The 137,549-nt window shown below is 39.4% G+C and overlaps 1 protein-coding gene across 1 annotated transcript; it reads left to right on the plus strand.

The window, feature by feature from the left end:
* The first annotated feature begins 25,533 nt into the window (after nt 1-25,533).
* LOC126182031 (lethal(3)malignant brain tumor-like protein 3) lies at nt 25,534-105,430 on the plus strand. The gene is made up of 14 exons (XM_049924818.1): nt 25,534-25,832; nt 26,779-27,158; nt 32,267-32,660; nt 43,389-44,572; nt 47,609-47,902; nt 60,680-60,872; nt 61,004-61,503; nt 69,243-69,447; nt 70,121-70,344; nt 77,691-77,919; nt 85,892-86,203; nt 86,430-86,643; nt 100,230-100,358; nt 102,822-105,430. The coding sequence occupies exons 2-14, from the start codon at nt 26,889-26,891 to the stop codon at nt 103,354-103,356; spliced, it is 4,683 nt and encodes a 1,560-aa protein (XP_049780775.1). The 5' UTR covers nt 25,534-25,832; nt 26,779-26,888; the 3' UTR covers nt 103,357-105,430.
* The last annotated feature ends 32,119 nt before the right edge of the window (nt 105,431-137,549 follow it).

Genomic DNA, 137,549 nt, shown 5'->3' on the forward strand with positions numbered 1-137,549 from the left:
ACTTAAAGTAGTAAAGGAGTTTTGCTATTTAGGGAGTAAAATAACCGATGATGGTCGAAGTAAAGAGGATATAAAATGTAGACTGGCAATGGCAAGGAAAGCGTTTCTCAAGAAGAGAAATTTGTTTACATCGAATATAGATTTAGGTGTCAGGAAGTCGTTTCTGAAAGTATTTGTATGGAGTGTAGCCATGTATGGAAGTGAGACATGGACGATAACTAGTTTGGACAAGAAGAGAATAGAAGCTTTCGAAATGTGGTGCTACAGAAGAATGCTGAAGATAAGGTGGGTAGATCACGTAACTAATGAAGAGGTATTGAATAGGATTGGGGAGAAGAGAAGTTTGTGGCACAACTTGACTAGAAGAAGGGATCGGTTGGTAGGACATGTTCTGAGGCATCGAGGGATCACAAATTTAGCATTGGAGGGCAGCGTGGAGGGTAAAAATCGTAGAGGGAGACCAAGAGATCAATACACTAAGCAGATTCAGAAGGATGTAGGTTGCAGTAGGTACTGGGAGATGAAGAAGCTTGCGCAGGATAGAGTAGCATGGAGAGCTGCATCAAACCAGTCTCAGGACTGAAGACCACAACAACAAGACAGGTTACTACCACCTCCCCCCCCCCCCTCTCTCTCTCTCTCTCTCTCTCTCTCTCTCTCTCTCTCTCTCTCTCTCTCTGCTGGATCGAGCAAGAGCACTTGCCTCTTCCAAGACATGGCACTGATCTCGGCTTCAAATCCTAATTGGTCACATAACTTAAATCTGCCAGAAAGTTTCAAATCGGTGCACAGTCCTCAACAGAGTGAAAATTCATTCTGGGGTTCTCTAGTCCTTGGGCAAGACATTTCTGTGCTAAATCCTCTCTTCCAGGAGTGCTAGATATGCAGGACAATTGTAAGAAACTTCAAAAATAGGAGAAGATGTACTGGTAGAAGCAAAGTTGTGAGGGAGTGTCATGAGTTGTCCTTGGATGGCTCAGTCATTGAGCCCTTGCCGGTGAATGGCAAAAGTCATTTAGCTCAGTCCCGCCCAGCACACAATTTTGATGTGCCAATCAGTGAAAATCAGCACACACTGCTGCAGAGTGAAAATTCATTCTGGAAATTATTGTATACTTAGCCAAATCCAAATCAATATTATTATCAGCAATAATGTTGTCTGTGCATATTAACATTTTGAAAGTTATTTTCCACTTTGTTTTTAAATGCTTGCTTTCATCATAAAAACTTGAAAGGAAAGATATATTGTTCTCCACCTGGAAAGATATATTTAGCTTGCTGGGTTTCTCAGATATATCTCTCAGGGAGTATAATTTGAAGAGCAAACTTGCACTGTAAAATAAATTGACATATTTGTAAGTATTTGAGACGAAAATAGTGTTACTTAATTTTTTTAAATAATGAAAGCCGTTTAAGAGTGTCCCCTTGACAGCCATCACATTTCCGTTTGCAGTTAAAGTGTAGTGAAATTTGATTCCATTTTACCACATAAGTAAGCAAAGAGACATTTACTAATTGCATGACTCTTAATCATGATAAAATTAGATGCTTTTTGTAATGCAGTGCTAGGGTCTGCAGAAATTTTCTTAGCCACTAAAGCTTCCAGATGAATCCTACAACAATAAAAGTAATTGGATCTTTGCTTGCAGATAAATAAAACACAAAATCTTGCTCTTTTTCTTGTTATCACGCTGGACTGCTGGGGCATATTATTTTCACATTTATTCCATTCCAAGCCCATTTAATTGCAAAATCATCCATATTTTGAAAAAATCTTTTACCCATAATGTGCTCCACAAACAACCAGCAAAATAATATTTGTCCACACACTCAGCGATACGATTGCTGACTTACGCCAACAGTTGTCAGGGTTTTAGCGTCACTTGGTTCATCCACCTGAACTGCATATTTCAATCTTTTTCAATTCTTGCATTAAGTTGCTGACACTGGATGGTGCTCATTTCCAAAATGCATCTGTGTGCTGATCATAATAGATTTTTTGTTAATTTGAGTTCAGATTTTTGGCACCTGTATAATTTCAATCATTCATACAGTCACATAAGATCTTTGTTTACAGTAGAAGGCACTTTAAGCATTGCAATCAAATAAGAGGCTTTATAGTATGCTTTTAATTGCTTCTTCCTGATCAGTGTGTGAGATGTCTTTTGGACTTTTCCGGTTTCACATAACCATGTGAAAGACTTCTCAGGCTTATCGGAAGACAAATGTCTCTTTAATTCTATAAGTTTCAGGCTAATAGTTCGTTTCAAATCGAGCTTACAGGTCTATCTTCAGTATTTGTAAAATTAAAAACAGATCCATATTGCAGAAATACTCCATAGTATTTCTGCATTTTTACTTGCAAAGATACGCTGTCTGTGGTTTTATATAACTCCACATACCTGTTACAACTGGATGGTCCCAGTTCTGCAGGATCTATAGCTTCAGCATCCTACCTTGTCTTGATGTTTGACAGATTTAACCACTTACCCATTGCTAAGATACTTTAGATTATTTCTGGTTCTGACAATGATAGAACCCAAATCACTCACTTGTTTCTGGATTTGTATGCCTAAACCTGTTAGAAACACAGTTGCTACCCATTTGCACGCAACTGCCATTAACTTCAGCACAAGTAGTCTTCAAGAGCGGCAAGTCTTTGAACCTGATGAGAGTTTCCCACACACAAACAACTAAATATTAGCTGAAATAAAGATAACAAGCTGGCCAAACACCACAACAAATTTGAATGTTTATCACTAATGGCAATTGTAACTGTCTGCAATAAAATAAGATTGCAAGCAGTGATCGGATGTTTCTTCATCTTTTACTCCCTTGACAAATAATTTAACATTATCAAGAGTTAAGGGTAAGATAAGTTTTTCCTGATAATTACACGACCCCCAAAAGTGTTCATGACCTGCAGTTTGAAAAGCCTTTAGTGTACCACCAAAGCCATTAATTTAAAGAAATTACAACACCAAAGCAAATATCAAAAATCATTTTTGCTAAAAACCAGTCATACATTCTCATGACAGTGATCTTAGCAGAGTACTAAAGCCTTGTTTAGAGTTGTTAGGACCATCCTTGAACTGTGATTGTAACCAGATAACAACTCTGGCATATTGCCTGACAGACAAAAGCAAGCCGAAATGACACCCATCTATAAACAATGGAAATAAGAAAACCATGTCCAATCACAGACCCAATTCTCTTATTCCATTGTTTTCAGAATTTTTTGAGAAAGTAAGTTTGAGAGCATAACTTGATAACTCTTTCAGTTAGTCTCTCAAATACAGATAATGAGCTCAACTACCCTGTTGGAGTACTCCATGGCCTTACCAAGATCTCTCCTTTTTATTGGCTATAAAATTCTTCTTACTGAGGTAACATGTTCAGATATTAATGGCATCCACATATGGAGTTTTACCTTTGTAACAGGTCTTAACTTCGTAATGGAAAAGGAGAGGATAACATTGACAAACTATGCCAGATGAATAAAATTAAACTCTGAAGAGAAGAACGCTGGCCGGAGTGGCCGAGCGGTTCTAGTAACTACAGTCTGGAACCGCGCGACCACTACGGTCGCAGGTTCGAATCCTGCCTCGGGCATGGATGTGTGTGATGTCCTTAGGTTAGTTAGGTTTAAGTAGTTCTAAGTTCTAGGGGACTGATGACCTCAGAAGTTAAGTCCCATAGTGCTCAGAGCCATTTTTGAAGAGAAGAACAGAAAGTCCAGAGTCATGGAACATTCCATACTTCTTTTCAACTTGAGTAAGCATACTTCCAATGATTTTTAAAGAGTGTTAAAAGAAACTGTAATGTTTGGTAATGATAAAATCATACTAGTAAGTAGTCCTCTCTCAAACTTGACTGGCAGAGGCCCTACACCTGATTCCTGACAGTCTCTCTTAATCTCATAGTTTCTTGTATTTTGCTATTTAAAATGAGTAAAAATGGCTTGCAGGTACCAGAAAGGGACTTTAATGGTGGTACACTAAATGAGACACTGCTTAAAATTGCTTGGAACCCACTTAAGTAACAGGGTAAAATGTAGCTCACACAGAGATAAACTAAAAATTAGATCACTTCGTATGGTTAGCAGTTTGAAGTATTTACACTTGTGTTGCCTTAAATATAGTGTGCCTGAGCAAGGTGGCACAGTGTCTATCTCACTGGACTTGCATTTGGGAGGACAGTAGTTCAGATCTCATTCCAGCCATCCAGTTTCAGGTTTTCTGTGGTCTTTGTAAGTCACTTAAAGCGAATTTCAGAATGGTTCCTTTGAAAAGGACATGGCCAGTTCCCTTCCTTCCCTTTCCTGCCTTAATCAGAGGTTGTACTCCATCTCTAATTCATCATAAACAGGATGCTAAACTGTACTGTTCATTTGTCCTTTGAACACAATGTGTTAGCTGATTCTGCTTATTTTCACTCCTTGCTGTTTCTTGAAACTATGTTTTGGGAGTGCCACAAAAATGTTGAAAGCTTTTAATCAACAAAAGTAGTTAGTAACATTATTGCGTATAGTATGAGGGGCATTCAATAAGTAATGCAACACATTTTTTTCTGAAAGCAGGTTGATTTTATTCAGGATTCCAATACCCCATATTATTCCTAATTCTCTCAGTAACAAAACCCTAGTTTTCAACATAATCTCTGTTCAATGCAAAGTGTTACACCAACTCATTGGGAGGGCTTGTATGCCTGCATGGCACCACCCTGTGGGTCGGCATTGGAGCTGCGACAATAATCTCTCCATCATCCACATACTGAGAGCATCCTTCATTAGGCCAAACAGATGGAAGTTGAAAGGTGTGAGATCCAGGCTGTAGGGTGGATGAGGAAGAACAGTTCAATGAAGTTTTATGAGCTCCTTTCAGATGTGCAAACTTGTGTGAGGCCTTGCATTATCATGGAGGAGGAGAAGTTGTTTGCATTTTAGTGGTGATGCACATGCTGAAGTCATTTCTTCAATTTTGTGAGGGTAGCACAATACACTTCACAGTTTATTGTTGCATCATGAGGGAGGACATCAAACAGAATAACCACTTCCGTGTCGTAGAAGACCATCACCATGACTTTATCTGCTGAGGGTGTGGCTTTGATCTTTTTGTTTTGGAGGAGAGGTGGTATGGCATGACGCAATGGATTGCTGCTGTGTTTCTAGTTTGAAGTGATGAATCCATGTTTCATCACCTGTGATGATGTTTGATAAAAATTAACATGATCATCCTTCTAAAATGCAAGCAGTTCTGCACAGGTAGTCCTTCGTTGCTCTTTGTGGTCTTCTGATAGGCGGCGAGGAACCTGCTAGGCATGCACATTTGAGTACCCCAACTGATGGTGGTGTGTGTCAGCACTACCAACAGAGACGTCCAGTTGAGCAGCAAGGTGTTTGATTCTTATCCATCAATCACCTCAAATGAGAGTGTTGGCACGTTCTAACATTGCAGGAGTTACAGCTGTGTGCACCCAGCCAGCACGCTTGAGATTAGGCAGGTTCGTGTGACTTCATTGCAGTAATGACAGACACCTCACACGATGACTCACCATGCTTTTGTTCACTGCCAGGTTTCCATAGAGATTCTGCAAGCATTTCTGAAATCTGTGATGCTCTGGTATTCTGCTAAAAGAAACTTGATGATAACACACTATTTGAAATGAACCTCCATTACAGACGTCACCTATTGGAATTATATGAAACTATAGAGGCTGAAGCAGAGATATTCCATGGTGTTTCACAACAAATTCTGTATTTTTTTCAGCTGGAATTGGCCACGAAAAAAATATGTGTTGCTTTACTTATTGAATTACCCTTGTAGATAATTGCATGTCTGGCAGATTCCTCTTCAAATATCTGTAAAATTGTATTTCTTTTTTTGGCAATATTGAAAATCCGAGGATGAGAAGAACCCAACACTTCTTCAGCTTTATTCAGATACTATTCCATCATAGATAATGATGTCATCTGCAAAAAGTCTGAGAGATTACTCTTAATATCATCTATCAGATCATTAATGTGCAAAATGAAAATTAAGCGACCCAACACACTTCGTGGGGGCATACCTGAACTTAATTCCACGTCTACAAATGACACTCCAGCCCAGATAAAGTTCTGGCAGCTCCCTACCAAAAAATCGTCAATGCAGTCGTATATTTCATTTGATACTCCACATAAATGTACATCCCCCCCATGAACCATGGACCTTGCTGTTGGTGGGCAGGCTTGCGTGCCTCAGCGATACAGATAGCCGTACCGTAGGTACAACCACAACGGAGGGGTATCTGTTGAGAGGCCAGACAAACATGTGGTTCCTGAAGAGGGGCAGCAGCCTTTTCAGTAGTTGCAAGGGCAACAGTCTGGATGATTGACTGATCTGGCCTTGTAACAATAACCAAAACGGCCTTGCTGTGCTGGTACTGCGAACGGCTGAAAGCAAGGGGAAACTACGGCCATAATTTTTCCCGGGGGCATGCAGCTTTACTGTATGATTAAATGATGATGGCGTCCTCTTGGGTAAAATATTCCGGAGGTAAAATAGTCCCCCATTCGGATCTCCGGGCGGGGACTACTCAAGAGGATGTCGTTATCAGGAGAAAGAAAACTGGCGTTCTACGGATCGGAGCGTGGAATGTCAGATCCCTTAATCGGGCAGGTAGGTTAGAAAATTTAAAAAGGGAAATGGATAGGTTAAAGTTAGATATAGTGGGAATTAGTGAAGTTCGGTGGCAGGAGGAACAAGACTTCTGGTCAGGTGACTACAGGGTTATAAACACAAAGTCAAATAGGGGGAATGCAGGAGTAGGTTTAATAATGAATAGGAAAATAGGAATGCGGGTAAGCTACTACAAACAGCATAGTGAACGCATTATTGTGGCCAAGATAGATACGAAGCCCACACCTACTACAGTAGTACAAGTTTATATGCCAACTAGCTCTGCAGATGATGAAGAGATTGAAGAAATGTATGATGAAATAAAAGAAATTATTCAGATAGTGAAGGGAGACGAAAATTTAATAGTCATGGGTGACGAATTCGAGTGTAGGAAAAGGGAGAGAAGGAAACGTAGTAGGTGAATATGGATTGGGGCTAAGAAGTGAAAGAGGAAGCCACCTGATAGAATTTTGCACAGAGCACAACTTAATCATAGCTAACACTTGGTTTAAGAATCATGATAGAAGGTTGTATACATGGAAGAACCCTGGAGATACTAAAAGGTATCAGATAGATTATATAATGGTAAGGCAGAGATTTAGGAACCAGGTTTTAAATTGTAAGACATTTCCAGGGGCAGATGTGGACTCTGACCACAATCTATTGGTTATGACCTGTAGATTAAAACTGAAGAAACTGCAAAAAGGTGGGAATTTAAGGAGATGGGACCTGGATAAACTGAAAGAACCAGAGGTTGTACAGAGTTTCAGGGAGAGCATAAGGGAACAATTGAAAAGAATGGGGGAAAGAAATACAGTAGAAGAAGAATGGGTAGCTCTGAGGGATGAAGTAGTAAAGGCAGCAGAGGATCAAGTAGGTAAAAAGAAGAGGGTTAGTAGAAATCCTTGGGTAACAGAAGAAATATTGAATTTAATTGATGAAAGGAGAAAATATAAAAATGCAGTAAATGAAGCAGGCAGAAAGGAATACAAACGTCTCAAAAATGAGATCGACAGGAAGTGCAAAATGGCTAAGCAGACATGGCTAGAGGACAAATGTAAGGATGTAGAGGCTTATCTCACTAGGGGTAAGATAGATACTGCCTACAGGAAAATTAAAGAAACCTTTGGAGACAAGAGAACCACATGTATGAACATCAAGAGCTCAGACGGAAACCCAGTTCTAAGCAAAGAAGGGAAAGCAGAAAGGTGGAAGGAGTATATAGAGGGTCTATACAAGAGCGATGCACTTGAGGACAATATTATGGAAATGGAAGAGGATGTAAGTGAAGGTGAAATGGGAGATACGATACTGCGTGAAGAGTTTGACAGAGCACTGAAAGACCTGAGTTGAAACAAGGCCCCCGGAGTAGACAACATTCCATTGGAACTACTGATGGCCTTGGGGGAGCCAGTCCTGACAAAACTCTGCCATCTGGTGAGCAAGATGTATGAAACAGACGAAATACCCTCAGACTTCAAGAAGAATTTCATAATTCCAATCCCAAAGAAAGCAGGTGTTGACAGATGTGAAAATTACCGAACAATCAGTTTAATAAGCCACAGCTGCAAAGTACTAACACGAATTCTTTACAGACGAATGGAAAAACTAGTAGAAGCCGACCTCGGGGAAGATCAGTTTGGATTCCATAGAAATACTGGAACACGTGAGGCAATACTGACCTTACGACTTATCTTAGAAGAAAGATTAAGGAAAGGCAAACCTACGTTTCTAGCATTTGTAGACTTAGAGAAAGCTTTTGACCATGTTGACTGGAATATTCTCTTTCAAATTCTAAAGGTGGCAGGGGTAAAATACAGGGAGCGAAAGGCTATTTACAACTTGTACATAAACCAGATGGCAGTTATAAGAGTCGAGGGACATGAAAGGGAAGCAGTGGTTGGGAAGGGAGTAAGACAGGGTTGTAGCCTCTCCCCGATGTTATTCAATCTCTATATTGAGCAAGCAGTAAAGGAAACAAAAGAAAAATTTGGAGTAGGTATTAAACTCCATGGAGAAGAAATAAAAACTTTGAGGTTCGCCGATGACATTGTAATTCTGTCAGAGACAGCAAAGGACTTGGAAGAGCAGCTGAACGGAATGGATGGTGTCTTGAAGGGAGGATATAAGATGAACATCAACAAAAGCAAAACGAGGATAATGGAATGTAGTCGAATTAAGTCGGGTGATGCTGAGGGTATTAGATTAGGAAATGAGACACTTAAAGTAGTAAAGGAGTTTTGCTATTTGGGGAGCAAAATAACTGATGATGGACGAAGTAGAGAGGATATAAAATGTAGACTGGCAATGGCAAGGAAAGCGTTTCTGAAGAAGAGAAATTTGTTAACATCGAGTATAGATTTAAGTGTCAGGAAGTCATTTCTGAAAGTATTTGTATGGAGTGTAGCCATGTATGGAAGTGAAACATGGACGGTAAATAGTTTGGACAAGAAGAGAATAGAAGCTTTTGAAATGTGGTGCTACAGAAGAATGCTGAAGATTAGATGGGTAGATCACATAACTAATGAGGAAGTATTGAATAGGATTGGGGAGAAGAGAAGTTTGTGGCACAACTTGACCAGAAGAAGGGATCGGTTGGTAGGACATGTTCTGAGGCATCAAGGGATCACCAATTTAGCATTGGAGGGCAGTGTGGAGGGTAAAAATCATAGGGGGAGACCAAGAGATGAATACACTAAGCAGATTCAGAAGGATGTAGGTTGCAGTAGGTACTGAGAGATGAAGAAGCTTGCACAGGATAGAGTAGCATGGACAGCTGCATCTAACCAGTCTCAGGACTGAAGACCACAACAACAACAACATAAATGTACATACGTTAACAGGTGTTGGTGTGGTACAAAGTCAATAGCTTTTCAGAATTCAAGAAAAACGGCACCCACCTGTTTGCCTTGATCAGTGACTTTAAGGATGTTAAGTGAACAGAGAGCATGCTGGATTATGTATGCCTAACATTTCTGGAATCTGTACTAGTTGGCAGCAAGGAAATCATTTTGTTTGAGCTCTGAATATGTTCTAAGTCAGTGCAACTTAGGGATTGTAGTAATATTAGCTGGTAGCTGTGTGGGTCATATATGATATCCCTCTCAAATGCGGTTGTGACCTATGCTTTCTTTCAGCCACTGAGCAGTTTTCTGTTATAGGGACTATGATATACAGGTTGGTTGTAAATTGGTGTCCATAAATGAATGGATATGTTCCTTTTATCAAAAAATTACAAAAAGTCAATATGAACAAGGGTCCAAAAATCCTTTTTTAGAGAGCTACAAAAGGAAATCACATGTAACATTACCGATAAACCCATATAACTCCCTAACGAATGATTTTGGACCCATATTCATATGGACCTTTTCTAATGTTTTGGTGTTGTGAAACATCCCTACATTTATGGACATCAATTTACAATTGCCCTGTGTTATGCTTAAGAGGAGGACTAACTCAGCTGCAAATTCTGTATAGAATCTAACAGAGACTTCCGTCAGGCCCAAAACCTTGTTCAGTTTTAACAATTTCAGCTGTTTCTAGACACCACTGGCACTAATACTTATATTATTTATCTTTGCAATCTTAAGACTTACCTTAGAAGATAGATTAAGGAAAGGAAACCTACATTTCTAGCATTTGTAGATTTAAAAAAAGCTTTTGAAAATGTTGACTGGAATACTCTCTTTCAAACTCTGAAGCTGGCAGGAGTAAAATACAGGAAGCGAAAGGCTATTTACAATTTGTACAGAAACCAGATGGCAGTTATAAGAGTCGAGGGGCATGAAAGGGAAGCAGTGATTGAAAATGGAATGAGACAGGGTTGTAGTCTATCCACAATGTTATTCAATCTATATATTGAGCAAGCAGTAAAGGAAACAAAAGAAAAAATTGGAGTAGGAATTGAAATCCATGGGGAAGAAATAAAAACTTTGAGGTTTGCTGGTGACATTGTAATACTGTCAGAGACAACAAAGGACCTGGAAGAGCAGTTAAACAGAATGGACAGTACCTTGAAAGGAGGATATAAGATGAACATCAACAAAAGCAAAATGAGGTTAATGGAATGTAGATGAAGTAAATCAGGTGATGCTGAGGGAATTATATTAGAAAATGAGACACAACCTGACTAAAAGAAGAGATCAGTTGGTAGGACATATTCTGAGGCATCAAGGAATCACCAATTTAGTATTGGAGGGAAATGTGGAGGGTAAAAATTGTAGAGGGAGACCAAGAGATGAAAGCATTAAGTGGATCCAGAAGGATGTGGGTTGCAGTAGTTACTCAGAGATGAAGAAGCTTGTACAGGACAGAGTAGCATGGAGAGTTGCATCAAATCAGTCCCTGGACTGAAGACCACAACAACACATCTTTGCAATGGGGCATGAATTAAAGTGGGGCCTTTGCTACCCTCAATTTCAATTCCAGTGTCATCTGTGAGTGACTGTACACTATGTTTTGTGCCACTGACAGCCCTTAAGCATGTCCAGGAACTCCTTGGTTTTTGTGAGAACTCTTTGAGATTCTGATATGGCAGTCACTGAAGTCTTCACATGTGCCTTTTTGATAGTGTATGTGTCTCATTTAGCATCTGTCTATGTGCCATTTATTTATAATTTTCTTCATAGAGAAACTGCACCTTGGAGAGACCCTTCTTTTATGAATTTTTTACTAGGTACACATTTACATCCAACCTTCTATAAGGTTCGAATATAATAGAGGGAAACATTCCACATGGGAAAAATATATCTAAAAACAAAGATTTTGAGACTTACCAAACAAAAGCTTTCACATCCCGCAACTACCCACCGACCTGGTACAGAAGCAAATAACCAGAGCCACTTCCTCATCCCTTCAAACCCAGAACCTTCCACAGAAGAACCCCAAAAGTGCCCCACTTGTGACAGGATACTTTCCGGGACTGGATCAGACTCTGAATGTGGCTCTCCAGCAGGGATATGACTTCCTCAAATCCTGCCCTGAAATGAGATCCATCCTTCATGAAATCCTCCCCTCTCCACCAAGAGTGTCTTTCCGCCGTCCACCTAACCTTCGTAACCTCTTAGTTCATCCCTATGAAATCCCCAAACCACCTTCCCTACCCTCTGGCTCCTACCCTTGCAACCCCCCCCCCCCCCCCCCCGGTGTAAAACCTGTCCCATGCACCCTCCCACCACCACCTACTCCAGTCCTGTAACCCAGGTGTACACGATCAAAGGCAGAGCCACGTGTGAAAGCACCCACGTGATTTACCAACTGACCTGCCTACACTGTGAAGCTTTCTATGTGGGAATGACCAGCAACAAACTGTCCATTCGCATGAATGGACACAGGCAGACAGTGTTTGTTGGTAATGAGGATCACCCTGTGGCTAAACATGCCTTGGTGCACGGCCAGCACATCTTGGCACAGTGTTACACCGTCTGGGTTATCTGGATACTTCCCACTAACACCAACCTGTCAGAACTCCGGAGATGGGAACTTGCCCTTCAGTATATCCTCTCTTCTCGTTATCCGCCAGGCCTCAACCTCCGCTAATTTCAAGTTGCCGCCACTCATGCCTCACCTGTCTTTCAACAACATCTTTGCCTCTTTACTTCTGCCTCGACTGACATCTCTGCCCAAACTCTTTGCCTTTACAAATGTCTGCTTGTGTCTGTGTATGTGCGGATGGATATGTGTGTGTGTGCGAGTGTATACCTGTCCTTTTTTTTTCTCCCTGAGGTAAGTCTTTCCGCTCCCGGGATTGGAGTGACTCCTTACCCTCTCCCTTAAAACCCACATCCTTTCGTCTTTCCCTCTCTTTCCCTCTTTCCTGATGAAGCAACTGTTTGTTGCGAAAGCTTGAACTTTATGTGTATGTTTGTGTTTGTTTGTCTTCTATAAGGTTCTGTAGAGGAACTTTCACCCTGCAGTGATTGGAATTTCCAGTATCATATTAAGTATTAATGCAGTTTGCAGTGGCTCAATCTCTTCATTAATGTGTATCTGGACTTGTTGCATATCCGTGGAGGTTCCCTTTAATGATGGAATGTGTGGAAGATATGCTGAAACTTGCTGTATTGACTTTTGCCTATAGTTCAACATGAACCACAAAACACTGCTTGTGATTTATTCTTTTCTCATTCCTCACAATATTTTTCCATTCGTCCACCTTGTCTTCTATATACTTTAGTGAACATTCTTCTGCATTTACCTTTTTTATTTGTTTTGAATGTCATCATCCAATATACTTATTGAATTACCTATCTTTACTCTTGAAATATTAAAAAAATTATTAATCTTTGTTCCTCTGTCATTTTCATATGTGTAAGAAGCATAACACAGCTCTTCTAAATCAAATCTGAGTGTGTCAAGACAGTCCTGTAAACTCCTTTCTCACTTTTCATATTTTTACCACAGATTTTTGGAAGGCCTTTTCTTTATGGGTGTTCATTCAGTGTTCATTATGTAAGGAGCTTTATTTGCATTGTAACGTTTAATTTTTTTTATGAATTTACATTGCTGTTTTTTAGTATAGATGTTCTTACAAAGTTAGCATGTCATCTCAAGTTTAATGATTCTAGCACCATTCATATATTAGTGAATCACAGTATCTGAATTACTCAGCTGAGGTTTACAAAGTTTTGGGTTTTATTGGACTTTTTGCAATTTCAATGTTTGGCATTTTGAGTGCATCCTAAATGTTGATCTTGAACTATTCCAAATGTTGAGATTTGAAGGTCTGTTTCCTTTGCAATTTTTTCCAAAAGATGTATCTGAATAATGGCTGAATATGAATTTTGAACAAATACTCACCTGCAAAAGCCAGATGTATAATCCAAAACCTTTGTTTTTGGTTTCCAGTTCGATTTCATTATCTATTTATGTTTCTTATAATACCATTTTCCATTCTCAAAATAATTTTTTCCGTGATATAGTGAAAGAGATTCCTGTCTCCTTGGAGACTTGTTTTATTCCTGAATGCTTGCGATAATTTTCTTACAAATTTCACTTTGGAGTCCATGCATTTTTGAGGAATTGTATGATTCAGTTTGTCAGTCAGTTATCTATTTTGAATTCATGGTGTGTGGACAGAAAAGTTGAACTGTCTACAGAAATGTATATTGCTTGGAAGACAATGGAAGTGATGGAAAACTCATGGTATTGTTTTGTCTGTAAGTAATGTCCGGTTAATGTGAGGTAGTCGAATAGTTGTTTCATCTTCCTTGTGGCATCCTCCCTGATGTAGCTGTCCATCAATCTGGCTTTATAACCAGCTCCATATGGCACTTTATAGGAATTTAGTTTGTTACTGGATTGATCACTCATTCCCAATATTTGATTGCATCCATTTTGTCTTTCCTTTTGTGAAGCTTATGAATTAGTTCATCTTTCCAGTCTTGTGATATTTCTTACACTTCTAAATTTTTTTAAAAAAATTTGTAGTACAGGACTCATTTGTAAGCTTTGGACAAGAAAGTGCCCATGTAATTACTTGTATTCCATGTTCTCTTTTAGTTTTAGCTTGTTACCATTTTTCTTACTGTTATGGACTAGGTGGTGAAGAGATCACATTTTGTCTCTCATGTGATTTAAACATTAATTTCTCTTTTGTTCCTTCCCATTTGGTAATTTTTTAAAGTTCTTAGCTAGTAGTGTACAGTTTTGTGTGTTGTTAAGTGCTAAACCATCCCCATTTCTTTCTAAAGCACAGTCTTGGAGGCAGGTATAGTTCCTTCGTGACTGTTTCAAAAACTTCTTCACTGGGTGCTGTTGTTCCTTGTTAAGTGTTTTCTTTAAGGTTATTAGTCTTTTTAGTTGTTGCTTTTCTAATTTTCTGGAAGTGGTGGTAATTTTATTGGGTTTTATTCAATTTCCTTGCTCATATTCTGTTATCCAGGGCTTTGTGACATGTACCATCTGTGCTTCATAGTTCATCTTATAGCAGCAGTTTTGTCAGCTATTAATTTGAAAAATTGTCTCAACGTTATTGTTAATTTATTTTAATTTTTGGAGGAGTCATCATGTTGTTGTATACTTTTTTCTTGTATTATCTCATTTGGGAAGCATTTGGATTTTTATTTTAGCCAAAAAGGCTTTGTTCCCATATTAATTTCTATTCTGATTTTTAAGTTCACAGTTTCTTTTTTATTTTGAACCTATATTGCCACATATTTAAATTCTGAATACTTTGTGTATGTTCTCTGGGCCTCTTGCTTTCTGGGAAGGTATTTGGTAGAAATAGATGTCAGTTTTAGACTGAAGACTTTTGGTTTGTCCTGTGTAGGATACTCTCATACTATCTTCTTATGCATTGAAGTCTCCAAGTAGTTTCTTGACAGTGCCTTTGGGAATTCGTTTATTTTGCCTAATAGCCCTTTGAAGAATTTTTGTGATATTCTATCTGAATTTATTTCTTCTTTCTTAGTTATTGGGATGTGAATGAATAGAAGTGTATTTTTGTATACATGTGACAGTGACATGTTTCCCCAGATGTAAACCAGAATTTGTTGATGGAATTCAGAATTTTTTACATTAAATGTTTCTGGTACTACTATATTTTTAAACAGCCCTTCCTAATATGAAGAACCAGCTGTAACGAGACCACTGCTCAATAAATGACTAGATTTAAGTTCATTGTAAAGAATGACTTTTTTGTCCTTTCAGTTGATGCAATTGTTCACCCTACAGATAGGGCCTTAAATGCTGCTTTACTGTGGAGCCAGATGAAGCCTGGTTACTATAACAAGTTGTTGCCCTCCATTACTCAAATAATCTTGAGATGGGCAATGATGCCTCTACAGCATCATCATCACCATCATCCGTCTTTTGACACACACTGCTGGATAAAAGACTCCTGTAGATTTTTTCATGCTTCATGATCTTCATATATCTCCTTCTCCTGCATTGTTTGTAATGTCATCTGCCCATCTTCCATGAGGTCTTTTTTTCTTTTATTGTCTCTAGGAATCAATCAAAGAACATCAGCAGATCAACTGCCATCTAGATATTCACCTGGCTGCATGTCTAACCACATATTTCATATTTCGTTAGAGTCATGGCTTTCAGTCTAGTCTCTCGTGTGATCCATTTTTTTGTCGTTGACTTCATTTGTCAAAGATTCAGTTTCCTGTCATTCCAACTATTTCTAACATGCATTTCTGAATCACTCTCTGAGTAGTCCTTGTTTTTTTAAATAGTTTTGCATTGAAAATGTATGCCTAAGTGCTTTAAGTCAAAACAGTTAATAGGTGCTGGTTGTAAATTTTGCTTTTCAAATACACTGGAAAAATAGTTTTCAAGCTCCTGTTTCATTCCCAAAAGCATTCCAAACCATTGTACTCTGCCTACTTATTAAGTTTCTTCTTACTTTACTTTACTTTACAAGTGTCTAGGGCCTTATCAACCATACGCCTGCTCTATGAGCCTCTTCCACTTCTGTCTGTTCAATGCGCTGTTTGTCCAGTTGCTGTTGCTTTTCATCCTAGTTGTGTTCTCCCGAATGTTATCCCATCATCTGATTCTGGGTCTTCCTCTTTCTCTTGTTCCATCTAGTGTTCTGCTGAATGCCATTCTACGTAGTCTATTCTCTGTCATTGTTGCTATATGACCTGCCCAATTCAACCTTCTCCTCTTGAGCACTTCGACGATGTTATGATCCTCTTAATTCTTCATTTTTTCTTATTCTCTATTCCATGTTATTTTTGTCATATACAGGTCCAAAAATTTTCCTTAGTACTTTTCTTTCGAATATTAACAGTTTTTCTTCATCTTTCTTTTCAAATATTAATGTTTCACATCCATATAACATCACAGGTATAATGGTCGATTGATATAAGTGGATTCTGAAGTTACTGGTAAGTGATCTTTTTCTTAGAATTTTGATGAAACTAAAAAGTGTCTTGTTTGCTGTTGCTAAAGGGGCATCTATTTCTTTATCTGTTCTGTTGTTATTACTAAAAAGACTTCCCAGGTACTTGAAGTGGTCAACAGCCTTGAAATTGAATTCATCTACAGTCAAACGTGCATCTTTTCTGGTTTTCTTACTTATGGGCAGGTATTCTGTCTTTTCTTCATTAACATGTAATCCTGTTTTCTCAGCAATTTTGTAGTAATTGTGCATCATTCTGATTAATTCTGTTTTGGAACTACTTATCAGTGCTACATCATCTGCATAGGCAAGTGTTATAATGTTCACATGCTGCAGCTGGATCCCTTGTGGACTGGTTTTAGAAAATTCTCTATCGATCATCTCTAGTACAAGGTTAGATAAAATAGGTGAAATGGCATCCCCTTGTTTCAGTCCAATGCACACCTTAAAATCTACAGTTTCTCCTACCAGTGTCTTTATGCGACATAAAGTTTCGTCTACACATATTTTAACTAATCTGATTAATTTTGATGGTATTTTAAGTTCCTTCCTGAGTTGAAACAAGGCCCCGGGAGTAGACAACATTCCATTAGAACTACTGACAGCCTTGGGAGAGCCAGTCCTGACAAAACTCTACCATCTGGTGAGCAAGATGTATGAAACAGGCGAAATACCCTCAGACTTCAAGAAGAATATAATAATTCCAATCCCAAAGAAAGCAGGTGTTGACAGATGTGAAAATTACCGAACTATCAGTTTAATAAGTCACAGCTGCAAAATACTAACACGAATTCTTCACAGACGAATGGAAAAACTGGTAGAAGCCGACCTTGGGGAAGATCAGTTTGGATTCCGTAGAAATATGGGAACACGTGAGGCAATACTGACCCTACAACTTATTTTAGAAGCTAGATTAAGAAAAGGCAAACCTACGTTTCTAGCATTTGTAGACTTAGAGAAAGCTTTTGACAATGTTGACTGTAATACTCTCTTTCAAATTCTGAAGGTGGCAGGAGTAAAATACAGGGAGTGAAAGGCTATTTACAATTTGTACAGAAACCAAATGGCAGTTATAAGAGTCGAGGGACATGAAATGGAAGTAGTGGTTGGGAAGGGAGTGAGACAAAGTTGTAGCCTCTCCCCGATGTTGTTCAATCTGTATATTGAGCAAGCAGTAAAGGAAACAAAAGAAAAATTTGGAGTAGGTATTAAAATCCATGGAGAAGAAATAAAAACTTTGAGGTTCGCTGATGACATTGTAATTCTGTCAGCGACAGCAAAGGACTTAGAAGAGCAGCTGAACGGAATGGACAGTGTCTTAAAATAAGGATATAAGATGAACATCAACAAAAGCAAAACAAGGATAATGGAATATTGTCGAATTAAGTCAGGTGATGCTGAGGGAATTAGATTAGGAAATGAGATGCTTACAGTAGTAAAGGAGTTTTGCTATTTGGGGAGCAAAATAACTGATGATAGTCGAAGTAGAGAGGATATAAAATGTAGATTGGCAATGGCAAGGAAAGCGTTTCTGAAGAAGAGAAATTTGTTAACATCGAGTATAGATTTAAGTGTCAGGAAGTCGTTTCTGAAAGTATTTGTATGGAGTGTAGCCATGTATGGAAGTGAAACATGGATGATAACTAGTTTGGACAAGAAGAGAATAGAAGCTTTTGAAATGTGGTGCTACAGAAGAATGCTGAAGATTAGACGGGTAGATCATATAACTAATGAGGGGGGTATTGAATAGAATTGGGGAGAAGAGGAGCTTGTGGCACAACTTGACTAGAAGAAGGGATCGGTTGGTAGGACGTGTTGAGGCATCAAGGGATCACAAATTTAGTATTGGAGGGCAGCGTGGAGGGTAAAAATCATAGAGGGAGACCAAGAGATGAATATACTAAGCAGATTCAGAAGGATGTAGGCTGCAGTACGTACTGGGAGATGAAGAAGCTTGCACAGGATAGAGTAGCGTGAAGAGCTGCATCAAACCAGTCTCAGGACTGAAGACCACAACAACAACATTATATGTAGGAGTGTCTGTCACTGTATGCTATCATAGGCCTTTTTAAAATCTACGTTTCTTAGCGGAGTTTATAGTATCTTTCCTTCAGTGTCATATTGTCCCTTTCTTTAATCCATGCATTCCTTGCATTTCTTCTTTCCAGCACTTTTTCATGACACTTTGTGTTAAACCAAATTTTATTTGGTCATTTTCTTTTACCTATGATTTTGAAAGCTGCTTCTTGAATACAGCCCTTCAGGTGTCTCCATCTGCTTTCAGCATCCTGTGGTTCTGTATTGGTCAGTCTCGGGTTTGTTAGATTGCTCTTAATTTCTTTTGTAAAATTTTCTTTTATATTTACTTTCACCAGGTTTCCTATGTTATATCTTGTAATTTCTTCTCTATTTCTATTCACTTTCCTTTTGAGTTTCACTTTCATTTTTCATATGATTAACATGTGGTCTATGACACAATCCTCTCCCCTAAAGGTTCTGACATCTTTAATGCTGTTTTGGGATTGTTTCTGGGTAGCTACATGATCTATTTGATTGACTACCTTTCCATCTGGGGATACCCATATTCCTAAATGAATGGGTTTATGTTGAAATTTTTCCAAAGCTGTTTCACAGAGGAAGACTGCACTGCAGTTCCTTCTCTAAATCCTCACACCAACGAAAAAATGGCTGACATCGAAATAAGTGTCCAAGGAATAGAAAAGCAACTGGAATCACTCAACAGAGGAAAGTCCACTGGACCTGACGGGATACCAATTCGAGTCTACACAGAGTACGCGAAAGAACTCGCCCCCCTTCTAACAGCCGTGTACCGCAAGTCTCTAGAGGAACAGAAGGTTCCAAATGATTGGAAAAGAGCACAGGTAGTCCCAGTCTTCAAGAAGGGTCGTCGAGCAGATGCGCAAAACTATAGACCTATATCTCTGACGTCGATCTGTTGTAGAATTTTAGAACATGTGTTTTGCTCGAGTATCATGTCGTTTTTGGAAACTCAGAATCTACTATGTAGGAATCAACATGGATTCCGGAAACAGCGATCGTGTGAAACCCAACTCGCTTTATTTGTTCATGAGACCCAGAAAATCTTAGATACAGGCTCCCAGGTAGATGCTATTTTTCTTGACTTCCGGAAGGCGTTCGATACAGTTCCGCACTGTCGCCTGATAAACAAAGTAAGAGCCTACGGAATATCAGACCAGCTGTGTGGCTGGATTGAAGAGTTTTTAGCAAACAGAACACAGCATGTTGTTATCAACGGAGAGACGTCTACAGACATTAAAGTAACCTCTGGCGTGCCACAGGGGAGTGTTATGGGACCATTGCTTTTCACAATATATATAAATGACCTAGTAGATAGTGTCGGAAGTTCCATGCGGCTTTTCACGGATGATGCTGTAGTATACAGAGAAGTTGCATCATTAGAAAATTGTAGCGAAATGCAGGAAGATCTGCAGCGGATAGGCACTTGGTGCAGGGAGTGGCAACTGACCCTTAACATAGACAAATGTAATGTATTGCGTATACATAGAAAGAAGGATCCTTTATTGTATGATTATATGATAGCGGAACAAACACTGGTAGCAGTTACTTCTGTAAAATATCTGGGAGTATGCGTGCGGAACGATTTGAAGTGGAATGATCATATAAAATTAATTGTTGGTAAGGCGGGTACCAGGTTGAGATTCATTGGGAGAGTCCTTAGAAAATGTAGTCCATCAACAAAGGAGGTGGCTTACAAAACACTCGTTCGACCTATACTTGAGTATTGCTCATCAGTGTGGGATCCGTACCAGATCGGGTTGACGGAGGAGATAGAGAAGATCCAAAGGAGAGCGGCGCGATTCGTCACAGGGCTATTTGGTAACCGTGATAGCGTTACGGAGATGTTTAACAAACTCAAGTGGCAGACTCTGCAAGAGAGGCGCTCTGCATCGCGGTGTAGCTTGCTCGCCAGGTTTCGAGAGGGTGCGTTTCTGGATGAGGTATCGAATATATTGCTTCCCCCTACTTATACCTCCCGAGGAGATCACGAATGTAAAATTAGAGAGATTAGAGCACGCACAGAGGCTTTCAGACAGTCGTTCTTCCCGCGAACCATACGCGACTGGAACAGGAAAGGGAGATAATGACAGTGGCACGTAAAGTGCCCTCCGCCACACACTGTTGGGTGGCTTGCGGAGTATAAATGTAGATGTAGATGTAGATATCTGAACTTTCCTCATGTAAGCTAAAATTGCCAATGGTTGGCTTGTAGATTTCCTCCTTTCCTACTTTGGCATTAAAATCTCCTAATACTATTTTCGCATTGTGCCCACTTAATGAGTTGTATGTTTGTTCCAGTTGGCTGTTGAATTCTTCCTTCATATTGTCATCCTTATCTTCTGTTGGTGTGTGTGCATTTAGAAATGTAATGTCTAACCACTGCGCCTGAATAGTTATGTATGATATACAGTTATTAACATGTTTGAACTCTCTTATTGAGTCATCTATTGATTTATGAATGTACAAACCGGTTCCAAATTCATGGCACTGACCGCAGTCTCCATACATTATCGTCCCGTCTGCTATTTTCAGTGAACCTGTTCCCTGCCATCTTACTTCTTGGAGAACTACCAGTTGCACTCTATATTTTCTTAATTTGTTTGCTAGTATTTGGGCAGTTCCAGGGCGATACAGGATTCTAATATTCCATGATCCAAAAGAGAATTCCTTGTAGCTTTGCCAGTTTTTGTTCCAGTAAATCCTGTCCTGTTTCCAAGGCTGCCATTGAGTATCCTGACCATTTCGTATTTTTACACGAGTGGGTTGGAAAACCCTCTGCAGAACCCCCAACATGAAGGACCAGGAGTCTTGATTTTGGGGTACTCTACCCCTAGGAGGGTTGCTTTCACTGCGGCTGAGTGAACCTCTCCTGCCCATTCTAGTTTTGGTCCAACCCGGGTATTTTATTTCCCCGGTATCCTCTATATCTAGAGAGCATTTCCCTATCCTCCACCTGGGGAGGTGCCTGATGGAGGACTAGCAAACCCCACATAGGATTAATTTTCTTCAGTTGCCCTAAACACAAAACCTCTATAACCCCATTGTCAATGTGTGCTAAATTAATTTTTATATGTTGATTATAAATTATTTTAGACTTTCAGTCCTACTTTCAAGCTCTCTCTATGAAGTTCTTTCATTTTTTGTTGAAGTTCATGTGCACCAAGAGTAAACCATACAATATCCCCAGCAAAACAAAGGAAATATTAATGTGCTAATTCAGATGCATTCATCCATCTTCCTCCCAGTATAGGGCTCTGAAACTAGGATGCTAAAATTAGTTTTGTTGATACTGAATCTCTGTGCTGACTGATCTACCAATTCTGAATTTCTTACTGTCTTGATGAAGTCTGATGGGAGTTGTGATATTCACATAGATGTTCTTCAGTGCATCGGTATAGAATGAACCATTGGCAAGATTCTGAAGTGTTATTAGTATACACTTTATTGAAACTAAGTGAAAAGTCTTCTGAAAATCTGTTAACACCAGGCAAAGAGGTTAATTTGCACTCTGTTCTACACTTCATAGTTCTGTTCTCAGCTTGAAAATCGTCTTTACTAATTTACATTGCTTGCGAAAAACAAAGGTTCTGGGTTCAAGTCCCTGTCTGACGCACAATTTTAACCTGCACCACTGCAGCAGAGTGAAAATTCATTCTGGAAAATGTTTTCATATTGCTTGTATGTAATGTAGCTTATGGCTAGCGAAATCTTTACTTCACAAAGTAAAAGTCAAAGGAAATTTGTACTGTACTAAATAAGAGAAGCAAATAAATTTCTATAAGAAAATTATGTTTTAATTGACTATGAATATACACTATCAATTCTTTCCTGGTCCTTAATATTGCAATTCAATCTTGTTATGTAAAAACATTCCCATTTAGGTACTAGCTTTGACTGGTGGACTCTTGGAGAAAGACACTCATGAAAATCTGTGTACCCAGTTCCAAGATAAAGTTTTCAATGCAGGAATGATCTCAGCTTCCTCTGTCAGCTTCAATAGAGATTTTGAAGGCAAAATTAGACTAACAAAAACTCACAAAGTGATGTATAAACAATCATTAAACTTACATTTTATCCACAGATAATAACACACTTTAATGTAGGTCAAAATAGGAAATAACATCCAGCAAGTATTTTGTGGTGATTTGCTAAGTATAGATTCAGATCAGAAGTAAGTCTCAAAAATATCAATGTCAATGACCTCACTAACATTAAACTGGAATAAAAGAGTTGTTCATTAACTGTAGGCTCTGAGATTTTACTCTGTTTTTTTTTTTCCCATAAGGAACTACTGCTTCTTTTCTTTCACTAGTTCAAAATAACAAATTATTCCTGTTGATTAATTTTTGTGTCTTCTACATGATTCTCTGATAAGCACAACACACATTCTAATACCAATGTTCCTGTTTACCGTCTTGGATTTAAAATATTTTGCCTATATATTCAACACACCTCCTGTGTTTTGCTGCAGTATGTAAACAAGTCCTTATATATACACTTACTTTTGATAATTTTAACCTATAGTATTTTGTTTTGCCTACAGCATCAACTGCAACTGTTCCTAACCATAATATCTATCTTGTAGAATAATTTTACTCTAAACAATATCTAGCACACACATTAACTCCAGTGGGATGGGATGGATAGCCTAACCTATCCAGTGACAATCAATGTATCTGGCAGAAGTCATGCAAATAAATCCTGCCTTGAAGCAATTGGGGTGCAATCCAACCATGTATGATGTCAACTGTCACATCCATGTGTGAACATCCTGGTCTTTTGACAGATTACTGAAACCCTACATTTACATGACTACCAGAATGTTTTTACCATGCTGTGTCACATGGCTTATGAAGCATACTTCATCACATTATTCTGATAAACATGCCCAGTGATGTTCTTCAGTTACACATATTTACATCACCATCTCTACGAATTTTCCTGTGATATTTGACTGCTTCCTTCCTTTTACTTTATAATTGTAGTAGTTGGATTCATGCCAACATAAACGAAGATTCTGGTAATTGTTGTTACTGTTCTTCGTCATTAACAAGACCATCATATTTTCTCCCTGTTCTGAACCGACCAGAATGTGTTTTGGCAGTCGCACAAAGTACAAAATCGTGTTATTTATGAAGTGAAAGTCTGGGGCCAATTAATTAAATTGTAGGGAAATATATCTAGCGACAATTAATTTTCTGCAGACTTGTCGCATTTCATTTTTTAATGGCAGATCTAGATATACTTCACAGTTGCAGTAAACAGAGGATTTAACGAGATGTTACAGCAGCCCGGCAGCTATATTCCCGTCAACAAATGAACAGAGTCGAGATGTTACAGCAGCCCGGCAGCTATATTCCCGTCAACAAATGAACAGAGTCTAAACAGGAGAAAGGAATTGAACAAAACATAGAACTAGACGAGTTGGGGTAACCTGCCAATTCCGTCTCTGGTCAGCATATGTTCTTTTAAAGACAAATCTACTAACCTATTAAGTTCCTCGGTGTAACATAATTATAAAATACAGCATCTAGACATAGTGTAGATGCAAATGTTGTACGTGACTTGTGTTCGAATTGAACTTCCTACATTAACATTTATAAATATACTCTTTCCCGCCCTACTGAAGATAAATACCATAAAAGAAAACTGGATGTTGCGCTTGATACGAGAAATGGGGAAGACATATTGCTGGTGTGTAATAATATTAAAGAAGCGGCAGCTAAGACCAGAAATATTGGCGCTATGTTGAACAAAAATGAAGTTCTGTGTTTAGAAGTTTTATTCGACATATTACAGATTATACCCTGTGCCAGGGATATTACATAAACCTGGGAGCATGAATTTAAAATTCTATGGCGTAGTGCGAAACGTATTTCTTTCCCTCGTCAGGGTCTGAGCACTGAGCCGAGGTGATAGGTGCTGTCATTTATCCAAGAGGATTAGCATAGTGTATGCGTCAATTTGCTCAGTACAACCTCTCAATTATAGCAGCAATCACTGAAGCGCTAGTGAATGCACTCACTAAGTCAGCTCGTAAACGTTCGTTAAAAACTTGGCAGCAGGGCAATCAAGTCATACAAACTAGGCCTCCTAGCAAGTTACGTTGATCTCTACATTATTACGATCAGTTTTATTTTATTGTCATAAGCAAAAAAGTTATCTCAATAACTGAGAAGTTGCTGTTCAGATAGTAACTTCGTTCCTGTGTAAAGTAAGCTGAAAATAGTGTTATCCGTATTTCAGGTGCTGCATCTTATTAATAAAAGTTCCTTTTTTTAAAATAAATTCTGAAGGCTGGAGAACGCTTGAGATAGTCACCTAAACCGTCCACTTTGCGTCAATAGCGCCCAAGTACTATTAATTATCTTTGAAATCCTTGGATTCAACGTCTCTGGAGGTGTTTTCAAACAGTAGTGCGTTGCGAATAGCGTAGGCATTCATAAAACGTAATTATTGATCTTCAGATCAGTCGATTGGAATATTTGTAATATTTTTGGTGACATATGCGCAGTTACATTCGTGGCAACTATTTTATGTTCCATATGGGGTGAAATGAAGAACTGTTCCGTACGTAGTAGTTTGCAGTTCTACCCCGTCTACAACCTCTGTAGTGGCGCGGAAACTGCCCTATTCGTCATAGATGTTACCAGTCGAGGCACCGCCTTCTCTACTCTGTGAGCGAAGTTCGCTGAACAGCATTACCACTACCAACCATGAAGCTACGTAATGAACGGTGTTTGTGATTAAAACAACAAAAGTTTTCATTGATATAAATTTAAGAAAGACCCTCGGAGGAAAGGTAAGGTATTCTGAGATACAGTATTAATGTTTCATTGTTTTTTTAAGGCGCTAAAGTGAAATAACCGTTTTTGCGAAGTTTGTTTTGTTGTGCTATCTAAACGTTGGTAGAGCGGACTAGTTGAGCCAGCGTAGTGTAGATTGTTCGTATACTGTAGACCTTCGGTGTTTATAAGTAAACGTCGCTAAAATAAATAATCAACACAATTATTGAAAAATTATTGTTGCGTTTGAAGAGCGACTTTTAAGTTTGGATCTGCTTGTTGGTTTGCAGCACTTTTTTCGTAGGATGAAAGCGCTTGTGACATGCGAATATCAGTGCTTGTCTTCGGAGTTGCGTGATGTTAATTTTATTTGCCCGTTTCTTGCGAGCAAAAGAATTGCAAAATGATAATGCGTGATTTTACGATGCGCACATATTGTTGATCTCATACTCAAAAAGTAAAACGTATTTACAGGTAAGTAACTAATGAAATTCGAGCGTGCCTTGTACTTCCTAAACGCAGTTGTGCCGTAGAGTGATTGCGCGAATGTTACGTTTCGAATTTAACGAAAAATCTTCATGTTCCATGAATTTGTAAGTATTGATATTGTCAGATACGTAACTTGCGCGTATTTTGAAATTAAAATGAATTATAATTCTTAGTTGATTAGCATTATTCTGCGTTACTTGTGTAGTTAATGTGCGGTGGACTATTGCTCTTCCTTTAGTATACAGATTAGTCATCTTGGATATGAAACTGCAGAGATAGAGATGTGTAGCGAGTGTTTTTATTTCTCTTGCACACAGTTTGCTGATATGTGCGCCGTTATCACCACCAATAATAAATCGCCGCAAAATGTCAACGAAACTTCAATATTTACGCTAAATGAATGTGAATTGTTTCGTAACCGGTATCTGCATAAACGCGAAGACACTCCGAGTTGTAAGGTTTTAAGCGTATAAAGTGTCAACGCACGTTTTATTTTTGCCACTTCCGCGTCGAGTAAACAGAATGTTTCAAAGCTTTGTTTATAGTGTACGTGTAGTGTAAAATGCTTGTACTTCACCCGTTGTATAATAGAGACGTCTATATTAATGCGATTCATCGCACACCAAATAACCTGTAGCGTAAACAACGTGCAATTCCTCGTGCAGCAGGAACTAAGATTTTCCTTCGAAACATACTTTCCTTATGAGTTATATGATTTTAAAGCTGATGTGAATTTAGTAAAAATTAATATTATGCATATCTCAGCATCGTTTACTTGTGTTTTGAATTCTGCAATGCGTTAATAAAACCTGCAGTCCTTTATTTTGATACACAAGAATCTAATATGTATCTCTTATTAAAAAAGGTAAAAAAATGTTTTTTTTAAATATATGACAGCCACTACTCCCTCTAACAACATTTTTGTCAACAGGTTTTCGCCACAATATGCCTGTTCTCTCAAGTGAAGAAGTGAGAAAAAGATACTTTTTGTTTATTAAATTTTGTTGTTAGTAGTGCCAGCAACATTAACAATACTTTACAATGAATACGCCAATGATTACAACAGTTGCTGCCCAAACAACAACTGCAACAGAATCTCCAACTTCAGTTTTGGTCACCAGGCAAACAGTAGAAAAAAGCCCCGTTGAAATTCCTGTAGTGTCATGCCCAACAGCTCGATCAGTTGTCACATCAAGCAGTGCCAAAGTGATGCCTGTATTCTACATTCAGAGTTCATCATCAGGCACCGTTCGTGTAGCACCTGCTAATGGTACCACTGCTGCCAGCACAGCAGGCACTTCAACTATTCAGGTATGTGTTACTTAGTTAATTGCTGGTGTTCCACCTACTTTCTTTAGTGATAGCCCAAAGTGGTTGTAAGCTAATACTAATATGCAAAAAAGTGAAGGTACTGGCACAAATTCCAGTTTGTTTCAAAGAAACTTATTATTGATATGTAAGTCCTCTCGTTTGTTGTCAAGGTGTATCAATGTGTCATTAGTATTGGTGTTCCTAAAACTGACAGACTTTATGTCACTTACTTTTCACCAACAGCTCATATTAGCCTTAGGTGCAAATAATTTCTGTGTTCCTCATGTTAATTGACTGTACTCATGGATTTGTTAATATCTCTGTTTGACTCAGAGGACGGTTTCTGGTCCCTGTTTCTTCCAGTTTTAGTAGTTTATGTTGAAAGGTGATAATTTGGCTGTGAGTTGTCGAAGTCAACAAATGTGAAAATCATATCATAGTTGCCGTGAAATACTGACATGTAGTATAGTCCGAGGCCTGGATTAGATTGGAGGTGACAGTTTGGTTATAAATTGATGAGGTGGTATTAAAGGCTTCAGTTAATCCACAGTGAATGAACCCACTTTGTCTACTATACAGTGAGGGTATTAGTTTTTGTATAATTTGTTGGTAATAGTATAATAGGCCATGAGGTGTTTGAATGATTTCCTGATCATGCAAGATAAATTTGTCATGCATTATGAAATTATACAGCAGTAGGTAATATAGTAATATGACAGTTTGTTGCTCAACTTCACATACCTGTGAATTTGCTTGTGTGTCCATGAGCACCTGCTATGCACCAATAACCCTACAGTATATGAACTTGACAAGGTATGAACTTATGTTGCCAGTAAGGTGATGTGATACATAATTCATGAGCAGCATGTGTTTTCTAATCTAAGTATAGTGAATGGAGAAAAGTAATTCTGCTGTCCTTTAGAAACACATTACATGTATTTTGTTTTAGGCCCCTATTGTTTTTGTTCGATAATGAAGCATGCAAAACAGTAAGTAGAACAGCAACAAGATTTGTCAAAATGGCTTTGATATTTTACAGTGTGGCACATCCATATTTATTTTGATAGGTTAAATATAGAAGACCTTACGTAATATCTCATTAAGGTTTATCTCGATTGCATTTGTTGTTTTAGGCCTACAGATTTTACATTCTGGAAGTATAATTTTGTTGTCAGAGGAAAATTGAGGTTTTCTTAAAGCAAGAATTAAGTAAAACATGTACATATTAGCTTTTCATTTATCCTCATTGCTATTTTTTTAATTTGTTTTTGGTGTGGTTTATGATGACAAAGCTTATTGTGCACTGCTGTGCACTGTAAATTTATTGTTAGTGTTCTCATCAATAGATCACACAACTCCAAATTACATGAACACAATGGAAACTATGAGGCCTTAAAAGCAGCAATATCCTTGATTTAAAAACAACACAGCAGTTTGGATAATCAGACACACGACTATTTACATATTTCACATCTGACCAGTCATTTTCAGTGAATATTTCTCATACATAGAATTACAGCACCAATAATAAGATTCCATCAGAACTATGCAGAATTATTTGGCAAGATGCTGACGGTAATGATTAAATCACCATACTCTGAAAATAATGTGAGACCACAGGTGCCACCTTCCTAGTTCTGCCTAACATTAACAACTTGAGATAATCATCTTATGCATCACATTGTAATTATCCGAAGCGTCTGATCCCACCCGTCGGCTTTGACCCGTGACATAAGGCTGTTGTGGTGTGTGACGTCACGACGGTGCGGGATTTAGTTTGTGAGAGTGGCGTGTTTGTAGGTGTCGTTTTGATGTGATCGGGGTCTCTCTCTGGTGGTGTTTCAGGTGGTTTTTCTGGTTTAGTTCGTGTGTGTGGCTTATTTATAGGTGGTTTATTGTTGCGGTCGCTGATTATGCGGTTCATTTGCGTGATAGCATTGCACCTGTGTGGTATCAGAACTGTGCTTTCAGCAGAATATTTTTCAGTGAGTTAACGGTTTTAGTTTTGTCATTTCAACATTATTTAATTTTTTTCCTGTTCGTGTGTGAATTTTGGTAAATTGCTTTTTTTATGTCTTTGGTAGGTATGGATATGACTGACAAGGTCAACAGTTTTCGGTTGTTGGCGATGATGGGAGACAGTGCGTTGTCTCTAATAAAATTTCTTCAACTATTCGGATATTTGGATGAAGTCATGAAGTGTTCAGTATGTCGTGAAGAAATGAGGCTTACTAAAGTTCCAGCATCTCGGACCAGGGACTGCTGTATGTGGAGATGTCGTAAGGATAATAGGTCAAGGAAAGTGTTAGATTCCAATTTTGTTGGTTTGCTGTGTTTTTTGAGGTAGTGATGATTGTGGGCGTGGTTGTAGTTTTGGGTTTTATGGTTTGGTATTGGTAGTTTCTGTTGACCTATGTAGGTCAAGGGAAATGTTCGATTCCAATGTGTAGTTGTGGCTGTGGGTGTTCCGGTATTGGGAGTTGCTGTTGAGCTATATAGGTCGAGGGAAATGTTATTTGTGGGACCGGGAGTTGATGTTGATCTATATAGGTCAAGGGAAGTGTCCGATTCCAGAGGATATTGTGTTTAGTGGAATTTGGGGAGTTTTGTGTTGTCGGTTTTTTTTTTTTTTGTCATTTTGTGTGGCTTTGTATGGTGGTGTGTGTCTAAATTTGTTTATATTTACTTTGTCTCCACCCAAAAACCCCCAATTTCCCACGCTTGTCCCATTAGTTACATTCTACATCTACATCCATACTCCGCAAGCCACCTGACGGTGTGTGGCGGAAGGTACTTTGAGTACCTCTATCGGTTCTCCCTTCTATTCCAGTCTCATATTGTTCATGGAAAGAAAGATTATCAGTATGCCTCTGTGTGGGCTCTTATCTCTCTGATTTTATCCTCATGGTCTCTTCGTGAGTTATACGTAGGAGGGAGCAATATACTACTTGACTCCTCGGTGAAGGTATGATCTCGAAACTTCAACAAAAGCCCGTACCGAGCTACTGAGCGTCTCTCCTGCAGAGTCTTCCACTGGAGTTTATCTATCATCTCCATAACGCTTTCGCGATTACTAAATGATCCTGTAACAAAGTGCGCTGCTCTCCGTTGGATCTTCTCTATGTCTTGTATCAACCCTATCTGGTACGGATCCCACACTGGTGGGCAATATTCAAGCAGTGGGCAAACAAGTGTACTGTAACCTACTTCCTTTGTTTTTGAATTGCATTTCCTTAGGATTCTTCCAATGAATCTCAGTCTGGCATCTGCTTTACCGACGATCAACTTTATATGATCATTCCATTTTAAATCACTCCCAATGCCTACTCCCAGATAATTTATGGAATTAACTGTTTCCAGTTGCTGACCTGCTGTATTGTAGCTAAATTATAAAGGATGTTTCTTTTTATGTATTCACAGCACATTACACTTGTCTACATTGAGATTCAATTGCCATTCCCTGCACCATGCGTCAATTCGTAGCAGATCCTCCTGCATTTCAGTACAATTTTCCTTTGTTACAACCTCTCGATATACTACAGCATCATCCGCAAAAAGCCTCAGTGAACTTCCGATGTTATCCGCAAGGTAATTTATGTATATTGTGAGTAGCAACGGTCCTATGACACTCCCCTGCGGCACACCTGAAATCACTCTTACTTCGGAAGACTTCTCTCCATTGAGAATGACATGCTGCATTCTGTTATCTAGGAACTCTTCAATCCAATCGCACAATAGGTCTGATAGTCCATATGCTCATAAGGTTTTTTGTGGAATGTGTGTGTGTGTGTGTGTGTGTGTGTTGGTTTTTCAATGTATTTTCATGTTTGTGGTCATATTTACGTAATGATGTCATAGGCGCCACATTGAAGTCTTAGTGTATGGTCATTTCCGCCATATTTGTGGTGTCATGGGTCAAAGAAGATGGGTGGAATTGGCTGTTTCTGTATTTCCATGTATTTTATTATACATTTACAAACATATAAAGCTTTGCAATAAAAAAAGGAAGCTGCAACAGTAACCAGTTAAGTCTGAGATGTTTCAGAGTGTCGAGCTATCATTCATGTGATGGGAGAAAACCCAGTTATAACATAAAGCAGAATTTGTATTGTACTTCTAAATGTTAATTTTTTGTTTTAATATTACTATGTACAATAATTTGTAAAATTATTGACAAATTTGAGGGAAAAAAAGATTGCTGTTTTAATAGTGCAGGATGTAGGAGAATCTTCTCTCTCATGTGGAACATTTCTTCATATCATCTAATTTCGTTTGATTATACTGTTGTGCTTACATACAAAGTACTGGAGTTCTTAAATTCCAGCAGTGTACTGCGTCACATTGTATCTTGAAGTTATTACACCAAAATTTGAAATATTGGAGAAGTTTGTTCAGACATCATCTTCTGAAATCTAAGCTGTTCTACTGTGGTAGCAGAGATAGTAGTGGTTTATTTATGCAAGTCATCTGCTTATTGCACCATAATCCCAATTTTAATTAAAATCAAGTGCAATTTCTCATTTGTCAAAACATTAACAGGTGTGAAAAACATAGGAGCAGTATATTTCTTTAATGTAATGAGTGTATGAAATATTGAAAAATATCATTTATTGGTATTTGTTTGAAACATATTACCCTTCTTGTATGATGTGACTTGCCTCTGCATAATCAGAATCATGATTTTCAAGCAGTTCTGGTTTTATGCTATTTATAGTAAAGAAATTTATTGACTTGGATGGGTATCATCTGCTAGTAACAAAAGAACATTAAAAACCTTTAATATACAATACGAGTTGTTCTTAGAGGTTAAGCCTGCACCACAGTACGTGAATATGTGTTGTTATTACTGTCACTGTAACTCACAATATTGTTAGAGCTGTCACTTTCATTCCCACACTTTGCATTGACCAGCTCTTACCATTATTGACAATTTTATAGCACTTCACCCTTACTTTTATTATAGAAGGAATTAGTAATGTACTATATTTTAATATGATATATTTTGTGCTGTCAATGTGCACATGTCATGACAATATTACTTTTAGAATGTTAATGCATTAAAAGATTAATATCGTCATTTAATACTTTGCGCCCTTCTTTCAAAACAGAAGCTGCCTGCAGCTCCAAGAATAGTTGCTGGTGCGCATTCTGTGAAACAGCCTACACAACACTTGGTTATACAACAAGCTGGTGGAAAACAGTATGCCTATGTGGGTACCATCATCAAACCACATGGAAACAAGGAACTTCTGTTATCAGCGGGAGTTCTGCCCAAGCTTGCACCAGCTCCTGCTCCCCCACCTCCTACTGTTAATGTTGCTGCAAACCAGCCACCGGCTCAAGTACAGGTGACAGGATCTGGAAATACTGCTTCGAATAAAATGACATCTCTGCTTGTTACTTTGCCACCAGGAGCACAACATGTTCCATCAAAGCCAGGCATGATAAATCTGAAGATATCAAATGGCCAAATTCACACAGACAATAAAGGCTGCATCACAGGTATGAAAGCATTTTTGCTGTGTTGTTTTTACAGTGTGCTACCTTATTAAGTTGCTGAATAGCCCTTTGGTTTCATTGTATTGGTGTTCCTAAAAGATGTTAGATGCATATTCATTTGATAATTTGTCATTGATGTTTTGGCTTCATGCTATCTTATTAGGAGAAACATGTAAGCAGAATGTCTCACATAATGGAATAATCATCTGCTGTCTGTGCTAACCAAAGCCCTAAGTTACCGATAGGTTTGCATTTTGGTGGACAAATACTCTTTCAGAACACATTTATTGAATATCACACTGTCATTACCATCAGCTATAGCCAAACCATAGATAAGTGATTATTAGATGTTGTCTAAATAATTTATTTTGAAGTCATTCAATAATAGAGAAACATTCACCATCATACTAATAAGTATGAAGTGTCTTCTTCCTGAAGTATATGTGTACAGAGCAAACTGGATAAATATAACACTGCGCTCATAACTGAAAAGAATCCAGTTGAAATGTGCATGTTTTACAGGCTTTATATAATTTCCATACCTTAGTCCAAGAGAACACACACCTGGATAGCCATTAGTCCAAGAGAACACACACCTGGATAGCCAGGCTTTTTAAAGCACTGTTTCTGTGGCAGGTAGATGTGTCAGATCTGTATTGAGTCCACTCAACAGACTAATGATGAATGTCAGTGTGCCGGCCACCCTAGGTATGGCCTTTAGGCAGTTTCCCTCATTCCAGATTGTGAATACCCATGTCCTACCTCTGTTAACATGACTCACAATTATTTAGAAAAACTTTCATTCACTTTCATGTGAATAACACTACACACAGACTGTTGGGGTACACACATTCTTGGGGGGCCGGGGGGGGGGGGGGGGGTGTAACAGGGTGGCAACAGGAAGGGTATCTGGCCACCCCATAAATTAACCATGCCAAATTCATAATTCATTAATAACCATTGCCAACCCTGTGCCAGTGTGGGGAAAAAGGCACAAGAAAAAGAAGTCCTAGACCAAGTGAACAGAGCTGTAATCCATTTTTAAAGATTCTGAATGTGTGGAGAATGCCCATCTCTTATGGGTGGATTGTCACTGGGATGTGTTTGTCCACTTAAAAAGACATATTATGTTCTTGACTGCTAAGACACTCCCTGTTGATAGTTTGGTCACAAAACTATTTTGCACATCTCATATCAACTATCTACATGACATAAATCAATTGTTTCCAAAGGGTAGTGTTTTACTGCATGTAAATTAAATATGAATACTGTGTAGTGTATTATACACATTGTAGATGCAAATACTGTGAGTATTTTCATGAATGAATTTAAAGGTAAGTGCGACACAGGAGGTGCATAACAATAACAGAAATTCCTGGATTGAGCAATATGTAAAATTAGGGAAAGGCAACCACTCACGTATAGTGGACTGATGCGTGGAGCACAGTACCACATAACAGAAAACACCATTCCCACTAGCTTTCGAGCAGTAGCTGTTTTTCCAGCAATAGAACACACATTCATACACACTACTACAAGTTTTGCCGTGGTCATGTGTGTGTGTGTTGTTTGTTTGGGTGCCTGTGCAGTACTGCTGGAAAAAGAGGTAATGTTTGAAAGATTGTATGAATGCTGCTTTTTGTTCACGTGCTCCACATGTCAATCAGCTTTAGGCAAGTGATTGTCCTTTCCTAATTTTATGTATTACTACATATGGGAGATGGATAAGAACATCACTATAGCATTCACCTTTGATGCTGAGTGAACAAACCACAAAGTGATAGTTTGAGACAGTTCAGGAATTGTTCCCATATCAACAAGCTTGTGTGTATGGCTCTAAAGTAAATGTTGTCTTTGTAGATATCCAATTTGCTTTCATTTTGATCACCACCTACATATTATCATCACTGATTTTTATTGGTAAGGGGCACTATGTGCATCTGAATTTGATTCTGTCAGAGGATTTTACTGTAGGGGGAAAAAAAAAACAATAAGCTTCCTGATATTTTGTGGAGCAGCATTATTATCAGCAAACTCATGGTAGTTCTTTTGGGAGTGGAAAAGATGAGCTCACTTCTCCCCATGTACTGCTGCCAACAGTTAAAAAATTCTTGTTGCGTTGCATTGATTTAAATCTGTCATCAAGGCACAATTAATATTCTGCCTATTACCAAGTCAAAATAAACTTGGTAAGAGGCATGTGTGGATTGTGGCATTCATTCTGCAAACTTTGATGCTTATTATTAAGATCAGACACTGTCAGTGCAGCCCCAGTAGATCAGGCTTGAAAATGAACCTGTAACAATCAAAACTGGTTGCCTAATATAAATACTGCAACTATTGACAGAATCATTAATAAACATGTTAAAAATTAAGGACATTGTTGTTTTAGTACAGTATTGTAAGACTGTAGTATCTTGTAGGAAGATCTGTTAGTCAAAATACCAGTAATATATGACCAGTTCTCAATTTTCTAATTAGTAAGCTCCTAACTATACAAGACATTCATGGACACAGCTGCACGTGAATAAATGTGTTCATTTCTTCCATGGCTTTTTGTTTCACTAAACTGCTGACACTTTTTCTGTACCTTTGTTTTCAGAAATATTGTTTGTCTACTCAAGATTTCGTATACTTTCATACTCTCCTGCACTATTATTTTGGTGCATTAGTTCATAGCGTTTTTCCATAAATTTTTTAAATACAACATACACATAACAGAGATTTTAGTCATCAATAATATATTCTCCTTCACTATTTATAACAGTCTGCCAACACCAGGGAACTTTTCAATTCCATGACTATAGAAATTATGTGGTTTAGAGGCAAATAACTCATCAAGACATATTCAGACGACACTTTCATCTGGAAAGCAAGTTCCTCACAGATTGTTTGATAGAGAGTAGAAAAGGTGAAAATCTCAGGGCATAAAATGAGCTGAATAAGGTGGGTGCAGAGTGACCTCCCAGCCCTGCCTTCCCTGTCTGTCTAGCAGAATGAGGGTAGGCCTTATCATGGAGCAGAATTCACTTCAAGCAATCTTTTTGCTCATCGTTGTTGTTTTGCCTCTGTAAGATGTGTCATTTGTTCACAATAAATGCCAGATGTGATTGTTACACCTCAGGGAGGCAATTCGTAACATACCACACTGTCACTGTTCCACCGGATGCACAACATTATCTTTTGTGGATGCATGGAGATCTTTGTACAGGGAATTGGTTCTTTGTTTGGTCTCATTCATTCACTTCTTTTCCTTATTTTAGCATAAAGACACCATTCCTCATCTCCATTAACAATACAGGGTAAGAGTGGTTGGTGTTCTTTGCGAACCATTTGATGATGGGCAAATAGAGATGCACATATGGCCAACTGCTGACTTTTGTTGGCTTTTCTTGAGAACACTGACATGGATCATATTGGTTTAAAGCGTTTAAACAATCTTCATTGAACCCCGTAGGTCTTCCTGAATGTGGAGTGTCGATCCTCCTTGGAAGGAGATGACCATTTTCTTGTCATGTTCCGTCCGATGGCATTATCCCCATATACAGTGCACTGTTTTCCACAGTGGCTGCAATAGTGCTCATCATTATGATAATCACTGCTGCACAGCCCCCAGATCTACGATCTTTCCAAACAGTGGCAGAAACATGATAGCGGTGTCCCTTACCCTTAGACATTTGAAATAAATTATTTAAAAAGACTCACAAATATATACTGAGTGGGATTTTTTGTGAATGGGAGAATATGAACCCTTCAATAAATTAGCAGTCTTTGTTAGCTAATAACTCTTTTGTGTGACATGAAATTAGTTATAGGAAATATACGACCAGTAAAGACAACAGAGTAGTAAGACAGTACACAGTTTTCTGTGTTGTCTCATTGTCACTGAATGCTTGTACCATCGGAAGGAAGGAGAGGATGCTGTTTGGTGGCTGGTATCCTCTTCTATAAAACAAACTGCACACATGAATTAACGACCACCGAGCGAGGTGGCGCAGTGTTTAGCACACTGGACTCACATTCGGGAGGACGACGGTTCAATCCCGTCTCCGGTCATCCTGATTTAGGTTTTCCGTGATTTCCCTAAATCGTTTCAGGCAAATGCCGGGATGGTTCCTTTGAAAGGGCACGGCCGATTTCCTTCCCAATCCTTCCCTCACCCGAGCTTGCGCTCCATCTCTAATGACCTCGTTGTCGACGGGACGTTAAACACTAACCACCACCACCACCACACATGAATGAACAAGGCTCTTTACTAACTTAAACAGGAAACTACTTGAAAAAGTTAACGCAGAACAGGGAATCAGTGATCATAAAGCGGTTACGGCATCGATGATTTCAGCCGTAAATAGGAATATTAAAAAGGGTAGGAAGATTTTTCTGTTTAGAAAAAGTGACAAAAAGCAGATTTCAGAGTACCTGTTGGCTCAACACAAAAGTTTTGTCTCAAGTACTGATAGTGTTGAGGATCAGTGGACAAAGTTCAAAACCATCGTACAATATGCGTTAGATGAGTATGTGCCAAGCAAGATCGTAACAGATGGAAAAGAGCCACCGTGGTTCAACAACCGAGTTAGAAAACTGCTGCGGAAGCAAAGGGAACTTCACAGCAAACATAAACATAGCCAAAGCCTTGCAGACAAACAAAAATTACGCGAAGCGAAATGTAGTGTGAAGAGAGCTATGCGAGAGGCGTTCAATGAATTCGAAAGTAAAGTTCTATGTACTGACTTGGCAGAAAATCCTAAGAAATTTTGGTCTTATGTCAAAGCGGTAGGTGGATCAAAACAAAATGTCCAGACACTCTGTGACCAAAATGGTACTGAAACAGAGGATGACAGACTAAAGGCCGAAATACTAAATGTCTTTTTCCAAAGTTGTTTCACAGAGGAAGATTGCACTGTAGTTCCTTCTCTAGATTGTCGCACAGATGACAAAATGGTAGATATCGAAATAGACGACAGAGGGATAGAGAAACAATTAAAATCGCTCAAAAGAGGAAAGGCCTCTGGACCTGATGGGATACCAGTTCAATTTTACACAGAGTACGCGAAGGAACTTGCCCCCCTTCTTGCAGCGGTGTACCGTAGGTACCGTAGGTAGAAGAGCGTAGCGTTCCAAAGGATTGGAAAAGGGCACAGGTCATCCCCGTTTTCAAGAAGGGACGTCGAACAGATGTGCAGAACTATAGACCTATATCTCTAACGTCGATCAGTTGTAGAATTTTGGAACACGTATTGTGTTCGAGTATAATGACTTTTCTGGAGACTATAAATCTACTCTGTAGGAATCAGCATGGGTTTCGAAAAAGACGGTCATGTGAAACCCAGCTCGCGCTATTCGTCCACGAGACTCAGAGGGCCATAGACACGGGTTCACAGGTAGATGCCGTGTTTCTTGACTTCCGCAAGGCGTTCGATACAGTTCCCCACAGTCGTTTAATGAACAAAGTAAGAGCATATGGACTATCAGACCAATTGTGTGATTGGATTGAGGAGTTCCTAGATAACAGGACGCAGCATGTTATTCTCAATGGAGAGAAGTCTTCCGAAGTAAGAGTAATTTCAGGTGTGCCGCAGGGGAGTGTCATAGGACCGTTGCTATTCACAATATACATAAATGACCTGGTGGATGACATTGGAAGTTCACTGAGGCTTTTTGCAGATGATGCTGTGGTGTATCGAGAGGTTGTAACAATGGAAAATTGTACTGAAATGCAGGAGGATCTGCAGCGAATTGACGCATGGTGCAGGGAATGGCAATTGAATCTCAATGTAGACAAGTGTAATGTGCTGCGAATACACAGAAAGATAGATCCTTTATCATTTAGCTACAAAATAGCAGGTCAGCAACTGGAAGCAGTTAATACCATAAATTATCTGGGAGTACGCATTAGGAATGATTTAAAATGGAATGATCATATAATGCTGATTGTCGGTAAAGCAGATGCCAGACTGAGATTCATTGGAAGAATCCTAAGGAAATGCAATCCGAAAACAAAAGAAGTAGGTTACAGTACGCTTGTTCGCCCACTGCTTGAATACTGCTCAGCAGTGTGGGATCCGTACCAGATAAGGTTGATACAAGACATAGAGAAGATCCAACGGAGAGCAGCGCGCTTCGTTACAGGATCATTTAGTAATCGCGAAAGCGTTACGGAGATGATAGATAAACTCCAGTGGAAGACTCTGCAGGAGAGACGCTCAGTAGCTCGGTACGGGCTTTTGTCAAAGTTTCGAGAACATACCTTCACTGAAGAGTCAAGCAGTATATTGCTCCCTCCTACGTATATCTCGCGAAGAGACCATGAGGATAAAATCAGAGAGATTAGAGCCCACACAGAGGCATACCGACAATCCTTCTTTCCACGAACAATACGAGACTGGAATAGAAGGGAGAACCGATAGAGGTACTGAAGGTACCCTCCGCCACACACCGTCAGGTGGCTTGCGGAGTATGGATGTAGATGGAGATGTAGATGTAGTTTGTCCAGGTGTTGTGGTACAAACTCTTACATAATAGTTCATGTTAGCTTCACTGCAGGTGAAGTACAAGTCCCGCTATGTGCACTACTCTGGTTGCTAGGTACTGACTGACTCTGAGCTAGCTGCGACTGCGACTCGCACTGGGCTGCAACTGATGACTCGAGTTGTTGACTCACTAGATGACTGACTGACTGAGCCCTCCAGTCTGCAGCAGTTATCTAAATACAAGCAGCCGAGATGGCTTTGTTGGCCTGTTTCTTGCGGTCTGTCTTTGGCCTTCCTCCTGATAGGCTCGCTTGCTCTGGTGCCTACTATTGATCTTATAGCAGCCTCTTTGCCAACCGGAGTGCTGGCAATAGCTTACACCAGCACATCCCCCCGCCCCCTCCCCCCAAAATTCCACTTTCGTCGTGTACTGGGGCTGCAAACGACAAAGGGGAGGGAGGCAGGATTCTGTACATAGAGATGAGCCAGGAGCTGTGCCTATGAACGGTGTACTCCGGACTACCCCACCATCTGGCTTGTGAGGCAACAGGAACATCCTCCAGAAAACAGCTGCCAGGGCACACGTCCAGGTCTGAGGGCGTGTCTTGGGGTGATGATGGCGATGACGGGGTCAGGTCCATTGGCTTGGCAACCGGGACGGCAGGGCTGAAGGCCGCACAGTCCTGTGAGGCTGTAAATCTGGGAGAAGAAAAGCAGCAGAATCATAGGGAAAATGACATGCGTGAATTTGGTTATGGTGGTAGCCCTGCAAATCATCGGGACTTAGTCACATAGAAGAGGCAATGCATTCCTGGATTATGCCTCTTTCCCAGTGCCCACAGTTGTGATAAACCCTGAAAAGAATAAGAACTTGTGGCACAAAGCGATACTTGCAGACCATTGGTGGCGTTGGATGCTGCAATGAGTGTAGCAACGTCGATGACAGTGGCTGTGCAGAAGTTCTGCCGGTGATGGTGTGTTTTCTGGATGGGAGCAATAGGAGGTGAGAAAGAGTTGCAGTGTCTGTTCCCCAAGTGTGGGTGGTGTGAAGCTTTGCCATCTGTTGCTTAAAAGTGGTATGAGACATTCCACTTCTCTGTTGCACTGCAGGTGAAACGGAGCACTTATGAGATGACAAATGCCATTTTGTTCACAAAACTGATCAAAGTCATGTGAAGTGAACTGGTGTCCATTCTCTCACACAAGTACTTCTGGCAAACCTACTTGAATGGTGCTACATGATCTGATGGAAGCCATAGGCTCCACAGATGCTAAAACAGTCTACCACTACGAGCCAACGAGTGTTCCAAAATGGTCCTGTAAAGTCTATGTGCACTCATTGCCATGGCGATTGAATCTTAGGCCAAGCTGAGAACGTCTGTGGTGAAGCAGATTGGTTTTCCATGCATACACAACACTGTGACATCATCTGTTCAATGTGAGCATCCATGCCCTGTCAAGTACAGTGCTGTCGCGTTAACTGTTTAGTGCGAACAATTTCCCAATGTCCTTGATGGAGAAGTCGCAACACATCCTTTTGCAACACTTTGGAAATAAGCACATGTGATTGTCCACTGACATTTTGAACTAGAACCACACCTTGTTGTACTGAAAGGTTATGCCGATGTGCAAAATATCGGCACACAACTGAGTTCTGGATACTGGTCAATGGGGGAGGTCAAGACTTGTGAATGTAATACAACAAAATGTTGAGATTGGGGTCTGCTTACATGACCTGTGCTATTTTTCTGTAGTGCAAGGGAAATGATTCAAGCAATTCAGAGTCCTGTGCATTGATTTGGCAACAAGGTACGGCAGATGCACCAAAATCAGTCTCTGGGCCAATTGGAAGGCAACATAGGGCGTCTGCATTGCCATGCTTTGCTGTAGGTCTGTACACAATTTCATACTGATACTGCGAAAACAACAAAGCCCATCATTGCAATTTTTGAACAGTGCTTATAGGAACTGGCTTTGACAGATGAAACAGGGACTGCAAAGGCTTGTGATCTGTCAGTAAACACAACTTGCGACCATACAAAGAGTGATGGAATTTTGTCACACCATATACAATAGCGAGAGCCTCATAATGACGTACCTGCTTCATGAAGCCATCTTCTCATCTTTGAAGCTGATTTATTTACTTCTTCAGTTTTATCTGTAGTTCTTTTCTGTTTAGATCCTCAGAAAGCTTTTTTCTTTGTGTGCTTATCATTTGCTCTTCACTATATAAAAACATAAATAAATGTATTTTAACACTGATGAATTGATCTTACATACAAAATCATGGTCATGTGTGTACATTTATAATATATGTCTTTCATATAAACATATTTTTATTTTATGTCGCTTAGTAGTGTAGTATCCTGGTAAAAATTTACTGCAAAAATTCGTTTTCTTGGATGGATTTCATGTCGTTTTTGGGCTATTTGACTGGTCTATTAGACTTGTAAGAAAATGCAATCTTTTGTACCAGTTATTCCTCTTAGCCGTTTAGTTCCATTACGGTAGTTTAAGTTTAAATCTGTGGAGTTTGCTAATAATAATAATGCTGATTATTCACACACTCAGTTAATCACAAAAACATATAGTGATCGTCACTTGATGTTAAACTGTTACTGTTTATTCAGTTGAACTCATGTGACACAATTCCCATTTGTCTGTGGGAAAGATTTTTTTTTCCCTAGAACACTTGACATGTGTTCAAAAATCAACTTAGGAAATGTTCAGAAATCAGATTAGGATGTATTCAAAAACCAATTGGGATGCATTTCACAATCAAATGAATAATCAATAGAACAGTGTGCGCTGGATGCTAGATGCTTTGCGAAACAAGTTATTTGAATTTTATGCCCCCTGAAATTGCCACCTGGGGCAGATACCCAGTTTTGTCCTCACCTAAATCAGGGTCTGCTGTTGCAATATGTTCACTATATGCAATATGCCATGTGTGATATAAATAATTTATTATGCACACTACTGTTTTTGCAGTAAATGCACCCCTTTTCTCACATCTGTATTTGTTTTGTTGCCATGAAGTGCTCCCCCCCCCCCCCCTTCCATTCTTTTACATCAAGCAATTTTCTTTTATCTTTGTAAAATGCAACAAACTTAAAATTAAATTATGTGACCGATGGAGGTATACCAAACTAGGACTTGAATTATAAATTTTGCTTTCATAGTTAATGCTCCATCAACTAATTTTAACTCTGTCCCACATCTTGTTAATGTATCAACACATTTAACCGCTTAATTTAACGATTTTTTTTCTTCAAATTATGTTCCAAATAATAATATTTTTTGATTAATGAAAACTATCCCATTATGAATGACATTACATATAGACATATAAAGAGGGCTTTTATAGCTCAGAATAATGAGTTGCAAAATTTTGAAAACCACCGATTACAAAATCCTGCGTATACTCGTGCACTGGACTTTGACTAAAATATCCTGTGTATTATGTGTAGCTGTCAAATCTAACCATGTATTTCACAGTGGTTTCCTATGAACATAAATTTTGGAGGAGCTGGCTGTAGCGCAGTGGATGTATTTATCTGATACCACAGGTGAGCACTTGTCACTCAGCTGCCCAAGTGTAGTCACTTTTGGTCTCTAGTGAAGTAACATCACATTTTTCTTCACTTTCGAGCTGCTAAATTCAACCTCAACCTCAGGATCACTATAGTAATCCTTTTCTCTCTCTCTCTCTCTCTCTCTTTTTTTTTTTTTTGCCTAAACAACAATATAGAAGAGAGTCTGAAAGCACACATTTTGTTATCACGTATCCATTACTGCACACAGTATAGATGATATCTAGTGGCAACTATTTCAACAAAAACATGATAGCCAAGCTGCAAATGTAGTACCAGACGTGCTCTTACAGCCAAACACATAACTATCAATGCTGAAACAGATATAAGCAGGATTTTATTTTTGCAAAGATCGGTTCTTAAGTTGCTTGAGTATATTCAGGATTTTAAGTTTCTATCAAAATAATAAAAATGAGATAACTCAGAGTTGTATGTTAAGTGGTTAATTACATGTTCAGTTTTCTGTAGAATGAAAGTTTCATTCTGGAAATGTTAGTTGTGAGGGATTTCCTCAAAGATTCTTTACATAAGACTAATGCTAAAAGAATATCAGTGATCTTTATTGCTTTATTATAACTACATAATTATCTTCTGACTGATTGATGGTAACATGTGTGAATCTTTGCTTTTGGATGTTGTTTAATAATTTCATTGTTATCTTTTTCCAGTTCTTCGTGATTCTTCAAAAGTACTACCAACCACACCTACACTTCAACCAGCAACAGTGAAGCCCAATGGCTTGCTGATACCTGAAGTTACATCCAGTACACTAACTTTAACTCCAGTGTCTTCAGAAGCACACACCCAATCTGTGCCAATAGTGACCCAGCAGCCAATGATACTTCCTGCACCTCCTGTGTTGCAACCACAGCAGCCAAGACCAGAGCCATTGGCACAGCAACGACAAAGAATCCAACAGCAACAGCCTCAGCAGCAGCAACAACAACAACAACAACAACAACAACAACAACAACAAAAGCCACAGCAATTGCAGCTTCTACAACACCATCCTCAAAAACAGCAACAAGTGGTACAACTGCAACCAGAACAGCAGCAGCATCTACTTCAACAGCAGCAGAAAGTAAAACAGGAGCAGCAGCAACTACTTCAACAGCAGCAGAAAGTGAAACAGGAGCAGCAGCAACAGAAATTAAAGCAGGAACAGCAGTTACAGAAACTTAAACAGGAGCAACAACAGCAACTGCAGAAGTTAAAGCAAGAACAGCAGCAGCAGAAACATCAGTTAGTTCCCAGCTCATGTGCTATTGCTGTTGTTCCAACTACTGGGACAGCCACAGTCATTTCTGTTCCTGCTGTTGTCACTTCATCTCATGGGACTTTATCTGTTGTCCCTAAGCTTAAGGAAGACAGCACACGTATTAATACTGTTGTCACAACTGTAACAACAACTAGTATCACCAGTGTTACAACTGTTAGCAGTTCAGCCTTGGGAACTGTACCTGCTGCCCTCAAAGCAAAGGATGATAGTGGCTGTACTGTAACTGCAGCAACAATAGCTGGAACGACTGCCGTCATCACTGTTCCTGTTTCTGTTAGCCCATCTCCTCGTTCTGCATCTGGTGCTCCAAAGATGGTGGAAGATAACACACGCACTTCTGTGCTTGCCACGAGCACTGCAACAGCTTCTCTCATCACTATTCCCAATGCTGGTACAACACCTCATGCAACTGTATCAGTTGCTCCTAAGATGAAAGAAGATAGTGTACGTACAACCTCTGTTCTCACAACTGCTGGGACCACCATCATCAGTATTCCTGCCGCAGCCAGTCCATCTCCTACCACAGTATGTGCAGCTGTAAAATCAAAAGAAGACGGCACACGTAATACACAGGTGATGAAGCATTTCTCAGAAGTAGCTAAACAATAACTATTAAACTTTTTCTGTAATTGCATTATTGATTTGTTTTATGTAATGCATGGATATCATATATAAGATTATTTAAGTTCACTGTCCTGAACTGAATAACACATTCCCAATTTAATGTTCATCCATTAAAAAAGAGAAGGTAGAAATAAACTAAAGCAAGAGCAACCTAATGTAGGCTTACATGATCTATAACAAGAAGTAAACGCTGTTATGAGCTGCTTCTAGGGCTGTATTCACGGGATGAACCAGACTGACACTGAAACACATATGAGATCTATTATTGAACTTATTTTTCTTAATAATTGTCCAATTTCTACATGTAAAGCAAATGGCTACTTTTCACTTTGCATGACTTTTTAGTTCTGTAATGTTTCTCATTTGATCTTGAAGACCGTATGTAGTTAAAAATTCTCATGTTTTTACACGTAGCAGTGTAGCATCCAAGCTTCTTAATAAACTACTTAACATTCCATAATTCATTATAAGACATAATGAAAATGAAAGCTCCTAAACTAGCCACAGTGAGGTAATATTTTTAATATTAAAAATATATAACCTCATTGCTGATAGTTTTGGAGCTTTCATTTTCTTTATGTATTATAATGACATATACAATGCTGCAGGCACAACAGAACACAAAATATTTCTGTAATTTGTTGTGGTTGTTGTCAGGTAATAGTATTTGTAGACAGACATGCACTTGATTTACAAATCTTTTATTGAAAACCGGCATTAGAGAATAACTTAATGTTTGCAACATTCTAGGCCGTATATTAGTGGGAATGGAATTAACTGGAGGTACAAAAGAAGTTTTGGAATGTTAATGTCACTTCTTTCAGAAGTAAATGTGGGTTGCTGAATTTCTTTAATGCTACAACCACAACCCCTTGTGTCACTCTGCTGGCTTGCTTCAGCCACTGATACGCACCAGAAATGTTAAATGTTCTGAATGTTGCTCGCCCAGCTGCATACATACACAGCTCATCTGGCTGCCAGTATAAACATGGTGTAAGGGAAGGAACCCTGTAGGCTAGTCAGAAACAGTTGCATTTAGGATAAAACTATGTTGCACTAAGCAATCAAAATTATCTCAACCTACACCTGACATTGCAAAGTGAGTTCCAGACTCTACTGATATGATATCAGTTTTTAGCAGATGACCTTATGTTTTACACAGTAAAGTATGTGGTCAGCATATTATAAGTTCACTGGTTATCCACATACTTGTTGTTATTAAACATAATAGGAAAGTAAGGTAACCAATAGGTAACATCTTTAAAAATATGCTATATACTTTAAGCAAAGCAGACAATCCAACATGTTTCGGACATGTGGGCTGTTAGCCAATGATCTTGCATTATAACTGTTATTGCAATTACTATTCTGTTAACTTACATTTTCCATAGATCAGCATCATTTCTACCTCGTTTTCATTGATACACATTTTACTCACACATACCTTCAACTAGAGATGGTTGACTGAAGGGCCAGTGTTCATTTTCCTTGTGTTTCTGTTTGTTTGCTGCCAACTCGAGCAAGTGGACGAGTTTTGTTATTGCCGATACAAGTGCAGTGCACTACTACAGAAGGGTCAAAGTCAGTTTTGTGTGACAGTTTTGCTAATATCATATTTATATGAAAGTACTCTGTGATACATTTTTCAGCAGGAATTTGGTTTCTGAATAAAGACAGTTAGAGTGCTATTTAAAAAAGGCTTACTGTTGTTCATATCTTCACAAGAAACAAAGATAAAAGGAAGATAGTCATGCTGTTTAGTGTTCCACTGGTTACTAAATAACATTACTTTATAATTTTATTTTCCTTCTAAACAAGGTAATGGAGACTCCAAAAAATGCAGTTCAAGAAATTCCAATTTATTTTAACATATAAATATTAGCTCATAAAAGATTGTACTATTATAGTAGTGTTGCTGAAACTCAAATGTAATAAAGTATCCCATGTAAGACATCATTTGTAGTGGTAACTGCTGTTGTCTCCTCTGCTTTGATCAACATGAAAGCTATAAAAATCTGGGAAACCAGTTATTCTAACTACGTCATTGCACTTTGTTCATGCTTTCATGCCATTACTGAATAATTTCTCATTAACAATATTTGTGTAAGAGGAATGGCTACTAACTAGTTTTGAAATAAGTAGCATTTGGAACTGCATGAGGAACATACAAATTAGAAAACATGGTTAGACCTTAAAACTTTTGTATTGTTCAGTGAGAGATCAGACAAACTAGCCGAGGAGGAGAGCAATTGAACTGGAGAAACTAAGGATAAAGGGCCTAGTATAAATTAAGACTTTGTCTATGTTAACAGCTAAGTACTTGTGGAGGACCCAAAGCCCATCTTCACACAGGGCAGTGTTGAATACAGTTATCATGCTATACTGAACAAGACCTAAAGGTCAACTAGTAGATCTCTTGCAGCTCATGGCTACATTGGCTGTGTATGTTCTGTCAGTGCTGAGACTAGGGTTTATGCTACTGTTAGAATTCGTGTAGCAGATTTTACATCAGGGCTGGTCCTATTGGTAAGAGCCATGAGCCATGATTTGATATGTTGTAGTTTGTAACAAGTGGGAGGAGTGGAAAGGAGTTTTGGAACGGTGGACCCTTTGGTGAATTTTGTTTTATGGGCATTAAAGCCATGGCCTTGGACCACAGCCTAATGCCCATAAAACAAAATTCACCAAGAACTCAAACACAATCCATGAAAGCTTGCAGTGTAAACTCTCTTGTCACGACCTGAACTAAAGAACTCACACTTGATGTGTCAACTGATTATTGTGTTTTACAGTCCAGATTAGTGCAGCTTAATCAACTTCCTTATTTCATTATTCTTACTCATGATTATTGATATATACTGTTGTTAGCATTCTCTCTAAAACTTTTTATCATGTAAATTTTTATCTCTTGATCAGTATGACAGATGTAGGCATAGCCCAGTAAAAATTGTTAGTTTAAAAATAAATTTAAATTTTTATCCACAGGACCTAAACCGTTGCCTGCAGGAGGCAGTCGATTCATTTTCACCACCCCATGTTCAGAATGATGAAGTAACACTGATAAAAGTGGTCAAACCAGATGGGCCTGATGCTTCCCCCCGGCCTGCACAGTTGCCACCAGAGGATGATGTCAAAATAGAACTCGTGAAGCAGGATGTCACAGTGAGACAAAGCCAGCCACCAACTCAGGCCACCGATATTGACAGTGATGACTTTGATCCCATGAAAGTTCTTGAATGGAAGAATGGAGTTGGCACTCTACCAGGTAGTGACCTTAAGGTGAGTTTAACACAGTTTCTTTATTTGACTTGTTTCAAGTGATAGTGACAGCTGTCACGGTTTTTCATGTATTAGAATTGTTAGATTGTTAGAAATTCAGATACGAAACTTACATGTACACTGATATGCCAAAACCTTGTGAAGACTGGCTACTGTGATGCTGGATGCCGCCTGGTCGGATTGCAGCCATGTGACGTGATAACAAAAAGTATGTAAGTGGGGGCAGACATGGACGAGGGACCAACTTAGTGAAGATATGGGCTGCAAATGGGGAAATACATTGGAATAAGCAACTTTGACAAAGAGAAGGTCATTATTATGCAGAGCCTGTGAATGAGTATTTCGAAAACGGGGAAGCTGGTCAAATGTTCTCATGCTGTCTGAGCATCTATGGAAAGAGGTAGGACATTGAAACTGTCACTAGGTGCTAAATAGTTGGACATCCATGACTCTTCACAGAACGTGAGGTTTGGGTGCTTTAAACTAGGATAGATGCTGATCTGTAATGTTTCTGCCAAAAGAACACAATGCTGGTGTATGCACGAGTATTTTGGAGCACACCAGTCATTGTACATTGTCGAACAGTGAGCTCCGCAGCAGACCACTCCTGTGTGCTCATATGTTGACCCAACGCCACCATCAGTTATAATTGCAGTGGGCACAGGACCATTGGGATTCAACCATTGATCAGTGGAAATGTGTTGACTGTTTGGGTGAACCATGTTTTGGTACATCAGGTCGATGGTCTTCTCCATGGGAGTAGTATTATGTTACGGGAGACATTCTCCTGTCCTTGCATTGGAGCTTTGGTAGTAATCAAAGACATGCTGACATCTGTGAACCACCTGCATCTCTTCATGCTTGATGTCTTCTCATCTTTCACCAATACAATTAGTGTGTCTGTGTCAGAACTATGCTACAGTGGTCTGAGGAGCATAATAGTGAACTCATATTGATGTCTTGGTGACCAAATTCACATGATGTAAATCCTATGGAACCCATCTGGGTCACTATCAGGCACTATCACCATGTTCACAAATCAGCAGCCCGTTATTTACCCGATTTACATGGCCTGTGCATAGACGTCTAATGCCACACACATCCATAAACCTACCAAGAAATTGTCTGATCCCTGACACACAGAATCAGTGATGTATTTTCTTCCAAAGGTGGATAAGGAAGCTAAGTACTTGTGGTCATAATGTTATGGCTAAACAGTGTATTTTACCTCTCAATTATTAATGTGCAGCTTTGTATTTTGAATTATGAGCATTTGTTGCTGGGTCTCGGTCTCTCTCTCTCTCTCTCTCTCTCTCTCTCTCTCTCTCTCTCTCTCTCTCTCTGTGTGTGTGTGTGTGTGTGTGTGTGTGTGTGTGTGTGTGTGTGTGTGTGTGTGTGTGTTCAAAGAACATAACACAGGAAAGTTGGCTTGAAATGCGAAACAAAAGTCATAAGATCCACAGGTTAAAAAGTATTTTTACATAATAATTGCACTGAATTATCAAGAACTCACACTGAGCAGTGGTACAGCAGTTAGCACACTGGACTTTCATTTGGCAGGCTGGCCATTTAGGTTCTCTGTGATTCTGTAAATCGCTTCAGGCAAATGCCAGAATGGTTCTTTTGAAAAGTCACAGCCAATATCTTTCCCTGATCTGACCTTTGCTCAATCTCTGATTACTTCATAGTCAATGGGACATTAAATTCTTGTCTTCAGGAGATCACAGTGGTGTCAGTTACAATTAGCAAAACTAGTGTAACTTTACCTGAATTACAAACAATGGAAAATCCAGGAGGCAAAGCAGCCAGAGACAGTGATCCTGTGTGTGTGAGTTTGTTTGTGTGAATATGTGCGTGTCTCTTTTGTCTATTTCAGAAGAATGCGTATTGGTCGAAAGCTTACTTGTTTAGCAGCCTTCTTGTTGTGCCTGTCTGTGATTCGACATTTCCACTGTATGGAAAGCAGCACTTTATCCTTTTCATAATTTTGCCTGAATTTCTTTTGATAAGAGTAACATAAGAAACATAACATATAACTGATCTATGTAGCAACTAAGAAGAGATATTTCAGCATAATGTTTCTTTTCTGTCACGTATACCTGAAGTTACAAATATTAGCTAAATCATTAATAAATTGAAAATACATAAGAGTATCTGTAAGCACTCACTTATATAACATAATCCCATAAAACAAGTATTTTTACCTCCATCAGAAGAAGAATTTCTGTTGTTACATAATGAAAATTGTTTTTATACAGGATTTCATAAAATATGAAGATGTAGTAAACTGAGCAAAAATTATGACAGAATACAAGCAAAGTATAAAGTGATACGAGTAAGAGGATGTCAGAAATGAACAACACAGCACAATAAATATGTTTGAGTATTTCTACGTTACTTAAAAAAACTGTGTTTTGTGAATGAGCACTGCCTATAGTACAATAAGGTACAAACTTTATAGTCAAAAACAAAGGTATCATTTGGAACTTGGCAAGCAGTCACACCATCCCATCTATACAATTTATAGGATGGTGTGCCATAAAGACACATAATGATATTAGGTCACGAGTGTATGTACTAATGAAACAACTGGACTTCTGTGGACTATTGCAAGTACCAACTCAGAAATTCATCATCATTTGTGAAAATTTTAAAAGTGGAAGACTGAATGCAAGTTATGTATTGATGATTTAAGTTGTCATTCACTGGTCATGAGAGTTCTTCTCCAAGAAACACTCTCTATATTGAAACAAGGTTTTGATTTTCATGTGTTAAGCTTGTTTCATTATTAGTTAGTGATGGCACACTTCTTGCATTAAGGAAACTATTATGAATAAGTTGATGGGGTTCCAGTGGGCTCTTGCTGATTGAAGTGGCACTTTGAGTCATATTTGAGAGGACCAAAATTCTGTTCCCCAACCAAACATGAAGATTTAGGTTTCCAGTAGTCTCCCCTTATCACTTAAGGCAAGGACCAGAATGCTTCCTTTGGAAAGGACATAACCAGTTTCTTTTTCTAATTGGAGCAAGAACTCCATATCTAATGACTTCTTAATCTTCCTTTCTTGCTTCTTTCCTTCTATTGGGCTTGCCTTAGTAATCATTTGAATGCTGACCAAGAAAGGTATCAAGTCTGTCTTCCAACCATCTGCAAAAATAAGAAATCTTCTGGACCTTGTGAAAGTTAACCTAGGGCTTCTTATACCCAAGACTCTCACATTCTGTCCAACCAACTGCAAAGATAAGAACTGTCTAGACAGTGTGAAAGGTAACCTCAGTCTTCACACACCTGCAGTCTTTCGCATCCTTTTCGACTGTAGAAAATCTTACATTGGACCAAAATTGTGATGTGTCTCATGACACTCTGAAAATATGAAATATATACAACATAAGACTTGAGCCAGAAGACAAGTCTGCACTGTCTGTCTGAACATAGTTTATGAGAGGAGACAAAAACATCATCATACTGCACAGTATGGGTCTGTGGCGTGTCTCTGCAATTGTTATGGAATAATCATAATGAGATTTAATAGATCACTGCCACCAAGTTCTAGATGATGACACTATGACAGACTGGCATTTTGCCAGGGGGTAAGAGTGCAGAACATGATACTCTTAAACATGTCTACACGTTGGGGATATATGCAGGCTGTAGCACAAAGAAGATTTTGTTGAATTTATTGAAGTTTTTAATAATGAGAAATTTAGCACAATTCTTTCTATTCTTGGAAGTCTTGATTTGTACACAGTTTTGAAGGAAGGAAGATTGGTTTCTGCACTATGTGATCAAAAGTATCCGGACACACCCAAAAACATATGTTTTTCATATTAAGTGCATTGTGCTGCCACACTGCCAGTTACTCCAGATCAGCGACCTCAGTAGTCATTAAACATCATGAGAGAGCAGAATTGGGCAATCTGCAGAACTCAAGGGCTTTGAACGTGGTCAGGTGATTGGGTATCACTTGTGCCATATGTCTGTTCATGAGATTTCCACACTCCTAAACATCCATAGGTCCACTGTTTCGGATGTGATAGTGAAGTGGAAACATGAAGAGATACGTACAGCACAAAAGCGTACAGGCCGACATCGTCTGTTGACTGACAGAGACCGCCAACTGTTGAAAAGGTTCATAATGTATATTAGGCAGACATCTATCCAGACCATCACACAGGAATTCCAAACTGCATCAGGATCCACTGCAAGTACTATGACAGTTAGGCAGGAGGTGAGAAAACTTAGATTTCATGGTCAAGCGACTGCTCCTAATCCACGCATCATGCTGGTAAATGCCAAATGACACCTCGCTTGGTGTAAGAAGCGTAAACATTTAACGATTGAACACTGGAAAAACTTTATGTGGAGTGACAAATCATGGTACACAATGTGGCGATCTGATGGCAGGTGTGGGATGGTGAATACCCAGTGAACATCATCTGCCAGCTTGTGTAGTGCCAACAGTAAAATTTGGAGGCGGTGGTGTTATGGTGTGGTCGTGTTTTTCATGGAGGGGTCTTGCACCCCTTGTTGTTTTGCATGGCACTATCACAGCACAAATCTACATTGATGTTTTAAGCACCTTCTTGCTTCCCACTGTTGAAGAGCAATTCTGGGAAGGCAGTTGCGTCTTTCAACACGATCGAGCACCTTTCCATAATGCACAGCCTGTGGCGGAGTGGTTACATGACAATAACTTCCGTGTAATGGACTGGCCTGCACAGAGTCCTGACCTGAATCCTATAGAACAGCTTTGGGATGTTTTGGAACATCGACTTTGTGCCAGGCATCACTGACCGACATCAGCACCTCTCCTCAGTGCTTAACTCCGTGAAGAATGAACTGCCATTTCCAAAGAAACCTTTCAGCACCTGACTGAACGTATGCCTGCGAGAGTGGAAGCTGTCATCAAGGCTAAGGATGGGCAACACCATACCGAATTCCAGCATTACCAATGGAGGGCACCACAAACTTGTAAGTAATTTTCAGCCAGGCGTCCGGATACTTTTGATCACATAGTGTATGTCCTGTCGACATTGAGGTGATTAGAGATGGAGCACAATCTTAGATGGCATCAAGGATGGGGAAGGAAATTGGCTGTGCCCTTTCAGAGCAACCATCCCATCATTTGCCAGGAGTGATTTAGGGAAATCATGGTAAATCTAAATCTGGATGGCTGGACGTGGGTTTGAACCATCGTTCTCCCGAATGTTAGTCCAGTGTGAACGCACAGTTTTCATGTATTGCGGCTTGTCTCTGAAATATGATGCAGACGAGATTTCTAAATGAATAAATGAGCTGCAAGAACAATAATACGAAGAAAGACATGCACTTATAATTGTACAGATAAGGAACTGAGCAATAGAGAGGCACTTCAAAATGCTCTTGATTGCTGTATCTCATTAATGATGCTTTGATTCTTTAATCAGTGTGCATTAATGTCATTGGTGTTGTTTGCCCTCCCTCTTTTGAGAGTTCGTGCTTGGCACTCACCGAGCCCAAAACTATTGCAGCACATTCTTTCTTCCTTCCCTGGCTGCATTTCCTTCACCCTGCCCCTCCCTCCCTACCCTTGCTCCTTCCCCATTGCCCCTCCCTTCCCCTCTCTCTGTGTTCTGACTTGTATAGACCTGGCTATCCACTTAGTTCCCTGTATTGCTTGCAATTTTGTTTTTTCTGCCTGTCCTCTTTCATTCTTTTTGGTATTTAGGTCCCCACTTGAGGTCTGACCTGCACTTCTAAATTTTCTGTTTTTAGTGTAATCCATTTGTAGAACATCTCCCTCCCTAGCGTCTACAGCATGGATTCCTCTCCTCCCTTTCCCTGTTTCTTCCTCGCCATAGCCCTCCTCCACCCTGCTAGGTCACCAGCACGTGTAGCCAGTCTGTGAGGTGGGGCTCTTATGTACGCATTTGATTGAACCCTCTGACAACACAGGGATCACACTACTGATACCTGAGCTGTTCCCTCGAATCATATGCCAGGTGTGGTTACTTGTCTTCCTGGAGCATTGGAACTCGCAACGGCCACAGTGCAAGGCGGCCCTTGCTGTCGCTGGATGGTGCCCATGGGAGAGCTCCTGATCGGAGTGGGTGATATCAGGGCAGATGCTTGGAGCAAGAAGTATATCAAGCTGCAAAAATCTGGCCGCTCTCAAACATATGTCTCTTTGAATGGTGAAGGATTATTGAATGCTGCTTCGTATGACCTGGCAGCCTTCCCTTCCCTGACTACTTCAGGGGGGCAGGGCTAGGCTCGCTGACCTGAGATGAAGCACTTTCCCCACTACCTTTTCTGTACTAGGACAGATGAGGACACATTCACTGCCACAAAGCCATTACTTTTTGTGGAGAATATCAAGGACATGTTTGGTGAAGGAGAGTCTCTCAGTAAGATGCAGTCGGACTCCCTGTTGATCAGAGCTTCTTCTGCCACTCAGTCTGCAGCTCTTCATGCTTGTGATCCTGAATATGGTCCAGGGAGTGATTTTTCATAAGGACTGCATCCTGCAAACTGATGAGGCACTCCAGGCTAATCTAGAGCAACACAGTGTTCATTTTGTTCATGCAGAAGGGTCACAAAGACAACCACACTGATACCGGTACCTTTATTGTGGCTTTTGAGGGGGATATCCTCCCAGAGGGGGTCAAGGTTATATGCTAAAGATGTGACGTGAAGTCGTACGTCCCACCACCCATTAGGTGCTTTTGGTGCTTGCATTTTGGGCATATGTCTTCCCGCTTTGTGGTGGAACCTCTGTGTAGTGACTGTGGACACCCACTCCATGAGGGAAGCCCCTGTTTTCCACCAACTGTGTTTATCAATTGTCTTGACTGTCTCTCCCCTCACTCACCGAATTGCCCAGTGTAAAAGAGAGAAAAGAAGATCCAAGAGCACAAGCCTTATGCTGAGGCTCACCTAAAATATATGAGACACTCCATCCACTGTCACTTTCTTCAACTTTTACCTCTGTTACATCCTTTCCCCCTCTTACAGCTTCCTTACCCCAGCCCCGTCCCCCTCTCCCCTCCCCCTCCCCTGCAGTTCCCAAAACCTCCCCTCCCGGAGCCACTCCCCCTCCCCAGCCAGATATGTGCGCCCCTTCTTTGGCACCTGCCAGTGATGGTGCTCCCCCCTGGAGCCCCTCTTCCCAGCATCTCTTAGGCCACAAGCCTACTACCACAACTTGACCACAAGACTCACCATCTGGACGCCCCAAGGTTGCCTGCTCTCTTTTGGTTCTGGATTTTGTAGACGCCTTTACTCTCTCTGTGCTCTGTTCTCCTCCACCTCTGAAAGATAAGAACAAGAAACTTAAGTCCCAAGACAAGACCCCTCCGGTTGTCTCAAAGGTGCCATCTCGACCTTCGCAACCTGAGTCTGACATCTTATTTGTAGATGTCATCCCATCCTTGTCGGGTATGACCATTGACTGAGTGACATGACCCCCTCTCGGCTTCTTTATTTCTAACCTGGACTCTCGTCACGTGATCATCCAGTGGAATTGCAAACGGGACTATCATCACCTGCTGGAAATACAACGTCTTGTTTCCTCATATTCTGTGTTCTGTCTTGTTCTTCGAGAAATGCACTTTCATGATGAGCACACTCCAACATTTCATGGTCATTGGGCATTCTGTTGGAACTGCGCCGGCCCTGGGGTAGCTTCTGGTGAGGCCTGCACTTTGGTTTGCTCTGTTGTCATTAGTGAGTGGATTCCTCTTCATACCAACCTGGATGTAATAGTGGTTAGAGTGCAAATGACTCCAGCCATCATTGTTTGCAATGTCTACCTTACTTCAGATAGGCCACTTGCTTATGTTGAACTGTCTACCTTAATAGAGCAACTCCCACTCCTGTCCTTCCTCCTCAAGGACTTCAGTGCCCACCACCCACTGTGGGGGTAGGTGGGGTCTCCTAATTGACTAACTTATTACAAACTTCAATTTGTGTGTTCTCAACTACAGTTGCCCTAGTCACTTCAGTACCACTCAAGGCACCTTGACAGCTGTCGCTCTCACGCTCTCCTATCTGGTCTTCTGGCTTCCCTACATTGGACATTCCTTGACTATCGTTGTGACAGCGTCCTCTTTCCAGTTCTATCATTCCCCTGCTGTTGCAAGGCAGAAAGCCTCCCCCCCCCCCCCCCCCCCCCTCTTGCCCTCCACTGGCTGGTGTGGCCGATTGGTGCTAGGCGCTACTGTCTGGAACCATGTGACCGCTATGGTCGCAGGTTCGAATCCTGCCTAGGGCATGGATGTGTGTGATGTCCTTGGGTTAGCTAGGTTTAAGTAGTTCTAAGTTCTAGGGGACTGATGACCTCAGAAGTTAAGTCCCATAGTGCTCAGAGCCATTTGAACCATTTTTAGACAGCCCCCCATGTTGGGCATTCCGCAGAGCCAGTTGGCCTTCGTATACGTCTGCTGTGCACGTTGACACCTCCCTTTTGAATTGCATTGATGCGATCGTACAAGGAGTCTCTGCCACTATTCTTCATGCTGCTGGCACGGCTGTCCCCCTATCCATAGGTCCCCCTCCCTGTCGACTGGTACCAAGATGGACCAAGAATGTAGCAGTCGCCGTCCAAGACTGCTGATGGGTACTTTGGAATTTAAACGACACCCTTTACAGACCAACTTCCTCGCTTTTAAGCGTCTCCATGCTAAGGCTCATTACCTTATTAAGCAGAGTAGAAAAGGTATGCTAGGAGCACTATGATTCCCAGCAGGGAACATATGCCTCTTCATCGCAGGTCTGATCCAAGCTCTGTAGCCTTCTGGGCCACCAGCGACAGTCAACTGTCCATGGCCTAAACCTCCAAAGTGCTCTGTGCACTGATCCGTTGGTCCTTGCAGAACATCTTTAGACACACCTGGTGATGGCATCCCACTACCTTCCACCTACAGAAATACCAAGTTGAACAGACCCTCCTCTGTTTCAACATGCATCATGCTGAACTGTATAATTTACCCTTCATCGAATGGGAATTGGTGCAGGCTCTTAACTCTTCACAAAACACAGCTCCAGACCCGGATTCCGTCCACAACCAGATGATCCAACACTTTGACATTATCCAGAGGTAACATCTCCTCAGATCTCCAACCACATTTGGCTCACGGGTACTTTCCCGTCACAATGGTGAGACAGTATTGTTATCCCCGTCCTTAAACCCGGAAGGAACCCATGTTGGGTACTCAAATCTCGGGGCCTTTTGTCCCTGTATCAGAGTGGCTTTCGGGAAGGATAATCCCCAACTGATCATTTACTCAGATTGGAAACAGCAATCCGACAAGCTTTTACTAACTGTCAGCACCATGTCACTGTCTTCTTTGGCCTACATAAGGTGTATGACATGGCTTGGCGCCATCACATTTTAGTTGCCCTCCATGACTGGGGCTTCCATGGCCATCTTTTGATTTTTATCCGCAAGTTTTTATCTCACTAGCTCTTCCTGGTTCGAGCTGGTGCTTCACTCAGTGCCCTCCAGATTCAGGAGAACGCTATCCAACAGGGTTCTGTGTTAATTGTCACCCTCTTCCTCATAGCCAACAATGGACTTGTAACCTGTGTTGGGCCTGTGGTTACCTCAGCATTGTACGTCGAGGATTTTGGCATCTGGTGCAGCTCCCACTTGGTAGCATCTGCTGAGTGCTGGCCCCAAAGTGCCATCCGATTGCTTGGGCCATCTCACATGGCTTCCAATTTTCTCCCTCCATAACATGGGTTATGAATTTTTGTCATCAACCCACAGTACACCCCAATCCAGAACTTTATTTAAGTGACCAGCTCCACAATGTTGTAGCACAGTCCTATTTCTTGGGCCTTATTTTTGATAAAAAGCTGACGTGGCTGCCTCATATACACCACCTAAAGACTACATGCATGCAAAAGCTTAATGCTCTTCACCTCCTGGCTGACACATCTTGGGGTGCAGACCTTGCCACCCTTCTCCATCTCTACCGTGCTCTGGTCCTGTCCAGACTAGTTTATGGTAGTCAGGTTTGTGACTCAGCAGCTCCTTCCACTCGGCAACTACTTGACCCTGTTCATCACTACTTGACCCTTTTCATCACTGTGAAGTGCATCTGGCTAGTGGTGCCTTTTGCACTACTCCTGTTGACATTCTTCTCACAGAAGGGTGATTCTCCCTCTGCAAATATGATAGAGCCAACTCTTAGTTTCTTACGCAATCACCATTTGCCAAGTCCCTGATCATCCCGTAACCCTTTGCAAATGGGGCATGTCTGCCTCTTGATTACTGCCCATGGGTGGGATTGCTGGTTGGAATGCATCTCACTTCCCTAAATCTGGATCTCCATCTCCACTCACTGGAATGCACCCTGTGTATTTCCTCTAACACCTACCCTTGGATGGTGCCTAGACCATGGATTAGGACCGACCTATTCCAGGGTTCTAAGGTCTCTGCCACTCCAGTGGTTTTCCAGCATCTTGTATATGCCATTCCAGGGTGCCACCATCTTCTACACTGATGGTTCTAAGATGATAGATAAGGTGGGATACACCTTCATGTCTCCTACTGGCTTAGAACACCATTTATTGCCGGGATCATATAGTGTGTTCACAGCAGAGCTCTTAGCCATTCACAGAGCCCTCCATTCTGTTTCTCAGGCCTCCCTCCGCACTGTGTTAATTTGTACTGACTCAATGAGCAGCCTGAAAGGTATCGACCAATGCCAGTCTTCTCACCATTTTGCCTCTCTTATCCATTACCTTCTCTCTGCCCTTTGCCATGTCACCTGCTCAGTTGTCTTTCTCTGGGTCCCAAGTCAAATGTGCATCCCAGGGAATGAACTGGCTGATGATTTCGCTAGAGAAGCAGACCCCCCCAATTCCATTTCATGATTACAGCTGTAGATATGTGGATCTATATCATATCTCTCTTTTCCCAAAAGTGGAATGACATCTGGTGCGCTACTGCTCACAGTAATAACCTCCACATGATCAGTGAGTCTACTGCAGTTTGGCACTCTTCCTTCCACTCCTCTCATAAGGCGTCCACTGTCTTTTTTATGCTGTCTACGTCATATATTGGTGGAATGTTCCCTTCTTTTGGCCCTTCATCCTAAGTATCATCTTCCAGATTCCTTAAGTTTAATATTGGTAGATGATTCATGGATGGTTGAACTCGTCCTCAATTTCCTTCGTGAAAGTGGTTTATATTTTGAGATATGAGGTTTTGCTTTACTCCTGGAGCAGGGGCAGGGTGGTTGTGGTTGGGGCCTCTCTCCACATTTTCTCGGTCTGGGACCCATGACCACTCCCCCTTATCCCTCTGTTTTCCCATTTTTTAGATTTGGACTACCATTTTATACCTTCTACTGTGTGTATTTTAACTTCCTCATTTTATAGTTTGACTCCTCTCCACTTTTAGCGGACGCTCTCTCTTCTGTGTGTAACTTTGGAATCGTGGAACTGATGACCTTGCCGTTTAGTCCCATGACCCCTCAATCAATCGATCAATCAATCAATAAATTAACCACAGTTTGATGGTGAGCACTTATGCACATAGACAAGTCATTGGTTGCCACCTCTCCTCACTGAAAACTGCATAGAGACTGGAGCATTGTAGACACTTGACTATTTTACACTTGACCATAACCGTTACAGGACAGGAAATACGTGACTGAGCTGTGGGATGAGGTGGTGGATTGGCGTATAAGACAGGTCTTGCATGTTGGTTATCCAACATTTATGATGCAGAATTCAGAGCACAGTTGACATAGGCATGGACTTGTACACTGTGTAGATTGGGGTATTAATGTAATTCTGATTTGTGTGTGTGTGTGTGTGTGTGTGTGTGTGTGTGTGTGTGTGTGTAGGGGGGGGGGGGATTGTATTTTTTATAGGATAACTCTTACATTGTTTGCTGAACATGAAGGCCACTACCCAATTGTGACCAGCCAGTCACAAATTCAATTATCGTGTTGCTGAACATAATGCTTTCCACAACACCAATTACTTCTGTAGGTGCTTCAGTATCTGTACTGTTTGGATCCCTCTGCCACGCTCACACCGTCAACAGCACCTCTTAACTGTGTTGAAGGAATTGCCCAACCTCCACTAGTCCCCTCCCTATCATATTACATGTACTCTCACTTTTCCTGTCCTCTCATTTTCCACATTACTTCTCCACTTTCAAACCTTACCTTTGGCCTCCCCCCACATTTGTCCCAAACCCTTCCCTTTTAATTTTATGAATGTCACCATTTTGAGTCCAGTTTGGATGTTTATGTGCGAGAGAAAATGAACTTACCGTTGAAACAAGTATAATAGTTTGAAAGCTCATAATATCTTTATACTGTTATGTTTTTCTCTGTACCATCATTATTCAGTGACAGGTTAGTGGTTGCCTTTCCTTATTATTTCATGAAAGAAGTTTTGTGTAACATATTTTGCCATCACTTGTTTTTAAAATATATTGATTGAGTAGTTGTGTTTTCTCATTCTACGTATAATTTCATTATTACAATACTGTTTGATCATGTTGTAAGACTAGCCAAACAGTCATAGCAAGGCTCATAATTTAGCGACTGTGGGTTATTTCAGTTGATGTAATAAGATTAAAATTTCAGAGACATCAACAGACTGCTTTGTCACTTAAGCAGATAAATTACTGTTAGTCTGTTCTCATTTCTGTGGTGACACTTGGTTAAAAAATTGAAATTCTATGCTTCTGTTCAACTGCAGCCATTTTCTTTTGTAATCCTGCTGTCGAATTATGTTAAGTGTAATGAGTGTGTTGTATAATCTCTTTCCAGTTTCGCATGAATGAATTTGGAATTATGGAGATGATTGATGAAGATGACTGTGAAAAGCTGAAGCAAGACTGTAAATCAGCCCCTGAAGCTCAGGAATGTGAAAATGAAAATGCTGAACAAACATCAGCTACAAATGATTGCTCTTCCATTCTTAAGGCTGTGGACAAAAGGGAGGAAAAACATTCCAGTACCAGTAAGTGTGTTCAATACACACATTGTTTTTCTAAATTTAATTCATTCTTTTATGAAATAAAAGTAGGCAGTAAGTAATTTAGTGTTTGAAGAATGGAAAGAAATGTTTAATGATACTGTTTCTATTTATAGCTCCCTCTTTACAACAGCAAGTCGTACGTCCTCCCAAGAAGGAGAACCCATCTGGAGGTAATTCAGGACAAGCAGCTGATGGAGGTAGCAGCAGTAGTGGCACTGATGAAATCTATTGTTGTGAGGGATGTGGCTGTTATGGATTGTCAACAGAATTTGTCTCTTCACGGTTCTGTAGTGATCTTTGTGCTTCAAACTTTGCAAATAGGCGTGCTCAACAGAGCAAGCGTGAACGTGATTTGCTTCTACTCCGTTTGCGGCGACGCAAGAAGCGTTTATTGCAGTTAATGCAACAGCAGCAGTCGCAAAACTATGCACGGCATCGCCTGCGACCAATGCCTCGTGATCGTCAGTTACTTCAGCATTTACAACATCATTATGCTCGTGCTGTGCAAAGTGGCATGGTGTCCAGTACTGCAAAAGAAAACTGTGAAATAGAGATATCTGCACAGCCTGTGGCCAAGTCTGATGAAACAGCAGATGATGTATCAGATGACAAAGTATGTATTTGAAATCACAGTACACATTACTGGATTTTCATTTAGAGTAGTTGTATTTTTGATGCTTATAAAACCCATTGGAAAGTGGTGCTTCCTGAACATCTTAATTCATCTATTTTTGTATCTTAAAAAGATGAAGGCAACAGCCACCATCTCACTAATTATTCGGTTGGCGCGCAAGTTCGTGGCATTTTCTATAAGTTTAATAAATGCAACAGATACACATAACAGACTTTAGTCATCAGTAATATATTCTACATCAACATGTACATCTATATAGATACTCTGCAAATCACATTTAAGTGCCTTGTAGAGGGTTTATCGAACCACCTTCACAATTCCCTGTTATTCCAATCTCTTATAGCTCGCAGAAAGAACGAACACCTATATCTTTTCGCACGAGCTCTGATTTCCCTTATTTTATCATGGTGAACATTTCTCCCTATGTAGGTTGGAGTCAACAAAATATTTTCGCATTCAGAGGAGACAGTTGGTGATTGGAATTTCATGAGAAGATTCCATCACAACAAAAATGCCTTTCTTTTAATGATGTCCAGCCCAAATCCTGTATCATTTCAATGACACACTCTCCCATATTTTGCGATAATACAAAATGTGCTGCCCTTTGTTGAACTTTTTCGATGTACTCCATCAGTTCTATGTGGCAAGGATCCCACACTGCACAGAGTATTCTAAAAGAGGACAGACAAGCCTACTATTGACAGTCTCCTTAGTAGATCTGTCACATTTTCTGTGTGTTCCTTCCAATTTAAGTTTGTAATTCAGAGGTATTTAGTTGAATTTATGGCCTTTATATTTGACTGATTTATCGTGTAACCGAAGTTTAACAAATTCCTTTTAGCACTCACGTGGATGACCTCACACCTTTCGTTACTTAGGGTCAACTGCCAATTTTTGCGCCATTCAGATATCTTTTCTAAATCATTTTGCAATTTGTTTTGATCTTCTGATGACTTTATTAGTCGATAAATGACAGTGTCATCTGCAAACAACCTAAGATGGCTGCTCTGATTGTCTCCCAAATCGTTTATATAGATAAGGAGCAGCAAAGGGCCTATAACACTACCTTGGGGAATGCCAGAAATCAGTTCTGTTTTACTTGATGACCTTATGTCAATTAGTACAAACTGTGACCTCTCTGACAGGAAATCACAAATCCAGTCACACGACTGAGACGATATTCCATAAACAAGCAATTTCACTATGAGCCACGACTGTGTGTCAATAGACTGTTTTCTTAGAGGTAATTCATAATGTTCGAACACACTATATGTTCCAAAATCCTGCTGCATATCGAAGTTAATGATATGGGCCTGTAATTAAATGGATTACTCCTACTACCTATCTTGAATATTGGTGTGACCTGTGAAACTTTCCAGTCTTTGGGTATGGATCTTTAGTAGAGCAAATGGTTGTATGTGATTGTTAAATATGGAGCTAATGCGAAATTTAAAGTTTTCCTGGTGAACTAAATATTCAAAAAGATTTCGGGCTTGCAGCCGGTCGTCGTTAACTTCCATCCACGATATTTCGAGTGGACAACTGCCAGCCATCCTCAGGTGAGCCATTGAAGACTGACGAAGATGCCCTCCGTTCCATAATATATAGCGTGCAGCGAGTATTATTCCGCGCATGCGTCAAAATCATTTTTCTAATTTTCACAGGATGTCATGTCATGCCCTCCACTAACAAAACTAGTTATTTCAATAGGTCATTTTCCTGTGTTTAAAATATGGTTTGGTTTGTTGTTATTCGGACTGCTTATAACATTTAAATAGCATTTACCATCAATATTATCACAAAATATCTCTTTATTTTTACGTAATTAAAGCTTAAAAACCATTAAATATCAAGATTTGGTCATGTGATTGAAAATGCATTATGTTCCTCCATGGCAGACCTTCAGTGCACAGTATCACTGTTCGTTTTTGGAGCATCACCTGCAACCAGCTTTGCGAAAGAAGCGGCAACACTTTCTGCACAACCCACCCATCATTTTGTATGACAATGCGCAGGCATATACAGCACAAGCTGTGGCTGCTCTGTTTGATTGATGGGACTAGGAGTACTGTACCATCCACCATACGCTCTGGACTTAAGTCCTTTTGACTTTGAGTTGATTCCGAAGATGAAGGAACCACTTTGTGGCATTCGCTTCAGAACTGTTCCAGAGATTCGACAGGCAGTAGACCACTCCATTTGCACCATCAACAGAACAGGCTCTGCTAACAATATACTACACCTTCCACATCACTGGCAATGGGTTCTACACAATGCTGGTGACTTTGAATTACAATAACAGGTGCAAATATGTAACTCTTTTGTATCGGTTGTGAATAAATAGTTGCCATTATTTAAGTTCCAACCCTGGGACATTGTATGTAGTGTTAATGCATTCTGTGGAACTGACACACTCTGCATCACCAGCAATTCATAAGGTGCACTTCAGAAGGTTCGGTATAACTTTGTGAATCATCCTGTATTTGCTTCTTCTGACTTACCGGGGCAGAGATAGTGTAACATTCTTGCTCACTCTTCAGTTTGCCGACCTGTTAAGTAAATAAGTCTATGATCACAATCTGACAGCTTACCCTCCTTCACACTTTTTCCTTCCTTTGCCCCCTCCAATCCGTTACACTCCCAAAACACAATTTATCCGGTAATACAGGTCTATTGCACTTAGGTATGGTACGGACATTTCATAATTGTTCTTTCCTCACATTATTCCACAATAAACATTAATTTTACACTACTTAATGTGTGATTTTTCCATCCCTGCATCGTGGAAGCTGTTAGTACCAGAGAAAAAAAATCATAGAACATTTTGTGTTGAAAATTTAATTCTGTAGAGGAAGACATTTTTGATAGAAGTTGCAGTTTTTGAGCTATTTAAGAAAAACAAAAACTTACCTACCGCACACACACACACACACACACACACACACACACACACTCACACACTCACTGCAACAGTCAGGATTCTTAGTATGTTGTTGATTCCATTCCCTCCTACCACTGTAGAAACATGTATAGCCACACGAATTTCCTCCCCTACATTTTCTTCATTGACTGGACTAAAAGGCCAGTGCCACAGTGAGATTTATTGAAAAAAAAATCCAAGAAAACATAATTCACCCCTGAAAAATTTGTTTTACAAAAAAGGAAATATCTCAATAAAAGTTAACATATTTTAGATTTTATCACTGGTTTGTTTAGTAAAGGCAAGAGCTTCACAGAATACTGATTCAATTCCAGTGATGTACACTTCTGGAGATAAGCTTATGGAGTGGTTTGCTGTTAAAATTATGAGCAAGTATGTTTCAAGAAAAATTAAATAATATATTAAATGCATATATTAAATGACTGGAGAAATTTGAGTTCATGTGGAGGTGTACCAACATTTCTTCCTTCTTACTGTTCATAAATCCCAAACGAAATGAGAAATGCCAAATGCCAATGATATGCAAAGTACCCTCTGCAACACATCTGGTATGCATAATATAGATATGAACAAGGATGGTGGCGGGGGGGGGGGGGGGGGGGGGTATGGAGTATCATAGTACACTGGATAAAATGACTTCAGAAATCAGCGAATATATTGCTTCAACAGATTCAATCATTTTCTTTTTATATAATTATGTAGCAATATAGGTTGCAATATGTTTCAAACACATTTTAACAAAACAATTAGAGCAGCAAATAGCTTACTATCTAAACTATTAAATATCATTGAACTTAAAATGGGCACCTTATTATTTATTAATATAAATTAGTTGTATATTAATGTACAAGTACCACTTACAATAATCAAGAAAGATAAATATGCTGGGTATGCCTACCAACACGTAAATTGCTGACCCCAGACAAAAACTTCTAATTGCCAGACATCTGGGTCAAATCGTATTATTTTCCTGGGCACACACACATTCTGTAGACACGTTTTTACCCTGAACTCCAAAACGGTTACCAAAAACTACTTTAAGCAACACCAAATTTTACCAATTTGACGGTGGAGGACCCCAACTCTCCTTTTGTTAAGTGATATTCCATTCCCCACCCCACCCCCACCATTGCCCACCCCCACCCCCGTGACCGATTTCTAGAATCACCCCTGGATGTGAAATGTATTTTGCTTTGTGGTAAAAATATTTCTGTCAGTCTGTGAGGTCTTCTGGCTTTAAGTAGTTCATATATCTGATAAGGTTGAGGTCCATGTGATGATGAAGACATGAATTTTGTATTTGAAGTGATAAGATTTGAAATTCCCACGAAGCTGTAATTACTTTGCTTTCTTATAGTCACTTCAGATGAATAACAGAAAATTTCACTGGAGGAGACCGCAGCGTATTCTTTCCCATGCAGTTGTTCGTATCACAGGTTGGCTGCATCAGTCCTGTTCTATGTCTCACAACCTCTTTGGGGTGCAAAATCGTAAAACAATGTTCTTGGGTATCCATTATACAGGGTGCTCAGAAACAGTCTGAAAAGCTTCTGAGGGTGTTGCAGGATAGGCTTTGCTGAGAAAAAGAAATTCAGTACATTGTGCTGTTTCCAAGTTGATTAGCACTGAAGGTAGCCAATCAGGCTCTTGCACTTTCAGATTCAAGCAGCCTGCCAGATACAGTTTGTATCAGTTATTCTCATAATGTAGATGATATCATACGAGACTGCTCAGCCTTAGACTCACATTCAATCCTTACTGCCAACCCATGTCCAATATTTATGTAGCCCTCATGTTCTGTTTTAGGAAAACAAAGAACACATTTGGTGTCACCATCTGTGGTGGACCACTTGAATTTGTGCACACGATGCTAATTAACTCAGAAACAAAGCAATGTATCAAAATTTTTTCCTTAATTATTTCTCAGCACAATCTACCTAGCAACAGCCTTTCATGAGTCTTTAATCATACTTATCTTCATTTTACTACATCATTTCTTCAATGTCGGAATCAGTCAGTCTTCATATTTCCCTACTCAAAAAAATAAATGTATCTGAATCTGGGACCAACCCATCCAAAATATATTTTTTTCTATTAAGAAAAGTATAGCTACCACTCATTTCATCTGTTCTCAGGCCATTTAGGTTCTTTGTTTTCACATCGTTATTCATGAACTCAAAGTGTGTAGTCCATCCCCAAAATCTTAATGAACGTATGCTGCATTTTATTTCATGTTCTTCTTTCCTTAAATTTTGATCCTCTTTCCATTGTTATGACAGTTTGTCAAAATGGGCTGTCTCATTTGAGTGACCAGCAACTAATTACAATACCTACACTTACAGTGCTGCTTTCCAGCCACCTAATCCTTTTGCCCCTAGAAAAAGCTACACTGTTTAGTAAGTACAGTTTGCTCCACATAGCTTAGTTGTCAGGCATTTTACCCCATTATCTATAATTTTGATTCAGGTATAATTAAACACCAGAACCACAACATTTGGCTAGTCAGGTTGTTCTGCCATGTTTATTTATTTATTGTATTTCTGGAGTTCCATACCTAAATCAGAAAGATTGAAACCCTTAGAGAGTCGCTTTGTTGTCTGTCTGTGTGACTGTTAAAAACCTTTTCTCTCAGGAATGGGTAGACATATGAAGTTGAAATTTATATCACTATGAGGACTATGGTTACTTGGCAGCGTAAAATGTTGAAGGTTCTAAGTCAATGCAGTTAAAAGATATGACAATTTAGGTCATATATTTTTATACTTGCAAACGCTCATCAAAACCTATAGGGTACTTTCTATTGACATAGACTCATGAAGTTTGGCAGGTAGTAATGTTTCACAGTACAAGTAAAAGAAAAATTCCAAAAATTGTTAAGTTGTAATTATATTAGACAAAAAAATTTTCTTTTGTCATTTGTTGTGTGACGTCAAATTTGAAATTAAAACAGTTAGTTTTTCTGCACTTAAGATAACTGGGTCACAATGGTAAAAACCAAACATCAGACAGGGAATTGCGTTATTGCTCGTGTGACATACCTGGAATTTATCCATCATCAGGTATCCAGGAGTGGTAATCACTCCTGGATACCTGATGATGGATAAATTCCAGGTATGTCACACAAGCAATAAAGTAATTCCTTGTCTGATGCCTGACTCTTGCCATTACGACCCATTGAGACTGAATGGAGAACTGCTGATTATTATAATAATGGTTGCCTGCCTCCTGCATGACTTTGTCACATTCATATTATTAAAATTGAAACAACCTCGAAAACCTTGGAATCCCAGGGACCGATATCTCACCAGCATCAGGGTCAGTAATGGGCAAGAACGGTCAATATTTTCAATTCCTGGAATGAATAACTGTCTTTATACATAATTAACTTTGTACAGAACCCCCAGTATGTGAGCCCAACTCGCAAATGTCAAATTTTTTTTTTTTTTTTATCAGTGCACCCATAAATTCTTCATATTTTATCATTATGTCCATTGTGACATATGTGTTACAATGGGTAGACAAATACTAATGACAGGACTAGTGAAAAAAGTATTAGTTATATCAGAAAAAGTGTACCTTGATTTGTGAGTAGTGGAGATATAAAGATGGTTTACAAGCAGTTGGATTTAGACTACACGCCATTCCATCAGCGGATGAGATTGGAGAGGTGGGTGAGGTCAAGACGTTTGGAAGCTGCAGTGTCATGTAATAAAGAGAGGAAAAATGAAATGGGTGACAAAAACATGAAAAGAAACAGATAACTGTAAGAAGAAGTCAGTGCTTGCATCATTGTTTGACAGAGAGAACTGATCATACATTGGTGTTTTTTGATGCCTTGGAGAGGGGAGGAGTGGATAAGGAATCATTTACAAATTAGAAAAAGTGAGTGCTTTGAATTTTTCGTAAATACAGTGGGGTATTGAATTGTGTGCAGAGTCTAGGGTAGCTTGTTCCATAAGTGTACAGCAGTAGTGGGAAAGGACTTTGGAAATGTTTTTGTTTTATAGGTGCATATAGCTGGAGTGCTGTATAAGTGAGATCTTGTGTTGTGATTATGATGATATAATAGGTACTTGATCTGTGATGTGAAGTATATAGAGACTTGCATACTGATATGCTGCTGGATTAGGCAGTATCTCGTGGACACACAAGTTGTCTGGTTGTAATTGTTCTGACTGGGCATGCAAGGCACTAATATGTTAACTATTCTTTGTCAACACTACTGTTAGGATGACTGGATTCCACAGCAAAAGATATGATTAAAAAAAAAGGTTGGCCATGTCAGGCCTCCCACTTGGCGGTGAGTTTCTTTGTGGTGAAGAAGCTTACAGGAACTAAAAAATGTGATATTACATGCTAGATATATCATGGTCCTAGACTTGGTTGAGGGTTAAGACTTAGCATCTCACTAACAGCGTACTCTGTGGTGATGAAGCTCGTGCTCACTTGAGCATAAAGGGAGAGAAACTTCCCAGGAACCTTTGTGACATAGATTTTCCACCGATTTCCAAAATAATGTCTTGCAAATGCTGTGAAACTAACTGAAAAAAGTTAATAATTCATTTATGAAGTTTATTGTTAACTTTTGCGAAGCATTTTAAGAGAGTCATATCCCTCTATGTAATAATAGTAACAAAAACAACCTCCAGTATGCAATGTTTATTTTTACTGTGGCAGATTTTAACTAGATATCATGAGGACCCTGTGTCAGAAATAAAACAATGATTGTTGCTTTAGTATAGATTTCTTTATTTGTCATGAGTTTATTTTTTTCCAGACCACTGTTTCATGGCTCTCAAGCAAGAAAGGTTTCTTATGGCCAAAATATCTGGAACATTGTAAAGGGAAACAAGCTCCACAGAAGCTGTTTCGTGACCCTTTTCCATATATGAAAAATGGCTTCAAAGTTGGCATGAAACTTGAGGGAATTGATCCTGAACATCCATCATATTTTTGTGTGCTCACTGTTTCTGATGTACAAGGTTAGAATTGAATATCTAATGATATACGACAAATATGTAACATCTGTGTAGCTATAAATTAATTACTATTATTAACACCTGAAACACAACTAAAGAAATCAGTTAAATAAAAAAATAACAAGACACAGATGCTGTTACCAAATATCAGACATTTGTGGCATTCAAGTGATTATTGGATATTGAATAGTGAATTCCTGCCTTAAAATGATTACTTTTTTATATGAACATTATAATTAATTCTCACATTTCCTGCTTTATATACTTAGCTTTTCCTATGCTTATTGCCTGCATTAGTAACATTTATGTTAACCAATAAATCCATCTCATTCAGTAATAGAATATTGACTTCTGATTATATGATAGTATTATTGTTGACTTTTAAATAAGAAACAAAATCATAGTAATGAAAATCTCTAAGTAAACCTAAATAAAAGAGCCAGTCATGTAAAATGTAGGTGTCCTAAAGCAAAATTGTTATAAGTAACATTTCAAGCTTTGGTAACACTACAATTGCAGGCGCTATTTGAAGTAATGCAGAAAAGTGAGATACTAAGTTATGAATACATACTCAGGAGATAAACAGAAATGAATGAAAGTGAGCTGAACCAAATCCTGTATTTTCACTTACTAAAATTTTATTTGTAAAGTAATAACACTGTCTCTTTCCAAACAGGCTATCGTATCAGACTGCACTTTGATGGCTACCCTGACAACTATGACTTTTGGGTAAATGCGGATTCAGTTGATATTTTCCCAGCGGGTTGGTGTGAGAAAAACAATCATAAGCTACATCCACCAAAAGGCTATTCGCCTGCCAGTTTCAACTGGAATGCCTATCTCAAGCAGTGTCATGCTCAGGCTGCTCCGAGGAATCTCTTTGCCAATAAGCCTGGAAATGTAAGTTAGTACACAAAATTTATTCCATTTTTTGAATACTCCAATTTTGTTCAGATTATTTGTTTTCCATTTTAGTGAAATGGTTAACACTCAGATTTTGTACAATTTTTGAAACCTGTCATGCCAAATACAAGTATTGTTATAAGCTTATTTCATTATTCAATAATTGTGGGACTGTATCCAAGACTGTACCCATACATGCATCTCTTTGGCTGAAGCAAATAGATAGCCACAAAAGTCTTTCTTCAGGACTTCAAAAATATGGAAATTGCATGGGGAGAGATTGGTACTGTAGAGAGGTTGTGTAAAGGCATCCCAGCGAAATTGCTGCTTCTTAGTGAAAACACCCTTGACATCATGTGGTCAGACATTACCTTGCAACAGAATGTTGCTGGTCTATCAACATTTCTGAGTGTTTGGATTCAATGATGTGCTTCAAATGATACACAGTGGTATGTGGTCACTGCAGAAATCGAAACGCGCAGTCAAGTCCAAAAGCCCAGGGATGTTGACGGACAACATCATTCTGTTGCAGGATAATGCTCGTCTGTACATTTACAAGGTTGGTTCAATTACACTGCAGAGGTTTCAGTGGGAAGCCCTTAAGCCCCCCCCCCCCCCCCCCACACACACACACACAAGAGCAGCAGATCACAGCATCTGTCTAATGGATGACCGATTGTACGTGTGTGGACAGATCACAGCAATTGGTTGTTGATCACAATGGAAATCCCAGACAATCTGGTGGATCACATCAATTCATACACACACAGACAGCTGACTGCTGGTTAGCAACGATATGACTGTGACTCCTTCATCAAGTTATTAAGTATGGTTGTGCATTTTTGTTTTGTTTCCCCTTGCCCATGTTGAGTAAGAATTTTACATTGGAATTAATAGGTATTCAGGGATCACAAACTACTCTGAGAAGTGAAGTCGAGGCCAAAGTTGCCATTTATATTAAGAAGTAATACAAAATACAGCCTCCGGTTTTGTAGTGCTGTAGAAGCAGAATTGGTTGGAGGTTTATAATTATAGTCTTGATATACTAGGCCTTATCTGCTGATTTTGAGTTATTTATGAAACAGTTACTCTTATTATTAAAGTTTTTAACTTCTTAACATAATAGCACACAACTACCATAATATTAAGTGTGCATCTTAATTTAAAGCTCAGGCCAAATCTGTTATGCAGCTACACTCAAACCCCTTGTCATTTCATGTAATCAAACTCTCCTTCCTAGAACGAGGTATGATAAACAGCAGTTGTTCTGTTGACATTTCTATACATGCATTGAGCTTGCAAAACAAAATGTGTTGTGCAACTACTTAAACTATAATAACAATGAATAAAAAAGAAATTGAGGACTGCTAAATGAAAAATAAATTGTATTAGCACACTTGACAGAAGAACAATCTTCTTGGAATCAGTGAAAATAATTATATATGCTGTTAAGTAACCTACAGTTTCCAAGAAAAGCATCGTAAAGCAAGTTTAATAAATTGCAATACACATTTTTCAATTTGTTTTTTTGCAAGTGTTCATGGAGATACAGAAATCAACTGCAACTGCTTCTAAAAATAGCAGATCCTTTTCCATAGCAAAAGTTCTCGATGCAGTGGCATTTTTTATACTGTTTGAAATTGCTTGCTAAATCACTTGTGTCGAGATGAGCAAGCGACTGATTGCAGTAATATCACATGCGACAGATCACTGTGATGTGCCACTCATGTGTGGGGCCCGTTATACATCCTCCATTCATTTCTGATCCCTCCTCATGTGATTTCCACATTTTTGAACCCTGAAGAAAAACATTTGTGGCCATCAATGCGCTTCAAAGAGGTGCATGGCTGGGTACTACCATGATTCCTTAGGCAATTGCAAACATTTCTTCATGAAGGCATTGACCATTTTGTCTTACAGTGGGATAAATGTGTTAACAGTTACAGTGATTACTTTTGAAATAGTTAACAGTTTACTTAATTTTTTACATCTGTGTTGTTTTAATTTGACTGTCCCTTATTCTTCTTATTTGTAAGAAGAACGAAGGATAAAGATCCATTTCAATTTTGTAAATATCTATCAGCCTCACAGTGCCTTTAAGGTGGAAGAAAGTCCGTGCTTTTGGTCAATGATTTATTTAACAAAGTTTTTTCATGGTAATAGGTAAGGTTAATAATACGAGTTTCAGTAACCTAATGACTATGACTGTTCTAAGGTTTAACAAAGAGAAAGTATGGCAATTAGTACAGAAAAAAGTTCCTTGGTGAAGAATGATTATATTCACTGTATTATTTAACATGAAATATTTGTACCCTCATGAATCATTTGGTATGGTTTACTAGCCCAGCTTGTGTATCCACAAGCCAAATTGATTGTCTGCCTAACTCTACCAAAAGCATTAATGTACTTTTCAGGCAACATACTACTCTTCTTCTGGCATATTAATAATTGGATGTTAATTTGCTTTTGACACAAACATTTAAAATTTGATAACACTCATTACATAGAATGCTACCTGGTAATGAAACACTGAGACAAGAGTTCTCACAATAGGCTGACAAATCCACATGTGCAGATAAAAATAGCCCACCTTACATTTTTATTTTAAAAAAAAGTATTCATCAGGAGAAAGGAATAAAGAAGGTAGGAAGAACTAAAAAATGTTCATAAAGGATAGTAAAATTTAATCATTTAAACTGTATATTGAGAGGGAGAAAATTGTCCAGTGAGAAAATTACAATAATTGTGTCCTAATAGTGATATTGTGTCTTATCCTGTTTACCAAGTATCTTTTCTCATTCTGCCTCTGTAGTTACCCTTCTCTGATATTTTTTTGCTATTTTCAAGGCTATTTCGGTATTAATTTTCTTTTTCACTTTTCTATTTGGAAGCACACATTTTCATCACTATTTTTGTGCTTATCTGCCTCTTACCCTCTCCTGTTGAGTTTTGTGTGTTTTCCCTCTGTATATCTTCACAAGTGTGGCCCAGTGATTGTCTTAGTAGCTCAGGTTGATGCTAAATAAGTTCTAGAGCATTTGTTTTCTAACAGTTGACATGCCCTTCACTTTTGGCAATGATTTTTGTGTGTGAAAAATGGCATGTTGCACCACTGTTCTGATTACTATAGATCCTCTGATAAAAGGCTTGATATATTGCTTCAAAGGCCAGAGACAAGCAAGTATATACCACCTCTTGGTACTCAGATCAGCCTTTTGCTTTGTAGGTGGTTTAATGTATAGCATATTCTCATTATAGTCCTCCACTTTCCAGTGCATAGCTGATACTGTCTGCCCAAAAAGTTCTGATACTGATTTCATTGCTGCTTTATAAATGACACCAGAATAGTGACTATGGTGGTAGCTTGAACTAACAACTATAAACAGAATTTCATTCATCCAGTCAGTTGTGAGCTGGTGAAATTAGGGAGTGGACGTGCAGTAGTAATATGATAACATTGTTGTGTCATAAATCACAGTGGAGCAACATCTCTAAATCAAATGTTCTAGCAATTCTTCAGAATATTTTGAAGAAGAAAAGTGCATGCAAAATTTGTTCGCACATCTTGATTCCCAAACAAAAAGAACAGTGTATGGACGCATGTTGCAGTTTTATTTAAATGAAAAATGCAGACAATTCTTTTTTGGAGCAAGTCATCATGTGTTACAAGACTTGTTATCTGTACGAACCTACCACAAAAATGACAAAGGGCAGAATGGTCCTCAGATGGTTCACTAAGACTGGAGAAAACATGAATACGACATCCAAGTTGTACAACATACCAAAGAAGGACTATTCTGACAGTTTCACATGGTTGTACAGATGTTCTGTACTCAAGTGGGGAGAGGCTTTGTAGAACACCTGAACTTTCCTCTATTTTTAGTAATACAGTCTCTAAACCTTTTGGACTGATGGGTAATACAGAACTATTCAGTTCTCTGGAAACGGACTAGTAAAACATTTTCTTAGCTGTTTCCTGAATTCAAACTACAATTTTCAATGCTAATGGTTATGTGGGCAGTTCAGTAAATACTCACAGAAACAAGTTATCTGTTATTGAACATAGTCCCCTTTTAGAGATTTACACTTTTCCAAGTGTCTTGCAAAAAGTATTAATTGTGACTCTCTAAAATATACCCCTGTCTCAATTATGAGCATATTACAAATGTCTGCTTGTGTCTGTGTATGTGCGGATGGATATGTGTGTGTGTGTGTGTGTGTGCAAGTGTGTACCTGTCCTTTTTTCCCCCTAAGGTAAGTCTTTCCGCTCCCGGGATTGGAATGACTCCTTACCCTCTCCGTTAAAACCCACATCCTTTCATCTTTCCCTCTCCTTCCCTCTTTCCTGATGAGGCAACCGTTGGTTGCGAAAGCTTGAATTTTGTGTGTATGTTTGTGTTTGTTTGTGTGTCTATCGACCTGCCAGCGCTTTTGTTTGGTAAGTCTCATCATCTTTCTTTTTAGATATATATATAAAAATAGAGGGAAACATTCCACGTGGGAAAAATATATGTAAAAACAAAGATGATGTGACTTATCAAACGAAAGTGCTGGCAGGTCGATAGACACACAAGCACACACACACAAAATTTCAAGCTTTCGCAACCAATGGTTGCTTCGTCAGGAAAGAGGGAAGGAGAGGGAAAGACAAAAGGATGTGGGTTTTAAGGGAGAGGGTAAGGAGTCATTCCAATCCCAGGAGTGGAAAGACTTACCTTAGAGGGAAAAAAGGACAGGTATACACTCGCACACAAACATATATCCATCCGCATGTACACAGACACAAGCAGACATTTGTAAAGGCAAAGATTATATATATATATAATCTTTCAGAACAAGAAGAAATTTAGGGAGTTGGGTTGTATGAATACTGGGAATATTGCAGCAGATCATAGCTCAGTTCTTGCAGTTTTGCAGTGATGACTCCAGATAATTTGCTGCCATGCTGTTGTTGTGAAATAGCACTTTCTTCTTAGCCAGAAGGGGTCATGTTTCCTTTAGTTTTTTATTGAAGTGGTCCATTACCTGTCACATCCCAAAACATTGTTGCCATAACTTTTCTTTGGAGCAGATCCACTTACGTAATCCATTGTTTTGATGGTTGGTCTATGGAGCATAATGATAGTCATGGTATCATCAGTGGTGCCAGCGCTTTGCAAAATGTTCACTAGAGCTTGCTCAGTTTGCTCCAAATATAGCTTCAGAGCTGAAATCCACACCCTTTTGTTCTCCATAACCAGCAGTCGTGGACACATCCGTTTGACAATTTCTTCATGGTCAACTTATCATGTGAAATATTAATTGTTATTCTCATCAGCACACCCATGGCCCCTACAACTTAAAGTACTTGTAAAAACTTTTGTCCAAAAGTCCTACATTTAAAATCGGAGTAAAAGATTGGAGAGTATTTTAAGGTGGTGGTGTGCATGTTGCTGTAGTTCCTGGAGGGCAAGAGTTTCAGTGTGAGAGATTGGATGCAGGGAGTTAGCATTGCAGAGCAGGAGAATTTTATGGATGGTAAGGAGATTTGGGCCAGATTTGCCTGGTTTTGCAGAACTAGGTTTGTGAGACCTTTAGGAGGAGTTCTTTTAGCTGAAAGCTTAAATGTATAGCAGTCTCTTTGTTGTGCTTGTCAGCAGCTTGACATCTCCTCTAATGGCAAGTAACAATCTGTCCCTTCCATAATACCTTTAGGAGGAGTTCTTTTAGCTGAAAGCTTAAATGTATAGCAGTCTCTTTGTTGTGCTTGTCAGCAGCTTGACATCTCCTCTAATGGCAAGTAACAATCTGTCCCTTCCATAATATTGTCATTCCAGCATGTAGATAGTCAAACAAAAAGCTCAGTTATGCCTCAGAAATCTCTCTTATTATGTTAACCTTCAACCAAGATTGCTTGCATAGTTTGCGTACTTTCACTCGATTCTTATTCTGTAGCATAATAGTCAGGTGCATTGCAGCTAAGGTGTAAAAAGTGTTCATTCTACAGAAGGGTGCAATAAGAATATTGTGTAAAGTTGATAACTGAAAATCTTGCAGGAATGTCATTGTATTTACTCGCAAAAGATTCATATACTCCCTAAAGATATTTGTGGGTAATAAGAGGAATGAACTTAGTATGGACTCAGGAATTCAGAACCACAATAGTAATATCTCTAGTCTCTACGTACTTATCACCATCAATGTTGGGATGCAATAGTTGTTACGTGCTTACTTATTTCTGTAACGGATTGGTACACAGCTTTAAAAATTTCTGTGATGGGTTGGATGTTACATAGCCTTAAAATTCTTCCTGAACACTGTATCTCTTCTTCTTCCATACATTTAGCCAAGAATCCTACAATTTATCAGAATACTTCGAATCAAGAGTGTAAATTTCACATAACTCTGAAATTTATATTAGATAGATCCTAATTTTACCTTTGTATAGACAGTTATTATGGTTTGTGTAAAGTTACATAAATTGCCTTCTTCAGCAAAGAAAACACACACACACACACACACACACACACACACACACACACATTCAGACAAGCAAACAATGTCACACGCACATGACCGCTGTCTCAGTATCTCTGGCAGCACCGGCCGGAATGCAGCTGTTGCATTGAATGAAAGCAGTATGAGGAAGAGGGAGGGATGGGATAGCAGGATATAGGTGGGCGGGAGAGAAGACTGCTGTCTGGCGAGGCGTGCAGGCAACATGACAAGGCTGCCAGGTGCGGACGGTGGTGGGATGTGAATTGGGTGGATGTTGTAGGAGGTTTATAGTATAAACATACTACGACATGCATGTTCTTGAAATTTTTATTTAGCATGTGACCCAAATTATGGTATTCATGGATGTGATTGTTTCAAGTGTAGTGCATAAGGTGCCTTATGGATTCACATTATGTTGCAAATGTTCTGTAAATATATTGCACCATTTTTTGTGCTTACTCAGTCTTTGCTTGACAGATCTGAAGATGGCAGCATAGTTTGCCAAAACTGGTAATCTGAATAAATGCTCTTCTAAAGCAATTATAGCATTATGAAGTTTGTTACTTCTATTTTCATATCAATCCAGACCATCCCTAGAGTGGAATTATGTCAATAGTCTGTGCTGCACACTTGCTTCTTTCTGTGGTCCTTTTCAGCAGTATTTGTATTTTGGGGAGGGGGTGAGTTAATTACACAAATAATATAATAATAATAATTGGGACAATCTCGAGAGATGTTGTAACAGTCCTGATCTGCCAAAAGTAATGAAAAAAAGATCTATTGATTGTGTGTTAGTTCCTAAATGTCCATGTTGGTGATGCGAACACCTAATACAGTAACAGTTTTTGTTCAAATTGTTTTTACAGGCTGTGTGTCCTAGTGGCTTCCGTATAGGTATGAAGTTGGAGGCAGTGGATCGCAAGAACAAAAACTTGGTATGTGTGGCTACAGTGGCAGACATTGTTGATAACAGGATACTAGTACATTTTGATGGTTTGGATGAAGCGTTTGATTATTGGGCAGATCCCTCATCTCCATACATACATCCTGTTGGCTGGTGTGAAGAGCACAATCGTCAGCTTACACCACCGAAAAGTAAGTTCTAAGTAGAGATTTAGATCAATTATAACAACAATATTTTTTTTTTTATTTTGGATAGAGAAAAATTAAGTCGGATTTTATACATTTCTGAAAACCACTGAACAGGATTATGAAAAGCCTTCGTTACTTTTACAAAACAAGTAATGTGACTAATGCTTCAACAGTAAGTCAGAATTATCTCCATTTAAAACAGTGATAGTGCAAATTTTGTTTTTGGTATGTGAGATTGTTAAAAATGTCAAAAAACTAATATGAAATTATTCTAAGGTCCCATTAAAATTCGATATCAGAGATTTTTAACAATAATGGACATTCCTATATAGAGCAATACGTAAAATAGGGAAAAGGCAACCACTCATTTATAGGGGATTTTTGATGTGTGGAGCACAGAAACACATGAGAAAAACAACATTCATACTATATTTTGAGCAATAGCTCTTTTTCTATGGCAAGGACACATATTCACACACACAACTACAAAGACACCCAAACACACACTCCCATGCACACAACAACACAGATTACACGGGCCAGTGATGGAAAAACTTTTCTGCTGAAAATACATTACTCTTATGTTTTTTAGGGTGGGGAATCCAAATATGATACTTAAAAACTGTCACCTATCATTTCTTCACATTTTACAGTTAAATTTATTAAATTAAGCGATTTTTTAAAGACATTAACAGCTTTTATATAGTTAAAATAATTTAAAAAGGAGGTGTAATGAATGTAGATGACATTGGTAGCACTGCTGAAAAACGTTTGCTGGCAAAAAAAAGGTCAATTCTATTTTTGTGTTAACAGATGCTGTTTTGTTTACTGTCAACCTAACTTCACTTTCCCCGTTTCCTGTACATGTGCTCAGTACAATGTGTAATTGTGGTTGTAAAAACTCTGCTGACAGTTTGTGTTATATTTGTGGTGAATTTGTGATTAAAAAACACAAAAGAAACATTACAGACTTTGTGAAAAAGGTTTATCTATCATACTTTGGATCTAAACTTGGTGATCAAGATAAATCTTGGGCACCACGTAAGGTATGTTATGTGTGTGCTGAAGATTGAGAAAATGGTCCAAAAAGGAGAAAAAAAAAGCCTTTAGATTTGCTGCTCCTATGATGTGGAGGGAGCCAAGAACTAATATACAATCTGATTTAAATGAACCAGATGATGATGAATTCTATTATAATACAGAAAGTCTAGAGCCCAAATTGTTTACTCAGACCGAGCTTAACGATTTGGTAAGGGATCTGGGCTTAACGAAAGAAAAAGCTGAATTGCTTGGCTCTAGATTAAAAGAAAAGAACTTATTGGCAGTCGGAACCAGCATATACATAAATAGAAAGAGAGAGCAGCAATTTTCCAAGTTTTTTTTTAACAAGAAGGTGATTTAGTGTACTGCTAAGACATTCCTGGTCTGAGGAATGAGTTTGGTATTGTATACAAAAAGGAGGACTGGAGGCTGTTTATTGATTCATCCAAAACTAGTTTAAAGGCTGTTTTATTACATAATGGTTATGTATGCATCTATACCTGTTGGACGTCCTGTACATATGAAAGAAAGCTATGAAAACTTAGAAATAGTGCTAAATAAAATAGGCTATTCTGCTCATAGTTGGATGATATGTTGCGATCTAAAAGTAACATGCATGCTCCTTGGTCAGCAAGGTGGTTTTACCAAATTTCCATGTTTCTTGTGTGAATGGGACAGTAGCGCTAGGGATCAACACTGGTGCAGAAAGAACTGGCCTGCGAGGGAGTCTTTAAAACCTGGTGAGAAGAACATTCTATGCTAAAATCTTGTAGATTTAAAACATGTACTCCTACCACCTCTACATATAAAGTTAGGCCTAGTGAAACAGTTTGTAAAGGCTTTGCCTAAAGATGGACCGTGTTTTAAGTATCTCTGCCAGAAGTTTCCACACCTTTCAGAAGCTAAACTAAAAGAAGACGCCTTTGTCAGACCTGACATTAGAAAATTGATGTTTGATGGGGAACTTTGAATCCACAATGACCTTAAATGAGAAAGAAGCATGGGTATCATTCAAGCAAGTCATTACAAAGTTCTTAGGATATGAAAAAGACCCAGAATATGTTTCTGTTATAGCTACAATGTTAAATAAGTTTAAAACTTTAGGATGTTTAATGTGCCTAAAAGTTAACTTTTTGAACAGTCACCTTGATTACTTCCTGGACAGCATGGGAGATGTTAGTGAGAAGCAAGGAGAGCGTTTTCACCAGGACATTAAAGTGATGGAAAAACGCTACCAAGGCTGCTGGAACACCAACGTGATGGGGGACTGCTGTTGGTCACTTCACCAAGAAGTTCAGCAAGCGACTCATCATAGAAAAAGCTACACAAAAAGCTTCAAAGAAAAAAGAGAAAGAAAATATAAATCAATTCCAGCTGACAATTAAAACCTCTATTAACACTTATCATTGTTTTAAATAGCTTACTTAAATACAAACCACACTTATGTTGTAATAAAGCATTTCATTAATTTCCCTGTTTACTGTATAGCATAGGATTTTTATACTATATAATAAAAAGCATATTGCTTGAAAACTATGGGTGATACAAAAAAAACTAAGGCTAGATTTGGATTCAGCTCATAAAAATCTATAAAGATCAGCTATCAGAGTAAAAAAAGTTTATCAAAAAAAATTTTTCATTGGCCTGTGTTATTGATACTTGATTATTGAAAGCAGTTGCCTGAACAGATGGACATGGGGAAGGAATAGATAAGAATGTTAGGAGGGGGTAATGGGGAAGAAGCAGGTCTTTGGACAGATGACTGTGTGGGCACACGAGAAGAAGAGGAGAGTACAGAGAGGAGAGCAAAAAGAGATGCAACAAGAGAGAGGGGGGCAGGAAGAGAGAAAGGTGAAGATGAAAAGACAGAAAGGGAGGGGAGAAGGCTTGAAAAAGAGAGGTGGAGGTGAGGGGAGAGAGAGAGAGAGAGAGAGAGAGAGAGAGAGAGAGAGAGAGAGAGAGAGACCATATGGGGTAGGGAAATGAGGAAGACTGAGGTCGACAGAAGAGAGAAGGGAAAAGGTAAGGTGAGGCAATGAGAGCAGAGATTTAGGCTAGGGGGGTTGCGAGAGTGCAGGATATGATTGACAGACAGTTCCCATCTGTGTAGCTCAGAGAAAGGAGAATTCAAAGATTCTGCATAGTGAAGCAACTGTCAAAAGTCATTTATGTTGTGGTTTGCAGCATATTGGGCAACTAAATGGTGAAGTTTGTGATTTGTCACAGTTTGGCAGTGGCAGTTCCTGCAAGTAAACAGTTGTTTACTTGTCATGCCCACATAGAATTCTGTACAGTAATTGTTGCTTGACTATTATGTAACATGGCCCTGGCTGTTATTGGGTGGGCACTGAAAATGCTATAGTCTCTTTTCTCTGTGAGGTTTTGGACGGATTAAATAAAGGTTGCGAACGTTAGGTATTTTCTTTGATTTAACGAAGGCTTTTGACTGTGTTGACCACAAAATATTACTGCAGAAGTTGGACCATTATGGAGTAAGGGGAGTAGCTTACAGTTGGTTCGCCTCTTACTTTAAGAACAGAAAGCAGAAGGTAATTCTTCGCAATATTGAGAGTGATAGTGATGTTCAGTCCCAATGGGGCACTGTTAAATGGGGCGTTCCCCAAGGGTCGGTGCTGGGGCCACTGCTGTTTCTTATTTATATAAATGATATGCCTTCTAGTATTACAGGTGATTCAAAAATACTTCTGTTTGCTGATGACACCAGCTTGGTAGTGAAGGATCTTGTGTGTAATATTGAAACATTATCAAATAATGTAGTTCATGAAATAAGTTCATGGCTTGTGGAAAATAATTTGATGCTAAATCACAGTAAGACTCAGTTTTTACAGTTTCTAACTCACAATTCAACAAGAAATGATATTTTAATCAGACAGAATGGACATTTTATAATCGAGACAGAACAGTTCAAGTTCCTAGGCGTTCGGATAGATAGTAAGCTGTTGTGGAAAGTCCATGTTCAGGATCTTGTTCAGAAACTAAATGCCGCTTTATTTACCATTAGAACAGTATCTGAAATAAGTGACATTTCAACACGAAAAGTAGTCTACTTTGCATATTTTCATACACTTATGTCATTTGGTATTATTTTTTGGGGTTATTCTTCTGATTCAAAAAGGGTATTTTTGGCTCAAAAACGGGCTGTTCGAGCTATGTGTGGTGTAAGTTCGAGAACCTCTTGTCGACCCCTATGCAATAATCTGGGAATTCTGACATTGCCCTCACAGTATATATTTTCTTTAATGTTGTTTGTTGTTAAAATATTAGCTTGTTCCCAAGAGTTAGCAGCTTTCACTCGGCAGAAATCAAATCTGCATGTGGAATGCACTTCCTTGACTCTTGGAGGAGTGCAGTATTATGCTGCATCCATTTTCAATACGCTACCACAAGAACTCAAGCACCCCAAACACTTTTAAGTCTAAACTGAAGAGTTTCCTCATGGCCCACTCCTTCTATTCTGTCGAGGAGCTCCTGGAAGAGCTAAAAAATTAAGCAAATTCCAGTGTTACATTCTTGATTTTCTGTATTTAAACTTAAGACTTGTCGCCTGAATATGTTTCTTATATTTCATTTGATCTGTTTCTACAATCGTGTTATAATTTCATGTATTGACTCGTTCCATGACCATGGAGACTTCTCCTTAATGTGGTCCCACAGAACAATAAATAAATAAATAAAATAAATATGCCTATGACTGGACTACAGTATGAGGTGCTTGTAGGGTGTTTGGAACAGGTCCTGCAACTGGGCTAACCATAAGGGAATGACCTATTGAGTGCAGGATTGGGAATATGATTAGAATAGGGATTACGATGAGAGTTAATGGAAGCCCTGGTGGAGAATGTGGTTGAGCTTTCTGAGGCCAAGGTAATACTAGGTGATCAGTAGAGTGCTGTTCAGTGGCTTATTGATCTCAGAACAGCAGATGGCATGACAGATTTGTTTATGGATGAGCTGGATAGGATATGTCTGACAGGAAAGGCTCTGTTAAGGTTATTGGTATTTTTGACAATTCCTGCTTTCTACTGCAGTTTCACTGTCCACAGGTGGTGAGGACATACGGAAAAGACTTTTTGACATGGGACAGGAACAGCTGTCAAAGTGGAGGCACTGTTGGAGGTGGGTACACTTCATATGAACAGATGTATTTATGGAGCCATCTGGGTGGTGGAGATTGATGTGTTGGGAAGGACCAGGTGAAGCGGGTTTGGGAATATGTGTTATGGTTACGGAGAAAAGCAAAGATTGTCCTTGCCACAGTCCATATCATGAAAATATCATCAGCGAATCTGAAACAGACAAGAGGTTTTAGGTGTTGACTGGATAGGAAGAATTCCTCAAGACAAACCAAAATAAGCTGGCATAGGATGGAATCATGCAAGTATCTATGGCAGTACCATGAATTTGTTTGTAGATTTGGCCTTGGAAAATGACATTATTGTGAGTCAGGATGTGATTAGCTAACAGGATTAGGAAAGAGGTGATGGTGTTGGTATCAAGAGGACATTGGAAAAGATAGTGTTTCATTGTTACAAGACCATGGGCATGGCGGATGCTGAAGGACATCACATCCACAGTGACCTAAAAGGAGCCTAGTGGCAACAGGACAGGAAGTATGGAGAGGTGGTGAAGTAAGTGAACAGCATCTCGAATGTAGGATGGGAAGTTACGGACAGTAGTTTGGAGGTGTTAGTCAACAAAGGCAGAAGTTTGTTCTGTAGTAGCAGTTCCAGCTTCCCTTCATATGTGAATCTTCACCCCTTCTACCCAGTTCATCCCTTGGTAATCTTTCAGCATCTCCTCACTTCTAACCTAGCCCTGCCTTCCTTTCTTAAATCTCTCCCCATTTAATCCCTCCCCTGCACTCCTACCTTTTATGTATTCCACAAACCCAACCCTATGGGTCTCCCCCTACAGGTTGCATTATAATTGGGAACAATGCTACTACATAGCAAATCTCTGCCTTTGTTGCCCATCCTACATTCAAGACACTGATCCCTTCCTTCACCGCCTCTCCATAGTTCTTGTCCTATTACCACTAGGCTTCTTTTTGGTCACTGTGGATGTGATGTTCTTGTACACCAACATCCCCCATGTCCATGGACCACTCCCTTTTCCAGCACTGTCCTTATACCAAAACTATCACCTCTTTCTTAATCCTATTAGCAAACCACATCCTGCCCTGCAATTATTTCCCTTTCCAGGGCCAAATCTACAAACAAACTCACGGTACTGCCATGGGTACTTTCATGATCCCATGCTATTCAAACTTATTTATGGGCCAGCTGGAGGAATCTTTCCTATCTGGTCAACACCCAAAATCTCTTGTCTGCTTCAGATTCTTTGATGACATTTTCATGATATGGACTCCAGCAAGAACAACCTTTGCTGTTTCCTCCATAACTGTAACACCCATTCCCAAATCTGCTTCACCTGATTCTTCTCAACTCTTTGAGTCTAGATGTCGATGTCCACATCTCAGATGGCTCTGTAAATACATCTGTACCTATCAAGCATACCAACCTCCATTTGACAGCTGTCAACCGTTCCATGTCAAAAAGTCTCTTCCGTACAGTGTCATCATCTGTCAACACTGCATCTACAGTGGAAAGCAGAAGTCTTTAAAATATACCGATAACCGTACCAGAGCCTTTATAGTCAGACAACATCCTATCCAGCCCATCCATAAACAAGCCTGCCATGCTGCTCTTCTGAGATCAGTAAGTCTATTAAACAGCCACTGACGAGCACTCTTCTGATTACCCAGTATTACCTTGGCCTTGAAAAGCTCAATCACGTTCTCCACCAGGTCTTCAACTAACTCTCATCATAATCCCTATTCCAGTTCTACTCACAGTCCTCCATCCTGTGGGTCATTTCCTTGTGATCAACTCATGTGTCTACTCACCATCTCCTATTGCAGTCCAGTCACAGGCATTTCGTCCCCCCAGGGGCTCGCCACTCTTTAGCGGGTTCGTGCTTGGCTACCATGAGGCCCCAACCTTTGCAGCATTTTTTCCCTTCAGTGTTGCTTGTCTGTCCTCTTGCTATTCCTATTTCCCTTCCTTGGGGAACATGTCTGGGGTGTTTTTGGGGATGTGTTCCCCATTTTCAGTAGTTGACATAAGAACAGTCTCACCACTGTTTTTTGTACCTATTTTCCTTTCATCGTTCACCGTCTCTTATCCTTCCTCTGCTTTGGCATTTGAGGCTCCTCTTTTTCTTCTTCCTCCCTGTCTGCTCCCGAAGTCCACTCCACACGTCTGAAGCATAACAGGTCACTGGGTAACATGTAATTCTCAGCCCCAGGTCAACAGGTATAATTCACACGTACCACTTTGTGCATGCCAGGCCCATGGAGGGGTGATTGCCTGAGCTGCTACCTTCTCACATTGCCGATTGGTTCCTATCAGGTGTTTGGGAGTGTGACCTGAGATGTGAACAATCATCTAAGGTGGGTGAGGCCGCTCTGAGGGGGTGGGGACCCTCCAAATGGAAGGAGCACACCATCGGAGACATAGGCGATAATGGGGTATTTTCTCACAATGAGCCAATCATCATCTTCACTGTCCACATCTACCAAATGTAAACGGAATAAAGCTCCCAATTCATAGGCCCTCCCAGCTTCACCACGGTTCCTCGTGGTTTCTCATACTGGAGTTGGTCAGTCTTTTGCAACAGTGAATCCATTTCTTACTCATTAAAGTGCTGGTACAATTGCAGCTTCTTACTGGTAGTTGTGTTTGGTAGCTGTCTTGTAAACAAATAGTTGCCATTCATTTTTTTATTCTTATCCGGATGTGGAATATTAATGATAGAGGTCAAAATCTATAGATGACTAAGTGCAACACTTTATAAACACTTGTTAAATAATATTATCTTAGCAGGTATCACTATAAATATTTCTTTGTTTCAGCTCATCACTTCCCTCAGCAGTTCTCTTGGCCACAATATCTCCGAGAAACAAAATCGGTACCAGCACCCGCGAGAGCATTTAAGCAGCGACCACCATCAGGTTTCAGACCTGGTATGCATCTTGAATGTGTTGACAAACGAGTGCCACAACTTATTCGTGTTGCCACAGTTTCTGCAGTGCGTGGTCACCAGCTGAGAATTGAATTTGATGGTTGGCCACGGGAGTACGGTTACTGGGTGGATGATGACGCTCCAGATTTACATCCTGTTGGTTGGTGTCAAAAGACCGGCCATCCACTGGAACCACCACTCGGTAAGTGGCATAACGTTTTTGCTGTTGTAAATATTTCCTTGTGCAAAGAGCTAAACATTTTTGCCTTAGTAAAGGTACGCAGAAATTTTTTAAATTAGTGTTTGGTTGATGTGTGTAAGATCATGACATATGTGATGCATCTAGATCATGACATATGTGATGCATCTCTGTCTTCTGCTCCTTTGTGGTGTCACAGTTATTTCAATACATGTTTGAACAATTTCAGTGCCAGAAGAAACTGGAAGTAACTCAGAATGTCCAATTTTGGGCTGTAATGGAGTGGGGCATATCAAAGGTCCCAAATTTGCAATGCATACTTCAGCAGAGTTCTGCCCATATGCCCCAGGAAATTTCCAGTGCATGGCTCACATTTCTGATCGATTGTCCGACAAAGTGGCAAGCACTGAAACCCAGTCGGAAACATGTTCTTCAGAAAAAATGTGAGTCACTATTATTACTGGTTTAAAAATTAGATGATGTTCATTTAATACAATGTAACACATTTCCTATCATGAAGTATGAAATAATGGAAGTGGTTCAGACAGATAATACGAAGTGCTTTCTTGGGAGACAGAACAGAGTAGTAAGTGGTGATGTATTGTTGGAATTATGAGGCATGTGAGAAAAGCAATGAGACTGTCAACTCTGTGAATGATCTGGCAACACTGTGTTATTCTACTTGCGTAAACAGATGTTTTCATCCTTTCGAGATGCTCAGTCTTAGTTTGAGCTCTGTAAAACTTTCACATGATTTTTGAGAGTGCCATTGATGAAGTTGTGTTTTTGTTGTGTGTTATGAAAGTGGAACAGTGGAACTTAGAGCACTGTTATGCCATCAAGTTTTGTTTGTTAAACTTGGGGAATCCATGAGTGTGACCTTTGAAAAATTGAAACAGGCATATGGGGAGCATTGCTGATCTAGAATACAAGTTTTTTACTAGCAAAAATCATTTTTGGAAGACCGAGAACACATTTAAAATGAATCGTGCTGAGGGAGACCTTCAATTTCAAAAACTAATGAAAACATCGAACATGTGCATGCTTTTGTGAGACCAGGCTAACATTTAACAATAAGGATGATGGGGGTGGCCTGTTAAACACTTTCAGCGAACATCAGATTTTGACCAAAGATTTGCACATGCAAAAAATTTGTGCTAAAATAGTGCCCAAAAACCTTACAACTGAGTGGAAGGACAGTCAAAGAAACTTGTGCATTGATCTTCTTGAGAGGATTGCCAATGACCACGAATGATTCAGTCATGTGATCATATGTGATGAATCCTGGATTTTTTAGTACAATCCTGGGACAAAGCAGCAAACTAAGGAATGGCACATTGAGGCATCACCGTGACTGAGCTCAAATGAGTAAATCAAAGATCAAAACAATGCTTATTTGCTTTTCTGACGGTAAAGGTATAGTGCATAGAGAATTTTTCTGCAGGAAAAATTGTCAACCAAATGTTTTACAAAGATGTCCTTGAAAGGCTCAGGAAAAAGGTGAATTGAGTGAGACCAGACATTGCAAACAAGTGGGTGTTGCATCTTGACAATGCCCCATGTCACATGACCACTTCTGTCACGGAATTTTTACTTCAAGAGATATTCCTGTTGTTCCACAGCCTCCCCGATCACCTTATCTGAGTCCTTGTGACTTTTTTATTTTCCTAAAATTGAAATGTCATTTTGGGACTCTGGAGAACGTTCAAAAGAACGAGACTGATGTGTTAAAGACTGTACCAGTTAAAGCTTTTCAGCACTGCTACCAAGATTCCACAAGTTATAGCTGCTGAAGGGAACTGTTTTGAAGGGGACAATGTTGTTGTTTGAAAAATATAAAAATGTTGGTGGATAAAAAGTCAGTCTCATTACTTTTCTCACACACTTCATAAATTGAGAGATTTAATACATGGTATGAATATTGTAGAATTTATTGTTCCCTCATATTTGTATCAGTTGTGAAAAAAATGCCTTTTCTTAACTTGATTGATTTTTGATGTGTGTTGAAACAATGTTCCACATACAATAATGAAATGTTTGTGGTACTTTGTTTTAGAATAGTATGTTTCAAAGTAGTTTATTTAACTCACATAATTTATGTAGTCTGTCTGCCCACCTCTCCCCCTCCTCCTCCTCCTCCTCCTCCTCCTCCTCCTCCTCCTTTCCCTCTTCCTCTTCCAATTTTCCTGAAATAGGTCTGTTGTGCTCAAGAAGCATTAGTTTATATCCTGGTTTTTGTATGTGTAATCCACTTTCCAAGAAAATGAGTCTCTTATCTCTCGGTTTTTTGTATTGCTCGTCACCATAGTAAATAGCTTCCTGTCTCTGGCAGCCTTCTTGAGCTCTTTTAATTCATCACCATCACGAATAGTTCACTCATCGAATTCTTTGGTTTATTGCAAGCTCGTTTTTGTGCATTTCTGAAGTATTTTAAACAAACCCTTTCTTGCCAAATTAATGTGATTTTTTTTTTTTAAATGTTGACTAGTACTGTACAAGAGTATTTCATTAGGTTCATTATAAAGAGGTTTAAGGTAATATAAACAGGTATTTGCTCAAGTTTATTGTGCAAGTTAGATGGACAATTGATCATAAATAAAACATTAGCAGAATTCTCAAAATTTCCTGACCCCCCTCCCCCCCAAAAAGGAGGAATGAAAATGTGAATCTACTTAGCTGAGAAACTAATTTAAAGAAAAACATTTACTCCCTGAGTGAATATTATCAAAATGTTATTAGACAAAAGACCAGATAATGATGCAAGAGTCAGAAGTCAGTCACTTTTAAAATTGAAACTTATGTATTTACCCTTACTGAGCACATGAGGTGCATAAAATTTACATGTTTCTGTACTTACTATTATCAATACATAAACAGTCAGAGTTTCTCCAGATCCAACTGGCTAATGAATATTAAATATGTGTTACTGCTACTTATACATTTTGCTGATGGTTAACTCGATAGTTTACAGTATATTAATACATAAGTTTCAGTCATTTCTTGAACAGTGATGTTTCACTACTAAGCAACTACAGCAGTTTCTGGTGCATCTTTGTTCTCATGAATCCTCAGGAAAAGAAAAATTTTGATTTTAAACACTGTAGATATCATTTTATTAAAACATTTAAAATATGATGATAGTAATAATATTAACGACATACACTTAAATGCAGCATCCTCACTGCTCTAGCCGGGATAGTCCCTATCAATTCAGGCAGGCTAGGAAAAAATCATTCCTTCATAGTCACAGTTGTTATTGAATTTAGCATATCTTAAAATGATGGACTAAGTAAGGAACACATATTTTTTTTGTTTTCTCCAAAAAAATTTCTGCTCCAATATACAACCCTCCAAAGATGACACTGTACATACCATTTTGGAGACGCGAATTTTAGAAAAAATTTTAAAATACTGTATCTCTGGAACAGTTCTAGATTTTTTTTAAAAGATAATTGCTTTGTGATTATAAAGAAATCCTTTTGGACTTACCTGCCAACTACTACTACTACTACTACAAATACTGTTTGGCACTACAGCCCTTGTAGGGCCTTGGCCTCCTGGACAACCTCCGCCCACTATTCTGTGCTGGCTGCCTTGGCTCTCCGTCTTCTCATTCCCATCCTTCTCAAGTCCTCTTCCATGTTGTCTAGCCATCTGGTCCTTGGTCTGTCCCTTACATGATGTCCACCGGGTTTTGCTTTGAAAACTTTAGTGACTGTGCTGCTCTCCACCATTCTTTCTATATGACCCAACCAACGTAGTCTATTACTCTTTATTTCTGTCACCATATCTGTTTGTTGTACAACTCTCTGATCTCCTTATTATTTCTGATTTGTCATAACCCCCTATCATTCACTGGCCTGTAGATTTTCCTAAGTATCTTCCTTTCCCATCTCAACAACAACTCCTCATCATTTTTTGTCATATTCCAGGTCTCCGAACCATACATCACCACAGGTCTAACTACTGAACGATACACAGTCAGCTTCAGATTCCTACTAAGGCTCCTTGCTTTAAACACTTTAACCAGTGCAAAGTAGCTCCTGTTACCAGCTGCAATCCTTCCATATATTTCTTCTCTCATATCATTGTTCTCAGTTACCAGTGACCCAAGATATTTAAAGCTCTCACAGTATTCATATTCTTTTCTGTTCACAGTCATGCTTCTTTCTCCTTCACTTTATCTTTTCCTAGATGTTGGCCTTTGAATGGTTAATGGTCAGCCCCATCGCTGCACCATATCATTGTACTTTTTCAAGCTTCTCTTCCAGGTCCTGTTTCCTCTTGGATAACAAATCAATATCATCCACATACACATGCTCGTGAGTCACTGTATTAAACAGTGTTCCCCCATGGTTGTTGCTTTGTGTCTTTCGCATTACACTCTCCAAGGCGACATTAAACAGAATAGTGGAGAGCACATCACCCTGCCGCAGTCCTTGGTTTACTTCAGATGCCTTTGATAAAGTGCCCTCGATCTTTATTTTGCCCACTGTTCTTCTGAAAGTCATTTGAACCAATCTTATCAGTTTGTTAGGGACTCCTGCCTCTTGCATTGCCTTCCAAAGTTGATCCCTTTTGATACTATCGTTAGCTTGTTTGAAGTCAATGAACAGCTGGTGGACATCGATGTTGTACTTATAACATTTTTTAAGGATCTGTCTGATAGTGAAAATCTGGTCTGTAGTGGATCTGTTAGTTCTGAAACCACACTGGTAGTCTCCTAATACTCTTATATGTATGTTGTTAAGTGCCCAACCATGATTTTTCCTGATACTTTATATGCTATACAGAGCAGTGCAATTCCTCTCTAATTCCCGTGGTCACCTTTATCGTATTTCTTATGTATAGGGCTGAGTATTGCTGTTCCGGCATATTTTCTTTCCACCATATATTCACTATAATCTCATGCAAAACCCTTACTAGTTTTTCTCCACCATATTTTATCGTTTCTGCTGTAACATTGTCTTCTCCTGGAGCTTTATTGTTTTTAAGAGTTTTGATACTAACTTTAACTTCTTCCAGTGTGGGTTCTGCTACTGATCCCTGGTGCTCTTCACCTCTATTTACTTCCTGCTTCACCTCTTCTGCCATACCAGCGTCAACCCTACCTTCGTTTTCCAATTCTGCATTCAGTAGCTCACAAAAATACTTCACCCATCTGTCTAAAATCTGTTCTTTTTCTCCAATCAGATTTCTCTCCTTATCTTTACAGAAAACTGCTCTGGGTTGGAATCCTTTCCTTGTATCATTTACGCTCATATAGAATTTCCTCGTTTCTTGAGCAGTATCTCTCTCTTCTAACACATCAATCCACCGTTTTTCAAATTCTCTCTTTTTCCTCATACATTCCTTATCTGCTACCCTTCTCTTCTCCTGTATTTTTCTCCAGTACCTCTAGTTCTCCTCTGCAGCATTCTTTTTCTTGCCTCATTTCTTTCTTCTATCTTCCTCCTACAGTCTTCATCAAACCAGCTCTGGGTTCTCGATTGCTTCTTTCTGTCAGTACAGTTTCAGCTGGCTCATGTATTATTCGTTTAACTGTTTCCCATCTTTCTTTAATATCTTCTCCTGCCCACTCTTCGGCTTCATTAAGTCTATTTCCAAGATAGTTTTATACTGTTGTACTGTATTTTCATCATTTTTTAACTTGGTATCATCAAACCTTGGCGCGACATCATTCTTGATCTGTCTATAATTGGCTATCCTCTGTCTGTATTTGATTCTCACCAAATAATTATCACTACCTCCATCTGCACCACGACAGCTATCCACCTCTTAATATATCTGAAACATGTCGTCTATCTATGAGTATGTGATCAATTTGATTTTTTGTGATCCCATCTGGGGAGCTCCATGTAACTTTCCTTTTTTGCATCCATGTGCTTTTAATAATCATGTTATTCCTCATGGCAAAATAAATTAGTCTGATACCATTATCATCAGAAACATCATGCAGACTCTCCTTACCAGCTGTTTTCCTGTATGTGATTCGTTTTTCTACTTGAGCATTGAAGTTCCCCTTAACCACTTTAACATCATGCTTTGCCACCCTTGCTATTTCCTGCTCCATTTGCTCATAGAATACATCTTTTTCCACCGACTCTGCATCTTCTGTTGGTGCATATGTACATGTTGTTGTTGTGGTCTTCAGTTCAGAGACTGATTTGATGCAGCTCTCCATGCAACTCTATCCTGTGCAAGCTTCTTCATCTCCCAGTACCTACTGCAACCTACATCCTTCTGAATCTGTTTAGTGTATTTATCTCTTGGTCTCCCTCTACCCCACTGTTCCGGCATATTTTCTTTCCACCATATTTCCACTATAATCTCATGCAAAACCCTTACTAGTTTTTCTGCTGTAATATTGTCTTCTTCCGAAGCTTTATCGTTTTTAAGAGTCATAATACTAACTTTAACTTCTTCCAGTGTGGGTTCTGCTACTGATCCCTGGCACTGTTCATCTCTGTTTACTTCCTGCTCCACCTTTTCTGCCATATTGGCATCAACCCCACCTTTGTTTTCCGATTCTGCATTCAGTAATTCACTAAAATACTCCACTCGTCTGTCTAAAATCCGTTCTTTTCCTCCAGTCAGAGTTTCCTCCTTATCTTTACAGTATCATCCTTTGATACAAAGTGATGCCTTCCTGTTGAACTAATAGGAACTGGAGCACTTACAGTCTTCAGAACATTGTGAACAGGAAGTGAGCACTGATGGCGTTGTTGCTGTCCATAAGCTGGAAACCTGTATCTAGTATCTGATCCATGTGGTAGTGTAAAGTTCACTACAGTTTTGTTTGACTCATAACTGGTGTCTATAATCTATGCAATTCATCAGTCACAGTCATACACACATGCCACAACATCCCCCTTCTCAGCGTGTGAATCTGAGTATTATCCTGCTGTTTCTGAGGTGTTGGCTAAACAAATGAAATTTCTTTTTTTGTGCAATATGAGTCCGCCCATCACTTTGAGTCCAAAAATGTGTCTTCTGAATTCTTCATAGGAGTAGTTTGTTTGGACCATTCTTCTTTTTTCTGCTCCTGGAATTCTGCGATTTCCTCTTTGGACAAAACAGTGAGGGCTGTCGATGTGTAAGATTTCACGACTCTCATAAAATCCTCAGCATTCTGAATCACAGCTGCATTTGGTCTGGAAAGATTATGTTCTGTAACATGGTGCTTCAGCAGGCCACCTACACTATCACCACTATCACAAGGCCTCTTCCCATGACCAGTAGCACTGTATACCCAGTCAGTTGGCACAAGTGACTTACTCAATTCAAACAGCTGGTAACGATTTTTAAAATGACTAGGAGCACCATCAGAAATAATGATGATCTTCTTTGTCTCTGTTTGCAGTTGAAGAATTTTGCACATTGCTAGCAAAGCATGTGCTGAGGCATGTCCTGTGTCATCACTTATAACTGCAAAACTTGTGGTCTTGTTAAAAAAAAAAAAAAAAAAACTTCCTGTAAAAATTGAAACCTGCTCATTACTCCAATGATACCCTTGTACTTCTTGTGGGAGGATTACAGACCAGTTCTCAGCAAAATCGCAGTGAAGCACTGATCATAGTTCTTCATCCAGTACACACCGTTTCACTTCTGCATTGTGGGGGTGTTGCAATTTCTTCAGATACTGGTGTGTTACTGCTTTCACTGACCATTTACAAAGTTCATCAATGAAACTGTCAAAGGCAACAGTTTTCATAATTAGTTTATTTTCCTCCCATGTCACATATGTAATTTCTGCAGAGTTATCTGCTATGTCTTCCAGGTCAAGTGTCTGTAAAGACAGTCCTCCCTTTCCAGGGCAGTCACCACATTCTTGAAACAAACAAGACTTTCACTTTACATCACACACCCAATCATGGTGTCATATGTCACGTGCTCCAGTAAGTTCAAAATTTACACAGTACACACATAAACAGACATCTCTGGGTGGGTGTGGAACTACCCACTTAGGTCGTAGTGCATACATTTTTGATCTTCCCATATGTGCAGTTGTATAGTTGCTCTTATAAATTGCAGACATTTCCTTAATACTGTGTGTCATGTACATCTTCACTTTCACAGCTTTTTGACCTTCCACTGTTACAGTTATAGCATCTATTTTGTTGGCACTCTGGCAAGAACAGACCCATTTATCTTCGAGATAAAATGTCTGCACTATTTGAACTTGAGCTGTTTCTACAGGATGATCATAATAGTTATCTGGTCTTCCAAAGACTCCTTTTACAGTCCTCACATTTCTTGATTTGTCTGCTGTGTACTTTGATACTGATGGAAAGTGGTTCAAAATTGTTTTCTTTGAAAATGTCTGTGGAATAATAGTAAAAACTTGCACCTTCTCACTGTAGGATGCACAATATTCAACAGCTGAATTGATATTTGTGAAAAATTCCTGGAAAGAAGTGCAAGAGTGCTTTGGTTCATTTTCTTTTGAAGATGGAATTTCTACTTTGAAGACTGTGGTCAGTTTTGCTGTAGTGTATTCATCCATAGTTTTAGTAATTTCTCTGTGCTTTCTTGATGCATAGAGCTTATGACTTGACTTCACTGACCACAGTTTCTTAACAGGACTAACACCTACCTCTGTAGTTGACTGATTCAGGGTATTTAATTCTTCCTCCATCAATGCAAAATCTGCAGATACTATCATTGTTGTTATTCTATCAAAACATTTAGAACACAAAAAGTCGTCACTGGAAACATCTTCACTTTGAAACAGAGTCTTCAAATGAGAACATTTGTTTCCAACCTGAACAAAGTCTGTTTGTTTGTCTTACATATGACTCTTTTATGGATATACAAGCAGTCATCACACCTCACTCTAACATGGCCCCGTTCAGCAGACATTTCAAACAGTCCTTTTCACACAACTCAGTGGATAGTTTAAGATTTCTTAGAAGCCTCTTCAGTAAACAAATGTCTCTGGAATAATAGTAGAAACTTGCACCTTCTCACTGTAGGATGCACAATATTCAACAGCTGAATTGATATTTGTGAAAAATTCCAGGCAAGAAGTCGATCAGTTGTAGAATTTTGAAACACATATTATGTTCGAGTATAATGACTTTCCTGGAAACTAGAAATCTACTCTGTAGGAATCAGCATGGGTTTTGAAAAAGACGATCGTGTGAAACCCAGCTCACGTTATTCGTCCACGAGACTCAGAGGGCCATAGACACGGGTTCCCAGGTAGATGCCGTGTTTCTTGACTTCCGCAAGGCGTTCGATACAGTTCCCCACAGTCGTTTAATGAACAAAGTAAGAGCATATGGACTATCAGACCAATTGTGTGATTGGATTGAAGAGTTTCTAGATAACAGAACACAGCACGTCATTCTCAATGGAGAGAAGTCTTCCAAAGTAAGAGTGATTTCAGGTGTGCCGCAGGGGAGTGTCGTAGGACCGTTGGTATTCACAATATACATAAATGACCTTGTGGATGCCATCGGAAGTTCACTGAGGCTTTTTGCGGATGATGCTGTGGTATATCGAGCAGTTGTAACAATGGAAAATTGTACTGAAATGCAGGATATGCAGCGAATTGACGCACGGTACAGGGAATGGCAATTGAATCTCAATGTAGACAAGTGTAACGTGCTGCGAACACATAGAAAGAAAGATCCCTTATAATTTAGCTACAATACAGCAGGTCAGCAACTGGAAGCAGTTAATTCCATAAATTATCTGGGAGTACGCATTAGGAATGATTTAAAATGGAATGATCATATAAAGTTGATCATCAGTAAAGCAGATGCCAGACTGAGATTCATTGGAAGAATCCTAAGGAAACGCAATCTGAAAACAAAGGAAGGAGGTTACAGTACGCTTGTTCGCCCACTGCTTGAATACTGCTCAGCAGTGTGGGATCCGTGTCAGATAGGGTTGACAGAAGAGATAGAGAAGATCCAATGGAGAGCAGCGCGCTTCGTTACAGGATCATTTAGTAATTGTGAAAGCGTTACGGAGATGATAGATAAACTCCAGTGGCAGACTCTGCAGGAGAGACGCTCAGTAGCTCGGTGCGGGCTTTTGTTGAAGTTTCGAGAACATACCTTCACTGAGGAGTCAATCAGTATGTTGCACCCTCCTACGTATATCTCGTGAAGAGACCATGAGGATAAAATCGGAGAGATTAGAGCCCACACAGAGGCATACCGACAATCCTTTTTTTCCCGCGAACAATACGAGACTGGAATAGAAGGAAGAACCGATAGAGGTACTCAAGGTACCCTCCGCCTTGTGGAGTATGGATGTAGATGTAGATGTAGATGTAGCACTGAACAACTACAGTACAGAAACCTGCAATGAGTGAACAACCACGACAAAGAAACTGGCAAGAAACTACAACAAAGTGTAAGAAATTTCTGCAACAGTGAAAGTGAAAGGAAATAACTGCAACAAAGAAACTGATAAGAAATAACTGCAACAAAGAAAATGATAAGAAATAAACATTATAACAAAGAAATTAGTAATTCAGTGAAGACATACTTTTTTTTTTTTTTTTTAATAAAACCTGTCCAACTTAAACGTGAAAGTTCTCCTTTACAAATAATGGAGTACTTCATGGTACTAATCAACAGAAAAAAGCTAACTGTTGTGGATTGGCATTTTTGAAAAAAAAAATTATAAAAAATATTCAGAAGGCGACAGTAAAAGAACTTTTACAGATACTTCCAAATGGAGGATACCACTGTAATCATAAAGCAATTATCTTTCAAAGAAAAAGCTCTAACAAAATATCTAGAACTGTTACAGGGATACAGCATTTTAAAAATTTTTCCAAAATTCGCATTCTTCACAATGGTGTTTGCAGTTTAATCTTTGGAGGCCTGTATCTCGGGACAGGAAGTTTTTTGGATAAAACGAAAAATATGTGTTTCTTACTTATTCCTGAATTTTAACATACGCTAAATTCAATAACATGCAAGACTATGAAGGTAACCCCCCAGCCTGAAGTGTTACAGACTACACCAGTCATGTTCATTCAGGATTTCACTGTGATGGTCTATGGATAACCTCAGACTTGAGGCCAGGATTAAAACTTTGCCAGTTCTGCGCTAGACAGATAGGTCTAATTGTGTACCAAAACATTGACTACAAACCCCGTATTAGCATGACTAGAGGAATGAAAAACTATTGTACACAGATGAAATCTACTGTACCAGTAATTTTTTTTTTCTTTTTTTTTATGCTGCGGCCAATCTGTTTTTAGACACAATGTGCTGAGGGCAAACCTTTAAGAATGAATGGAATACTAAACTGGATGGAAACTGGAGAAAATAATGTCAGCTTTGGAATTTCAAATTAGAAGATAATATAAAATTATCATTGTTGAGCAGAACTCCAAAAATCGAACATTTTTGTGTCCAAGGGTTTAATGATATATGGCACCAGTAATTAAAAAAATTCAAACGCTCTCATAATGAACCACACTTAAGGCAAGAAAGAGAAGTTATGTTGGGTAGTGTGTACTTCTGTGCTTAAAAATAACTTGGTAAAATCATTAGGTAAAAAGTCAGTTTAGGATTTTAAAAGACCAAATAAATCACTAACTTTGGGAAAAACATTAGTTGCTGCCATCTTCAACTATGCTTTAAGGTACCTAAAAAGTATAAATGAAAATGGATATGTTTAACATTCAGAATCAAAGAAAATTTTTTGTTGCACTGCAAAATGAAAAGGAGATTTTTAGACACATCCATTATCTCCATACATATAAACTGAAGTTGCTAGCCGGAGTCCATCTGTATACACAGGCTAATCTCAGAAACTGCTGTAGGGATTTTGTTCTGGTTCTGACTAATAGGTACACTTATTCATGAGGTAGATTTTTGCATATAAATTACAAATATTTCTTAAAAAGCTCTAAATTATAATGCATTAAACTTAAGGTTGTGAAGAAAATGCCGTTGCCACCTAATGAACAACTGCCATAACTCAAGAGAGCAGCAGAGTGCTGAGAATGCAGCAAGTGCATTCCTAGATGCAGCTAGTGTGATGGTTCAGAGGTGGAGCATGTAGCTAGAATGGAAAAGTTGTGGGGTCGAACCCCAGCAAGGTCACTTTTTTCAGTCTAACTTTTGACCTAGCAATCACCTCTCGATGACACAGAGACAAGCATTTCAAAATTTGAAAATAATTCCTGAGTGTCAGTATCTGCTTCCCTCAAATCGGCAAATACAGTTTGCAGTCTTAATTCACTGAAAATTCTTCAAACAATGGGTTGTGAGGTGCTCACCTTTGAAGTATCATAAAAAATTATGACCACTAACAAAAAGATAATCATCTAATCATCAAGTTGTAATGTGAGACTTAAAATTTGGAAGAAGCAGGTATTTTTAACCAATAGTTTCTCTGCAATCATTTGAAAACAACTGCACAGTGTAAAGATGTGTGAATCCAAAATATATGGTGCTTTATTTTTCATGCTACAAGTAAGAACTACTTCAGGAACTTTTCGGTATTTAAATACAATATGTTGCTTCAGCAGCATAGCAGATGACTTCATTTTCAACTTTCAGCTTTTCTTGAATTAAAGCTAGCTGTGGACATGATTCCTTGAGTGCCACAGTGAAAAGTTATGTCATAAAGAGTGTTCAACGTGGAGTTGCAACATTGAGTGTGAATAACGCATCACAATGGGTTCTACGCTTCACAAGAGGACTGCTGTAACATAACCTGAACATTTAGATAATGCCCATTTTTTTTCTGATTTTTTCGTTTATGTGTGCCACCTCAGCTAGCCTGCAATACATATTGACTCACTCATATATCCACAGTTCGCATACAATGTTGAAGTTGGTTGTAAATATATTACTTACATCATGAACTATTCCCATCATTGCCATGAGACATCACTCCAAACTCCAATTCTGTATGGAACACACATTTCCTAGCTTGCACGGGTTACATCGCGTAAGTTATGTGAAAGTGATGGTATTCATGTATGTAATGTTGTTCTCTGAATTTTATTCATAACTCTACACTGTGGCCCATAAACAAAACACGCTAAGGCCGATAAGTCATCTGTTCGTAGATACTTAATGCTACCTGTGCGAAGCCAGGCTGGGACACTTGTCTTGCATAATTTCTGTTTCTTACATTAAGTGTGGTTCATCTCATCAGGGCTACCAAGATTTTTAATGACATAAGATTTTTGAAATGCAGAAAAAAGTTAAGAGATTGAATATGATCACTTGGAAATGTTGAATGATACTGATACTGGGCAGTCTTTGCTGAATGTTGTGAACTTTACTACATAGGAAAGGAAATCCTGATAGCAGTTGTTGGACATTGTCACATTTACATACAAAAATCGTCTTTATAGCAATATTTTTCATTTGCTATTATTATTATTAAACAATGGAATATCCAGGATGGAATAATGATGATATTATGAAAAGAATAGATTGCTACTCACTATATAGAGGGGACATTGAGCTGCAGACAGGAACAACAAAAGGACTACTAAACATGCAAGCTTTCAGCCAGAAGGCCTTCTTCTGAAATGGCAAACCCCCCCCCCCCCTCCCACACATACACACACACAATATATATTCACTCAGATGTAGCTCAGACACACATGTCAACTGTCTCTGGCTCCCAAGGCCAGAGTATGGCGTTGGCGGCCGAGACAGTGGTCGTGTGTGTGTGTGGTGTGTGTGTGTGTGTGTGTGTGTGTGTGTGTGTGTGTGTGAGTTGCATTTGTGTGTGTGTGTGTGTGTGTGTGTGTGTGTGTGTGTGTGTGTGTATGTGCGTGCAGTTCAACATCTTCACTATGTGCTGAGGGTTATTATTAGTATTATTTTAATTTTGGTTTACAGTTTAAATTTGTGTGGTTGTGATTGTTTAATCAAACATTGCTGTCACAGATAAAAAGTAATCTCTCTGTCAAAAATCACATTCCACAATAATATACAATCAAATATACAGAGGTGAAGCCAAGTCACATAATACTGAGAGTGGAAGGGGAAGGTGAAGTCCAAACTGAAATGAAATTATTCGAATGTTGTAGGAAAGTTCAGGAGCCCCACAAGAATCCAGTAGGACGGCCAGCAAAGCGTCGTCGAGTGGAGAGTTGTGAAGAACCAAAATCACTGATAGTTGTCCAAGAGGAAGAGGAACCAGCAGCAAAAAAGGATCGGTAAGCGAGCAGCATATTATTCTTCTCTGATTGTTTGCCTCTGTGCTGTTGAAGCCCTTACTTATTTCTATTTTCATTTCTGCCTGCTTCATTTCAAGTTTATCACAGGATACTGTTCTTTTCAATCTGTAAGAACTGAAGACTATAAGCAACTGTGATCTCCAAATCCTGAATACAGGCAATCAAATGATGTATATGTAGGCCTGCAGGAATGATATTACAGATATTTGTATCGGAAAACGTCCACTTTGAAGTGTACATAATGAAGAATGAAGAATACTGATAATAGTTTCTGCGCCTTGTATTACGGCTGTGCAAATCACATATATTGACAAAAGGGAATTGGGTGATACAGATGTAAAATATAGAATATGACAAAGCAGAAAAGTATGAATTCATTTGTGTGGGACAAAAACATTTCAGGCAACAATAAGAAAGGGTGGGTAGACCAGTGGTTGAATTGGTCCTCTTCTGTGGATCAGAACTGTGGATTTTAAATACTGACCTTAGAAGGATACTAATAGCTATGGAAAGAGATTATTTACAAAGGAGCACCAAAATATCATTAATCGAAGAAAAACCTAATGATGAAGTAAGAGCTAGCATGACGGCAAATGAAACAATGATAGACAGGACTGAAAGGACATCATCACAGTAGTATGGAAATTTGTTGAGAACACCAGATCATCAGTGGCCAAAGAAAATTTTTGAATGGAAACCACCTGGCAGATGTAAACACTGTAGACCAAAACATTCTTGGAAAGACCACATCAATAAAATAGTGGAGCATCACAATGTGAACACAGAGGATGCCCTGAGGGAGAGGCTTGGCAGGAGGTAATAGGGATACAACAAAACATTGTTATTAATTGATGTTGCTGTCAGTTACTCCTTTAATAATAATATAAATCACAATGCACTTGATCCTGACTGTTATTATTAATCAGAAATACAACTAATAAGCAAATGTACTTGGAAATTAGTTTAAGAATGTCAGGGCCTTTAAAGAAGCACCTTTATTAATTGGTCTTGCTATCAGTTACTCCTGTAGTAGTAGTAGTAGTAGTAGTAGTAGTAGTAATAATATAAAAATCACAATACACTTGATCCTGATTGTTATTATTAATTGCAAATATTACAAATGAGCAAATGTAGATGGAAATTAGTTTAAGAAAGTTAGTGCCTTTAAAGATGCACCTTCACGATCTGTTCTTATTGTTCACTTCCACACAGTAAATATGTGGATGATGATTCCGTGAGAGAACAAATAATGGACATAATCAGAATAAATAAATATTCTCAAAATTTGTTGTGTGATACTTCTTTGAAGTGAAAATTGTATTGCACAAAGTTTTTTGAGGAGTGTATCAGTATGCTGAAACCATTTTAGTCTATTATTAATATGGGCAGCCACTGTTCAACCACTGATATCTGTTCTTAGTGCCTATTTTCCAGTTTTTGAATTTTTGTAAGTTTCATCAATTGCTTTGAATCTTTCATGATTTTTGTGGTTTTATTGACTGTGGATCTTCAATTACTCTACATCTGCTGTCAGTGAACATTATAACTTAAGTTTTTATTACATAACTGGTGCTGATTTTGGAGCACTGTAGCTGCTGTGTTTGAAGCAAAAGAGTTTTTACAGCAATTAAGAATATAGTTAAAACAAAAAGTTAAGAACTTCATTAATTTCATGTTGAGCAATAATGTTTTGTTTCACTTTTATGGTAGCCACTTGTAGTGTGCAGTTTGATGCTTAAATTAACTTCAGTTCAAATTATTGCACAAAACTGAAATATCTTGACAAATAAGAACATAATTGAGATGAGTGTACAGAATTTCAGCAGATTACATTCCATAATTATTGCCAAGTCTTAAAAACAGATTCAGTTCTTATGCTTTCTTCACAAATCATAAAGATTTAAACAGGTTTTGTGTATCATTAAAGCTTTTTATTCCATATTGTTGTTACGTTTTCCTTTATTGAGAGGATAATGATGGGCATTTTTATCTTTTATCAGAAAATTCAGTTTCAGCTTTTATCCACCATTGTTTCTGTCAGTGAATTATTCAGACACATAAAAACAAATGAAAAATAGAGTTAATAAATATTGCTGAGGTTTGTTGCCATCAAAGTCTATTGTGATCCTCTAAGTCTGGTAACCTCTGAAATTTACACCTTTTCACTGCATAAATGTGTAAATTTCCTTATGTAATTTATATATACTATGAGTAGAGAAAATATACTAATCTACTAGTAGAAAATGAAAACACACAAATCACAAAAAATTATAAATATTTTGATTTGAAAAGCTCAAAAATTTACATTGTTTTGTGTATTTCCATATACTTCCACTTCATAAGTAGATTTTCTGTATCTGCATTGTAAATATTTTCAGTTCTTTGATCATTCATATAATATATTTTGTGTAGCCATGTACTGAATCACACTTCTACATACAGGCACTTCTTGGAGTCCACCAGCATGCCAGTTGCCACAAGTGACTCAGGAGTACAAAGTGGCGAAGACTTGGGAAATGGTAGTACTGTTCGTGAAACGAGTACATCACCTAATCCTCTGGCATTTGCAAGTAGCTCACAAAAGGATTCGGCCGATATAACACAACTGGAACTGGAAGTTCGAAATAGTGTACGCAGCCCAGGTTATGATCCACAACCTTCTCAAGGACCGATACCGTGGACTCAGCACACAAAGTACCTTAATACATTCCTAGCTGCTGTCCCACAGCCTCCAGAGCTTGTCAGTCACTGGACTTGTAATGACGTATCAACGTTTTTACGCAGCATACCTGGATGTGCCCATGCTGTTAATGCTTTTGCAGAACAAGAAGTGGATGGTGATGCATTAGTACTCATGTCACAAGACGACTTGGTGAAGGCAGGAGGTCTTAAACTGGGCCCAGCTGTGAAACTGTACAATTGTGTTGTTTTGTTGCGACAGTTGAAAGGTCAGGCAGAAGGACAGATACTGAGTTGATTTGTGTTTGAAGTGTGTATATACCTGTATAGTGTGCTGTAAATTCAGCATATGTGGTTATTGTTGATATATGTGAGAAATAGCTATATCTTTGTAGCTGGTAACTCAACATGTTTGCCATGGGAACTGCATAGACCTTTGTGCAGGAAACTGGTTTGATAAGTTCTGAGACAGTATTTCAGCCTTTATGACAATGTGCCGCAAGTGCCATAATAGACATAGTTTTGCAACTAGAGCTTTTCAATTTGTTCTACAGACTGAAAAGAAAAACATTTTTATCAATCCAGTGTGTCTTGAATGATATTAATAAATCTGAGGATGCTTGCTTGATCAGTTTTTTAGCAAAGTATGTAGTAAAGAAGGTGAAGTTGCTTTTTTAGTATGAAAATGTATTTCTCACAATGTAAACTGTAGTGTTTGTAGTCACAGGGCCACTTCTTAGTTACCTTAAATTATTAATATTCCCAAGTGATTATTAGATCTTTCCAGTAATCATTATTGTTTGTGGAAACAATAATTTCACATGTCTTGGCAGAACATACTTTTTCATACAGAGAAAGTAACATATCACACTCATAAATTATCATCATGGGCTGGAATTTCCAGAGTCACATTGATAAGATTAGAGGAACAATGGCAGTTACACCCATCGTTAAGCAGTATTACTTCTCCTGCATCCAGTACATGATCTGGATAGTCATTTGCCCAGAACTGACTAATTTACATTTTTCACTGTAAAAATAATTTCAATTATATAAGGGTATATATTTTCACTATTATTGTTTTGGACAGATGATAAACCAAATAAATTACAAATGTTTGCTATACAAGGAACTTACTATCATTGTTCATTTGAAGCTATATGTGTATTGGAATAAATGAAATAGCTCAGGTATACAGTTGTATCACATGTACCTACTATGTCATGAAGACTCACCAGTGTGTTGGCCTACTTTTTTCTCAGCTGTCCATCATTACACCTCTTTGATACTGGTTAAGTGTTACTGGCAAGAGCAGAGTTGCAAATCTACAGTGGCTGTCATCTCAGCAGTTACTGCTCATCTGCATTCATAACAGATATGTTGTCAGATGGTGAGAGGGCAGCTGAAAGCATATTCTTCATATTAACATTACAAAATCCATAGACTACGGTAGTCCTTGTTAGTGATAAAAGTAGTCTGATAGAGGAGCGTATTGATTTGGTGTTGAGACCTTATGAAGAGGAAAATAGGCTACATTGTGATAAAACAAAATGAAATAAGGGAAGTAAATAATCCACTATTTGCTCCAAAACCCTATAATAACAAGGAGGAAAAATGCAAAATAGAAGTACTGTACCAATTTTTCAGAAGAAAAGTCTCTTCTTCTGATAAACATGTAGGATGTATAGACAGGGAGATCAACTTTCAATTCTGATATTGAAAGTATATCACTCTGTTCTAAATTTTTCTGTTGGTTTCATTTGAAGGTGTGAATTAATTAGGGCTAAAAATATCACAAGTGGGTGCCCTTAAACCAGTAAACATACACACAAAATTGCTAGCTTTGCCCAATACTATTAAAATGTGTTCTATATTGCAAGCTATTACTGTTGTATAGAAAAAATTGATGAGATATCATTTCATTGTATTTGTTATAGAATGGCATTATGCAATATGTAATGCAAGGGAAAGGGGTGTTTGTTGAGGAAGAGGGACACTGAAAGCCATGATGTGCATTTGTTCAGGAAGAGAAACAGCAAAAGACAAATGAACTTTTATTAATTTTATCTGTTTCAATATTACTGAACTTATTTTTGTCCTTTCTTGTGTGTTCATTGTTTTTGTTGTTGAATTATCAGCCATTGATGTTTCTCTCTGTGTGTAGCATTTTCCTTGTGCCTTGTGATACAACTTTTGCAAGATATTTTGCATGTTTATTGCTGAAATGTTAAGACTTTCTGTGTTTGCAAGCAAAATAAGAAAAGGGTGTATTACTTCTGAAACCAGTAATTACTATGATTATTCTGTGTATATGTATATATATGTATGTGTGTGTGTGTGTGTGTGTGTGTGTGTGTGTGTGTGTGTTTGTGGTATAAATTTTTTGTACAAAAAATGAATTTTGACATGTATATTCCATTATAAAAATGAGGAAGCCGCATTATTTGTTTTGTTTTTGTGAGAGTTTTATTTTCAAATTAGCTATCATGTCTTTCTTGGTAAACTATTAAATCTTTTATAATATATTATACAGTGACAACTTGTGAGATGTCTGTTTTATTTCTCAAATACCTATGGCAACATAAATATGAATTGGAGAACTATTGTCAAAATCAAAATGACTTTCCATTATATTCCATCAAGGACCTGCCATTACCATATAAAAATTTCCAAAATATGCAATTCATGTAATTTAACTGGTAAGCTGAATGTTTGAGGAGTTTTTAAATGTGCACAGCAGTATCTTTACTATCTCTTCAGGCTGACAACTTGTTTCAAAATTGGTAATTCTCAGGGAAATTGGGTTCATGGTGTGGGTTCCTGTAGTCATGTCCTAGTTCATGAACCACGGGCAACGTATGAGTGGCCAAGTAAGTGGTCCCGACAGTCGGGATACCAGTTACTGTGGAATAAGGCTGGGCATCTCGGACATATTCTGAGTCGTGGTCACCTTTGTGCTCATACGGCAAAGACTACCAAATCCACCGGTTAGTCCCTTAGCCGTTAGGGGTAAAACCCAATGGGACTCAGGGCAAGTAAGGCTAGCAACCTGCTTCCCTGGTACTTTAAATATGATGCTGGCAACAATCAGAGCAAAATGCCTCGGACCTTTGGAGGTGACGGAGTCCCACCTCTAACTGACAAACCAGGGACTCCTAAGATACGACTTGGCAAACAAATGGTAATGAGATGGGGAGCTATTAATATCAATGGGGGCTACTCTGGGAAGAAGGTAGAGCTGGCAGAGGCTGCAAGTAAGATGGGGCTGGACGTTTTAGCTGTTAGTGACATTCGGGTAAGGGGTGAGAAAGAAGAGGAAGTGGGAGAATACAAGGTCTACCTGTCAGGAGTCAAAGCAGGAATAGCACAATGGGGTGTAGGGCTTTACATCAGGAAAGAAATGGAACCCAGCGTAGTTGCAATAAGGTATGTAAACGAACGACTGATGTGGATAGATTTGACAGTGTCTAGCAAGAAAATTAGGATTGTGTCAGTATATTCGCATTGTGAAGGGACAGATCAAGATAAGATGGATAGTTTTTATGAGGCACTCAGTGATGTAGTTGTTAGAGTAAAGGTCAAGGACAGTGTTCTGCTCATGGGTGATTTTAACGCCAGGATTGGAAATCGAACAGAAGGGTATGAAAAGGTTATGGGTAAATTTGGAGAGGATATGGAGGCCAACAGGAACGGGAAACAACTCTTGGATTTCTGTGCCAGTATGGGCTTAGTAAACACAAACTCCTTTTTTAAACATAAGAACATTCACCGTTATACTTGGGAAGGAAGGGGAACCAGATCTGTCATTGACTATATAATAACAGATCAGGAAGGCTGTGAGGGACACACGTGTATTCAGGGGATTCTTTGATGACACTGATCATTATTTAATCTGCAGTGAAATTGGGATTGTGAGGCCGAAAGTGCAGGAGGTCAGGTCCATATGTAGGAGGATAAGAGTGGAGAAACTTCAGGATAAGGAAATCAGGCACAAGTACATAACAGCGATCTCAGAAAGGTACCAGTTAGTTGAATGTAGTCAATTACAGTCATTAGAAAAGGAATGGACAAGGTACAGGGACACAGTACTAGAAGTGGCTAAAGAATGTCTTGGAACAGTAGTGTGTAAAAGTAGGATGAAGCAAACAGCTTGGTGGAATGATACAGTCAAGGCAGCCTGTAAAAGGAAAAAGAAGGCGTATCAAAAATGGCTACATACCAGAACCCAGGTAGACAGAGAAAGTTATGTTGAAGAAAGAAACAAAGCCAAACAGATAATTGCAGCATCCAAGAAGAAATCGTGGGAAGACTTTGGAAACAGGTTGGAGACTATGGGTCAAGCTGCTGGAAAACCATTCTGGAGTGTAATTAGCAGTCTTCGAAAGGGAGGTAAGAAGGAAATGACAAGTATTTTGGACAGGTCAGGAAAACTGCTGGTGAATCCTGTGGATGCCTTGGGCAGATGGAGGGAATATTTTGAAGAGTTGCTCAATGTAGGTGAAAATGCGATCAGTAATGTTTCAGATTTCGAGGTAGAATGGGATAGGAATGATGATGGAAATAGGATCACATTTGAGGAAGTGGAAAAAATGGTCAATAGATTGCAGTGCAATAAAGCGGCTGGGGTGGATGAAATTAAGTCGGAACTCATCAAATACAGTGGAATGTCAGGTCTTAAATGGCTACACAGGATAATTGAAATGGCCTGGGAGTCGGGACAGGTTCCATCAGACTGGACAAAAGCAGTAATCACACCAATCTTTAAACATGGAAACAGAAAAGATTGTAACAACTACAGAGGTATCTCTTTAGTCAGCGTTGTGGGTAAAATCTTCTCAGGCATTGTTGAAAGGAAAGTGCGAGTATTGGTTGAGGACCAATTGGATGAAAATCAGTGTGGGTTTAGGCCTCTTAGAGGTTGTCAGGACCAGATCTTCAGCTTACGGCAAATAATGGAGAAGTGTTATGAGTGGAACAGGGAATTGTATCTATGCTTTATAGATCTAGAAAAGGCATATGACCGGGTTCCTAGGAGGAAGTTATTGTCTGTTCCACAAGATTATGGAATAGGAGGCAAACTTTTGCAAGCAATTAAAGGTCTTTACATGGATAGTCAGGCAGCAGTTAGAGTTGACGATAAATTGAGTTCATGGTTCAGAGTAGTTTCAGGGGTAAGACAAGGCTGCAACCCGTCTCCACTGTTGTTCATATTATTTATGGATCATATGTTGAAAACAATAGACTGGCTGGGTGAGATTAAGATATGTGAACACAAAATAAGCAGTCTTGCCTATGCCGATGACTTAGTTGTGATGGCGGATTCGATTGAAAGTTTGCAAAGTAATATTTCAGAGCTAGATCAGAAATGTAAGGACTATGGTACGAAGATTAGCATCTCCAAAACGAAAGTAATGTCAGTGGGAAAGAAATATAAACGGATTGAGTGCCAAATAGGAGGAACAAAGTTAGAACAGGTGGACAGTTTCAAGTACTTAGAATGCATATTCTCACAGGATGGCAACATAGTGAAAGAACTGGAAGCAAGGTGTAGCAAAGCTAATGCAGTGAGCGCTCAGCTACGATCTACTCTCTTCTGCAAGAAGGAAGTCAGTATCTGTGCACCATTCAATCTTTCGACCAACTTTGTTGTATGGGAGCGAAAGCTGGGTGGATTCAGGTTACCTTATCAACAAGGTTGAGGTTACGGATATGAAAGTAGCTAGGATGATTGCAGGTACTAGTAGATGGGAACAATGGCAGGAGGGTGCCCACAATGAGGAAATCAAAGAAAAACTGGGAATGAACTCTATAGATGTAGCTGTCAGGGCGAACAGGCTTAGATGGTGGGTCATGTTACACGCATGGGAGAAGCAAGGTTACCCAAGAGACTCATGGATTCAGCAGTAGAGGGTAGGAGGAGTCGGGGCAGACCGAGGAGAAGGTACCTGGATTCGGTTAAGAATGATTTTGAAGTAATAGGCTTAACATCAGAAGAGGCACCAATGTTAGCACTGAATAGGGGATCATGGAGGAACTGTATAAGGGGGGCTATGCTCCAGACTGAACGCTGAAAGGCATAATCAGTCTTAAATGATGATGATGATGATGATGATGATTGAATTTACTGGAAATGTCAGGAAAGTATGTAAGCAATTTTTGGTGGGGAAAGAAAAGTGCTGTGGTATTTTGTTGTAGATCACTTAGATTCTTCTTAGAAAATGATTGTTAATGGTGAAAACATGCATTGAACAGTTATAATGTTTGTTTCTTGATTGCAAATACCTCCAGCAAGCTATGCTGACCTTGGGAATATTCATTGTTGTCTGTAGTAGTGGGTTATGTATGACTGCTGCCATACTTTGTTTGTGAGACTGCCATAGCTGTTCTCCACCCAGGCCAGGCATTTTTTCTTTGAGCGGCAGTTTTTAAGGTCTTGATAAAGTCAACAAGTCACCAGCAGCTCTGCCAAAATCCCTTGTCAACAAGAAGTGGTTTAGTACATTGACAGAGACAAATAGCTGCCAATGAGCACTGTCTGGCTTCCACACCTGGTGTGAAGCAGTGGCAGTGTGTCCATCACACCACATTCCTCAGAGCAAGAAGCCTGAGAGCCTGGCCTGTGCAGCGGCATTAGGCTGGTGGCTTCTTACACAGTACTGCTTCATACATATGCTGATTTTGTCTTTACGACACAGGCATGGTACTTGGGGCCACACAGTGTTTGGAGTGATACCGTGACCAAACAGCTTGATGATCAGTGGAATAGTGGATGCCACAGTGGGCTGTATTGAACATCTGTATACAGTGGCCGCTTGTCTTGACCAAACAACGCCTGCTCTGATGATTGGGTAGTTATATATCATTAATACTTTGATGGTGGATTGGTTTGCTCTTGTTGACAGCAGCATCACTTGAGGATGATTGCTGCAACACCGATTTCCCACCCATGTGATAACTTGTCTCAATGCCAATGCAGTACTGGTGGTGGTATGTGCACTAGTGAACTGAGCTGCAAGAGAACTTCAGGCAGTAATAGATGGAGAAAGTGAGTTCTGCTTTCACACTGCTATGTGTTCTGGGTTCCTGGTTTCCAAGTCCATTTTCCATTGCACGAATCTGAGTGAGGTGCACTGTAATGTGTACAAGAGAATTTGTCATTCACACAAAAGCAAAAGTAATATTTTTAATTTTTTATAAAGCATAAATAGGGTTCCATGCTTAAAGAAACATGTTTTACAGATCAATACTGAATATTCTGGCTTAGTTATTTTTTAGTAATTTTACTGCAAAGTGGTACTTTGCCAATTTTGTCATAGTGCCATGAGTCAACGTTAACAATGACCCTCATGTGAAGAGTGTTCTGTTGTAAACACAATGCATTGTTGCTATCACAATCTATTGATATTATATTCCAGTGATAATGGCCCAAGTCGTCTTCTTGTGAGGAGTTTTCATATTTTTATATTACATAGATTATAACACAGTGACACAGTATGGTAATGCGCAACAGTACTTACGGAATTTCCAGGGGCAGTAAAAGCTGATAACGTACATAATTTTAGCATGTTTCCTGCCACAGGCATAGTGATGGGTGTTTCATTGCCAACTAGGCCCTGCCACGGTGTTAGGCAGGGAGCTCTTCTGTGGCCACGATCAGCCTCACAGCAGTCAGTGTGTTACATAAACCATCGTCCAGCGTTCTGATTTCGCCTAATCATTTAGCCACAAACCTCTACATCATGGACATCACTGAGAATGCACAGAATATGGAAGAAGAATCAACTGCCACATGTTGTAAATTCTACATTGTTATCCTGCAGCAGGATGGGATAGAGATCTTAGCCCTAACGAGATCTCTTCTCAAAACTTGACATATTAGTCATTAGTGATACAAGATCCTTATGTCATCGATCAACGGATTGAAAATAAGTATATTTTCTAAAATCTCTTCTACTCAGTGATAGAGACACATGTTCTTTGCACTTCAATATAAGGATATAGTCATTAGAAACAGCATACTTTGACAGGTGGCATGGAAATAGAGGAGGATAATATTTGAAGTAAAAGAGTTAATGGCAAAACACATAAGAATATTAGCAAATGCCCATAAAGAGATTAGCAATCCAAGGGAAAATGAAAGATTTAATGCAACAGAAAATTAAATATTTTCTAGAGATAAGCATTTAATCAGTCACTGAAAAGAGTATAATATATTAGAACACTCTACATGTGAAATTACATTACCATAATAATTTTTATGATAAGGCATTTTATCATAACTTTACTGTTTTCTATAGTACTTTTAGTCAAAAATCAGTCACTATGGAAGAAATAATGCAACATGCTTTGCACCTGCTCAGTGTTTTTGAGACTGCAGGAATTTTATTCATTGCGTCAAAGTTTGGCTATCTTACAGTAGCTCTTTTTATGATCTGGTGACAAGAATATTTATGGACTGTTGTCAGTTCATTGAGCAACATAAAGAACAGTAAGTACCTCAAAACATATTCCTATTTTGTCATTATAGAGTCATGAGTACCATGACATTTATGTATTTTTCTGCAGAAATGGTAAACTAAGTTTAATAACCCTGAATGATAGACTAGCATTTTTGTGACAAAATAATGTAGATCTAGCATGAGTTTTCTCTGCTTAAATGATGTTCAAAATGAAGAATTTTGAAATTTATGCATGGTAATTGTTTTACAGCGTATATCACCAGTAAGTGATGAGAGAACAAAAAAAAAAAAAAAAAAAATCATTTGTGGCCATGAAAACATGGAAAGTAAAACTTGCTCTGAAAAAAAATTGGACATAAAAATTGGAATTTTAATGTGAAAAATTTCAGGAAATCTTTAGATGAAACAAAGTCTCCACCTTGTCGTTGAACCAATATGTCAGCTGTAAACTGCCAATCCATCTTCAAGACAAGTAAGAGATTGGCACCTCAGTTCTGTTTCCCTTGAAACATTATGTGGTGTGCTTATGTAAAAAATTACGTATTTTAATTATTATTTTATTTTGGCTTATAGCATGCAGGACAGTTATCCGAGATATCCTAAAATACTGAATGACTCGATTTAAACATGGAAAAAAATATTACACATCAAGCTAGGACGCTGGTGTAGATCACGTACACCACACAAGAACAGGTTTACATATACTTAATAAATACAGTTTGTGAGTTCATACCAAAAGAAAGCTAGTTGCAAATGCTAGGTCATAGATTACAGAATGCTGCAAAGTAACAATTGATTTGGCTAGCTAAAGTTTTCGGTCCTAGATAAGCTATTGCAAATGTAAAATGCTGGCACATTAACAACTGGTGCAACTGCCAGAATATTGAATGCAAGCAAGCAGTGTGTATGCATTGTGTTGTATCAGTCCTGGTCAGTTTGTTGGCTACAATTCCATGCCTGTTGCTCTTGGCCAGTCAATAAAGGGACGGATCACCTTGGTTGTGGATGACGCTGTAGACGTCCAATGACATCGAATATGTGCTTGATTGGAGACACATCTGGTGACCAAGCAGGCCAAGGCAAAGTGTGGACACATTGTACAGCATGTTGTGTTACAACAGCAGTATGTGGGTGAGTGTTACCCTGTTGGAAACACCCCCTAGAAAGGTGTTCACGAATGGCAGCACAATAGGTCAAATCACCAGACTGACATACAAATTTGCAGTCTGGGTGGATGCAATAACCACAAGAGAGCTCTGGAAGTCATACAAATCACACCCCAGACCATAACTCCAGGTGTAGGTCCAGTGTGTCGGCATGCAGACTGGTTGGTTGCAGTCCAACTGACCTCCTCCTATCCAAAACACATCCATTGCTGGCACCGACGGAGAACCAACTTTCATCAGAAAATACAACAGACCTCCAATGAGCTCTCCCGTGACGCCACTGAAATCGCAAATGGTGGTGGTTTGGGGTTAGTGGAATGCATGTTAAGGGTGTCTGGCTCAGAGCTGTCCTCGAAGTAACTGAATTGTAACAGTTCGTTGTGTGACTGTGGTGCCAACTGCTGCTCAAATTGCTGCTGCAGGTGTACTATGATGCACCAAAGCCACACGCCAAACACCGTTGTGTTCTCTCTTGGTAGTGCCACATGGCCATCCAGAGTGCGGTCTTCTTGCGATCCTACATTCCCGTGATCACTGTTGCCGGAAATCATGTACAGTGACTACATTCCTGCCAAGTCTCTCTGAAATATTACAGAAAGAAAATCCAGCTTCTCATAGCCCTATTACATGACCTTGTTCAAACTTAGTGAGATGCTGACAATGACATCTTTGTTGCCCTTAAAGGCATTCTTGATTAACGTCAAGTCAACACTTCCATTCTTAAATTGCTCACAACCATTACAGCACGTATTCAAAGCAAACCTGAAAATCAGGTTTGGCTCCTCATGTGGCACTACTAGCACCATGTGCTGGTGTGAAATTTGAATAGACATCATCTTTCAGATGTAAAAGCACTCCTACCAACTTTCATTTATGTTGCACAACTCCTTCTTGGTGTTGCAATTTTTTTTTTTTCTGTCAGTGTAAATTATAGTCCACTTCTCTGTTGGGTACAACAAAGGTGAAACCTGCCCATATCCTTCTCTGTTGCTTGAACCATCAACGTATATTACAGGAATATATTGAGAATAGCTATGATATCACATAGGAACTTTGGAAGGACTTCACTTTGATGAATTTTAGTCTGCAGGTATTTCCAGTATTTGTTCCATTCATAGTGAAGAAGCCATGTTTTCCTCATATTTCTGTTATTTGCAAGTTGAGAGAGAGTCTCACACTTTTTTGCTGTGTAGATGGTTAGTGTCTACCATTCTTTGCAAAATATGACAATTCCAGAGCACTGTTCTGTGAATATGTAAAGGCCTTTCTATTGATTGCAGGAGTAGGGCATAGCTCCGAGGCAGACGCATAGGCTTTTGCTCTGTAATTTGTCCAGCAGCATTAGAGACATATTAGCAGCATTGTGGTCAAGCATGCATCTATGATCTATATGGGAATGTATCAATACGTCATACAGAGTAAGCAGAATGTTGAGATGAGCCCCCCAGGATACTCTTATCGTCTTTCTGGTAAGGTTCAATGCTTTTTTGCACATACTGTTGATGGTTTGATTACAAGGTTCCCAGCTCATTCTGGTATCAAAGAGAGTGCCAATAAATCCAATACGTGATTTTAATTGTATTTTATGAGCAGAGATTCTTACGCTTCAAACTGCCTGGTACAGATTGTTTTGTGTAATGAACAATTACTTATTTTTTTGGAGAAATCTGAAACCCACAGCTGTGTAATGTTTTGCCAGTAAGTCCATCACCTTTGACTGTCCACGCACAGCCTGATCCATACCACTGATTGACACAAACATACAAATATTGTTTGCATGCTGGAGGCTTTTCACAAGAGATTGGACAATTCTCTCTGCCTTGGTAGTATACAGTGCAAAGAGTTTGGGACTGAGGATTCCTCCTCATGGAATTGTTGGAAGGAGACATGATCCAGTTAATTTATTCTGGAAGCAAACATTTATGCATTTTTCGGCAAGGATAGTGCCAATTCTGTAAATCAGCTGTGGCTGGATTCCTTAGTAGCACAGATATGTGAACATTATTATATGCCCCAACAACACCAAGAACGAATTTTGAAAAAAAATTAGCATTAGTGGACGAAGACTTCTGGCATGACAAGTCATCCTCATTCTGCCAATGGTCTTGTCAGAGAGGGTGGAGCAGCTGATAGAAGTTCAGGATGTTCTTTTACGCATGGGGGCGGGTAACCAATCTAAAGATGGAAAAGGCAGAATAATCTGCAATGCTCAATAGCATGAGGATGCAAAAGGCAATGGAAACCACTGCATTAAAGACACATTATGTGTATGTTGCCTGTAATTGAAAAATTATCATCATGATCTCTCCATTGGTAAAATATTCCGGAATAGTCTCACATTCGGACCTCCAGGAGGGGAATGCCAAGGATGACATGACCATCAGAAAGAGACTGAATAACCAATGAAAGGACAACATTCTATGAGTCGGGGCGTGGAATGTCAGAAACTTGAGTGTGGTAGGAAGCTAGAAAATCTGGAAAGGGAAATGTACATGCTCAATCTAGATATAGTGGGGGGGGTCAGTGAAATGAAATGGAAAGAAGTCTGGATTTCTGGTCAGGTGAGTATAGGGTAATATCAACAGCAGCAGAAAATGTATAACAGAAGTAGAATACATTATGAATAAGAAGGTAGAGCAGTGTGTTACTGTGAACAGTTCAATGATAGGGTTGTTCTCATCAGAATCAACTGCAAACCAACACCGACAATGATTATTCAGGTATACATGTTGAGATTGCAAGCTGAAGGTGAAAAGAAAGTATATGAGGATACTGAATGTGTAATTCAGTATGTAAAGGGAGATGAAAGTCTAATAGTCATGGGGGTCTGGAGTGCTGTTGTAGGGGAAGAAGTAGAAGAACAGGTCATGGGAGAATATGAGCTTGGTAGTAGGAATGAGTGAGGAGAAAGACTAATTAAGTTCTGTAATACATTTTAGCTAGTAATAGTAAATACTCTGTTCAAGAGTCACTAGAGTAGGAGGTACACTTGGAAAAGGTCGGGAGATTTTGGAAGATTTCAGTTAGATTACATCATGGTCAGACAGAGATTCCGAAATCAGATACTGGATTGTATGGCATACCCAGGAGCAGATATAGACTCAGATCACAATGTAGTAGTAGTGAAGAGTAGGGCGAAGTTTAAGAGATGAGTCGGGAGGAATCAGTAGATATGTGGGATATGGGAGTACTAAGGAATGCAGAGGTGCGCTTGAAGTTCGCTAAGGCTATATATACTGCAATATAGAATAGCTCAGTGGGCAGTACAGTGGAACAGGAGTGGATATATCTGAAAAGGGCAATCGCAGAAGTTGGAAATGGAAACATAGGCACAAAGAAGGTAACTGTGGATAAACCATGGGTAATAGTAGAAATACTTCGGTTGATCGGTGACAGAAGAAAGTACAAAAATGTACAGGGAAATTCAGGAATACAGAAATACAAGACACTGAAGAATAAAATATACTGGAAGTTCAGGGAAGCTAGGACACAATGGCTGCATGAAAAATGTGAAGAAATCGAAAAATAAATGATTGTCAGAAGGACTGACCCAACATACAGAAAAGTCAGAGCAACCTTCGGTAAATTAAAAGCAAGGGTGGTTAACATTAAGATTGCAATGGAAATTCCACTGTTAAATGCAGAGGAGAGAGCGTATAGGTGAAAAGAGTACACTGAAGGCTTCTATGAGAGGGGAAATTTGTCTGATATGATACAAGACACAGGTGTAGATTTACAAGAATTTACAAGAGATAGGTGACCCAGTATTAGAAACAGAATTTGAAAGAGCTTTGGTACAGTTAAGGTCAAATAAGGCAGAAGGATAGGTAACATTCCATCAGAATTTCTAAAATCGCTGGAGGAAGTGGCAACTGAACTACTTGCTGTGTTGGTGTGGAGGATGTAAGAGTCTGGTGATATATTATCTGACTTCGGAAAAGATTACAAGAGCTGAAAAGTGCAAGAATTATCACACTATCAGCTTAACAGCTCATAAATCCAAGTTTCTGGAAAGAATACTATACAGAGGAATGGAAAAGAAAACTGAGGATGTGTTAGGTGACACCAGTTTAGCTTAAGGAAAGGTAATGGCACCAGAGAGGCGATTCTGACATTGCGGTTGATAATGGAAGCAAGACTAAAGAAAAATCAAGACATGTTCATAGGATCTTTTGACCTAGAAAAAGCATTTGATAATTTCAAATGGTGCAAGATGTTTGAAATTCTGAGAAAAATAGGGGTAAGCTATAGGGCAAGATGGGTAATGTATAATATGTACCAACAACCAAGAGGGAACAATAAGAGAGGAAGACCAAGAACGAAATGTTTAGATTAAAATGGGGGTAAGACAGGGATCTAATTTTTCACCTCTACTGTTCAATCTGTACAACGAAGAATCAATTATTGAAATAAGAGAAAGGATGAGCAGTGGAATTAAAATTCAAGGTGAATGTATATCAGTGATATGGTTCACTGATGACGTTGCTATCCTGAGTGAAAGTGAAGGAGAATTACATGATCTGTTAAATGGAAATAACAGTCTAATGAGTACAGAATATGCACTGAGAATAAACTGAAGGAAGGTGAAAGTAATGAGAAGTAGCAAAAATGAAAACAATGAGGAACTTTACATCAGGATTGATGGTCACAAAGTAGGTGAAGCTAAGGAATTCTTCTACCTAGGCAGCAAAATAACTAATGACGGATGGAGCAAGGACGACATCAAAAGCATACTAGCAATGTCAAAAAGGGCATTCCTGGCCAAGAAAAGTCTACCGGTATCAAACATAGGCCTTAATTTGAGGGAGAAATTTCTGAGAATGCACACCGAGAGCACAGCATTGTATGGTACTGAAACATGGACAGTGAGAGAACCTACCCACATTTGTCTTATTCAGTTCATATATGGGGAAGTGCACAAGCTGGCTACCTAAAAAGAATATTCACAATTCAGAAAAGGGCAGTGAGATGCATTGCAAAAATACCACCAAGACAGACCTCTAGGCAAGCTTTTGTACACTATAATATTATGACAGTATATTCACTGTACATATACCAAAGCATAATGGCAATAAGGTCAAGTGATAAACACCTCCTAAATAAAGATGTACACAAACACGGTACAAGAGGAAATGAAAATTACTACATGATAAACAGAAATCTAAAACTGTCTATGACTGCCCCAGAAGAAGCAGGCAAAAGGTTTTTTAATAAACTCCCCAAAATCATTAAAAAAGAAACAGACCTAAAATGTTTTAAAAATCATTTGAAACTATATCTCACAGAGAAATGTATATATTGAGTGAATACTAAGATATGTTATATCATTAATGAAATGTACCTTTAAAAATTATCGTGTATGTTGTTTGGATTTGTGTGTACATATAATGTGAAACATGTAATACCTTTGTATGGTTATGGACTATTTCTGTTTAATCATTTGTTTCATTTATATATTATGAAATCAAGTTTGATGTTAATAGCCTATTGTATGACACACCCAATACTCTCAGCTGGATTTTCAGCTGGAGTCCATGGGCAAAGAATAAATAAATAACAGAAGGGAATCGAAGCATTTGAGATGTGGTGCTACAGATGAAAGTTGAGAATTAGATGGACTGATGAGGTATGGAATGAAGAGGTTCTGTGCAGAATTGGAGAGGAAAGGAATATGTGGAAAACACTGACAAGAAGAAGGGACAGGATGGTAGAACATCTGTTAAGACATCAAGGAATAATTGAGGACATAGGTTGCAAGTGCTACTTTGAGATGAAGAAGTCGTCACAGGAGAGGAATTCATGACGGGCTGCATCAAACTAGTCAGAAGACTGAAGACAAAAAAAATATTCTTCAAGCCATACATCATTCAATAGCTGATGATTACTTGCGTTCTTGTTTTTAAGAAATGTTAATTTCATCCATATGTCAACACTATTAATGTCATTAGTTAAGGACTCACAAGGCTGTTCTTTTTACAGTCTTTTAATTGTCTTCAAATTCTTGAAGCTATTTTCCAGTATGCAATGAATGTTGTTTCTGGAAGTTACTGTACACAAGTTTTCAATGTGCTATAGCTCCAGAACACTCTGGTGTCCACCAGACTAGGTGGTTGCTTCAAAATGATGGTTTCCTTTCTCCTAGAGCAAAAGTTCTTGCAGCTTCTACAGTAATTGAAATGAGCTATTGATAGATATCGTTCAGACCTAACAAGATTGGAACTCTCCTGGACTGTAGCAGTCAGCTTCCATGATATGGTAACCACTATTTGGATATATACTATTGACTGGATATGTAGGGTAATCTATTGTAATTTCCAGAGGAGGATAATCTGAACCAAGAACTTCATGTTTGGCCGTCCACTCTGTTAGACAGTGAAAGTCAGCAGAGCATAATGTCAGTGGCTTATGTATCATGACAGGAGGGCCATCTTTTAGGAACTGAGATTTCTATTTCACAACCGCATACTGAGTGGTGAGTGTTGAAGTCCGTGCAAAGAAAAAATGGCATTTGAGCTGGACAATAATCTGATTCACAGCAAGGTTTCATATTTCACACTTAGGATTTTTGTAAATGGTGACAACGGTAAATGTGCCTTTAGGAGAGTGAATTACAGCAGCCACTGCTTGGCAGTCTGTTGTCCTGATATTGATGTAAATTTTTTAAACTGAATTGTATCTCTAACTAAAATGGCTATGCTTCCTTTTTCATCATCTCTATCGTGTCGAAACTTTGCATAACTTACGAACTGTAATCAGTTGGGTGGTGTAAATCAAATTTTGTAAATACAGGCTATCTGTAAATAGTTGCTGCTATGTTCACTATAATGACTATCTTTGTTCAAGCTAGCCAATTATGTGTTCCACTGAAGGACTTTAAAGGCCATTATCGGATATTTAGAAGCCTTTAGCAACATTCTGCATAAGTGCCTATCTTGTTACCATATCCATTTCATTAAGGAGGGTAAAGAAAGATCTGTAGTGTTAAAGCACAAAAACTGTTGATATTAGCTCCTCAGTCTGTCTGAGATGTGATCAAAGGAATGGGAGGATATGGACTGTTTTGTTCTGAACTCTTAAATTCACATAGCATATCGGAATAACTAGGCAATGAGTGAATGTTTCATTTTTGTAAGACTAGGAGCTGGAACTGATCTAACTGCATGCTTAGCCCCCATTGTAGCTCTTTTTCTATCATGTTCAGGTATATGGTTTCCCATATACTTTAGGCCAGTCACTAGAAGGGAGCACTCATGTAATAGAAACATCAGCAATAACCAGCACAAATGAGGACTGCAGTGACGGGGCATCAGATGCACAAGATCTGCTTCACTGCACTCAGCTTCCATATGCTGCTGATAGATTGGCAACAGCAATCTGTGGTAGTGTGGTTTCCATTGCAATTAAAACACTTGTGCTCTCAGCTATGTGAGCACTGCAAAGTCTCATGGGGTCCTGTGTGACATTGTGTTCTTAAATGGAAATACCTAAGACAGTTACATCATTGCAGATCTGTGTGGATTTATGTTGCAAATGGGAAGCACAAATGGCACAAATATACATATTGTGGAAATTGTTGAGATTTAAATGTAACAAGAAATTTAGGTATGGGAAGGACTTGCATTTCTCCATTTTCAGTTACTATCTTCGTGAGCCTTTCTACACTCATTACTAAAAGTCCAGATTTGTCTTCAATAGATAATGCAATATCAACATTGTGCATAACTTGCCCACTTATTTGTAGAAAATTAGCGATGTAAGCCTTCTTACTTTTCTGGTAAAAGAAATCAAGCAACCTTAATCTGCTTGCTGCCTGCCCAGTTTTAGTGTTGGTTTTATACCCGTTTCTGACAATAGCTGAAAAATTAATAATTTCATGTCTTAATTTATCACTTTCTTTAAACAACATTCTTCCCAGGACTGTCGGATTTAATTCCATCTATGAATACATCTTAGGGATCCATGTCTGTTAACTGATATGTTTTGTCTTGTGTAGCTTGTTTCCTGTTGATAGGTAACACGTTTCTTTCTGCAGTAGTGACAGCTGTGGGAACTGAAGTGTCAAAATCCTTACCGTCTGACTTCTGGGATGTAGATTGCCTGTTGCAGTGGCTGTTTACTGAATTATCACACTGTCACTGTCTACGGCTCCCACAATGTAGGTGACATTTGCAGCATATACTGTATCTACATCCCGTATAACATTACTAACATACATTTTACTTGGTTTTGCCTTCTTTGGCACATTTGTGCCATGATGGTGATTGGTGTCTTGACTTTGTCATTGGTGGTTTTTGTTGGAGACAGTTGTATGAGGTGAATCATATTCCACCTCCATATGATAATTCTTAGAACAGTGATTTTGAAAGCGCATTACCCAACTGATGCTTGTCTTAATTAGCTCTGTTGATGGGGACCGTGCCATGTCTGGCTCAGTGGTACGGCCCATACATAGTGGCTGTAAATGACCCTTGGCATCAGCTGGGCTCACTTCATTTGTTTCCCTTTTAACTATTGCCACTGAGTGTAATCTCCCAGCAACATTAGTTGAATGCTTATTGTGAACAACTTGTTAGTTGCAAAGATGAATGCATGGCCAACCCTTAAACCTATGCTACTGATGTAATAAGAAAAGTATACTGCTGTGTGCCCTTTGATTGTGGCACCATACACAATCATTAACCTGGCTCCAGGGAGGTAGGGTGCCCTTCCCTATTCCTCCACTGGGCTAATTCCTGTCTGGCGCGTCCACGTCGCGGGGGTGGGCATCCTACACTTCAGTAGGCCGGACTGCTAGGATGGCTGAGTTCAGGCAGGGACCCAATCCCGTGGGGTATAACACGGAACCCATGCCCAGGGTTACGGGTGAAGACCTTAATGGCAGCGACGGCGGAGAAGGAAGACTTCGGAACGGCGTAGCTGGCAGATGAGGCAACCCTCCTTTCTGGGGATTAAATGAGAAGTGAACCACTGCCTTGTGGTGGAGGAGAAACTCCAAAGGCTAAGGGAGACAACCCCAACAGAAAATCCTTCCTTGCGTTAGGCCTAGCAAGCCAGTAGGAAAGTGTTCATATATTGCTTTCAAAACACAGACGAGCCTAGATACTGCTGTGTGCTAAACTCACTGGGAATTGAGTCTTCCGTGTCTCAGCAATGAAGTGTAAGAAATACAGATAATTTATTTGATTACACAATGCTGTTAATATAGATTATGTTGAAATTGGGCCAAAGCTTTTATGAATACAGCTGAGTTTCAGTCAAAGTGTTAGTTCATACTTATAATTCATACTTACTCCTCCTTTATGTAATCTCAGCTAAAATGGTTTATAAGCTTGGTTAAAATTCAATGTTTTTATTTCCTTTCTATACAGTTGGCGATAATCTCTATGAGCACTCAACGGGTGTAGGGTCTTTAATGCACTGTTCATCTCCATTACTGCGAAGTGGAACAATTAATCCTTGTTCCAGTTTTGGTCCACAGACTTTTTGTAAATAATTTTGAAAGCTGCTTTTGTGCTACTGTATTCCTGCCTTAACCATTTCTGTTAAAACACTACTTTTCCATGGGCCTTTCTTTTCTTCATATCTCAACTGGCTCTATATATTTCTTCTAGTACTACTTCCAAATGCAACTATTTTCATTGTTAACCCTTTGACTGCTAAAGACACTGCTGTTATATTCCGTCTTGAGCACTGGGTCATTATTACCTAATCTGGTTATCTGCACTGAGTACCTTGTGTTTACGCTGCTACCAGGTACTGAGTTAAAAAAGTGGCCTGGTGTGCCCTGTGCTGAATATTTCAGGAGCACTGACTATGACTACATGTCTCTCTACAGTTTTGTCATCACTAAGACAAAAATAAATACAGTAGCCATAAAAATTATGCAGACCACTAAATTCAAACGCTGAATGGCCAAAACCATAGGTATATTAAATTTACTTTTTTTGGGAAGAATTAGATGTTTAGCAACAGTTTTCTGACTGATATTAGTAGGTCATGACAAAAGTGACGTGTCACTTTTGATTCACCTCAGTTATTTGCTGTTCCTTGCTGCCTAACCATAAAACCTGTTGTCCTGATTCAAGTGGTAAACAAATCTGTTAATAGTTATATGGATAGTTTTTGGATCACTCTTCACTGGGTACTATTTGATGGGGGCAAATTATCCTGTTTGCTACGTTTGCTGTGAGGGGAGCTTACTTTGTAATTTTGCTCTGCAAAGCATCCTGTTAAGTCATAATGTGAACAACATATATAGACTGTGTGTGATATTTCTCTATCACATCAGTGTTTATTATGATATAGTGGTAATAACTGTTAAGTGTGATATGTTTGGTAGCTTCACGTATGGTTTGTTCATTAAGCTGTAGCAGATTGAGCATGTAGCGAGAGGAGGACCAAAGATTAAGTATCAGTGATACATAATCTGTTTAAAGAGTGTGACTACAACAGTTTTTTTGTCATCCTATTTAATAGTTTACCAAAGGGGTCCCACCAACAAAACTTGGGCAAGGCTCTTTTTTTGTCATGGATTTCACCTCATGGGTATCAGTTGTTGAGCCAGCTCACCTCCTTACAAGAACATTCAAGAATTTCTTTTGATCAGATGTATGAGTTACTTTCTACCTATCACTGTAAATGTACGAGGGCAGTTCAATAAGTAATGCAACACATTTTTTTTTCTGAAACAGGGGTTGTTTTATTCAGCATTGAAATACACCAGGTTATTCCCCAATCTTTTAGCTACACAACACTATTTTTCAACGCAATCTCCATTCAATGCTACGGCCTTACGCCACCTTGAAATGAGGGCCTGTATGCCTGCACGATACCATTCCACTGGTCGATGTCGGAGCCAACGTCGTACTGCATCAATAACTTCTTCATCATCCGCGTAGTGCCTCCCACGGATTGCGTCCTTCATTGGGCCAAACATATGGAAATCCGACGGTGCGAGATCGGGGCTGTAGGGTGCATGAGGAAGAACAGTCCACTGAAGTTTTGTGAGCTCCTCTCGGGTGCGAAGACTTGTGTGAGGTCTTGCGTTGTCATGAAGAAGGAGAAGTTCGGGAACAAACCTTTGAATATCCCAACTGGTGAACAATTGTGACAGCACTACCAACAGAGATGTCAAGTTGAGGATTGAGTTGTTTGATGGTGATCCGTCGATCACCTCGAACGAGTGTGTTCGCGCGCTCCGCCATTGCAGGAGTCACAGCTGTGCACGGCTGGCCCGCACGCGGGAGATCAGACAGTCTTGCTTGACCTTGCGGCGATGATGACACACGCTTTGCCCAACGACTCACCGTGCTTTTGTCCACTGCCAGATCACCGTAGACATTCTGCAAGCGCCTATGAATATCTGAGATGCCATGGTTTTCCGCTAAAAGAAACTCGATCACTGCCAGTTGTTTGCAACGCACATCCGTTACAGACGCCATTTTAACAGCTCCGTACAGCGCTGCCACCTGTCGGAAGTCAATGAAACTATACGAGACGAAGCTGGAATGTTTGAAAATATTCCACAAGAAATTTCCGGTTTTTTCAACCAAAATTGGCCGAGAAAAAAAATGTGTTGCATTACTTACTGAACTGCCCTCGTACTCATGTTATTGCTACTTGTATGGAGTTTTACTGCTGGATGTATGAGTTACTTTCTACCTATCACTGTAAATGTACTCATGTTATTGCTACTTGTATGGAGTTTTACTGCTGGCAAAAATGGTGGCAACAGTTATACAGGGCATAGGCAGCAGAAGTACATGGACTCAGATGTCATCATAATTTTGTGATAAATGTTCATAAGGAATCCTAAGTCAATCAGATGGTTCATAATGCAATCATATGTTTTGTGCCTGATGGGGAAATTTGAGAGGAGCTCTACAGTGTAAAAATTGTATGCTTATGGAAGTACTGAACATAGTCCAGTCATTTGAAGTTTTAATGGGCTGCAAGTAGTCAGATAGGTGCCTGCTACGAAGTTCCAGAAATCGGTTTCTCTCACCCCTCCCAGTCTTCAGTCACTTCGCAAAGAAATGTAAATGCTATTGCAGCAGTCCAGCAGATGTATCAACTTCATATAGGTAATTGGCATTCACAACAGCAACAGTCCACATCGCAACAATGACAGCCTCGTGTTCCACTGCCTTCTTGACCATGCTGTTTCATTCAACACGAACAGGCCACATGTCCCAAGCCACTGGGCAGTGTGTAATAGGTGCCATAAGAAAGGACACATTGCTTCTGTGTGTAATTCCTTTCCAAACCTGAGTGAGGATGAAATAAACATGGATATGAACAGTGTGTCAGCAATGACAGTGCCTCAAAGCAAGTTACACTCTGAAGCAGTAGCAATGTTGGTGAATTCTCAGACTTATGTGGACTTGGGTTCTTCCCCTCTGACTCCAGTGTTACGGAAGCTGGTGGTTTATAACAAACAACAGATTCCAATTCTTGGATAGTTTCCTGCACCTGTGAGCAGAGGGCTGTGGTTCATTCGTTAACATTCCTAGTTGTGGATAATGCTTACACTGAAAATTGTTTTGTTTGGATGCTTTTAAACTGTTTGGATTCTCCATCAATGGTGAAGTGCATTTGATTTCTGATCAAGTTTGATATCAACAGTTAGATGCTCTCTATGCCAAATTTTCTCCAAGACCAGGTTATGTAACAGAATTTCAGGCTCATATTACAATGAAACCGTGTGCCCCAAATTTTTCTGGGCTCACCCAGTACCAGTGACTTTATAGTATCAAGTAAAAGCAGAATTAGATTGTTCAGTTGCTTGATGTTATTTGTTCTATTTCTTCCAGTGATCAGTCAACATCACAGGTGACAACCAAAAAACTTCCTGCTAAATTATGTCTCTGAGGTGACTTTAAAAGAACCAATAATGCACAGGAAATCATTGATACCTCTCCTTTGCTGCACTCTGACAAGCTGCTAGCAAAATTATTGAAGGGCCATTATTTTTCCGAGATTGACTTTGCAGAAGCATATTTACAGCTTCCACTTGATGATGAGTCTAACTGCTTTCTAGTTATCAACACTCCATTTTCACTCTATCAATACCAACATTTGACTCTTGGGGTGGCAAGTGCACAAGCTATTTTTCAGTGCTTTTTAGACCAACTTATTGCATCAGTTCCAGGCTGCATCAACTATTTAAATCACATGGTAGCGTCTGGTGCCTCTACTAAGAAAAATTTGCAGAACCCTTATGCTTTATTTGCTGTTTTACAGTCTGCAGGGTTAAAGGGCAATTTGAACAAGACACCGTTTTTTCAACCATCCATTATTTATTTGGGTTTTGAAGTGTTGCATGCTGGCATTAAACCACTGTGCCATCATATTGAAGCTATTGCCACATTTCCACACCCCAAGTACATCAAGGAATTACAGGCATTTTTAGGCAAAATTGTGCGCTACCACAAATTCTTACCATATGCTGCTACTGTGGCACAACAGCTCCATGCATATTACATAAAGATGTTCCTTTCCACTGATTCCTGGCTTGTGACCAGGCATTCCAGTTGCTGAAACCAAAGCTGCAGTCAGCCCCTTGTTTGGTCACGTCTTGAGTGCACAGACTTGTGTGAGGCCTTGCGTTGTCACAGAGAGAAGGAGAAGTTGGGAAATTGGTTGGAATTTTTGTGGCGACAAACGCGCTGAAGTCTTGTGTTAGTGATGGACATGTTTCATTTTGGCCTTGGCACCATTCTTGCTCATAAGTATGTGGACAGTGCTGAATTCCCTACCGTATATGCCTCTCACTCCATTATTTCAGCTCAACATTGTTATTCTCAGATAGAGAAAGAGGCTCTGGTGATCACGTACACTCTAAAAAAATTTCCTGTTTTTCTATGTGAGTCTCTAAGTTTCACCTTACCACAGACCACTGATATCTCCTTTTAATCCCCCAGTATCCTTGCTGGACAAAGCCACACATTACTCATCAGTGGTGCGCTCTTTTCGTGTCACGACACAATTATAAGATACGTTTTTGACCTACAGAGCAACATGCAAATGCCGACGTCTTATCGCAGTTGCCTGCTGGTCCAGATCCAGAATCTTATAAAAAGAGGAATTACTTTGTTTTCATTTAGACATGGACACTCAAAATGTTGTTGATGGTTCTGTTACTAGCACTAAAATTGCAGCAGTGGTAGCCACAGATCTTGTTTTAAGTAAAGTTGCTTCTTTTGTGCAACACGGATGGCTGAAAAATCTCTGGGCCATGCTTCTGATCCTTTGAGAAATTATTTTGCAGTACAAAATCATCATCTTGTTTGGGATGGTGTGCTACTGTTAGCTACAGAGGACACAGCTTCTGAGATGGTTGTCCAGTCTGCCCTGCAGTGTGATGTTGTGTGTGGACCACAGGTGTGTGTCACATATGAAAGCATTAGCATTCCAACATGGTTTTTGGTCAGATATTGATGGGAAATTAGCACAATTGGTTGTAACCTGCACCCCAGTGTGCCACCCATCATGTGGCTCCCTGGGCTTCATTGTCACCGTGGTTGGCTTCACAGTAGCCTTCATGTAGATTTTGTGGGACCTTTTTTGAATTTCTACTGGCTTGTTGTAATTGATGCTTATTCTAAGTTTCTGTGTGTGGTGCATTGTCTGTCTGCTTCTGTCATGGCAGAAATTTCTACTTTGTCAAAAATTTTTACAATGGAAGGCCTTCTGTATACATTAGTTACCGACAATAGCACTCGGTGCATATCTCAGGAATTCGAAGATTTTTTGTAAAAACAGTGGTGATCCTCCTTTCCACCTTTAGTCGGATGGGGAAGCTGAACAATTAGTACAAACATTTAACACTCAATAAAAAATACATTTTGAGTGTGTCATCAGAAATAGCTGTTGACTGTTTCCTCGGTTCCATAGGTTCACACCTGTTGGTGATAGTAGGATTGTTGCACAGTCATTAGCCCTGGGCTCCACTACATCTCTTCAGCTGACACCAGGAAATCTGCCAGCACTGGCACTTTAATGTTTTCAGTCTGACACAGCTGTTTGGGCTCACGTGCTTGGCCATCAGCTGAAGTTTGAGAGTACCCATGGCCAAAGCCCATTCGTCGTCCACACGGATGAGGGGAGTGCATCGCGAGACATTGACTAGCCACAACCTTGCAGGGGCAGCTTTGCACTGGGTGGTCCTCTGTCCCACCTCCCTCTCCTCTCCAGTGCCTTGTTCAGCAATGGCAGGACTCCAGTTCCTCTGCCGCTGCCATTGCAGCCGATGCCACATGTTCTGTCACCTTCTCTGCAACTTCCTTCGCTGAAGTTGGACTTGAAAAAAAAGACACTGCACTAGTGTTGCCTGTCCTATCATATGGACTCTCACAGGGGAGGGGGGCAGAGGGGGAGGGTAGAGGAGGGGGAAGGGAGGCACCACATGTCTGTACTCATGCCACGTGCACAACCCTACACACCGGTGGCAGCATGTTGCATTATTCAACATCCTACATCAACCACAGAAGAAATGGACATGAGCACAGTGCTCACTTCTTTTTGCAAAGGAAGAGGAGTGCTGTAAACTACCCATTTTTTGTGTGTGCCACATCATAGTTCACGAGTGAAGTTTGTGCTTCATTTGGCCACTAGAGGCCTCTTGGACTGCTAATACGACAGAGTTTAGTGCACAGCCTGCCAACTGTGCCCCCTGTTGGAACTAATGAATAATTAGGCTGGAGCTCTAGACTCCGCCAGCCACTTGTATATTACTAATTGTATTGTATCTTGTCTTCCATGTGTGTGTAATGTCTGAGCAATAAATTACAGTGTTCTTGGGGTAGAATGCTAGTTGAACACAGCGTGGTGCATTCCTTGTCTAGAGTTTTACAAAGTACGCATTCCAATAAACAATTGTGAAAGCTCTGTACATAACATAACTGTATGATATATGCTATACATTTACAGTTCTATCAAATAATGATAAACGGTGTGGAGATGTGCATGTGTTGGCATTTTCATTAGGAAAACACTTAAACCTATACTAGACAGCAATGAAACTGGCAGCTGAGAGAGCTAGGTCAGTTCTCTCACCCCTCATCTTCCCTCTGCTTCTAAGTGCCAATGAGAAGACTGTGGCCTAGTCCAGTCTGGTTAGTGACTCTAAGCTAACACTGTTGCCACAGTGCCATTTTTGTCTTGTGTGTTTTACAAGTATCATCCTAGGGAGCAATGGCTACCAAATGATTACCTAACATTAAAAGCATTTATGTGAGACTGATACACTTCATTGAAGCTGCTGTTGTCATGGTTCTGCAACTTTGTTGCTACCCCCATCCAGCATTTATTTATGTGTGTGCTGTGTAGAAGTGTATGTTTTTAAAGAGAGCAGTGCTTTTCATTGGGTAGTATTGCTATTTTTGTTTGTGAATTAAGATGATTGAATTTAAAGACACATGAGCCAAACAAAGGGAGTCATGTACAACGTATACAGATTTCTTCATGATCAGAAAGACAATGCCAGAAGAGATGAAATTTTATATACACTGCAAACTGCAGCAGCAAAGATATGTGGATGGTGTTTAACTATGAATTATACAGAGAATATGTACATCTACAGCTATACTCTGCAAACTATCTTGAGGTGCATGGGAGAGATTATGTCCCATTGTACCAGTTATTAGTATTTCTTCCTGCTCCATACACGTATGGAGCATAGGGAGAATGAGTGAATGTCTCTCTGCATGTAGTAGTTATTCTAATCTTATCCTCACAATATACATGTGAGCAGTATGTAGGAGGTTGTAGTATATTCCTAGAGCAATCATTTAAAGCTGGTTCTTAAAACTTTGGGACTAGACCTTCTCGGGATAGTCTTCCAGTTCAGTTCCTTCAGTATCTCTGTGACACTCTCCCATGGATTAAACAAACCTGTGATCATTTGTGCTGCCCTCCACTGTATATGGTCAGTAGTCCTGTTAGTCCTATCTGATATGGACTCCACACACTTGAGCAACATTCTAGAACTGGCCACGCGAGTGATATGTTAGCAATCTCCTTCGTAGGCTGATTGCACTTTCCTAGTATTCTATCAATAAACTGAAGGCTACTGTCTGCTTTACCCACAACTGAACCTATGTGACCATTCCATTTCATAATCGTACAGAGTGCTACACCCCAGTATTTGTACGCGTTGGCCAATTCCTACAGTGACTTACTGATGTGAGAGTCATAAGATACTATGTTTTTTTCTTTTTTCTGAAATTCTCAGTTTAACATTTCTGAACATTAATAGAAAGTTGTCAATTTCTGCACCACTTTGAAATCCTATCAAGACCTGACTGAATATTTATACAGCTTCTTTCAGATAGTATTTCATTATAGATAACTGCATTATTTGCAAAAAGTCTGATTTCACTATTGACATTGTCTACAAGATCTTTAATATACCATATGAACAGCAAGGGTCCCAACACACTTCCCTGGGCACACTCCAAGTTAACTTCTACATCTGATGATTACTCTCCATCCAAGATAACATGCTGCATCCTCCTTACCAAAACGTTGTCAGTCCAGTCATAAATTTTACTTCATACCATATATGATCATACTTTTGACAATAAGTGTAGGTGTAGTACTGAGTCAAATGTTTTTCAGAAATGAAGAGATATCTGGTTTCCTTGATCCAGAGCTTTCAGCACGCCATTTGAGAAAAGTGAGAGTTGGGTTTCACATGATCAATTTTTTCCAATCCATGCTGGTTGGCACTGAGGTGGTCTTTCTGTTCAAGATACCTCATTATGTTTGAGCTCAGAATATGTTCTAAGATTCTACAACAAATCATTGTCAAGGATATTGGACAGCAGTTTTGTGAATCTTTTTTGCTAGTCTTCTTGGAGACACGTCGAACCTGTGCCCCTTTCCCAGCTGAAAATTCAGTTCAGAGTCTGGCAGGTATTCCATTGGGCCTCGAACTTTTGTTCAGTTTCAATTATTTCAGTGGTTTCTCAACACTGCTGACACTAATACCTATTTTATTCATCTTTTCAGTGGTATGAGGATTAAACGGAGACAATTCCCATAGGTTTTCCTTTGTAGCACTTGAAAAGAGAGTTAAGCATTTCAGCTTTTACTTTGCTACCCTCAGTTTCAGTTCCTGTATTATTTGTTAGAGACTGGATATTAACTCTGATGCCACAAACAGCTTTTCAGCTTTTATTTTGCTTTGAAAGACGCAATTTCCTTCCCAGAATTGCTCTTCAACAGTGGGAAGCAAGAAGGTGCTTAAAACATCAATGTAGGCCTGTGATGTGATAGTGCCACGCGAAACAAGGAGTGCAAGCCCCCTACATTAAAAACACCACTGCCTCCGAATTTTACTGTTGGCACTTCACAAGCTGGCAGATGACATTCACTGGGCGTTCACTATACCCACACCCTGCCATCGGATCGCCACATTGTGTACCATGATTTGTCACTCCACACAACATTTTTCCACTGTACAATCGTCCAATGTTTATGCTTCTTACACCAAGTGAGGCGTCATTTCGCATTTACCAGTGTGATATGTAGCTTATGAGCAGCTGCTTGACCATGAAATCCAAATTTTCTCACCTCCTGCCTAACTGTCATAATACTTGCAGTGGATCCTGATGCAGTTTGGCATTCCTGTGTGATAGTCTGGATAGATGTCTGCCTATTACACATTACAACCCTCCTCGACTGTTGGCAGTTTCTTTCAGTCAACAGACGAGGTCGGCCTGTACGGTTTTGTGCTGCATGTCCTTTCGTGTTTCCACTTCACTATCACATCGGAAACAGTTGACCTAGGGATGTTTAGGAGTGTGGAAATCCCACGTACAGACACATGACACAAAGTGACACCCAATCACCATACCACGTTCGAAGTCCGTGAGTTCCGCGGAGTGCCCCATTCTGCTCTCTCACAATGTCTAACGACTCCTGAGGTTTCTGATATGGAGTACCTGGCAGTAGGTGGCAGCACAATGCACCTAATATGAACAACTTATGTTTTTGGGGGTGTCCGGATACTTTTGATCACATAGTGTATCTCTGACACACATGGTTTTGAGTATAAAGTAATACCATTGGAAACATGGCCATTAGATTGCTACAGAGGTTGTAGGATTTGCTCCAGCCCTTGACTAGCACAGATCTCTTACTGATTAAGCATTATGAGAGGACTGATTTGCACCCACAATAAATAGGGGTGCCCACCCGGCTCCTGGGTGGGAAGGTGTGCCGGTCCCCGGCACGAATCTGCCCAGAGGATTAGTGTCAATGCCCGGTATGCCGGCCAGCCTGTGGATGGTTTTTAAGGCAGTTTTCCCTCTACCTCGGCGAATTCGGGCTGGTTCCCCTTATTCTGCCTGAGTTACACTGTGTCGGCAATTGCTACGCAAAAACACTGTTTCCACATATGCGTGCACCATAATTACTCTACCACGCAAACATTTGGGGCTACACTCTTCTGGTATGAGACATTCCTGTACGAGGGATGGGGAGGAGAGGGGGGGGGGGGGCAGTGACACTGGGGGCCGAATTGCACAATAACCCTGGGTTCAGTGTGGGGCAACAGTGGGTTGGGTGGACAGCTGTTGGTTTGTGAACCACTGGGCCTATGGCGGGACGAAGCCTCTCTATCGTTTCTAGGTCCCCAGTTTAATAAATAAATACATACATACATACAAATAGGGATGAGAGCACAGTTTCTTTGCTACTGAGGGGGCCAGACTACAACCATCCCTTCTGCCGGAATTGTGGGGCGACTGCTGTTAGCGACTATCCAGATATTTTTGAATACATCCCTGTTTATTCCTTACACTCTGCTGCACAAATTATTCTTCTACAGAAGAGGTGTAGCTCTGGATAAACCCTTCCGGCAGTCTCACCTTTCCATCATAACTGTGAGGCACTGCGCCCTCCCCTGTCACAGTGACCGATTATCCCTTGTTTGCTGTGGATTTACCAGTTAGTGTGATCTTTTTCCTTTTTGTGTATAACCAAGTATGTCATTAATACTCAGCCTTATAGCTGATTAACACATATCCTGAAATCTGATTCTATTTTGGACTGTAATGCCTGGGTACATGTCTGATTGGTTCTGCATCCTCCTTACGATCTTCAATTACACCTGTTATAAACTCTCTCCCTAGCTGGCCATTTAAGAACAAACTAATGTACCCTACCTTATATGAAACTTCTATGTACATCTAGCAGACATCCTTCCCTGTCCATTTCTCCCATGGAAACTCCAGTCTCCAGTTAGCTGCAAAGAGTGCAATCCTATGTAATTCACATGTTGGAGTACCTGGGATACTATGAGTTGTATGGATGACCACAGTTCTAGCACTATCCATCCTGGTTTATCCACTAACTCTCCACATCTAAACTCAGATTTTACAATTCTCCTTGGCATGAGTGTGGCGCAGTTCTGTCCAACACTAGCCTTCAGCTAAGCTGTGTAGACATCAATTTCATATTTCTCTTCCTTCATTTCCAGCCTGTGGTGCTAAAATTAAGCCTTGCACTGCATGCGCTTACATAGACTGATCATAAGTTCACACAAGAGCCGGGACAATGTCGACACTTCATTCATGAACATTTACATCGTGCTGAAAGTTGCCAGGATCAAGTGTCTTCTTACAACCAACACTCAACAAAAACCAAGCACACCTGTGCTTGTCACCAACTTTAATGGGATTGCCACAAGTTTCCCCAAGTGAATTTCCCTTATTTACAGACAAGTTTTAGCATTTTTCCCTGGCAAATTGAGATCTCAAGGGTAAGTAAAGAGATAAGTTGAAGGGAAAAAAAAGAAAGAAAAAAAGGGCAAATACTTCGTACTTCTAAACGACATGTTAATCCTCTAGTTTTGAATGAACAGCAAGCTGTTTCCTTTACAGGATTTATGATCGGATGGGTAAGTAAACAGGTAAGATGGGTAAATGAAAGCCATTTTTAGATGAAAGATTTCTGTGTTCATTAATGAGTTAACTCTAACTTTGAATTAACAACAATCCCATAATTGCTCACACTAAATCAGAAAGAATTGAGACAAAAGCATTTTATGCAAGAACTTTTCTTCTGTTATTGTTAGCTTACCTTTTTTATCAGCTTTATTCAATTTTTAAATACAAAGATGGTGAAAATTACATTGTAAAACACACAGCTAAAAATGCTAAAAAAGTATGTCATCTTGAAATCCAGAACAAATATTGACACACATCCGCATGTCTATGATGTATCCTTAAAAAACAAATTTATCAAAGCAAAGAATTAAAGTGTGTACAGAAAATTTTACTTGGCTAAAATTGTTTTTCATCTAATAGCTGTGACAGTGACGTATGGCAAAATCATAACTCCAAAGAAACTTTCTGACAGAACCCAATATTTAATTACAACTTATCACTAAAATATCATACATCATGTTGAATACTTTGATTTTAAGATGTTTGTATTACGACCATGTGATAGCTTCTGTCACTGTTTTTAAACATAAAACACATTTTCCATGCAATCAAACCTTTCAGACATATGTCATGGTGTCAAAACATCATACAAATGGTTTGAATCACAGTGCAAGAATTTAATATGGGCAGAAAATGTGAAGTTTGTCAAAATGGCTATTACTTTTAAAGGGCTGATAATCTTATGATTAAATGAAAACTAAAAAGAAGTTTTGCCTTTTCATTAGGTGTTACAACATGTGAAAATTCAGTAATTTTTAGCAAATTAGGTGACACTTTCAGTTTGTTCATGTAAAATTCAAACAAATTTTAAGCTCTGACAAAACAGACACCATGTATAAAATGAGCAGTAAAAGGATTCTGGCATTATATTTGGTCTTAAGTGACAGAGTGTGTATTTTTACATAGCTGCAGTCCCACATAGCTGCAGTCCCAATAATTACCAAGTGGGACTGGAGGACTAAGAAAATGGAAAACTACACTCATGCTCATTTATTAAGGATAATTGCAGATTGTGGTACCACCCAACGTGGCACTACACAAAACTGGCGCTAACTGCATAGGCACATAGGGAACACACATGACACAGATCTGTAAGTCCACGGTATTAGTGATAAGTTGAGAAAACCATCCCAAAACACATGTGCTACAAAATGCCACTGTTTCCTGCACATGTAACCCGACATCAATATGGGATATGATCACCATGCACACGTACACAGGCCACACAATGGGTTGGGATACTCTTGATCAGGTGGTCGAGCAGCTGCTGGGGTATAGCCTCCCATTCTTGCACCAGTGCCTGTTGGAGCTGTCGTAGGCGTTTGAAGATGTGCAGTGATACGTCGACCGAGAGCATCCCAGATGTGCTCGATGGGGTTTAGGTCTGGAGAACAGGCAGGCCACTCCATTTGCCTGATAACTTCTGTTTCAAGGTACTCCTCCATGATGGCAGCTTGGTGGGGCCATGCGTTATCATCCATCACGAGGAAGGTGGGACCCACTGCACCCCTGAAAAGGTGGACATACTGGTGCAAAATGACGTCCCAATACACCTGACCTGTTACAGTTCCTCTGTCAAAGACATGCAGGGGTGTACGTGCACCAATCGTAATCCCACGCCACACCATCAAACCACGACTTCCATACAGGGCCCCTTCTAGAATATTAAGGGGATAGTATTGGGTTCCTGGTTCACGCCAGATGAAAACCCGGTGAGAATCACTGTTCGGACTATACCTGGACTCGTCTGTGAACATAACCTGGGACCACTGTTCCAATGATCATGTACTATGTTCCTGACACCAGGCTTTATGGGCTCTCTTGTGACCAGGACTCAGTGGAATGCACCTTTCAGGTCTCTGGGCAAATAAATCATGTCTGTTCAGTCATCTGTAGATGTGTGCCTGGAGACAACTATTCCAGTGGCTGTGGTAAGGTCCCGAGCAAGGCTACCTCCAGTACTCTGCGGCTGTCTGCGGGAATTGATGGTGAGGTACTGGTCTTCTTGTGGTGTTGTATACTGTGGATGTCCCATACTGTATCTCCTGGACACGTTTCCTGTCTGCTGGAATCGTTGCTATAATATTGGGATCACACTTTGTGGCAGACGGAGGGCCTGTGCTATGACCTACTGTGTTTGACCATCCCCCAGTTGCCCTAGTATTCTACCCCTCATAACGCCATCAATATGTGTCCTTTGAGCCATTTTCAACACACAGTCACCATTAGCACGTCGGAAAACATCTGCACACTTACTTCCTGCACCGTACTCTGATATGCACCAACACACCTCTGCCGCGTATGTGGACTGCTGCCAGTGCCACAGTATGCCAACCGCAGGTCAAATGCACCGCATAGTCATGCCCTGAGGTGATTTAAGCCAGCAAACGACCCACCAGAGCATTGTTTCACCATGTATCAGCATTATCCTTAATTTATGAGCATGAGTGTATATACAACTGCTAAAGTAATACAGCAAGACATACACACAAAAATAACAACAGTACATTTCTTCATCCTTTGTATACAAGGGGTATCACATTTTTTTATTAGGTGCAGGTGTAGGAAATTTACAATTTATATTTGAAGTTAAATTTCAGATAATGTTGAATGTTTACCCAACTAGCATCATACATATTATATCTGAAAAGTTTTTAAGGAAGAAAATAACAATTTTCAACAATAATTCGAATCATAACTACAGTACACCTCCTTGTAACACATTGCTGGAAATGGCAATTCACCTGTGCATTAACAATACTTATTTACTACTATCTTGTTTTTAAGTTTTGTCTCAAGCCATGTATGCCATTTTTCAAATGACGGGTGAAGACCAATACTGCAGTAGAGATGACATCAAAAACTATTCTTTAGAATACATCCTTCTTTCCACAGAGGATTATCAATTGTCATGCACCCTCCTGATAGATTAGAAGTATTTGTTGTGTTATGACACAGTCCTATGCTCTTGCACAAAACTCCAATTGAATTTGGAAAGCTGAGATAGGTACTGGCAGGCAGAAGCAGTGATGCAGGTAATGACACATGCCTGAAAAGGCTGTGAAGTAAGAGGTTCATCCACGAAATGGCTGTGAGGTTCCTTCACAACTGATGGCAATGGAGTAACAAATGTTTTAAGAAAACACTTGAAATAATTTCTGGCATCAATCTGTGCCACACATTTTGTAACTAATTTCTTTATGAATTTTTTTCTCTTTTTGTGCAGTCTACATCTGGCACACAAGCTACCTGGCCATTATTTTCCTACATTAGTATGTATTGTTATGGCCTATCTTGCTATGGTCCAGATTCTGGCACAAAATATTAGAATGGGTTTTTTGTGGGGTGAAGGGGGGGGGGGGGGGGGGGGGACAGAAGCTAGAGGTGTATAAAACATGTATTCATATCCTGACAAGATTGGAAAAATGAACATCAAAATGTAGACAGAGGTCTTTTCAGTCACCTTTCTCACTAGGTTTCATATTTTGGTAACATCTTTGTCTTACCATATAGGATTTATGAACTTTCCAGGAAAGATGATGCAATAGACAAGACAAACATAAAAGAATATGTTGTATACCATAACAAAGTACAAAAAATGAGAACAATATTGGGGTAGGTTTAGTGACTTTTCTCTGCCAAATAATAATTCTCTACATTTTGTCAAACAATTCAAATCAATCAATGGCAACCAGTCAAAACTCCTTTGTGAGGGAAGTGATCTCTCCATCAATTCCACTCAGTTCAATGGCTCTTTCGGCCAATATTCATGACTTTTTGGCCTCCAGTTCTTTAACTTGCTGGACGATAGACCTCTCCCATCTAACTCTCTTGGCATCTTCATCTTCTTTACGTTGCTTCCGCTTTAAAGCCTCGCCATACCAATCCCAAGCACTGCGGTAGTCCAGAATC

The sequence above is a fragment of the Schistocerca cancellata genome, chromosome 1, assembly GCF_023864275.1.
Source record: "Schistocerca cancellata isolate TAMUIC-IGC-003103 chromosome 1, iqSchCanc2.1, whole genome shotgun sequence".
In the NCBI taxonomy this organism is placed as follows: Eukaryota; Metazoa; Arthropoda; class Insecta; order Orthoptera; family Acrididae; genus Schistocerca; species Schistocerca cancellata.

Coding starts and splice junctions, on each gene's coding strand:
- LOC126182031 (XM_049924818.1), top strand. CDS start 26,889: ATGAATACGCCAATGATTACAACAGTTGCTGCCCAAACAACAACTGCA. Junction 44,573..47,608: donor ACGGCACACGTAATACACAG/GTGATGAAGCAT, acceptor TTTTATCCACAG/GACCTAAACCGTTGCCTGCA. Junction 86,204..86,429: donor TCCACTGGAACCACCACTCG/GTAAGTGGCATA, acceptor GAACAATTTCAG/TGCCAGAAGAAACTGGAAGT.